Genomic DNA, 121,896 nt, shown 5'->3' on the forward strand with positions numbered 1-121,896 from the left:
GAACAGTCAATAGCAAATACTTAATCTAACAACAAAACATACTTAGTAGCTGATTCAGAAGCGCCGGATTGTGTAGCAAAGTCAGAATTACCTCCTCTCCTAGTTTCATGAAATGGTCGTCCATAAAATGCGTTGCTGTTCTATTGTAATCTTAAAGATTCCTAAATGCATCTACTTTCGGAAGGTCAAATGCTTGTTTTTTTTCTCCTAGATACACACAGCATCTCACTGATATGGCTGCTTCTAACAGTTACTGAAACCACGCCTTCTTTCTTTGTGTGGACAGTTGGTCAGCTTTATGCAAATTTCCACACAGTGACGTAGACATGTGGGGGCGTGTTTGAACGAGGTGTTTTAGGGGGTGGGGCAGAGTCTTAACTTTGATAAAGTTTAAAAACAAAGTTGAATCGTCTTTAGAAATTGAGACTAGTGCTTAAAGATGATCTGTAAATTCCAAAGACCATGAGCTTGTAACACCCCAAAGAGAAAGGGAAATTGAAGTCGCATCACATGACCCCTTTAACTGGAATCCAGTGGAATGACTTGAATGCACATTATTAGCAGCATGTACTTTTTTTTTTTTTTTTTTTTTTTTTATGAAAAATGTGCTATGTCCTTTTATTTTAAAACTTTATTCAAAATGCTTGTTCGGTTCTAAATGTTAAGCAATCCGCTCCAATGCATACTACTTTAAAACAACCTCTTATCTGAGATGTTTGCGTGTGAATGTCTAATTAGAGGTTATTGCAGTAAATGGTTCTCATCTGTTTCCTCAGACTCATGGTGAGGTGGAGAGGCGCATTGTGTCTCAGCTGCTCACTCTGATGGACGGACTGAAACAAAGGGCTCATGTCATTGTCATGGCAGCCACTAACCGACCCAACAGCATTGACCCAGCTCTCAGGCGATTCGGTGAGATCACTTTGCTCATGTGCAGCTCTGTAAAGAATAAAATCTTTTGCCAAGACATTTCCATTTGATGTTCGGGCTTCTTTGTACAGTCAGTGCACCTTAGAAGGGATGATCTAACCCCCTCTTGATTTCAGGGCGTTTTGACCGAGAGGTGGACATCGGCATTCCAGACGCTACTGGAAGACTTGAGATACTTCAGATCCATACCAAGAACATGAAGCTTGCAGATGATGTTGATCTGGAGCAGGTGTGTTTCAGAGGATGTCAGAACATTCAGTGCTCAGTGACGATTTACTTTCATTTAAACTGGGTCTCCTTAATCAGGCACTGGCAGGAGCATCAAGCCCGTTCAATTCTGCCCACTCCGTTTTTGAGCCAAGTGGATTAAAATTTTTAAATGCATCTCCCTGAAATAATGCATTTACATAGGTCTCAATTTAGTCTCTGTGAATAGAGATATTACCGATCAGTAGTGATCAGGTTAATCTGCTGTTTCGGTTTGTTTTAACTTGCTTTTATATAATACTTGTTTTTAACAGGCCAGGTCAGGTTTGAGTCCCATTGCATGCTTAATTATTTAGGGCACCAAATAATTGCCCTGTCAAATTTGGGTGCGTAGGAAGTGTTATATATGCGACTGTCATTTTGAATTGAACCAATTTTGAATTGGTTTTTATTTTTGTTTGTTTTTGTATATGAATTTGCCTTTAGGTTGCAAATGAGACCCATGGCCATGTGGGTGCTGATCTGGCTGCCCTTTGCTCAGAGGCTGCCCTGCAAGCCATTCGAAAGAAAATGGACCTCATTGATCTGGAGGATGAGACCATTGATGCAGAGGTTATGAACTCCCTGGCTGTAACAATGGATGACTTCAGGGTGAGGATCTTCATTACTATTACAACCATCTGACCAATCAAATGTGAGAAAATTGCATTCAGAAACTAAAGAAGTTATTGATTTGCCACCCTCTTCTACCTAACAGTGGGCTCTTAGCCAGAGCAACCCATCTGCCCTGAGAGAGACGGTTGTGGAGGTGCCCAACATCTCCTGGGAGGATATTGGTGGCCTTGATGATGTCAAGAGAGAGCTGCAGGAGCTGGTGCAGGTACTGAGCACACAACGTCTTGTTTGTATATCGGAAAACAAAATGCTCTCACAGCTACACTTGAAAACTTTCATTAACACATCCTTATCAATATATTCTGTCCTTTTTAGTACCCAGTGGAACATCCAGACAAATTCCTTAAGTTTGGCATGACCCCATCCAAGGGTGTGCTGTTCTATGGACCACCAGGTTGTGGTAAGACCCTGCTGGCCAAGGCCATTGCCAATGAGTGCCAGGCCAACTTCATCTCAATCAAGGGACCAGAACTGCTCACCATGTGGTTTGGAGAATCAGAGGCTAACGTCCGTGAGATCTTTGACAAGGTTTGTCTTTTTGTATTTTCTGTCCGGATGTTTCAGACTGATTTTCAATGTGTAGTAAGACCAATTATGCTTAAACGCTATGGGTCTACTGATCTTGTTTGTTCTTGCAGCAGCTAAAATGAAAATGGTCCTGCTGTCTGTCTTTCTCCAGGCTCGTCAAGCTGCTCCTTGTGTGCTCTTCTTTGACGAATTGGACTCCATTGCTAAGGCTCGTGGTGGAAACGCTGGCGACGGTGGCGGCGCTGCTGACAGAGTCATTAACCAGATCCTCACAGAAATGGATGGTATGTCCAGCAAGAAGAACGTCTTCATCATTGGGGCCACCAACAGACCAGACATCATTGACCCTGCCATCCTCAGGCCTGGCCGACTGGACCAGCTCATCTACATCCCACTGCCTGATGAGAAGTCTCGCATGTCCATTCTCAAAGCTAACCTCAGGAAGTCTCCCATCTCAAAGGTGAAAGTGGATGTTTTTTGTCATTTTTAAATGAGGTTTTTATCTTCTTGTTGGGTATTAATGCATTCCTTTTTGTGTAGGACGTGGACCTGGACTACTTGGCCAAGATGACCAATGGCTTTTCCGGAGCTGACTTGACTGAGATCTGTCAGAGAGCCTGTAAACTAGCCATCCGTGAGTCTATTGAGAATGAGATCAGACGGGAACGTGAGAGGCAGACTAACCCTTCAGCAATGGTGAGTTTTCATTTGTTCATTTATCTGACCTTTTAAGCACTTCCTTTTCAAAGTTGAGCAATTTGAAGCATATTTAAGAGGATTCCTAAATACTATGGTTTGATGGATTTAAAACTAGTATGGTAGTTTGGATTTTCTAACGTGTTGGTTTATTGGCTATTCAGGAGGTGGAGGAGGATGACCCTGTGCCTGAGATTAGAAAGGACCATTTCGAGGAAGCCATGCGCTTTGCCCGCCGCTCCGTCAGCGATAATGACATCCGCAAATATGAGATGTTCGCACAGACCCTGCAACAAAGCAGAGGCTTTGGCAGTTTCAGGTGAGATCTTAAGTTATGTTTAGTGGCAGGTTTTGTTACGAAGGAAGGAATGATGGCATTTTTCTCTTAATGACAAAATGAGCTCTGGGGATTAATTACATAAATGGGATAAGATTGTCAATGTCATTTTGGTTTCCGTGCATTCACAATTCCCCTTTTTTTTTAATAATAAGATTCCCATCCAGTAACCAAGGAGGAAGTGGACCAAGTCAGGGCTCTTCTGGTGGCAGTGGAGGCAACATCTTCAATGAGGACAACGATGATGATCTTTATGGATAAATGTGACCACGTGGCTGACCCTCACAGGCCACTCTTCATACATGTACAAAAGACAAAAAATAAAAAATTCCACATTTTTAGGATTGTGTTTTTTGGTTATTTTCTGCTTCTCCTCTCATGTCCATTGCCCCTGTTTTTTATTCGCTTCGTTCTCCTTCTGTCCACCTCCCTCTATTGATAGAGAAGCATGTAGCTGCTTGTGTTTTGCTCTGGTTTGTGAAAGGATGATTTCTGACAACTTTAATCTTAACATTCTGTGGGTGGGGGTACATTTCAGTGAAAACCATACACGGTAGTGATTTCATTTAACTTTTCACAAGCTATATGAGCAGCTTTAGTGTCGGGGTTTAATGCTAGGCTGTTGGAAGGATTAAAAAATAAAAAAAGGAATTGCTAATGACTTCATTTTTTTTATGAATGTAGCATATAATGTATTACAAGTTTGAAAAATGTTAAATAAAATTCACGAAATGGATCTGATATTGTGGTGTTTAATTTGTAGAGGTTTGGGATTTGTGAACCTGTACAGATAATAATTGCATAATCTGATTGTCTCCTAAAAATATAAAAATTATCTTCATGTCTTCATCAGATATTTTTAAATCAAACACCTCTATGCAGTGAGCAGTGATTATATTTACATTATCACTGTAACTCTTAAATCACTTTCAGCTGATATGTAAAAAAAAAAAAAAAAAAGCCACACCAGGGTTGATGTCAAATGTCATTGGTTCATTCACTAAATATTGACCTAAATTTATTTGCAAAAACATTTCATTTCTGGGTGAACTATCCCAAGAACTTGCCCACCTCTCTCCTCATTACAGCTCTTGTCCTCCAGGTGTCTCTGTATGTCCTCTCTTCTGTTGAAATACTGAATAAGCACTGATGATGACTGACTCTGCCAGATATATTTAAATCATGATTTGGTTACATTGAGGCTCATTGGTTGACTAACCTGCCAGGGCATTGAAGTTAAGATGCAAGAGCTCAGGTGCATGTGCTGAAATGCGGAGTCATGGAGGATGAATAATGTTTTAAATCTTAAGTGTGGAATGTCTTGTCACAAGCATGTCCAAATGGATTTAGAAAAATGAATGTTTTTAAGTTAGGTTTTCTAGACAAACATTTAGTGTCGCCCCACAATCACGTCATCGGTTGAGTCAGTGTTGAGGCACAGGCTGTGATTGGGCATGATCTGCTGATTTTTTATAAGTGTTTGAGCACTGGCACGATTCCCAACTGCCTCCCCTTCCTCAAATCTTACCCTGGAGGTCCAATGCACTGCAGAATTTAGCTCCAACCCTGATTAAAGTCACCTGTCTGCCATTTTCGAATGATCCCAAAGACATTGATTGACACTGATTAGCATGCTGCTCAGGTGTGTTTGATTAGGGTTAGCACTAAACTCTGCAGGAAAGTGGATCTCGAGGTCCAGATTTGAGGATCCCTGGCCTAGAACATGCCTCCATTACTCCTCTCTTGAAGAAACCAAATATTGATGTGTCTGGTTTAGGTAACTTTAGGCCAATTTCTAATCTCCGTTTTATCTCAGATATCTTTAAAAAGGCTGTATTCACTCAACTACACTCTTTTCTGGATTCTAATTCCTTATACAATACTTTTAAATTAGGATTTAGAAAACTACACAGTACTGAATCTGCTTTACTGAAAGTTACTAAAGACATGCTGGCTACAGATAAAGGGAATGCTGTTGCTATGGTCCTTTCAGATCTTAGCTCAGCATTTGACATGGTCGATCACACTATTCTTATTTCCCGACTGGAAAATCTTTTAGGCATTCAGGGTACTGTTTTGAATTGGTTACAGTCTTTTTTGTAACTAATAGGATGTTCTCTGTCTGTATTGGAAAACACACTTCCTCAACCACACATCTCTCTTGTGGTGTTCTGCAGGGATCTATTCTGGCACCAACACTGTTCTCTCTATACCTGCTGCCACTGGGTTCCATCTTTTCCAATTATGGAGTATCATTCCACCTATATTCTAATGACACCTAATTATATATTCCTTTTAAATATAATGATACAGGTTCCATAAAGGTTTTGCTAGCATGAAGTGAAAAATTTTGCTTACACATAACTTTTTAGCCTTAAATGAGAATAAAACCAAAGTTATGCTGTTTGGTCTAAGTGATTCCTATGATTTTGGTGATCTGAACCTTGGCGACTTAAGCTATCATGTTACTCCATGTGTGAAAGATCTAGGTGTGCTGTCTGATTCAGATCTCAAGTTTGATAAACAAATTAATTCTGTTGTCAAGTCCTGCTTTTATAATTTACGATGTCTGGCACAATCAAACCTTGTACCCTATAAATAAATAATTAAATTAAATAATAGAAAATGTATAATATCAGGAAATGTTTCTCGTACAGCAAATCAGCATGATACAATGATTTATAAATGACTGCGTGACATTAAAGATTGGGATAATGACTGCTGAAATTTCAGCCTTGCCATCACAAAAAAAAAAAAAAAATATATATATATATATATATAAGATAATCAAATAAATGCAGCCTTGATTAGCATAGAGACTTCTTAAAAAAAAAAAAAAAAACCTTGAACACATAACCAGTGGTGTATGTTGAAGAAAGTCAAATAAATTGCTCCACTATCCAAGAGCTATAGATATGGACACATAAAGACTCACATCTTCTGACACATGGAGAAAGTGATTGCTGCTGTCATGGTTTAATTTGAGCACTTTTTCTTATCAATAATTAAATAAACACACAAATTACAGACCCGAATAAGTGTGTATTATTTATTTATTTATTATTATCCATGATAAAATCTAAGTAGCACAGGTATATTTGTAGCAATGGCAAACAATGGGTCAAAATTTATTTTTCTTTTATGCCTAAAATCAGCATATAAAGTAAAGATCATGGTCCATTAAGATATTTTGTACATTTCCTACCATAAACATATCAAAAAATTATTTTTGATAAGTATAATGCATTGCTAAGAACTTCGTTTAGACAACTTTATAGGTTATTTTCTTAACATTTAGATGCTTTTTTTTTTTTTTTTTTGCACACTCAGATTACAGATTTTCAAATAGTTGTATCTTGGCCAAATATTGACCTGTCCTAACAAACATCAACGGAAAACGTATTTATTCATATGTATAAATCTTAATAATAATAAAAAAAATAACCCTTATGACTGGTTTTGTGGTCCAGAGTCACATTTAGTCTTCCTGCTCCATTGGAGAGGTTTCCTAACACTGGAGATATTTCACTCTGTTTGCCTTGAATCTGAGTGAGTATTTCAGGTTTAACTGGTTTAAAATACAACCACGGTATATTAAACTTAGTAAGATAAAAAAATAGTTTTTTTGGAACTTTGCAAATCCACAGAATGAACGATTTCGTTCATATCTTACCTCTGATATTCTTCCAGTATATGTGCATTCATACTGACAGTTACTGAGCTTTTATACACTAAGGTCAAAGTCTTTGTCGACCCATTTCCTAAAAGACTGAACAATAACCAAAAGCCATCCACACAGCTACAGCTATGAAACATCTGACATCTGACATTCAGATATATTTTGACACTTTTTTTATTTAATCATACAAAACAGTACTGATGTCATCACTTGTCAGTGTGGCTTTGGCAGGAATGAAGTTAATGAAATGGCTCGGCTCAGGAAATGGCATCTGTTTATTCTGGGTATGTTCACAATGGAGCCGTATATAAAAACAGTTTAGAGTCAGTCACATTCTTACATGCTCAGGTTTAGCGCTCTCAGCTGTTAAGGCCCTCCTGCTGGACAAATATAGAGCCTGCGAATTATTATTGTCCATCTCACGACTGCTCCAAGTGTTGTGACTTGGCAGCGGGCTTGACTCAAGGTCCACTCCACTTCCCTTATGTGGTCAGACTAAATGACTTAGTCATCTCAGTGCAGGGGGAAAAACCTGCAACCCCCTGAATAACATTCTTGATTGTGGAGTCACTGGCAGTGTATTAGCACCAATGGCTCATTTTAAAGTAAGAGTACTCTTAGAACGCTTGTAATAAATAGCATGAGAGTAAATTTGTTTATTGTTGAACTCTGTGTGTTTGGTGATAGGAAGTACATTTTAATTAGAGAGAAAAAAATTCAAACTACTATCGTTTCTAATATTTTTGTAATTGATATGCAAATCTGCAGTAGTTTGGCATGGAATAGATGTATATTTAAATGATCTGATTTCTGCCAGTGTTGTAGTGGATTCAAACTTGAATCTACTTACTCTGCATGTTGTGTTTATAATTATAAGATGTCCTAGTTTTAGACCCACTGACAAAATACCAGCAGAATGCCTCAGCACTCAGTTTTTGGTTAATTTACTTTTTTTTTGTCTTCATGAATATGTATTCTGGTATTAAACAGCAAGGGCCATTAATCTCTTGGGTGACATCAGGCTAGAGTATTAGTGAGGCGGCAACACTTCTGAAAGCACAAACAAAAATAAATGCATTATTTAGTTAAGGAAATGCCTGATGGGTGTTTCAGAAAGTTGAAAAGAGGAAAATGTTTCTTTTTTTTTTTTTCAAGAGGCATCAACAGACCCAGATTTTCTAACCGTTAGTGACACTAATCTGAATATTGAAGGCAATGTTTCCTCCTGAATGTCTATGGGGGTTAGACACGCTCTCCTTCTCAACTCTGAAAACTGAGTATTTTCAACAACGGCAAACAATTCAGATTAAACTTGTAAAGATAAAAATAGGGGACTCATACTTTCATATGCTCAGGTGCCAGAGGAAGACTTTGCCAGTCAGACTTTAAAGGGGGTTGTCAACTAAGAAATTAAAATTCCCTTGATATTTTAATAGATAGGAGGTCAATGTGCTGTAAAAAACATTCTTTATAAAATATAGCTTATCTTGAAACCAATCAGTCAAAAGGACAGATGAGGAATGTGATACTTTATGATGTAATAGTGTGGCTAAATACCGCCTCTGCAGAATAATATCAAAACTGCTTCTACAGCGCCGCCTGTTAAGCCCCGCCCACTGATTTGCACGTGTAGTATAAATAATGATAGAGGCAAACACCGGTCTATGAAAACTGTATTTTTAATAAAGTCAGTATGTACTCGTTCCTTACACTTTATTTTTTCTGTAGATTAAATTATAAACAAGGCACAATTAGATGCGGGATTTTCCGAAAGGTGAAAATAAAATATGATGGTGTGCGGGCTATACTGGATCCAATGTCACACCACACAAGTGTGAGTAACTGTTTTTATTACGTGATCACTATTGCTTTGTCTGCTATTGCAGACTGTCTAATATGTACAGAGTATTTATGGGTTTTTAATCTAAAACACAGCAGTGTCCATCATCGTAGGACATGGCTGCCAAACACACACAACTGTTAGCCATACATAGCAGTGGGCGTTTACTTCTGAGTCTACAATCTGCTGCGGCTATTCAAACAAAGCGTATTGATGAGGGGGGTCAAAACAGGACAGAAAATAGCTACAATTATTGCTTTTTGATGTAGTAATCTTGATAACATTAAAAGTGGACCTTGGAGATTAGTACAAACTAAAAAAAAGGCAGTTCATGATACTTTTTATTATTTCAGTTTATTTAAATATTTAAAGCTGCGGTAGGTAATTTGTGATGCTCTAGCGGTTAATAAACAGAACTGCTTGCGTCTTGCGGAAAAACATCGTAGCCGGAACTACTTCTCTCTGTTTATGTCTATGAAGAATCACAAAGGTACTGGCTTAGTCCGCTGCGGGACCCCCGAAGCAATCTAAAATAGTCCGAATATAAACACTTATTATAGGTGTACCCTAGTGATTCAGGACAAGCTAAAAACACGGTTTGGAAAATGGATTCATGGTGTACTCGCTTATTATATAAATTTTTCTACATTTTGAACATAAACAAAGTTACGGACCGCAGCTCTGATTGGTTGTTTTCTTACCGGGAGTGGATGACTTTCTGCAAATGGCAATAGGACACTGGGAGGAGCCAGAGGAGCTTGATTTTTTCACAGATTATCTGTCTCATATTCTACTGTCAGGACATAATGACAGGTTTAACAAATATGTAAAAAATATATTTTTACAAAAGTTACCTACTGCAGCTTTAAGATATTTACAGTGGTTTTTAAGATTGTAGTCACTACCCTTATTTAAGCTGTTGAGTACACAGTCTTATAACTTTTCTTTTTGTCTGATTTAAAAATGCTTCTAGTGTGTGAGGTTGATGTATCTTATACAAGCCTATATGCTCCAGAATGTCCTAGGGACAGTCAGTCCCTGGTCAGCTCATTTATGTGCACAGTATAAACTCCACAGAGAACCGAGTGGAACGTCAGTGCTAATTTCCTAAATCATAGTCAGCGGCAGATCCATTAGAGGAATGCAGTGCAGTTAATGGAGCTGCCATGCTGTGACACACATAATCAGACCCATCAAGACATGCAGTGAGCCATGAATGTTTTTATAATCTCTAAGAGATTTTATACGTCGTCAGAACATCCATCAGTGGGCCATTGTACTTCATAAAGAAATAACTGAATTAACACCTTTAGTTAATTTAACTTGTGAAATAATGCTTTTTGTATGGCTTTAAAGCAAGCTGACTGAGTCAAAAGCTCCTGGTTACTGAGAATGGTCTGACTCACCAGTTAATTTCAGAGGAGGGATGAAGATAATTTCTGAGTCAAGTGATGTAGCATGAGCCATTTGTCAGACCTATCTGCATAATGGAAGCATTATCCATTCATGTCACGTAGACTTTACGTAATGTACTTTAAATAGATAAAAGCAATGTTTCGCCACAAAAAACGCTCACGTGGAGCCAATATTCTGATTTAAATTTTAGTTACCTTGGTTAACCTGAGTTTTGGTTATCTCGTGTACCCAGTGTTGTCATCTCATTTGGACAACTGCCAGTCTGCCGTCTACTGTACATTCCATTCAGTCTGAAACAAAGGGATCCATATGATTTTCTTTTCAGTCAAGACTTTTGGTTTATTTCATGTTCTCATTAATTATTCATAAAGCACCAAAAATGTGTACTGTAAGTGTACTGAAAATGACAGAGTTCAATAGTACTTCACACACACACACACACTCTCTTCAAGGCCTGAATCTTTCTGAATCACAGGAAACGAACACAGCACCTGCATTCTGCATTGATTTATCCTCCCATTGGGTGCAGGGAGCCGCATTTAATACTCTCATACATGAGGACAGAAATAATAAACATGAGACATTTCCAATTTGACATTCAAATTCAAAACAGAAGTGGCTGGATGTCCAAAAATCTGTTGAGCACAATGGTACAATGTTCCAAACATACACCAACACATAGTAAACCAACATGATAGTCAATAAATGGTTATGTTTCTTCTTACTTTAATTTTATCACCAAATACAGCAATTATTAAATGACATAGTTACGACTGTGTAAGAGATATCCTGGAAGGATCGTTGGAAATATGAAAATTGTTGTTTATATAGAAAATACAGTTTCTCAAAGGCTGCGGTTACATCACAAATCGTTTGAAAGGTAGGCTTTGCACTTTATATAAATCTAAACTAAAACACAGAGAACTATTGCAAATTATTTCACATTGACACATTTAAAAGTGTGAAATACAGTATACTGAAACTGTTGTAGTAAAAAGCTGTTCAAAAAACAATTCCCTCATAACTTCATAAAAAAGCTATAGCTGTGCTTACTGAACAATGAAGACCTGCATTCAAAAAAAAGAACAACTTTTACCATCACAGTTCTCACTTTCATCTTTCTATTGAGTTTGGGTTTGTTCAACTTACTGAAATGAAGACTGTCATTCAGCATTTTGAAGGATGTTTGTTTTTTTGTTTTTAATGTGTGGCGGTGTGTATAGTGAAGTAAATGAATAATAATTTTCCAATAGCTATCCCTCTTCGATCTTTTTAGTTTTTTGCCCAGATGTTGCTCAAATTATATTTTTGCACATAACACAAAATTTCTTATTTAGGCTGTTCATTTTCATACAATGAAAGTGATTTTTGAATACAGCTGACAAACTTTGACAGAACATCAAATTTGTTATTCACTGAAAATTTCCGTCTCTCAGTTAATAAAATCATGAAGAACTGTCAGCAAGGACGATTTGCCAGACCAAGTCATAAAATACCATACAGCATTTACCATATAGTCTAGGTCAAAGATTTTTGTTTTCTATGATCCATGTGATGTGTCAAATATTTAACCTACAATATAACTCGGCTACAAAAGATATTGTCAACGGTGAGCTATCTAGCTCCTCATGTGTACCACATAAACAATATTACATTATATGTTAAGAGCACCATGAAGATGACTACCAATTTCTCCTTTTTTGGGTAAACTATCCCTGTAATGATGGTCACTGCCATACATCGTTTTTTGGGTACAGAAATGACAAATGAATCTGATTAGAGTATTTTTTCAACAATAGCCTAAGGTCTTTGCTAATGAAACTAAAATAGCTGGTTTGAGCCACATTAAGGCACTCAAATATTCTGTGACCTCAAAAATCCTGTAATCATACCACCACAAATGCCAGTACATGAAACTTCAAGAACTACCAGAGAGCACCTGTAGACTGTGGAGATGTGTGAGGGAGGGGAAATATATCAAATAGTTACCAAATGACTCTGCTGGTGCTCAAAATCCTTAAAATCCAAAAGTCTCCAACACTGCAGTTGTCTTACATAGATCACTTCATTTAAAATTAGATTATCAGTTATAACAAGGGATGGGAATTTAATCTGCTACACAATAACAGATTCAAATCCAGAATCAATGGCCAACTGTTGTTGGATTATCCTCATATCCATCATTAAGCCAAAAATATTAACCTTTCATCCAAAAAAATCCATCATTCTGTCTTTCTTGAAAGTGTTTGCCTTCAACATGTTGACAAAGAGAATAAAAAATGTTAAGGGGAAATAATAAATAAAATAAAATAAAAATTAAATCCTTGTTGAAAAGTCATGAGCCTCGGTATAAACACAAACTGCTTAAAAATCCCCCAAATCAACATTCCACATGTTCAGAGAAAGTGATAATAAATTAGGTAAAACTGTAACCAAATATCAAATGAGCCTCTGGTCCTTACGACATATTTGTCCCTCTTCGAATTCAGCATCTGTTTGTTTGGGGGGGAAACGGTGTGTTTGAAAAATGTAACCATACAGTGAATCCACTGAACTTCCTCTAAGATTGTGGCAGGTGCTGCTTGATGATCTCTCGGGACTGGGGTGGTATTCTGTCTGGGAAGCGCACCTGGAACTCCACTATCAAATCCCCGCGTTGAGACGGATTTTTTGGGAAAGGTAGGCCTTCTCCACGCAGTCTCTTGACTGTGCCTGGTTTGATGATATCGTTGCAGGGCAATGTGATCGCTCGGTTGTCAATGGTGGGAATGTTCACTGTACAGCCACACAATGCCTGTCAAAAAAGCAAAGTGAAGTCAGTGCAAGAGCCGTTGATGGTATTTCAACACATAAGCACAAACTCTACATGGCCACATAGAGACCTAGTGTAAGATGCCTCTATGATGTTACAGGAACAGGGAGCACATGTACAGTATATATTCATATAAAACAGTAAGTATATATTTGTTATTATAGTACACTGTCAAAACAAAATTGTAATATTATTTATGGTAAAAACTGTCAGTTGTGGTTGCCAGAACTTTACTGTAGAAAAACATTAACTGAAATTTTTTTTTTTTTACTTTATAACATACCAGGTTTAAAACACTGATGGTAAAGAGAAAACCACATGATACATCAAAATGCATCATAAGTAGGTTTTCCACAAGCTGAGGTAAATACTAAATACTACTATATAGAAGGTGCACAGTATCATACACATGAATACAAAACACCATCATGGTAACAAACGTGACATTAAAGTAATGCAATAAACATCAACATAGTCCAATAGGGTAAATCTCCAATGTTCATAACTGATGAGAAAAACTAACATTGTATAAGGAATATGATTTGATTATATGATGTAAAATACAGTATATAAAAACTGCTTTTACTTGCTTTTAAACTACATTATATTTCGATTTAGTCATTTAGCAGATGCTTTTATCAAAACCGACTTAAAAATGAGAACAATGGAAGTCTCAATTAGCTTAATGCAGTACACGTAGCAAGGTATTTATTTATATTTTTCCACAAAAAAATATTAAAGCAGGACTGTTTCAACTGTATTTTTGATTATAATACAGAATAGTGAGAATAAGAAACTTTCTTCAAAAACATTAAAACGTATGATTAAAAACTTCTAGCAAGGGCTTTGAAGTTTGGACTTGAATTGTCTAAATGTGGGCAACCATGCGGGGATGTCCAAGTGTGTGTGTGTGTGTGTGTGTGTGTGTGTGTGTGTTATGCTACAGTAGGGGTAGTTGAGTGCACAGAAAGCTAATTTTGGCCACTGCTCTCATTTCACATGGCTAATGAAGCAACTGAAAAATCAGCTGAGCTAATAAATTGAAAAAAAACTCAAATCAGAAGTTGCCATGGAACTAAAATGATATTACTTGTACAGATAGAACACTTTCAGAATTGTCAAAATAAGCAAACCATAATAACACCATAGTAATGTCCTCATTTGTAAGTCGTTTCGGATAAAACCATTTGCTTAATGAATAAACATAGATCACAAGGAAGCTGAAGCAACTGTTGATAAAGAAATTGTGATAATAGTTTTAGACACTGGTGGCATCCTCTGAGTTTCTGAAATTTAATGCCAAAAAATATAATATATGACTTCACTGGTTCATATGACCCCACAGTATGATACGGTTAACAGATTTGTCACACTTTTCATTATAGAAGGGCTCAAGCTCAAAGATTCCCGTGGACCATCTGATAACTAAATAAAAATATTGCTGCAAGCAGCGATTACCGGGGCTCAAGCGCTTAAGGAATTTAAGCATATAAGGAAAGATACATTACATATTATTTAGGAAAGGCTGTACCAACGCAAATCAGTAATTTAAAAAAAGCATTTTTGGCAAATCCAAGTAATTAACCATAGAAAAATTATGTTTTTTAATGTTTATGACTGTTACAGCGCCAGCTGTAATTCAATAGCCTTAAAATTTCACAAGCTTTTTTAGAATCACTTCTTGCTCAACAGGTTTTGTAAAGTTTTGAGTTTTCCTTTAGGCAAATTTATTTTGGGTAAATTTGGACAGGATTTTTTTTTTTGAAAATTATTGGCCTAGAGAGTCCAGAGAATTGTACTCCAGTGTTTTTTTCGATATTGAGCAAAAAACCTAGGACTACTGTGCAAAAGCAGGTTCACTCTGGTTTACATCGTCTTTTCTGAATCCAAAATACTTCCAAATTATGGAAGATGATTTATGTTTTGGCACCAAGTCAGATTCTGCACTGCCACCAGCTGCATTATCTCCCGCACTCATTTTCTTTCTTTCTAATTTATCCGCTGTCTCTGTACAGTGTGTGTGTGCGCTGGCTTTAGCGGTGCATTCAAGGGCAATCGTAAAACTGATGTTTGTTGTGACTGCCAGAGTTGTATGCAGGGCGAGCACGGAGAGGGGAAATCTATATCGTCTATATCGTTGCTTTTTTCGATAGTAATATCTTGAAAGTTTATATATAGATATAGATACGATAATGATATATTGTACAGCCCTATCCGGAATGAGGACTTATATTGTATGATATGAATATTGTGGGTAAGTGTGGAAAAACCACACAATGTGCAATCGTTTACACCCTTGAAAAATGTGATATTGCCCCCCACGCCCCCAGTGGCTGGTTTCTTTAAAATTTCTCTCCGTGAGTCAAACAGGCCCACTGAGTTTCATACTGATCAGCCTTCATTGACTTTGTCAAACAGGTGCTCAAACTTTGTTGGCCAATGGCGGCAATGATTTTTGATATGCTCTGTTGACACTTGTGGCACTTTGGACCAAGACTGATTTTCATGTTAATAGGACAAATGGTTTCACAGTTATAGCCATTTTTATGGCACCACCAAGTGGCCAAGCTCCACATTTAATTTCCTGTGATCTCAGATTGAGCTCTTAGGTACCTTCAGGAGTTATAGGCATTTTACTAAAAGTGGCCCTGCCCCTTTTAAACGTTTTGGTGTCCCTTTGTGATGGTGAGTGAGATTTTTGATAATCATTGGTATTCACTCCCTAGAGAATCTTTCTGTGCAACTTATGTGTGGTTCCGATCGGGCGCAAAGATCTAGGACTAGTTTGCAAGCTCACAAGCAAATCTGAGGCATGCGTTTTGTCTGGTTTGAGCAAAGGATTCCAACCACATAAGACACTTGAGACTGTGACTAACAGTTTAAGAGTTATGAGTGATTTCATACTTTTGTTTGCTGTAGCGCCCCCATCAGGCTGCCTGGGGCGAGCCTTGGTCACGCTGTAGGCGGCTTGAGTACTACCATGCCTCCAAGTTTTAAGTCTCTACGACTTACAGTTTGGTCTGCAAAACCAGTTTTATGTGGAGATCACTGATCGGATACGCGCTTGAACCCCATAAAAATAAAAATAAATTCCTGAAATGTAACTGACAGGATTAGATAAGCAAGATCCTCCTATATTCACTTCTGGAACATCATATAACTTTTGTTACTTTTTATCTTCCAACAGAGCTTCATTTATTCCCCCTTCGGTTGTTCCAAACTAGTACAAATTTCAATTTTTCTGCTGAACCTAATAGAAGATATTTTGGACAATGTGGGTAACCAAACAGGTTCTGGTCTCTATTGACTACCATAGTATTTATTTACTTCTATGGAAGTCAGTGAGTGGATATCTGAACATGCGGACCAGTTTGGTACCTTACATTCTTTAAATATCTTCATTCATGTTCAACAGACAAAAGATAATACTACAGGTTTGTAACAACTTCAGGGGGAGTGAATGACGAAAATTTTTATTTTGGGGTAAACTAGCCTATTCCTTTAAGTATCAGGATAAGAAGCATGAAATGGCTAAATTCAAAACTTAAAGATTAAAACTTAGCTGTGTGAAGCTAATGAAGTGAAGAGACTGCTGTTATTGCATGTGAGCTTATGCTGGAAAAGCTTTTCATGAACTTTCTGTGAATACCAAGCACAAATATTGCCAGACAGCTATGCTTAGCAGCTGCCTCAAGGGATGAGAAAATGTGTTCGCAATGACATCAACTCCTTCCTACAGACAGCAGCAGTGTGGGCTGGGGGGATGGAAGCCGTGGGATTCATGGAAAGAAGGGAGTAGCTGATACTCTCACAAAACAGTTGACCATGACAAGTTGCCAGACATTTCCTCAACTCTGGCTAATGATGATGTTTCCCAAACAGCAACTAGAATTAAACCAAACTTCATGTCAGAACTGCAGCAGAATTAAACTAAGGTGCCATTTTCACAATGTTTTCAGCCAAAAACGGAAAACTTTTTATTGGTTTTGCCTGCTCGTTTACATGACAACTACCGTACCTTTTGGGGACTGAAAACACATATTTTTTGAAAATGAGTATCAATGTGCACGTTTTTGAAAACACATTTATTGTTTCAGTGTAAAACACCCGAAACTGGAATCTTTGAAAACGGCGACATAATGGGCATGCGTAGTACATGTAAGGTATGTAGACATGCGCAGTACGTGTCGATTTTAAAGGCGAACACGAACAAAAACACACAACAATGGTGGAGTATATGGTACTGTTGTTGCTGCTCAAGAGTTTGCTAACGCTTCTTCAGACGCAGCATATACAACATATAACCGTCACTTCCCTCAAGTACGGTTTACTAACAAGTGCCCAGTGCCAACTACTGGCCTGGAATACATAATACAGTGTTTTTGGTCGTTTTCGCAGATATGTGTAATTGCGAATTGTTTTGAATATGTTGTGTATGGGTGAAATTAAAAAAAAAATTCTGTTTTTGACTACATCGTTGTGTCAACTGCTAAACATAGTCTTGTTAAAGGAGATTCAAAATAAAATGAATTCTGGTCCACAGCTAGGTCAAAGCTGGTCCATATACTGGTGTCATTAATCTGGACACCAGTATGAAGTTTGCAGACCATTTCCATTAGAGAGATATATAGGCTACAACTAAATTTACAAACCCATTAAGCAAGCAGATAATGAAATAAGTGTGTCAATGGCGACACAGACAAGCAGATAGTGGATGGACTGCAACTATGCTCATAAATTGTTGCAATTTTTTTGTCACTCTTTCATGATCAAAATATGAAGAGTTTGGTTCCAAATATTGATTCATTTTATATTGATTCAATGGATTTATTCCATAATAATTTGTTTTTGTCATGGATTTATCTAATTTTGGGGAAAAATAAAATTTCATAATAAATCTTTGAAAATCGAAATCTGGATTTGAATGTTTATTGTTACTATAACCTGAAGATGCTATGTGAAAATTTGAAACAGAAAATGGTGGTTTTAATCTTGCCACAATTTAGTCAAAATGGATTTGTAGCATTTTGGAACCAAACTCTTCTATGTAAGGACAGGATGTATTTAGGATTCCATAGGACTGACAACTGTATTTTGACATATTCTGCTCAGCACAGTGTATGTCACGTGTTCACACATATTAAAGCTGCATTCAGTTGTTTGATGCTAAAAATGTGCTTAAAATGCTGTATACTGCATTGGCATATGGCATTTCTATAAAACTTTTTAAATAAGTCAACATAAAGAAGTCACCACAATGTATTTCACCATGTTGAAATGCCATGACCTGCTGTACATTCGCTTTACTTTTTAAATCTGAGCAGGGCTTGATTGTTTTTAAGAAGTTCTATTTATAGCAAATGTAAAAGCCCTTTCACAACAAAAAGTGTAATGAATAAACCTCAGGCTGAAGAAAAAGTAAATTCACGTCTGTACTGTAGAACACAGAAGGTTTAACACTCTTCAGGAATAAAAAAAAGAAAGAAAAAAAAATATGAAGCACAATTGTTAGTTTATCTGAAGTCATTTTTGCTTATTAGTATGGTTGAACTGGATCATCAAAAGTCTACAGCAAAGACATAAAATGGGATTAGATATGTTTTTTTAAATAATTTAATTATTGCAGGCTTGTGTCATATTCTGAGTTTGCATTTCACCATTTTAATTCATTTTGATGAATACTAAATCAGTTTTTTTGCAACTGGGATGAATTAATGCACATTAACATTTAGTCTAGAAATACATCATGTTCACACAACGCCTCTGTACTTCTGATTTCTCCCAATATGGGGACAGGAGACTTGTCAGGCAATAAATGGAAAAACCAAGTAATTTTTTTGTAAATTAAAAAGTATGTGTTACTTTACTAGGTGCTTGAAAAGGTATTCTACTAGGTACTCTGATTACATAACTTAAGTTACTTGTAATGCGTTACTCCCAACACTGATGCAGTGTCTATCACCATTGTGCTATTAGAACTTATGAGGAACAGCGACGCTAATGTTAACTGAAGAACTACTGAATGCACCTTTAAGACACTGTGCTCAAATTAACAAATTAACTTTACTGATCTAAGATCACATTCAGAGCTGACTTGAATAATCTAGCATTATCGTACAGATAGCATAATGTGGGCCCGTGTTTCCTCAGCACCACTGCTAGGGCTCTTTAGTAGTGCTGATGAGTAATTACTAGGCGAATGTGTATGGAAATTACCAGCAGACAAGGACCTTATAGCTGTCTCGCTCTTGTACAAACCCATGGTCATTATAAACAGGCAATTAAAGAAACTCTGAGCTCTAATTAAAGCAATGCCTTGGGGTTCCACTAAGAGCATCTCTAAATGAAAAGTGATATTGAAATGAAGACAATGTTCCCCTGAGAACAGTCTAGATCCATGCTAAATCTGTCCTCTGAATGTGTTTACAATAAACAAGCAGATGAAAATTTGTGGGGCAAGTTGCCATCAGTATGCATGAGATGGTACCAGATGGCAAAACAGTTTGTGATGTTCACTGCTACTTATCAGGTTTCATTCTGGGCATCTAATGAGCGAGACCTTTAAAAGTAAATCACTGACCTGAAAACATCTCCAAAATGATTAGCAGACAGTTAAAATAGGCTCTGAACATGTTTTTAGATATTATTTAAATCCATGTTTGACATTAAAAAGTCAAAAGTGCTGTAGAGCTGAAAATCTTATTGTTTAAAACAGCTGATAGCTGCCTTCCTACCCTGGCTGAGCTGCCGAAGTAAAAGTTATCAAAAGTAAAGTTAACAGAAAGACAAGAATATGTTTTCACTGTTAATTACACTGGTGCTCCGAAACACATCATGGTCACTCAAGACTGACATTAAGGCTATTTCTGCTGACGTCTGTCACTATAAAGTATTAACTGACTACTGACAGTGGTTTTCTAGGTCACTAGACAAACAGAAATATATGCAGTTACTGTAGACCGTAGTTATTATCCTCAGTAGGTCAGCCCATGAAAATCCCATTACATCTAGGCGACATCAATTATATATTGAAATTATTGGTTTGATTTAAAAATGCATCATGTTTCAGAGTTTGATGACTTCATGCAGAATTCTCTGTGCTTTACTGAATCCCCTCAGGCCAGCACTGCAGCAGTGACACTAGGAGCTGTCATAAACACCTAAACTTTTATAATAATAAAAAAAAAAACTATGCCATGAAAGACACAAAAGAAAAATAAAATTCACAATTGTTCTGAAATCTAACATTTCTATTACAGTTATGAGTTTCAGCTGCTTGCTTATTATGTACAAACAAGCAAATTATATTATCAGTAAAAAAAATATTTTAGGCAAATTAACATTCCATGTGCAACCTGAAAAAACACACTCGGCTCGGGTCACATGACAATTGTATCTGCTTAGTTCAAATCTACCAGGCGAGTTCAACTCGCTTTTTCAAAGCGAGGACTCTGCTTTGGCGTATGACACCGCACCATGACATTCCTGTGCTCTCACACTGAAGTGGGACAGAGAGTAAATCAGCAATGACGTTGAGCCATGGAGGGACTCTACACTCTACACAGGCATGTGTCTTATCAAGTCCTATAGCTATGTCAGATTAACACTGGGCATGCTCAGGTATATTTACCTATATATACACATTATAATGTTATGCAAAAATATGTTTCATAATGTAGATAGATAATGCAGGACAATAAAACCAACCATGGTTTGCATGTTGGGAATAATGCAGCCAAATTTAGCAGCTGTGCAGGTTAACAAGGTCAGCACTTATTTTGGACTCGACGGGGTTGATTCCAAATGAAGCCCATTAATTTACTCTGTAAGTCCATGTAAATGAGGGCACAAAGGCCAAAGGGTGGTCTGGTGTTGAGATTGCAGTAAACCTGTCTATTCTAAGTCTAGGTCTGTCTATTCTTGGGTTACAGAAGCCAACTGATAAAACAACCCAGTTTGCTTTGATGGCCAGACAGGAAATGTTAAAAACCACAAAGGTGCAAAAACCTGACCAGTAGCCCATTTCAGGCCAATAACCAATTGAGGGTAAAAATAAATGGTGGAAACCTAAAACACTGAACAATGAAATACACATACCTCCTTAAGACCAATCTTGGCTGTGTAAATAATGTTGGATCCATCTCTTTTGAAGAGTGGGTGCCCTTTGTCCTTGAGCACAAATGCAATATCAGCTGGAATGTTCTCAGGTGTCTCATCACCCTCTTTGGGGAAGGTGATCTTGGTCCCTTCCTTCCAGCCTCTCTTGATGACAATGTTAAGGATCTTGTCCTCTGTCCTCATTGTCTTTCTATCTGGGTTCAGTCTTCGGTGAGTGATACGCATCCGCTTGGTACATCCATGGAAGATCTCCTCTAGTGACACCTTAAGCTCATGTACTACTGGAGGGTCCTGTACTTTCCTACGGCCACCATGAAGAGGCTCGTTACGATGTCTTCGACCTCCACCATGATGAAAACCATTGATACCATTGAAACCAAAGTGGCTAAAAGAACTGAAAGGATCATCATCTCCATCCATGTCAATGTCCATGTCATGATCGCCACCATGGACATTAGTGCCATTGGTGGTTCCCCGTTGGCGTCCAGAGCCAAAGAATATATCAAAGGGGTTGGAGCCTCCAAAGAAAGAAGCAAAGGTGGCATGTGGATCCCCATGGAAGGTGTAGTGATAAGTAGTCCCTTGTCCACTAGATGAGCCTGTGCCACCTGTTTTCAAACCTAGATGGAAATACACAGAAGGAACAATGCATCAGGTTTTTCTGTATTTACAAAGTAATTTTAAGTTCTGCTTAATTCCACAGGTGAGCATCTTCTGTGACAGTTTCAGGTTAGCAAACACTCTAGCTTCCATTAATATTCAAGGCTTTTAAAAAGTATAACTTTATGTCATCTCATAAGTACACTAAGGATTGACGGAGCCATATTAAGGGCATCACCGACTTAGTGAGTCTGCCACTGCTGTGTGAGAAAAGTGGATTTAGGACTACAGTTGCCTTGAAAAGTCAGTTCTGCTTGCCACTGATAAAACCTAAGCCACTTTCTATTAAAATGTTAACTAAAATAGGATGACTTCAACTAGAATGGCCTACTGCATACAATATTTTAAGAATTCAAGACTGTGTAAGTGTAGATATTTTCAAAAGAAGCAAGTACATTGACACAGTCTAGTTGAAACTGTTAACCTATACCAATGGATGCCAACTCCAAGATAATTCTTTGACTTGTATCCTCTACACTACTAAGAGGGCAGTCTACTTTATTGTATTACAACTACTTGAAACAGACACAAAGTTGTACACCTCTATGACAAGCTATTTCTATTTGTTTAGTGAAAACAAAACAACACTGAGAATGGTCTGACTTCAACTTCTGAAAAATTGTTACAACCCAACAAATTGGCAACTGAGATGTTAATTCTAAACTCCTGCTGGATAATTATCAAGTGCTAACCTACAGCATGACGTAGCATGGAATAGCATTTGATTTAGTCTGCAACTGCTCACACATCACCATTTTGAGGTGTAAAGCTCAACAGAAGACCTGCCAAGTCTTTCTCGGTTTCTTTTCTCCACCCCCGCTCAGTTTGGTTACAAATTCAGATTGCTGGACAAAGAACAGAAATCCGATATTAAACAAGCAGGCTACTTAATTTCTATTATTGTCCCTTAGCTGGCTTGTCTTGGTGGCCTGGTTCTGAAAAAAATATTTTGGCAAGAACATGCAGTACAAATCCTGGACAAGTGATGAAACTGAGTGGAAGACCACAACATGGTGTGTAAGTGCTCTTTAAGCTCTAGTGTCTGAAGTTTCACTGCAAAACTATCTTGTTCACAAAAATAGAAGTACAGAAAGGTCAATTAGGATCAAACAATCATTTATTTTGTGCTTTTCAGTTCTGTTAAAAAACCATTAACACCCATGCGTTATGGTGGGTGATTGATGGCTTGTAACAAATGCACTCCTTCTAATGATCAGGACACAAGCTGACTCATCTTAAAGCTTCACATCTTCAACTCTTCAGTCTGCCTACTTAATGCGGACACCTTATAAAACATGTTTCAACCTCATTCTTTGCAACTTCAATGAACTCCTCAGGCCAAAACAACTAATGAGTGGATGGTTATCAAAGTGGGTCATAACAGATTCATAGGACTATACCTTAATACAAAATTAAAAACACAATACATCAGTGTGAATCTGTTAATAAAGCCATTAGCTTGTTGCTGCCAAAGCCTTTTGACTGTACCCAATGGCTCTTATTTCATGCAAAATGGAACAACAGTGCACAGAAAGAACGGTTGCAAAGACTCTAAAAACATAAATGGGTTCCTTGCGAAATTCATGAGCAACATTAGTAAAGGCGTTATTGGCAGGTGTACTCAGTGTAAAGATGCTTAGTTTGGCATCTAGCCTGGAGTTGGCATAAGTGGGAACATTTGAAATCCTTCTTTGTTTCAACCGACTTTTTTCTTATTTTGGAAAAGTGCCGTGTTTATAGTCCTTGCATTTGTCAGAGAACTTTTCTGCATCATCCTGTAGTGTGAGGGAGTTATTTTGATTGTCAGGAAAAAGCAGAGGAGGTAAAGCTGCTTTGACAGTGTATGAAGAACAGTGATCTAGCCACGTGAGCAGAATAACGATCCTTTTAAGGGTTGGTATAAACAGAACTGTACTTGGGTTCATTAAGTCTTATTGTTATTAGCATGTATTGTTTTCTTAGAAAATATATATTGGCGTATTGTGCACTATTTTAGACTGTAAATATGAATACAACATTTTAAACCTAGGGGAAAACTGACTCCCAGGTTATTGTGTTTCATATTCCACACTACTCACACTTAACCTGGGGTTGAAAATTAATCCTGGGTATTCATAATCTGACATTTCACACTATATATTCCTAAAATCCGGGCTACTATATATTGCTAAACCACTTCAAATTACATGTGTGAAATGTTAATCTACCAAGGTTTATAATCAGAGTTTACAACAAAAATAATCCAGGATTGAGCACAGTGTGAAAAACTTTAAAGTTTAGTTTGTCCAAATCCATAAATGAACAGAGAACTTGCTACATACTGATTATCAAATTATTTTTTCCTAGAAAAGTAATTATGGCCCAAGGCAGTGAGATGTTTGGCAGTGTTTCTTCTCTACATGGACCCAACCATACTTACCATCCTCGCCGTATTGGTCATAGATGACTCTCTTCTTTGGGTCACTCAGAACCTCATAAGCTTCTGCGATCTCTTTAAACTTCTCTTCAGCATTGGGATCCTTGTTTTTGTCTGGATGGAACTTCAGGGCCATCCTTCTGTAGGCCTTTTTGATTTCATCCTCATTAGAGCCTGAAGTTATGCCAAGGATCTTATAGTAGTCCTTCCCCATGGCTTTTTGTTTACAGATAGAGTCCTTCCAGAACGACCAAACTTTTCTACAAAACAATGATGAAAACAAGCAAAGTAAATAATAAAGTAATAAAAATGCATTCAGAATGTATTCTTACAAGAGAGGCAGTAGACACAAATAAAACACCGCAGTATTCTACGGTTATCTCGTAGTGGCCAAGAAAGAATTCTGTAACACAACATCGATAACAACATGTATTTGAAATGAAATTGTATGGATAAGAACAGATCCTGATCATCTGAGCCTGAGCCTACCGTTTGGGCGGCACTGCAGACCGCTCGAGAAACACTAACAAAGACTTGATGTTCAGCATATTATAGAGCACTTTCCATTCACACACAAACAAACATGAATGTAAAACAATGTCATTTTGCATCCAGACTCATTTTATCTCTTTTCCGTTTAACTAAAAACGGCTCTGTTTAAAATACACCCAACACCCAACACTGTATCCGTCAAGAACACGACGAGGTTGATAAAAGCTCACCAGTTACGATATTGTCTGCAGAACAATGATGTCGGTTTGCCGCATCCGACAGGAAATCCTCATCGCTAAAACAAAACCTCTGAGGTCTCCCGGTGTTCCTCTCCGGTATTTAATGATGTCATGGTGACCACCAATGAAAAAATAACGGACGACTGGTGACTGAGTGATATCTGACTGACGTCAGTTAGACAAGCCTGACCTCTTTATGTATTCCTCCCATAAAAACAGATTTTTGGATTATCCGCGTCTGCACCAGCATGCAGCTGTAAAGGTATAGGATCTCTGCAGGATGTGCACACCAGGCGATTAAACATCGTCCTTAAATTAGACGCAACCAGAGACGAAATCAATACCGGCTGTGTCTCAAAATCTTCTGAGCTGTCTAAGCAGCAGGCAGAGAGGTTTTATGACACACGCACTTTCTTAAAAGTAAAGATTACCATACACATCCAAAAGCCTGATGCTGACTACAGTCCATGATCTGCTATTAGGATATAGAAGTTATCGTATCAATATCAGTCATTACCATTCATTGTGAATCGGCATAATTGTAAATGTTTTATAATAATTCTCGGTGAGCTAAGTTACTCAAGTTGTCAAATTCCGGCGAGACTAACGCTTTTAAAAACAGACTATAGCCTTTAAAATCTCACAGTGAAATATTGCTGGAAAGGATAAAGACGCTCAATCAGACGCACATGTGTGTTCCAGTTGTATTTTTGAAAGAATACAAAATTAAAAACAGAGCTTACCGTATCAAAGTATCCTTTAGCTCTCTGCCGGTCAGAGCTGCATGACATTCAACTCCATCCCGTTAACCACGCCTCTAATTTAAATATGTCCCGCCCCGTACACGCCACAAATAAATCACTCCAGTCCGAAACACTGGTGCACTTCCAAAATCACAACTGGCTTGGGGGTGCATTTTAGGTATCTGACAAAATGCATGTGCTTACAAAAAAAAAAACACGTATTTAAATATATTTTATATTACTGTGTGTGTTTGTGAGTGTGGTTTTAACCTGGAGAAAAAATCTGTGTGTGATAAACTTTGATTTTGAGAAAGATAGATAGTGTATAAAGACATAAAGACTAATGCAGCATCAGTGATTTTTATTGCTTATGCCTCTCTTCATTTTCCCAGAATGTGCTCTTCACTCATACAGAGCCCAGGCAGACCAAGTGATCGATACAGCTGTCTGGCCCTGGATCAGGCTTTTATTACCCAGAGGTCAATCCACAGTCTGAGAGTTTATATTATTTAGTTATAAAAAATAAATAAAAAAATGGCAGGAGGGTAGGCTTAAATGATGCCAGAATTTTCAAATTTTTTGGATTAACTATTATTTGAATATTTTATTATTAGACGTATTTCTAGGAGGGAGCTTTGAATCATGATTTGTGTTTTTTGGGTGGTTGTCTTTATCTATAAAAATAATAAAAGTTAAATATAACAATAAGTCTGTCTTTTTTCATATTTGAACAGCAAAAACAATATATATATATATATATATATATATATATATATATATATATATATATATATATATATATATATATATATATATATATATAAATCTTAATCTATTATGTAAACAGATATATCAAAGGACATATGGTCATATTTACTAATAACTATATAACAGTATAGGCTACTTTTCCTTTTAACATTTTTATTTTATATTATTATTTTTTATTTTTTTTTGGATGACAAACCTGGTCTATTAACATGCAGATGAGTCATACTAAATCCAGCGTCATGCTGTATCCCATTTATTAGTTTAGTCGGGACAAATGTCCTTACAAAATCCTCATGTCTTTCTTGTTTGTATAAAGTTAGCTCACATCTTTAAATAGACAGAAATGAAGAGCAGGCAGAAAGAGGTGGACTGATGGGAATAAGAGCACCTGAATCATCACAGCACTTGAGTGTGGAGGAGAAATGTAAATGATTGAGTGACTCAGAACCTCCTACAGGTGACAACTTAAGTGCAGTGACTTAACAGTCATTTAACCCCTTATGTGCAGTATGAGAAGATGGGTCTGAGTTAAATACTTGTTTTTATTATTATTGTTATTATTTGTATGTTATAATGTAAGTTAAGAATATAACACAGTTGAAGTTTGCTGGTCACAAGAAAATAGAAGACCCCCTAAAGGTGCCACATCATCCAGAAAAACCCCCAAACCACAGCTAGATAAGCATCTTCGTGTTAACCGGCCCTACAGACTGTACCTCCACTGTCCATCCACCTCTTCAGCTCTCCACATGACTAAACAACTAAATGACCCAATAAACAAATAAATAAATAAAATCCCACACACGTCTAACTGAATGAGTTCTTGCGCTGCAGGGGTGGCATATACAAGTGGAGGCTTTCTTTTGCAAAAACTATTTCTCTCTAGATTCAATAGTATCTGTAGGAGACAATGTACGTCATTCTGTGGTCACGCATAGTGGGAACACCGTCTGAACAAATGGGGAGCAGAGCGAGAGCGCGAGCGAGACAGCACACTGCGTTTGAACACCGGGTAACAGAACAAATTTCACACACAAAATGTACTTCAACACCAGACAGCATAATGGTAGCCATGACAACTGGACCCAGAGCTAGACAGTGCGTCTATATCTCTACGCCTCTGTCAGTGTCTTCTGATACCACTGACATCTGTCAGTACAGAACAATACGAAACAAAAGTCTGTTTCATTAGGGAGACTAGAGATGACAGTTTAGTGTAACTGATGAGGTTCTCTGCTGTAGGTTAACTATATTTCATCAACTCTTAAAGGGACAGTCCAGCCAAAAGTGAAACATCTGTCAGCTTTTCTGATCCTCATGTTGTTCCAAATCCATATGGCTTTCTTTCTACTGTAAATCACAAAAGGAGTTATTTAGCAGAATGTCCAAGCTGCTTTTTTCCATAAAGTAAAGGTGAATAGTGTCTACTAGGGGTAGCGGTTCAGTTTATGTCAGAGTTTCAACACCTTCTTTCAGCATCATGGCATAAGGCACTCACACTCATTGTTGTAATTTACTGGGAAGCCAGAATACGACAGAAACATACATTAGCTCAACTCAGTCTGTTTGACCTGTTGTTATATTTAATGCATTTAAGTTTAACTACGGTAAGTGCTCGCTGAACTGTGGGTGGAGAACGGTATGGTTTGATTTTTTCCACAGAACTATTACACCCCTAAAGTCCACAGCTGTCCTTGGTCCAAAAAGAATTCCAAAAATAATTCTGAGGACAGAATTATCATTTGTGTGTGTGTGTCATTTTATTCTCATAGTCTAAACTATCCTTATATCAGTCAATCAATAACCTTAATGTCATTCTGAATAACAATCTTAAAAACATTTCAAATAAACAAATTCTTATGTAAATATTATTACACTTCATTTAAATTAACCAATCAATATACTATTAAAACAAATCCAATTTAATTAACGTTAATATCCAATATTTCCTGAGATGTAAAACTTGCACAAAGAAATTACTTTATGACATTTGTGAAGTATAGCTAGTCATCTCTCAAACAGTTCTGTGGGCTGCAGACCTAAAGGTTAGCATGACATCTACTAGCATGATTCAGCTGAAAATGTGGTGCCACAGGGACTTGGAGACTCTTGTGTCTGTTATTATCCAGCCAATGAGAAATAAACACACAAATACAAAATCCTGCTAGTTTTCTAGCCAGAAGACAGATGTGACTCAAATCTGTTCACCTCAGAAGTTCAGAAACGAGCCGATGACACAACTGCTGCTATCTTTGATGCTGGTATTTTCCAGCTGTAAATATGAACGGGCAACAGAATATCTGTTTCAAAATACATTTATAGTAGAACATTCTGTTTCTATGAGGTAAGTGTCTGCTCATATAACAAACTGTGATGGAGACCCCCTTATTTGTTGTCTCAATGGGATTTATGAAATGGAATGATATATATATATATATATATATATATATAAACTCATAAAAAAAAGAATATCGTGAAAAGGTTCTTTTTTTGTAACTTTTCAAAAAGTAAAACTTTCATATATTATAGATTTGTAACGTGTAAAGTAATACATTTAAAGCAGTATTCCCCATTATTATGGTTTCAAAAAACAAGAGATACCTGAAATGTATACTGTAGGGATGGTCATTAAATGAAACTCAAGGTACTGGATTTTTGACTCATGAGCTGTAAGTTCTAATCATCAAAATTTAAACAATTTTTTAAAAAATGTTTTGCTTTATATATATATATATGAAAGTTTCACTTTTTGAAATAAGTTACCAAAAATTATCAAATATCTTTTTCAAGATATGCAAATATTTTGAGATGCACCTGTGTGTGTGTGTGTGTGTGTGTGTGTGTGTGTGTGTGTGTGTGTGTGTGTGTGTGTGTATATATATATATATATATATATATATATATATATATATATATAGTGTCATGGTAGAGTGGACGTCCCATAATTGCTAATAGAAATTCTAAGCCATGTTCTCGCTCTCATGGCGTTTTCCCTCTGGTATAACAGCACGATGACTCAAACTCTCTGCTCCTGTTCAGGCTTACTGGACTACACTGCTTTTCCAACACTAAAACTTTCATTTAATACACTCATAAGATAGTCAGCGAGAAACATGTCTACAGGGTTTGATACCCATAGAAGGAACGTTTTTATAAACAAAGCTTCTCAGAAATAGTAATGGAAATATGGTAACTAATGTTGGCTGATATATTAAAAGAGATCCATCACTAACAACTGGCAGTAAATCCTCATAAATCATGTGTTTCATTAGTGCTGTATTGCAGATAGGATCTCCCGTGTAAGTGCAATGCACCGCCAGCACTCGACCAGTTTTCAGCACAGGATTTATTGTTTTTATAATATACTGGGCTATTTAGCAGTCAAATGTATATATATATGTCTCTACAACATATGATTCTGTGCATGTGTCAGAAAAACCCCAATAATGGCCTTTACAAGTGTTTAAACATAATAGCAAGTTATCACAAATTTCACCCTAAGCCAAAAAAAGGCCCGAATTCAGTTGTTAGAGGCTTATGAATGTTTATACAAAGGACGAACTCTGTATCCGTTGTGTCAGACATCTTTCAATGCCACAGGCTTGGTCTAAAATGGGACAGAATCAGGGAGAAATAAGGTTACTGTGATAGCGCTGTTCAAACTACAGCACAGAGTATCTTTGGGTTAGGACGAGGTCAGCTGTTTCAAGTCTCAGCCGCTTGTACCTCTGACAGCCCTTGCCTTCACCACGAACACACTCTAGACTGGAGAGAAGGGAAAAGGAGCAGTGAGCCTCTTATACAGTAGCCCCGGTGTGTCACACACACTGAAGAGTAGCCAGAAGCCAGGAGGAGGAAGAAAACTAACTGTATAATATGATCAAATTTGAGCTCTTTGCTATTTGAATATTTTGAGGAAACTTTGAATATAGACAGACACCTTCTAAGAAGTTTAAGCTTTTAGAATTATCTTAGATCATCATCTTAGAGTTTTAATGCTTATTATTATTAAGTTTAATGATTTACATCATGATCATGCAGAATATCTGTTTATACAGTATTGTTCAAAATAATAGCAGTACAATGTGACTAACCAGAATAATCAAGGTTTTTCGTATATTTTTTTATTGCTACGTGGCAAACAAGTTACCAGTAGGTTCAGTAGATTCTCAGAAAACAAATGAGACCCAGCATTCATGATATGCACGCTCTTTAGGCTGTGCAATTGGGCAATTAGTTGAATTAGTTGAAAGGGGTGTGTTCAAAAAAATAGCAGTGTGGCATTCAATCACTGAGGTCATCAATTTTGTGAAGAAACAGGTGTGAATCAGGTGGCCCCTATTTAAGGATGAAGCCAACACTTGTTGAACATGCATTTGAAAGCTGAGGAAAATGGGTCGTTCAAGACATTGTTCAGAAGAACAGCGTACTTTGATTAAAAAGTTGATTAGAGAGGGGAAAACCTATAAAGAGATGCAAAAAATGATAGGCTGTTCAGCTAAAATGATCTCCAATGCCTTAAAATGGAGAGCAAAACCAGAGAGACGTGGAAGAAAACGGAAGACAACCATCAAAATGGATAGAAGAATAACCAGAATGGCAAAGGCTCAGCCAATGATCACCTCCAGGATGATCAAAGACAGTCTGGAGTTACCTGTAAGTACTGTGACAGTTAGAAGACGTCTATGTGAAGCTAATCTATTTTCAAGAATCCCCCGCAAAGTCCCTCTGTTAAAAAAAAGGCATGTGCAGAAGAGGTTACAATTTGCCAAAGAACACATCAACTGGCCTAAAGAGAAATGGAGGAACATTTTGTGGACTGATGAGAGTAAAATTGTTCTTTTTGGGTCCAAGGGCCACAGGCAGTTTGTGAGACGACCCCCAAACTCTGAATTCAAGCCACAGTACACAGTGAAGACAGTGAAGCATGGAGGTGCAAGCATCATGATATGGGCATGTTTCTCCTACTATGGTGTTGGGCCTATTTATCGCATACCAGGGATCATGGATCAGTTTGCATATGTTAAAATACTTGAAGAGGTCATGTTGCCCTATGCTGAAGAGGACATGCACTTGAAATGGTTGTTTCAACAAGACAATGACCCAAAACACACTAGTAAACGGGCAAAGTCTTGGTTCCAAACCAACAAAATTAATGTTATGGAGTGGCCAGCCCAATCTCCAGACCTTAATCCAATTGAGAACTTGTGGGGTGATATCAAAAATGCTGTTTCTGAAGCAAAACCAAGAAATGTGAATGAATTGTGGAATGTTGTTAAAGAATCATGGAGTGGAATAACAGCTGAGAGGTGCCACAAGTTGGTTGACTCCATGCCACACAGATGTCAAGCAGTTTTAAAAAACTGTGGTCATACAAATAAATATTAGTTTAGTGATTCACAGGATTGCTAAATCCCAGAAAAAAAAAATGTTTGTACAAAATAGTTTTGAGTTTGTACAGTCAAAGGTAGACACTGCTATTTTTTTGAACACACCCCTTTCAACTAATTGCCCAATTGCACAGCCTTAAGAGCGTGCATATCATGAATGCTGGGTCTTGTTTGTTTTCTGCCAATCTACTGAACCTACTGGTAACTTGTTTGCCACGTAGCAATAAAAAATATACTAAAAACCTTGATTATTCTGGTTAGTCACATTGTACTGCTATTATTTTGAACAATACTGTATGTACTAATAAACAGCCAAATATAGGCATGCTAATAAGCAACTTGTTAATAGCAAGAACTGGTCCCTCAAGGTTATAGGGTTAGTTAAGTGTTACCAGTACATTTTACAGTTTAATTAAATAAATGCAGCCTTGGTTATGAAAAACTAACTAAATTTTACTCAACCCAAACATTTGAATGGTTGTTTAAAATGTACAGATTTATTAATTCAGTTTAAAAAAATAAGTTTTTGTGTGGTGCTGCCCTTCCTAAACCTAGAATAATTCGTCATTTACCATTCATAAAAAATGGTTTCGATATAAGGCTGCAGAGCACAGCTAATAGATTATAAATAAATAAAGTAAGATATGCAATTAAATGTGGTAGACTGTGGGAGAAGCGTCAGAATTCCAGCTGGCACTGCATTAGATAGAAGCTTCACATGGTCAGATCACCATAAGCTGCTATTCATTTGTATCAACATGCTTTTGAGGATGAAAACATCTTTGGTTTACAGCAAACTTCAAATCTTACATGTTAACACTAGTGCCAAGCCATAGGGAGTTGATGCAGAACTCACAGCATATGCATTTTTTTATTCTCTTCTGTTTACTTCTTTAATAGGTGCATGCCTGCTGCTGCAAAGCTACTATTCACAGATACTCCAGCGTGTCGTTCTGGCTCAGATGTGACAGAATGTATGAACGGCTGAAAACATAGGAAAAGACACTGGCATGCCACATATCAGTCTCCCATCTGCTGTCTGGGTACCCTGATAACACTCCCTCTGTACCAAAGTGGACGAGATCACCATGGCAACTGCCATATCCTGGGATGTGAATTCTGTCTTACACTTGTCACAGCCCAAGTAGGGTAAGACTGACCCATGCCATTTTGTCAAATTAACATGGCCTTCTAAGAGTTTTGGGGGGTAACACTGTGCAGAAAAATGTTTTTTGGGCAATACTATGATACTTCTCAAAAAAAAAATCAAAAGCAATAAACTTTTCACATGAGGAAACCAAATACACATTTTTCCTTTGAATTCAGGTATTATTGACTTTGATTATCATTTACATTTTCATGTACACAACTACATATCATTTGACACTGTATTTTGCAACTGATGACAGGAGATCGATTATGGCACAAGAGGAAACAAATATTACATTGAAAACAACTTAAGGCAAGTCCTGTTTTAGACACTTTCCACTGTTCATTAATATAAATGTCCAGGTTATTTCATTGGTTCAGTGTTTTTTCAACAGCATGACAAAATGCACATAATTTTATTTTGGGATTTGATTATTACTGCTTGGGGAGGATCTTAACAGTTTTAAATATCATTAAAATTCAATGCACAACATGTTTATGCTGCAGTATTCTGGAAACCAGTTTATGCTGCAGTATTCTGGAAACCAGTGAATGCTGTGGTATGAGGAAGTATAGAAAATGACTGTATTATAAAAGCATGCAGTGAATCCCCAGAAGGGCTGACCTATAATCTCAAGTCAATAAAACTACAACCAAATATAGACATACCATGCTGGCAATAGTGCAGCACAAAAATAGATTTTCTCTCATTCAAAATAATATTAGTTCTGAAATTAGCTCTAAGCATCTAAGTAAATACAGCAGCAAGCACATTCATTCAATTTCATATGCCTATATAATATAATACCATCCATCTTGCTGTGGAGCAACAGAAAGATTTAAAAAGAGGAAAGGGATGTGTGATGTCAACTGTGAACATTACTTAAGGGAGCATTTCTGTGAATAAGAAAAAAAGAAGAAAATAAAAGAAATAAACTAAGTGCACTTGTCAGGCAGATCACATGCTGGAGCCATTCATCTTGTTTTGTCATTGCTGTCCTCAATACAAATAATAAACGTAGTGAGAAAAATATTAGTCTCTAAAAAATCCACTTCTTCACATTGAAATGTAGATGTCCAGCCATTGTCGGTTTAAGTGCATGAGCTCCTAAAGAATGTACTTTGTAAAAAGCACATTACAAAAACATCTATTGTTGGGAAAATGAAACTGAAATCTAAAAGATTTTTGTAAATTCACCAGAATATTTGTTGTGCAAATCAATCAAAACCATGCTTTGAGGTATATTTACACTGCGACTGAATTATCATCAGGTATCACCCAAACTCCCCGCAACATGGGAGGTCTAAAACATCCTCATACATATATCATAAAATCCTCACCACTCTAAAATAAATTATGTACCGGTAAATGAATATAATATTGTAAAGAGACAGTGAACTGTGTGGAATTGTTTGTCTGAAACGCAGAAGAATTGGGATAATTTAAAGGATACATTTTAAGACAAAAGAGGGGAAACTGTGATATTATTGTGAGAAAAAAGAAATTGAGTGTAACCGGGCGTGCTTTATAACCTTGTGCAGAGTTTAAAACATGACCACTGCTTCAGTGTCTAAACCCATGATTGAATGCATGTCCTTTCCCAGAAAACACCTTCATCTCACCTGGAGTTAGGTCTGTTCTCCAGGAGGTTTTGAGTGGAATCTTGTTTTGAGGTTATAGCTAACGGATGATGTCTAGGTAATTAAGGTCAGTGTAGAGTGCATTGACTAGCAGGGTCAGAAGACTGTTGCTGTCACGCAGGACATGACCTGGGTACTTGATGAACTGAATGGCCTGGTTCACAGACACATCCAGCTCTGAATACTGCTTATTACTCGCCATTTGCTCCAGTACCAATAAGGCCTGAAAAAAGAGAGCAGTCATTCAAGATTTACTAGAAATTTGTTTGTACTATAGCAAATTGTCATCAAATATCTAAAACATATCCAGATCTAACCATCTATTTGATCAAAATTTCAATATATATTTTTTAAATTCAACATGGAAAAATTCCTAAATTCACCTAAAAACCATGAAAACTGTACCTGTTGGGCTTTAGCAGAGAGCTGCAGCTCTGTGTCTGGATGAAGACGAAGCTGATTCTCTGAGGGCGCCTGGACCAGCAAAAATGTAGACATGCTGCGCGCCACAACCCGAAACCTGAAACACAGGAAGAACAGAAATTGTGAGGCGTGCAATTCACACAATTTATCTTTCATGTCCCTTTCACTTCTGATCTGGGCAGCAAAACATCTTCTCTCACCTGTTGGAAAGTGGGGATTTCCTCCCAAGGCCTATGGCTCCCAAGATGCCTGAGTTCAGTCTTTCCTCACTGAGCTGGGCTAGATGGTTCTGGAAGGCCATTAAGGTGAGAATCAGGGAATCAAGTGCGCAGGTGTCCTCTTGATCCACCTGGATCTGCAGAAGCTCCAAGAATTTATGCCACCACAAAAACAACTTTGCCTCATCAGCTGGACCACTGCAGGAAGAGAGGCCACAAATACTCAGACAATGAGCTCTAAAAATAAAAGCAATGTTATTTACTAACTCTGCAATCCTACACTACTTCCAGTCTGGGTTTCTTTGTGCGTCCTCCAGCATTTACACTATCTTTCAAAAGTTTGGGATCCATAAGAATTTTATTTTATTTTTTACCAAAGTTTTTGTACTCATCAAGGCTGTATTTATTTGATCAAAAATACAGAAAAAAAACCCCGTTATTTCGTGAAATATATTTACAATTGCAATTTAAAACAACAGTTTCTATTTTTATATACTTAATTTATAATTTATTCCTGTGATGCAAAGCTGAATTTTCAGCATCAGTACTCCAAGTCTTCAGTGTCACATGATCCTTCAGAAATCATTCAGATATGCTGATTTATTATCAGTGCTGGAAACAGTTGTGCTGCTTCATGTTTTTTGGAACCTGTGATACTTTTTTCAGGATACGTTTATGAATATAAAATAAATAAATACTCAGCATTTATTCAAAATGGAAATCTTACATACACACTACTGTTCAAGAGTTGAGTCAGTAAATATTTTTCTTAATTAAAAAAAAAAATAATAGATACTTTTAGTCAGCAAGGATGTGTTAAATGAATGAGGGTAAAGACTTTTAATTTGAAATAAATGTTGCTCTTTTTAACTTTTTATTGATAAAAGAATCAAGACAAAAAGTATCACAGTTTCCAAAAAAAATAAAAAAATAAATATGAAGCAGCACAACTGTTTCCAGCACTGATAATAAATCAGCATAATGATTTCTGAAAGATCACATGACACTGAAGATTGGAATAATGACGCTGAAAATTCAGAAATTAATTATATTTTAAAGTATTACAAATTTACATAATATCTCACAATATTCAATTTTTTTCTGTATTTTTGATCAAATAAGCATAAGAAACTCCATTAAAAATCAAACTGATCCCAAACTTTTGAATGGCAGAGTATATGTGTGATAAAGTGTATGTTACCTAGGGAAGACCTGGCTGATCCATGTGCTGAGCAGCATTAAGGTCTTCTTCTCATTCAGGAGGGTTTGCTCCAGGTTCAGCCTCTGGAGGATGTAGACGTACAGGGTGAGATAACTGCCCAGGTTCAGGCTTTCCTGAATGAAGTCCTCAACAGTCAGTTCAGGAACCTGAAGAGAGACAAGGATGGGCCCCCAACCAGAGTATTGATCAGCACATCCACCTGAAAGAAGCACACATCATATTACTAGAAGTTGTGGACAGATTTATAAGATACTAAAACTCACTGTACTCTATAATGGCTCCATGCAAATGTTTGGATTGAGCCCAGATGTATGCTTTTATGGTCCTTACAATGTGATTAGGGAGAGGAATAATTCCTAAAGGCTTACGCAGACACACCGTTTAAAATCTGTGACTAAGCCCAGAACAAGTATGAGCTATTATTACCATCAGTGAAGTAAGAGAGAATACAGGCTTCAGTGGTTCGTGTCATATGACGCACTGAGGCCAGGCATCTGCACGCAGCGGTTAGCAGGGGGAGAACCAAAGGACCCCGAGCTCGCTTCTCCACCCAGGAGTGGAGTTTAGTCCCGAGTCCCTCCGCTGTAGACATGCCAGCTTCATTCAGCAGAGTCAGCATCTCTGCAAACAGACTGCAGGTGGCCATGTGCCGCTGCTGGGGGTCTGTCTCTGAACGGGAGAATGAGGTGCATTAAAGGTGCTGTAGGGAACTTTTGTAAAAAAAATATTTTTTACATATTTATTAAACCTGTCATTATGTCCTGACAGTAGAATATGAGACAGATAATCTGTGAAAAAAATCAAGCTCCTCTGGCTCCTCCCAGTGGTCCTATTGCCATTTGCAGAAACTCCATCGCTCCCGGTAAAAAATAACCAATCAGAGCTGCGGTCCGTAACTTTGTTTGTGTTCAAAACTTAGAAAAATGTATATAATAAGCGAGTACACCACGAATCCATTTTCCAAACCGTGTTTTTAGCCTGTCCTGAATCACTAGGGTACACTTATAATAAGTGTTTATATTCGGACTATTTTAGATTGCTTCGGGGGTACTGCGGCGGAGTAACCCAGTACCTTTGTGATTCTTCATAGACATAAACAGAGAGAAGTAGTTCCGGCTACGATGTTCTTCCGCAAGACGCAAGCAGTTCTGTTTATTAACCGCTAGAGTGTCAAAAGTTCCCGACTGCAGCTTTAAGATCATCCAAACATAAAGAGAGATACTGTTACTGCCAGTTTTGTGTTAAAGAGATTGGTCACACAAAAATGTCATTAATTACTCACCCTCTTGACATTTCAAACCAGTCGTTCCGAACACAAATTTACATATTTGATGAAATCTGAGAGCTTTATGACCTTGCATAGACAGCAACACAAGTGATATGTTGAAGGCCCAGAAACTTAGTAAGGACATCATTAAAATAGTCCATGTGACATCTGTGGGTCTACCTTTAGTGGTACTCTTGTGAAAGCATGTCGTGGAAGACTGACACAGAAGAGAAGAAATTGTTGAATAAAGCTGATATTCACTGATGACACATGGAATATATCTTTCTGGGCATTGAATGTAGTAGTTGTGTTGCTATCTATGCAGGGTCAGAAACCTCTTGGATTACATCAAAAATATCTTAATTTTTGGACTGAAGATGAACAAAGATCTCGCAGGTTTGGAACGTCATGAAGGTAAGTCATTAATTACAGAATTTTCATTTTTGTGTGAACTAATCCTTTAAGATGTTCCTACTGAAAACCAATTAAAATCAGATTCAGGTGGAGAATGAATAGTAAATACACAGGTTACTTCTCCTGCATTCAATTCAGAAATGACTGCACAAGCTGCTCTATGAAAGAATCCACCAAAGAGCAAACAACTCAATTCTTGAAATTTGTTTGCCGTGTATCCAAATAAAAAGATTACATGCTGAAATACCAGCAATCTTCTTTATTCTTATAAAGTCAAAAAAAGTGCTGAGTGTATTATAAAATCATTGATGGATTCTTTTAATCTGAAAGATTGAATCTAAAAAACAAATCGGAATTGTGTGCAGTGTGAACATAGCCTACTGAAGTGCTACTGAAACATAACACTTTTTTTGTTCTAATAAAATCAAGTGGTAAACAGAACTAAAAATTAATGTTATGCAATAATCTTGAAGGGCCTACTGAGAGACATGACAAGAAAATGAATATGAAAGAGAAATGAAACGTTCTCCTCACCAGGAGGGTTGAAAATGACAATGAACTCCAGTAATTTCTCCATTTCTGTCTCCAGAGATGCCAGACTGATGTTCCCATTTTGATCCAGAGAAGCCAGGAACTGCACCATTAAGTGAAGGAAGGCTTGACACTTTAAAGTCATGTCCTAACAGTCCCAAATCACACAACAGATACAAATCACAATGCTGTAAAAATGTAGTTTACAGTAATTTACAGTATTTGACGACAGTGTGTCATCAAACCTTGTGATGTAACATTTGTGTGGTCGTCCCAAATCCAGCAGCCATTCGAAGCAATTTGATGACGTGTTGTGAAGAAGTATCATGACTGACAACAAGGGATGCTGGGTAATGTGTGCTGACATAGCGTGTAACATTTTGATAAGAAGGAGAATCGACTAGGTGCCAAGGCAGAGAAGCTGATTGATCCAGGAGACTGAGAACAGAAGACTCCTGTAGAATTAAATCAGAGTTAATTCACTTCTAACAAGCCCTTGAAGATGGTTAGGGGAAATAGGGGAACACTCACAGGTTTGCTGAGATCCTCTTTGGCCAGAAATACCATCAGATAGAGGACAGAGACCACCATCGTCTGAGCTGAGGGGCTCAGCTGGGGGCTGAGAGAGTCGCTCAGTACACTGACCCAGTTCACCTCACACAGCAGCTCTCCAATAAACAGGAAACAACTCTTTGGGCTTCCCCGCTCCACCTGAACAATACAAAATTCAATCAATTTACTGACAACCATTTATTAAAGTCTCAGTATTTTCTTATAGAAAGTACAAGTAAAACAGAAGGATTCAAACCCACCACCTTCACCAGATTATCTGTCAGACTACCTTGGAAGTGATTAAATATATGTATGCATTGCAACCGTTCAAGTTTGGTGTCGGTAAGAAAAAAAAAAAAAAACCTTTACTGAAGGTTGCATTACATTAATCAAAAGTGACAGTAAGACTTATGTTACAAAATGTCTATTTCAAATAAATGCTATTCTTCTGAGCTTTCTTTTCATCAAAGAATCCTGAAAATATATCTCAACTGTTTCCACAAAAATATTAAGCAGTACAGATGTTTAAAATGAATGATAATAATGTATGCATGTATGTGTTTTTTAGCACCAAATCAGCATATTGGAATGATTTCTAAAAGATCATGTGACACTGAAGACTGGAGTAATGGCTGCAGAATATTCAGTTTTGTCAACACAGGAATAAATTACATTTTACAGTTATTTTACTGTCCCCAAATGTCTGGATGGTGGGGTATATAGGTCTGAAAAATGTGAAACATTCTAGAGATCCTCAACCAGACACAGGTAATATATGTGATTTAGGAGTTCTGTCAATCTCTCACATTGAAAAACTGGTTCATTAGTGTCTGATCTGGATACAGGTCCTTCCATGGCAAACGGCTGTACTCGGTGTGGTAGGTGTAAAGCAGGTACTCTGGCATCTTGGGAGAGGTGCAGGTCTCACAGTAATGCAAGAGATGAAACCACAGAGCTCCTCTTTGTCCTGGCAACAAGCGATCTGCGCCAAAAAACATTATGGATTCAAAATTACATACTGATCAAAATGGACTTTGAACTGAATATGAATTTAAACAACTGAAACATGAATCATGACATTCGTGTGTTGTCCTGTTCTCCAAGGATGTTTACCTTTGAATTTCTCATGCATAGTCTCCGTTAAGCGTGCATATAAGCTCACTAAACTCGCTGCAGCTGCGGCATCTGATTCAAGCCATGGAGAACAGCGAGGATGACTGTGTCATACACAAGAGATTCATTACTCATCTCTGTCATCAGTGTTGAAACAACCAAACTGCTGAGCCACATCAAAGCATACCTAGTGTTGTCAGTGTCAAGGACCAGAATCCACGGTTCAAACAGTTTGGCCATCTTTGCATGCAGGCTCCCAAGAGCTATATCAAGGAGAATTTCACATTAATTCATTTAATTATACAAATAGTCACTATGCAGTTATATACACTCTACTGTTCAAAAGTTTGGAGTTTATGTTTAATAAAGTAAAACAGTAATATTGTTTTAAAATAATTTATATCTGAATACAATTGTAATTTATTGCAGTTATAGTAAAGCAATTGTGGAAACTGGTAAATTTTTACTGAACATCTTACTGACCCCAAACTTTTGTCTGGACTACAAGTATTTGGTTGCTTCACATAACAGAGAAATAAAATTTTGTACCTTTGACCAGTCTTGGACTTCCTACTGGTTCTTTGCTGCAGTTGTTTAGTTCCAGATCAATGGAGTAGGTAATCAAATCTTCCCAAAACTTCTTGACTTCCTCAATGTAGGGCCCCCATTTTGAGAGGAGACCAAAGCTCCTGAAGTCCCCGTTAGACAGACGGAGCTTCAGGAAGTACTTTGAGAGCCATTCAATAGTTTCATCCACCTAGTAAAAACAAAGTGCAGTTTTAATTATCTGGTTTGAAGTATTTAAAACTAATTAGAGCATGTCAAATAAATAAGTGTTTTGCATTGCCTGTTGAGGGGAGAGCAGGATGGAGTGGGTCTTGTTTGTCTTCATCATGGGATGAAGAGAACAGCCCAGCACTCTTAGTGATGTTCTCCAACAGTCTGGACTGAGAAGCTGCTCAGAAGAGCCTGCAGGAAAGTGAACAGAATACATTTTTCTAAGCACAAATAGCTTTTTGACAATAATTCCCAAGTCCATTTGAACTTATGGCAAACCATTCATATGTAGTTTTTGGAATTTACATTTAACATTAAACAATGATTAAAAAACGTCATGCTAAACTACCACAACAGGGCAAAAGAAGGATGCATAAAAGCATTAAAAATTACTATATCAAATCCACATATAGTCAAATCTACAAAAGTTTTAGACACTATACTTTTATAAAGGCAGACATCGGACAAAGTATCTAATATTAATACCTAGATATGTCTTTTTAAAAACAAAGATTGTGACCAAAATCTTAGGTTTGTTAGTTAATGAAAATAAATGAACAATTATTCTGAGGTGATTACATGAGGTTTTCATTATGACAATTTGACATGGAACCAATCAAATCTGAAAACAAAACCTCACAATAGATGAGTTTAGGTCAGAGAGAAGAAAAGACATACTCTGCATGAGCAGACGAAGGAAGTCACTGTAGTGGTCTGGAAACTGATAAAGCAGCAGTTCTGTCCAATGCTTGGAGAAGATGTTGAAGGCCATGAGGACTTCTGGCTCAGGTTCCAGCCCACAGGTGCACAGAGCCTGATGGATTATTTCCATCAATCGGCTACGCTCAGAGAACTGAGGCTGCGTCACCGACAGCCACTGAGTCAAGTCAAACTAGAAATAGAGCAGATTATTTATTAAAAAAGTGGCAAACATGAGCTACACATTCAAAAGCAAAAAGTAGAGCAATAAGAGTCTCAGAGGGCCATGTGAAGGATCCAGTGTGAGGTGGTTGGAGAGTGCAGATTGTTTTTGTTCCCGCTATTCTGCACATTTTTTTTATTTTTTATAAAACTTCTCTGAGGATTTTGATATGGCAATATGCTAATAAGATATGACAGCACTGCTTCACATGATTATGAACAAAACAGTTCATCCTTTTCCTCAAGGAAAAAGCTAATTCTTTTTAACACATAATGCTTTCAATATCAGCCTGTATGAAAAACATTTATAGCATTATTCAATGAAGGCGAATTACTTTTGTGAGGAGCATGAATATGACATCACCACTGTCTATGTGGAGGGTGTTGACCACTTCCTGGTACAGAGAGACCAGCTCCTCAGGAGAGGCGTTTGGGGTGAAGTAGGGGGAGAGAAGGTTACACAGGTGTCTGTTGAGCAGGATGGTCTTCAGCATTTGTTTACATTCTGATCGGACATCCCGGATGAAGACCTACAGTCAAAGATACACTTTATATCATTTTAACAATTAACAATTGAGAGATGTGAATATAAAACCACAGACATAAAAAAAGTCAATTTAAATGCAAATAAATTCTGAGAAAACATCATTGCATTTTGAAATTAGTGGGTTGAGTTCACTGGGTTGAAAACCATACCTGACCGAGGATCTCTATACAGGATGTGAAAAATTGCCGGGTTGGTGGATGTCTCTGCGTATCCTCACACACAAATGCCACAATCTGATAGAAAGCAGTGATGCCCACCTTCAGTATGCCAGGGGAACTATTTAGTTTGTAAGCATTAACCAAGGCCCTAAACAAGAAAACATGATGCTCACATTTAGCGACACAAATATAGACCGTTTAGAAATTGATTTGAGCTGGGTACTGACGTAATGAAGTTCTCTGTGTGCACGGCCGCCTCTGCCAGACTTTGAGGAGGAGCTTTGATTCCATCAGCCTGTAGCTGTTTAATATCACTCTTCAGGCATTGGATCTGATTCTGCACTGGATCCAGTTTGTGCAGTCTTGAGTACTGCAGCACACAATGAGGGAGAAAGAGAGAGAACTCATAAAAATGAAGGATTTTCTAAAGGGGTTGCCAAAGTTTTTTATATTATTAAAGGGGTCATGAACTGAGAAATCTAAATTCCCTCTATCTTTTTATGTATAAGAGGACATTGTGCCATAAAAACATTCTGTAAGTTTCAAAACTCAAAACTTTCTCGTTAGGTTAAACGCAGCTTATATTGAAGCAAGTCTGCCAAAATGACAGCTTGTGGGATGTGACACTTTATGATGTAATAGTGTGGCTAAACACCACCTCCGCAGAAAAAGCTCAATGGCTGCGCCTGTTTAGCACCACCCACCGATTCATGCACGTATTGGACAAATAACAAGAGCAGCAATCATAGGTTTGCGCAGAGACCAAACAATAAACCTTATTAGATTAACTTAATTTTTAATGAAGCGCCAGGCAGATATTCACCTTTACAGTGACATGTGCGGGACCCTGGCAGGGCTGTCCACCTTTGCCACGGCACTCTAACTGCATTGAGAGTTGGTCTTCTCGGTTAATGTAGAGCTGCGGCAACACCTCCAGCAGTTCATTGTCTAGAGCGACCTGCTGTGTTTCCCGGACCGTTGCCAATCTGAGAAGAGGACACAGTTGTGATTTACAACATCATTTAGCACATACGGAGATGCCAATACAGCACTACAGCTCATCACAGAGTTTTTTTTTTTTAGAGGCATCAGTTATTTATTGCCACAGAAAACTTACTTAAAGGGGGGGTGAAATGCTATTTCATGCATACGGAGTCTTTTACACTGTTAAAGAGTTGGATTCCCATGCTAAACATGGACAACGTTTCAAAAATTAAGTTGTACGTTTGAAGGAGTATTTCTGTTCCAAAAATACCTCTTCCGGTTTGTCACAAGTTTCGGAAAGTTTTTTTCTAGTACGGCTCTGTGTGGCGTTAGATGCAGCGGAATTTCCTTATATGGGTCCTGAGGGCACGTCTGCCGGAAGAGCGCGCGCTCCCGTATAGCAGGGCACTGAGAGCACAACAGACATTCACTGATCAGAGCGAGAGCGTCGCGAAATGTCACAAAAGAAGTGTATTTTTAGTTGCCAGGGCAAGACAACCCTGCACAGATTACCAAAAACAACAGCATTAAGGGACCAGTGGATGGAGTTTATTTTTACAGAGCATCAACGGAGTTGTGCAAGTGTTTTTGTTTGTTCCCTGCATTTCGAAGATGCTTGTTTTACAAACAAGGCCCAGTTTGACGACGGATTTGCGTATCGTTTATTTCTTAAGGATGATGCAATCCCAACGAAAAAGGGCCACGATCGTGTGTTGGAACCGCAGGCCGTGAGTAAAACTGCTTCAAATATCTCTGCCTTCTTGTTAGTGCGTCCCCTCCCATGCCGAGACCCGGGTTCGAGCTCGGAGCGAGTTGTTGCTGCTGCTGCTCTCATTCAGTTTCAGCCTCTGGATCTGATTCTGGATCATAAATATACGCTGAATCTGACTGTTAGCCATGGTTTGTTTTGTCCTCACGGTGTCACAGCTTCCAAATGCTCTCAACAAAAGCCTACTGGCACTCGTGATTCTTTAGCTCCGCCCACACGTCCACACCTCCAGCCACTCGTGTTTTTCCGGGAAAAATCGGTACAGACTATCTTTCTCTTATGAATATAATAAAACTAAAGACTTTTTGGAGTTATGAAGGATGCAGTACTACTCTATAGGTACTCAAGATTAACAGGATATTGAGTGAAAACAAGCATTTCACCCTCCCTTTAACATGCACTTATGGGCTGTAAGTGAGTTCTGACATCAGTTTAACAATCAATACATGCTTACTACAAGACATACTTGGCTTGATGCTGGAGCTTAGCAAGGTCTTCCTGAATTAAGGCCGTGGAGATTTTCTCATCAGACAGACTCTCAGTGGGAATATCAGGCACTGGAGCCTTCATAGGCACAAGTATAAGCGCCCCCTGCGGGGCATCATGCTTTCTCAGATGAGTGAGAATACGCTCCCTTGCTGTAAATAAATAGATTAGGAATATTATTTAGAGTAAAAAGTAAAGTCTTTTTTTAATATATAAAACTATAATTTGAACATGCTCAAAAGGGTTTAATTTTTTACATAAATGCTATGATTTAGAAAGTCAAGCGAGCTTTTAAAAAATGTGCCTTTTAATAAAAAAAGAGCAATCCTGTTTTTATATTCTAACTGTTATAAATGTAGAGAATCCCAACATCAGGGTATGATTATCAGTGGACCGTGGGCTCAGTACCAGCCAGAGGATTGATGAAGTCAGTGAAGATGGAAGAGCTGGTGTTCTGGGAGAGTGCAGGTTCACTCTTGACCTTTGACCACAGACTGAGCACTTCCTGCAGCTCATGCTGGACTCTCTCTATGTCCACATGCTCCATCCACACCTCCTAAAGATGAAGCGACACACAGACATGGCATCAGTTCATATCTGATAAAGTTTTGTGTCAAAGATGTCATCAGTATCATCTGAAAATATGCATCTGATCAAAAAATAAAATAATGACCATCATTTTAAACAAAGGCTTATCCATATACATGACTTTTGTCAGAAAATATTTTGATGCATTTTTCCATACATTGCTAAGGGTTTAAATGACAAATGTAACCCTTCTAGCTCTTATATCTGATTAAATACCATCTCTTACATTTTAACAAGTTTCTCCACCATATCTGTTGTGGCAGAATATTTTCCAAATGTAAAAGGGAAGAGTGTGTAAAATATATATTTAAACAATAATACTACTGTTTAAAAGTACAAATGTTTGAAGTCAGTATTATTATTTTTTTTTTTTTTTTTAAATTTATACTTGTATTTAATATGAAAATAAAGACATCTTCATTGTTGCAAAATATTGATATTTCAAAATTCTTTTGAACTTTCGATTCTGGAAAATTGTATCACATTTCCACAAAAACATTAAGCAACTGTTTGACACACTGATAATAATAAGAAATGTTTGTTGAGCTCCAAATCAGCAGATTCAAATTATACTATAGGTTTATATTTACATGAAGCATATTTATATTTGAATGAAGAATCATGTGACACTGAAAACTGAAGTAGTGGTTGTAAAACATTCAACTCTGCCTTTACTGGAATTAAAGGGTTACAGTTATTAAACTATAATAATATTTTACAATAGTATGATATTTTTGATCAAACGCAGCATTGGTGAGAATATGAAATTACTTTCAAAAACATTTTAAAAAATCTTACCAACCCCAAACTTTTTAACATATAGATCTGTTAAATAGACAGCTGGACATTTTATTTTAAAATTGTAAGGGATTGTTTTAAATCACATTTCATTCAAAACAATCTACTAAATCCTTTGATGTCGACTTTTTAAAGATAAAAAGATGAGAAGAATGCACTCTGCTGGACTTACCTGCTGGCGCTGCATTATTTTGGCTAGGCGGTGGGTGTCATACTGCTTTGGCAAGGAAGGCAAGTAAATTTCTTGCTTCTGAAGGTTTTCATCATCCAACCACAAAGCAAACACAGTGAAGAGCCTGGACAACAAGAGTTAGTGTTTTCGGTTACAAATTAACCAAAAATGATCACATTGTATTTTGTGTTGAACGTGAGCATAATGCAAATTAAGAACGCAAGTACACACATCTTGAAAACAATAACAATAAAAGTTCTTTCAGATGCTTAATTCTCAATTGTATGCAATAGTCAACAGAATAATAGACGTTAGGAGAACAAAACTCTGAACGTTACCGCACGAGCTCAGTGTGCAGCTCAGGAGAGGTCATGTACTGGGTGATGTGCGTCCCTGGGGTGAGCAGACCTTCACTAGATTCACCGCTTGAGCAGGGCACTTTCAAAGCCTTGCTTGCAGCATGATGGAAGTCAGACACTTCAACAAGCCGCTGTCTCAGGATCTTTAACAAGGATACATGGGCCGCACTATGGAAGTAACGCCTTCCAATACAACCTTTCACCTCCAGCCTGATGGTGCGAAATAAAAATACGAATAAATAAATCAGACACAAAGGTTTAGAAATACACATGATCAAACTAACTGCGGTCCCGCTCATACAGTTCACAAATATTATACTGTACGCAATATACAGGGCAAAATAAACATTAATGTAGTCATTACTGCAAAATAAACCTTGAGTGGGTCATCAGGACCCTGAAACACAGCATTATCCCCAAAATTAAGTATTTCAGAGTAATGTAATAAAAACTGATATTGTGCGGATACAAAAATAATAATATACTGACAAACACAGGACATGAAATGCATCTGACATAATGTTGAACACATCAGAGAACAGAACATAGAAGTTGTGTAAGTCAAAGAGCTGGAACATCTTGTGAGTCATCAGCACTGCTACATAAAGCTTAGAGTAAATCTGGTGAAACATGATATGAGTGAAAGCATCAATAAGAAAGGAGTACAAAAAGGGAAATGAGGGGGCGAGAGAAAAAAAGAGGAACAGGGTGAACATTTTCACTGGAATATAGCATGTACAAAATGTACTTTGAATACAGAAAGCATTATGTAACAACTGCATTTTAGTGAATTGAAATAGCATGATAATATATCTAAAAGGTTTAGTGAATTGAAATAGCATGATAATATATCTAAAAGGTTTAGTGAATTGAAATAGCATGATAATATATCTAAAAGGTTTAGTGAATTGAAATAGCATGATAATATATCTAAAAGGTTTAGTGAATTGAAATAGCATGATAATATATCTAAAAGGTTTTTAAATCTTTTTTTTTTAAGAAGCCAGATAAAACCACAATAACAAGCCAAATAACACTGAATGCTTTTGTTTAACGCACCCAAACTCTGGTCCAGGTTGACGGAGGTAAAGTTGGAAAAATTTCTGCCACACCAAAGGCAGGAGTGGATGATCTGCAGGGGTAGCTAAAGCTTGTTGAGCCCAGCGATATATCATCAGTCTCTGTAGGGACGGGACGACCTCAAGCTTAAGACGCACCTGGGCTTTCTGACAAACCCAAGAAAAAAAAAAAGAAAAAATCAGGTACATTTATTGTACTAGAAATGTATGAAAACATGTACAGGTACCCAAACCTTTGAACCAATTATTTTCTATTATCTTTTCATGATTAATGGATACATTAATATTTTTTGTAATCTTTAAAATTACTTAATTCAAAATATCACCAATAAGACAAAATAAATAGCCTCTAATCTCCTTTAATTCAGGAGCTACTTTTTGAGAGCTACCAAAGTTATACAGTACTTAAATCTCTTAAATATGTATCAGTCCAAACTGTTATACACAGCGTTGTTAAAATGTGCAGGAAATATTAACAAAGTACTGATACACACTCTGAAATAATTATATCAAGTTTTGTGACAAAAGCCAAGAAATAAATTTAGCATCACTATGCACGTCTTGTTTGCATAAACAGTGAAACATGAAAAAATCTAAAATATTCATAACATGTTATCTAGTGACATGAACTACATAATCAAATAAAGTTTTGACCATTTTTAAAAATAAAATTATAACATATCAGCCTTTAAATCTTATATATAAATCTTTATATATATTTTACATTCCCTGATAATTTCAGGTGTGTTCAAAATGTTCTCTTTGATGTGACGGCACATGATAATTGTACTGAGTACATTCAGAATGAAGTGTACCTTCAGAGCCTGATCCGGTGTGTGCGCAGGGTTGGAGAGGAGCTCATGCTCCACACAGCGTCGCAACTGAGAGTCTTCCTCGAACATTGTCTCCATGTTGAGGACCAACCAAGCAAACCACACCTTGAGACAAAATAAGACACAGAGAGGGAAATTATGACTGAAAGTAATCAGATCTAGATGAGCTGTTTAAACAATAACTATCACATACCTCTCCTGTGAGAGAACTGCCCTCAATGAAGGATGGAGTGATATTTCCTGCCACTATCCATCCCATAAGAGATGACAGCAAACCTTTGTCTCCATGGAAACCTAAAGCACTCTAAAAGGCAAATCCAAAAACACATAAAAACATTTCTAAGTAGTTCACTTTAAGCCATTGGTTAAAAGAAGTAACAAATCCAAGAGTAGAAAACCTTATGTTGTTGGTAGAGAATTTTCTGGAGACATTCCTCTTGTTGGTGAAGAAATGCAGCGCGGCACAGGTGGTCCAGAAGGAAGAGAACAGCTTTGTCTCGATACCAGAGGTTCTGTTCGGTCAAAACCTGCAGCCAGAACTCAAGGACAGCCACTGCACCAACACGCCCGGGCCTGGAGCTCTCCAGAATATGAGCCTGAAGGACAGGAAGATCGTTCCATCATCTTAAAAACCTTACCATTTTTCTTCAGTTCAGGTTTTAGTTTAAAGGTTTTGTATTTAAATGTATTTATTATTATTTTATGTATACACGTATGAAGAAAGATTTATTTTTTACATTTAACCTTTTAAATGTCACCCCGTCCCGTATACGGGACGCCTACGTTGACTATACTATATTACAATCAAATCTAATCTAATCTTGACAAACTATATATCGTTGGAAAGGTCTAAGACTCCCAAATATATATTGTACCAATATTTTTTGTTAAAAATTATGTAGGAAAAGTAATAGATGAATTTATGAAAAGAGTGCACCCTCAGAAATCTACATTACAAAAGGAGCTTTGACCTTTGTTTAAAAAAAAAGACTTCCTCGTTGTCTTTTTCTCTATCACATTTTAGAAATCATCAGAAGTTATATATCACTTGAAAACATAAAATCTCAAAATTCATCCTTCAAAACCCATTTTAAAATCAGACATTGCATTACCATGTAAATGGTACATCAAAATCATGTTACAAAATATTTTCAGTCATGAATTACAAAAATTTATGTTTGTATCATGCACATTTCCATGCACATGTCTATCTTCAAAAATGTGAGTGACAGTTAACAGGTTAAAAAATGTTCAGCAAGGATAAATTGATCAAAAGTGACCATTTATGATGTTAAAAAACACTTTTTTTTTTTTTTTTTTTAACAAATGCTGTTCTTTGGAATTTTCTGTAAAAAATTGTAAAATGCATATTAGCATATTCTGTATCAAATGCCCAGTATATATATGTGACCCTGGAGCAAAAACCAATCCTACCTAACACAGGTATATTTCTAGCAATAGCCAAAAATACATTGTTTGGGTCAAAATTACAGATTTTCATTTTTTTCCAAAAATCATTAGGATATTAACTAAAGATCATGTTCCATGAAGATATTTTGTAAATTTCCTACCATAAATATATAAAAACTAAAATTTTTGATTAGTAATATGCATTGCTAAGAACTTAATTTGTAACTTTAAATGCGATTTTCTAAATATTTTAAAATTCAGATTTTTTTACACCCTCAGATTCCAGATTTTCAAATAGCTGTAACTCGGTCATACTGTCCTAGCCTAACAAACCATGCATCAATGGAAAGCTTGTTTATTCGGCTTTAAATCTCAATTTAACACATTTAACACATTTTAAAATCCCACCTGGATCACACTGTTGAGGAGTTTGATGTTCTCACATGTAGAGGTGCCAATCAGATGCTGGGTCACCTTCTGTGTGACCTGCTGCGCCACACCTTGTGTCCCACTATCCTGCTGCAAGAAGAGCTGGACACAGCTCAGAAACCTGATTAACATTGGGAGAGGAGCATTAGTATTGCTTACATACCTACAACAACATAGTTAATCATTATTTATTCTGTTAATAAATAAAGAAAGAAAACATTTCAAGGATGGTGTAATATCTAACAAAAAGTGATAAATATATGACAATATAAAAATAAATGTTCTTAACTGTTCATTTTTGAGCAGGTAGAACTGGCAGTGGTAGACCAGAGGAAGAATGTTTTCCAGTATGTGCACTACAGCTTTGAGATGACGGGACTGAACCAGAGTCTTCAGAAGAGATATTCCATCACTGCAGAACTTCTCCAAACTGTCAAATGCAAAACATTGAAAATGAATTCATGTCACTAAATTTGGATTTTCATCCAGTTTGGAGCATCACTGCTGATGAATCAGTCAGTCTGTGGTCAGTGTGCTTCATCTATTAGAATCAAAAGAGTGTATTGATTCCAAACCTGTGCCCGATGCTGGTTATGTCAATAGCCAGAAAACAGCCGATGGGGATATCTGCTTTGACTGCTTTAAACACTGGGTGCATGGTGGGAGAGTCTGTGATCTCAGGCACACTGGGAGCGCTGGAGGAAGGAAGAGGGCACCAGGCATCCTGAGGACTTATTTCATTGACATGGAGCTTTAACCTAAGAACCAGATCCCAGGCCCACTGGTTAAAAGAGGACTCTGGAGTCTGGGCGAGCCGCACCACATTAGCCAGGTAAGACACCTGCAGAGAGTTATCACGCAGAAAATGTCAGCTGATAACTTTACAAATGGCACTAAGCAGAAAATGTTCTTTCTTTGAGGAAACTTGTTGAATAGTAAGGGGCTGATCAAACTTTTGGCAATTATTTCTGCTGATGAATGGGGGTGAAACTAGGCCTTTTACATAGATTAATATAGTCTGTATTAGCGTCATTCTGCATTAACCCCAATATCAACACACACACACACACACACACATAAAAACAAAGCCTTCTCAATGCTGATGACAATCAATGTCACTATGTGAATTATACCTGCTTGATGCCTTCTGAGAGGATTCCACCATATGGTTTGTCTGTGAGAAATTTTTGATATGCCTCAATCACCAAAAGTGCGACTTCACTGTGCAAAGATGATGGTAAAATGAGGCAACCATTCTGTTCGTGAGAGAAAAAAGTTGTACGTCTTATATACACAACACTTAAAAAAAAAAGCTAATTTAATAGTCAGATTAACCACACAAAGAATACGTTTGTATCAGGCCTATCAATGACTCGACAGAGAATATCACGATTTAGCACAAAAGTACACTATCCATGGACACATCTATTAGATAATAAACCAGCGCTTATCTTTTCATATTGATTACTGAGACTCACAGGCTGAAATCCCCAGTTGAGACCCTCTAGTATGATGCAGGCTAATCTGTTCTCCACAGCAGTGAGGCTGAAGTTTAACAGCCAATCTCGGATCAACCCCACCTCAGCTCGAGCTGGCATCCACAAGTGCAGGGGCAACTCCTTGAAAAGGTACAGTGATACCTGGAGAGAGAATTATAATTAGGGTAAATAACAGAAGGTAACAGTATTTGTCTGGAAAACCCCCCCATCATTCAAAGACATTTTTGTGGCAGATGAGTTAAACAGACAATACAAAAAAAGCGGCTTTAGAAGTCAATATATTAATTATTTTATGATTGAAAATAATAGTTCGCTCACCATGCCCACTTTCTCTATGGTCTTTCTCAGTCTCTCCAACAGCACAGAGATGATGTGAGGGTGGGCAGTCGCTATAGCAGCAAGCAACTCACGCCCAACTTTAGAAAAGATTTCACGGGTGGTGATACTAACATAGGACACCTTTAAGGAAAGAGTAATCAAACATTTACTGCACTTAAAATGCCTGGATTATGTTATGATTAGATTCATCATAAAGGTCAAGTCACCTCGTAAATCTCAAGCACTATGTTCTTGACAAATTCAGGGTCTACGTCGGTACGTCTGGGCTGGGCCATATGTGCAAATGCTGTCAACAGGCAGATTCCATCGGAGCTGTTGATCTCTGAGAGCCAGCACTGAAACTTCTCCTGATGACTCGGTTCTGGGCATACATAAAGTCAGCAAGGTTGAGAACCAGCGCTCTAAACTATTCTTTTTGTGTTAACCTGCATTAGATGTGCTTGGTGTCTCACCTCGGAGCCCCTGGATACAGTCCTCATCACTCAGGCTACAGCTTAGCTTCTCCAGACCGTCCATCTCTGCACACTGCATAATGTAGAAGATCTTCCACAGCATGGAGCTGGATAATGTGCCATACGGCATCTCAGACATGAACAGCCATATGCCCAGTCTGTGAATCAATAAAGAGTTAGTTAAACAGACACAGCTTCAGAAAGAGAGGTGTATAGTAAGGTCAATCTTTTATTGACAGCAAACAAATTAATATGGCGAGAGATGAAGTAATGGAATCAAGGCACAATTTAGGCCAGATGTGAACCTACTTCTCCTTTGTAGGCACCAAAGCTTAAAGGGATACTCCACCCCAAAATGAAAATGTAGTCATTGATCACTAACTCTCATGTCATTCCAAACCCATAAAAGCTTTTGGACTATTCTGATGATGTCTTTCGTACTTTACTAAACCTTGACAGTGTATTTTACTTGGCAGTCAATGGGACAGTCACAAGCCTCCCGGTTTTCATCCAAAATATCTTAAATTGTGTTCCAAAGACGAAGAAAGCTTTTATGGGTTTTGAGCGACATGGAGGCAAGTCATTAATGAAAAAATTGTAATTTTGGGGTGGAGTATCCCTTTAATGTCTGGAGCAAGTTCACTTATAGTTAGGGCCCAGCTTTGGAATGGCTCTATACCTCTTGGCCTTGAGCACATGAAGCACCGCTCTCAGGAAGAGATGGTCAAACTCCACCTGCAGCTTCTCCATTGAAAAAGACTGTTCCTGCATTGTGGTTCTGCTCACACCTGTCAGGCTGATGTACTGCGCCCAGTGGTCACTCACATAACAGAGCGTCATCCTAGAACAAGGAGAGAAAACACATTCAAGGTCTAAATTATTGGTCGGTTTAAATATGGCTTAAAACCTACCGAAATGCTTCTAATGATGTAAGAAAAAAAATACATCTGTAGTTTGTCAGGATTTCTTATAGTATGACAAATTCTTAAATGAAAAAGCTTAATAAGCTCACAAACCTGATCATGTGACCAATTCTTTTCACAAATTGGCGATAACGTGCTCTGTTGTAAGTCTGCAAACCGACAGCGAGCAGTTCGACCAGTGAAGAAGCAAATGCAAATATCTTCATCATCTTTTGACTGGTGGTGGCTTGAGGCTGATAGTCACCTATTAGTAAGAGTGACATTTAACAAGTCAACTCATTAGAAACAGTATAAAATGTCAACTTTAATATACCTGTACAAATAACTGTTCTAAAGGTTTAGGGAATATGCCTTTTTAAGCTTTTTTTCCATTTAGGATGCCTATTCACTTTCTTTTACAGACAGAAATGGCCAGTACATTTTTCAGCATTTCATCATTTGCATTCTACTGAAAATGTCACACAAGGGTGAGTAATTGATGACAGAACTTGCCTTTCTGGGGGAACTAACCCTTTAATAACAGGTGAATACTATACAATCTACTGAACAGTAAATAAGGAGAACCAGATGTACAGTAAACATTGCATGGCTGTCTCAGCTCATTTAGCAGCCATAATGACAGTCTCACCTTTAGAGCAGATTCCCAGTAAGTGTTTGAACAGCTCATCGAAGGGAAACTGAGAGAACAGAGAAACCAGATCATCTTCAGACAGCAGCATCCAGCTTGTTTCTGGGTCTTCATCCTGAGAAAGTTCACAAGAGTGTTACAGTATGCATTCACATGGGACTATGGTGTACAATCATAACAACCACAACAAAGGTTTTGTTGGTGGTTACATAAGACACAAAATACTGACACTTTTGGTCTGCTGAAGTCACAAGTCAAACCTAAAAGATAACAATGCCTCAAAACAGCAGGCTGGGAAGTTTAATCAGAAGTTTACACAATAATATAACTGATTCGTGCATTGAGGTCTGAGGCCATTAGAATTAGTTTTTTTTTTAAAAGCTTCTGTTTTTCCATTTTCATTATTTCATCTGAATACCCCTCACCTCCTCTCCCCCCTCATCCACTAGAGTCCAGTTACCAGATGCAGGCCCTGTAAGACTGTTGTTGCCCTTTGCTTCACTGGGCTTCATGTGTCCCAGGAAGTCTGCACGATGCCTGCATGTCACACACACAACTCCATATGGAATGAAAGCCAAAATGCCATTGTCTCCAGTTCATGCTTTTAGTTATAACCGGTTTAAATCAAGTTAGAGTCAATTCTGATAATATAAACAACTATACAGAAAATAATCAATCAATCATGAGCTCAGTTTCCAGTAAAGCTAATCTTTACCTCGCCGGAGACATGAGGATAGCCAGGGCCTGCATGAAATGATACACTCCAGACGGGTTATCCAATACTTTGATCTATGGAAGGAAAGCTGATTCAGTGACTATTATAAGACAAGCAGATATCTGAGATTTTTTTAAACATACATTTTTAAATTTCCCTGTTAACATTTACTATTGTTTCAGCTCATGAGAGACACATTTTCAGGCACTGCTTCAGTACCTGTAGGAATGGCACAGCCCATTTCCCCACACCTGCCGGGCAGCAGAGCAGGTGATTCAGGACGAACAGATGATCTCCTGTAGAACCGACCTGATGCAGCACAGACACCTGGATGGAGGAAAGCAGATCTTTTAAACTAGATCCTTTTTTCTCTATAATAATGTATTAATATTGCAAACTTAGCTTGCATTAAATAAATTAACATCAGAATAGAATATTTACAATATCTAAAGCATAAAAATACAAGAATGTGTTTGCAGATATTTAAGAAACATGCAAAGTTAATATATTTGTTTATCTGAAAAACAATGCTTTATTAGATTATTATCCTTTGAAAATGTGCGTTCTGGGCCGGAATGTCCCTCTCTGTTTTGGTTTGTGAAATCCAGCCACTCTCAGTTTACCCAATTGTATTACGCCACCCCGGTTTGCGAGTTGGCTGGAAAACACAGCGCATTTCATTCATTCATGGAAGCTGGCAAGCAAAAGGAGTAAGAGGGGAAAATCGGGCAAACTGTGTGTGTGTGTCAAGTCTGAGGAGGAAGGACTGGATGAAAAAAAACCCTCTCCAATAGTCTGACTTTGGACTGCAATACCTAGTTCAACCACTGGGAACCACTGTCAATCCTACATAAAGCACCTTTAACTAAGGCGGTGTTTATTCATTTGATCGAAAATACAGTAAAAAACTTCTACTATTGGGAAAATATTAATACATTTTAAAATAGCGGTTTTCTATTTTTATATATAAAATAATTAGTTCATATTTTCTTATATATTTTGATCTCACGTTATCTTTAAAATTGCAATTTCTCTATCCATTAGCTGGTTATTGGGGGTCTTTACCAGCCTCTGAAGCCAGAGATGTATGTCAGCCTGAAACTGAGAATCATCAAGGATCCGTCGGGTGAAGATGAACAGCACACTGATGCTCTCCTTTAGCGGTTGCAAAGAAGAGGGCTGAGACTTTGGACTCACTGAGAAATTCAATACAAAAACCACACCAAAATCAATAGACAGCATGACATTCAAAATTACACAACAGAATTACCTTTAGCGGTAATCCTATCCAGTTTTAACTATCAGTGTGACCAGAATAAATAACACAAATGTAATACAGTTGTCAGTTTTGGTCCAGTCTTTGGTTAAAAGTGGCTTCTGTATACACAAACACAGAACAATCTAAATCCAGTGAGTACTGAATTTTATTTGTTTCATTATTTAAATTAATTTTTTTTACATTTGACAGAGTTTAGTGTTTTGTCAGACCAAACAACCAGTGTAATATATGAAAGTATTTCTGACAGTCATTGTACTCATTAGCAACAGTGTAAACTAGACTGGATGCAAAACATAAATAATTGGGATAGACTCGTCAGTTTGAACTTGCCTGTGCTTGTATCTTGCACAGCCACACTCTTGGTGGTGGGGTTACTGCTGAGCAAGCGGTAGAGATAAGACTCCACTTGTAGTCGGGACAAGATGGAGGTGTATGAGTGCAGGGCCACTGTCTGATGGAGAATTTCTGCTTTTGCAGAAAACAGATGCTTCAGCTCAGTTAATGCTGCCTCGTTCATTGTCACCTGCTGGTAGCAGTGGTAGCCAGACACCTTGGCCTGGTCCGCACATACACCCTGTAAAACAAAAAGGTGTATTTGTGATGAATAAAATAGACCAATGCAATGCATTTTTATGGTAAAGACATGGTGTAACAGCTGGGTTTACAGTTTTGACAAGGACATACTATAAAACTTTAATAGACTAGAGATCACGCTACTAAATGTCAGCACACACAAACAAACAAAACAAAACAGCTGATCCGGGTTATGCATTATTCACCAGTTTCTAATCAATTTCAAAGAAATTAATATTGTTTCAACTACTGAAGAAGCAATGTTTAAAAAAATACATTTTTTTAAAATACTGTCTAGACACTTCTACAGTTCACAGGTTTTATTAGAACTACAGCGGTAGTCAAAAGTTTACATCCCCCTTTCAAAATCTGCACAATATTAATTCTTTTAACAAAATAAGAGGGATCAATACAAAACACATGTTATTGTTTATTTAATACTGTCCTGAATAAGATATGTAAAACAAAAGATGTATATATAGTCCATAGATAGATAGATAGATAGATAGATAGATAGATAGATAGATAGATAGATAGATAGATAGATAGATAGATAGAAATAAAATAGATATTATGATACGAAGACAGAAGCAAGGGAAAAGACAGATAAAAGCCCACATAAAAAGGCATAGGAGACAAAGCCCAACAGATAAAAAAGAACAGAAAGACAGATAGACAGATACACACAGGAATGACAAACCTGCAATGAAATCCTTTCATCCTTGAAGCTCCACAGGCGATTCTGCACATTTTTGCAGTCTGAATTAGCAGCCTGCAGTTCGGTCTGGGCCTGCGTCAGCTGCTTGCGGCACCTCCAGTAGCTCAGCAGCAGCTCATACAGCTCATGTCCTTCTTGGTGGGCCAGACTCTGGAACTCCACTTCATGAATCTCCACGTTTTCCAACCAGGACCCGGGCTCCCATGTACGTAGCTGCTCGCTAGTGAAGGGCTTCACAGACTGGCAGGTCCTGGGCAGCTCTGGGTAAAGCCTCTCCCTGGGTGTCTCCACGTCAGCGACCTCCACAGGGACCAAGCTGGGCGGGGAGGACACCTGGGAAGCCAGAGACAGAACAGCTGGAGCTACTTGTCCCTCAGAAGCCACTGTCATACATGATGCATCTAACAGTCCATAGGTGATAGAGTACGAGTCCTCTGAAAGCTGAGGCTCAGAGCAGGAAGCTGGGATGGATGGATATATAGAAGGGACACAAATTGGCTCAATTTTAGCACTAAGAGTTTTGGGATCACTTTGAAAGGACTGAACTGGTGCCAAAGCTTGGTCCACCAGAGGTGCCGTGTCTTGTGATGACATTTTATGCTCTTCATTGCAATATGGTTCCTTCACTATTTCAGTTGTATCTGACAAGAGGACTTGGTCTTGATCCTTTTCAGCTTTGTCATTATGCTCTAGTGAAGTTTGAGTGGTGTGTGTTTTCGGATCAGGAGCTTGAGGCACATGAGAAAGGCTAAGGGGGACATCAGTGAACTCAGAAGCAGGCACAGGCTCATTAACTGCTGTTGAAGGTGCTGAAGGCTGTCTAACACTCTCTGCCTGACTCTCCTTTTCGACCTGTTAATGAAGCACAACTTTATTCAGGATTATGAGAAATTTGCATCTTTAATGAAGATTTACAGTACATTGGTGAGTTTTACCTGTGGCTTCCTACTGGTTTTGGACTTTGACTTTTTGGGTCTCACAGCCTCCATCTCTAAAGAAGTATCCACATTATAAGTTATAAAATTACTCCACTTCTCTAGATCCACATGGAACCCTGGAACACACACACGTCTTGAAGCTTTAAAGGATAGATGCTAAAACAAAAGAACACAAAATGAGGTGCTTTGCAGAATAATAGTCTTAGGTATTTTTCACTTTCATATGGAAAAAGGATGCAATGAAAGTGAAAGGTAACGAAGACTATCATTGCTCAACATTCAGCAGCATCATTTTTGTATTTTACTTAAGAAAGAATGTCATATGGGTTTGTAACAACATTCTATTGGCACTACAATCACCTACGACAGACAAGACAGACAGACAGACAGACAGAGAGAGAGACAGACAGATAGATGTCTCACTTAAGAAAGTCACATGGGTTTGTAACAACATATAGATGAGTAAATTATCACATAAAACAATAACATTCATATGGCAACAGAAAACAAACCAAAAAGGTAAACACACAGCTGAAATTCTTCCGGTAAGCATAGATATGTATACATATAGAGATATCCATATACATATTTATGGAGGTAAGATCTTCCAGCTTGTAAACAACTGAAGTCTACTGACAGCAACAAAACATTTAAGAGCAGTTCATATCCAGCAGTTTTAACTCTCGTTCTGCTCTTAACAGTGAATAAACGAGTTGTTATTTCCACAAAAGAAACTACTATTTCAAGCAAAAAGTAAACCGATATAGCTAAGGTTACATCATAAGATTGTAGGGAGGAGCGGATCAACCCACATAACCCCTGCTAACAACGGTGATTCGCTCTCCAAAACACAACAAAATCATCTCAGAATCTCCCCGGTGTGAAAAGAGGATAAGTATAACTCACCTAAATTATATTACGTGATATTAGTCTTTTAAACAGCAGCTGGCAGTCAGTCATAAAGCTTTAGCGGAGCTGTCAGTGCTTGATGGTTTGTTTTGTTCCTGGACGTTATCGCAATTCAGGTCACGTGTCCCTCCACCCTTCAATGGCTTGCAGGAAGGGACAAAACGCGAAGTTTTTATGTGGTACTGTGTAAAACTCTATGGTAAAACTAGATATAACATTTTACAGTGCTACTCGTAGACTTGTGAAACGGCAGATTCTGAAAACGTCTTCAACATTTTGGAGGAAACATTTTTTGAAGTTTAATAAGGTTTCATAAAATGTTGCATTAATAATACAATGCTAATTTTCAAGGGTCAAATAAATGGTTTATATATTTGATTTTATTTATTCTTCCAGATTAAGCAAATTTAACACCAAAAGTTTATATGATTTAGTTAATAGAAGTTAATTGATAAATAATCTATTACATTAGTTTTGACAGCATCCTCATTTTACAGCATTTCTACACAAGTGCCCAAAACATAACAGTACTGGAGCTTTGCAGGTCTCTCGAAGCATCTTGGTAGATGTTGCCACAGTTCTTCTGGATTGAGTCCGTCTCAGTTTGTTCTGTTTCTTCATGAAGTCTCAGACAGACTGATGATGATCAGATCAGATCTTTGTGTGGAGAACGGAGTCCTTGTGCAAACAAAAATCTCACTGGATTATTATGATTAATGGCAAAATGAATGTCTGGAAATCTAAAATATTTCCTTCTGACACACTACTATTAAAGATTGAAATGACCGACTTGAAACCATTTTTTAGCCATTAAAAATACTAGTGTTCTTATAATTTTAGCCACCACTGTATATTTGCATACTATATTCACATACAGTATTGTTCAAAATAATAGCAGTACAATGTGACTAACCAGAATAATCAAGGTTTTTCGTATATTTTTTTATTGCTACGTGGCAAACAAGTTACCAGTAGGTTCAGTAGATTCTCAGAAAACAAATGAGACCCAGCATTCATGATATGCACGCTCTTAAGGCTGTGCAATTGGGCAATTAGTTGAATTAGTTGAAAGGGGTGTGTTCAAAAAAATAGCAGTGTGGCATTCAATCACTGAGGTCATCAATTTTGTGAAGAAACAGGTGTGAATCAGGTGGCCCCTATTTAAGGATGAAGCCAACACTTGTTGAACATGCATTTGAAAGCTGAGGAAAATGGGTCGTTCAAGACATTGTTCAGAAGAACAGCGTACTTTGATTAAAAAGTTGATTAGAGAGGGGAAAACCTATAAAGAGGTGCAAAAAATGATAGGCTGTTCAGCTAAAATGATCTCCAATGCCTTAAAATGGAGAGCAAAACCAGAGAGACGTGGAAGAAAACGGAAGACAACCATCAAAATGGATAGAAGAATAACCAGAATGGCAAAGGCTCAGCCAATGATCACCTCCAGGATGATCAAAGACAGTCTGGAGTTACCTGTAAGTACTGTGACAGTTAGAAGACGTCTGTGTGAAGCTAATCTATTTTCAAGAATCCCCCGCAAAGTCCCTCTGTTAAAAAAAAGGCATGTGCAGAAGAGGTTACAATTTGCCAAAGAACACATCAACTGGCCTAAAGAGAAATGGAGGAACATTTTGTGGACTGATGAGAGTAAAATTGTTCTTTTTGGGTCCAAGGGCCACAGGCAGTTTGTGAGACGACCCCCAAACTCTGAATTCAAGCCACAGTACACAGTGAAGCATGGAGGTGCAAGCATCATGATATGGGCATGTTTCTCCTACTATGGTGTTGGGCCTATTAATCGCATACCAGGGATCATGGATCAGTTTGCATATGTTAAAATACTTGAAGAGGTCATGTTGCCCTATGCTGAAGAGGACATGCCCTTGAAATGGTTGTTTCAACAAGACAATGACCCAAAACACACTAGTAAACGGGCAAAGTCTTGGTTCCAAACCAACAAAATTAATGTTATGGAGTGGCCAGCCCAATCTCCAGACCTTAATCCAATTGAGAACTTGTGGGGTGATATCAAAAATGCTGTTTCTGAAGCAAAACCAAGAAATGTGTATGAATTGTGGAATGTTGTTAAAGAATCGTGGAGTGGAATAACAGCTGAGAGGTGCCACAAGTTGGTTGACTCCATGCCACACAGATGTAAAGCAGTTTTAAAAAACTGTGGTCATACAACTAAATATTAGTTTAGTGATTCACAGGATTGCTAAATCCCAGAAAAAAAAAATGTTTGTACAAAATAGTTTTGAGTTTGTACAGTCAAAGGTAGACACTGCTATTTTTTTGAACACACCCCTTTCAACTAATTGCCCAATTGCAAAGCCTTAAGAGCGTGCATATCATGAATGCTGGGTCTTGTTTGTTTTCTGACAATCTACTGAACCTACTGGTAACTTGTTTGCCACGTAGCAATAAAAAATATACTAAAAACCTTGATTATTCTGGTTAGTCACATTGTACTGCTATTATTTTGAACAATACTGTATATGTGTATCTTATCTTTATGATGTCTAAAGATAAGAAATCTATACCGGCTTCAAGTCATTTTGTTTTTGGTGAAAATACTAATTGCTTAAGACTTTTTGCAGAGTAGTGTACATGCAATGCATAACATGTAATTTGCTACAACTTCTATTATTTGAAATAAACCAGGTCAAACCATAAATAAAGCTAAAGACAACTCATGTCGCAGGATTAAGGATTTTTTATTATTAATTTCATGGATACAGAAGCAACTCTGAAAAATGTTAGAAGTCCTAAAGTCACATCATCAAAAGATTTCAGGGCCATCCTCAGCCCCAGAAGGAAGCTCCCTCCAAACTGCTCTTGATGTTGTTCTGATTTTCTCTCCTCTCCTTGGTCACCAGGTTGGCTTCACCTTTCTGTAGACGTCTTCTCTGAGCAGCCTTCTGCTGTTTTGTGAGCTGTCTCTTCACTTTCTGCCTGATGGCATCCTGCATTGGGGGACAACCAACACTTCATTTTAATGCAACAACAAATCTCAAAATTTGCATCAGGAAAGCAAAATTATGTTTACTTTTTCCTGTTTATATATGCAAACCATTGTGACAGCAGGGTTAATTTCTTTGATAGTTTTGCCATTTTAAAGTGGCATATTATATTCATATAATTTATATATTATGTAAATATATTTAAAATATAAACATTCACTTATTCTTCTTAAATGTATACATGCATTTGTGTGCATTTATATATACCAAAACACATAGTAGACATTATGTAAACAAAAACATTTTTAATGTGATTAAATTGCAATTAATCGTTTGACAGCACTAATTATAATGAATTGCAGTCAAACTGTTATACAGTTAAATTTATTTTTAACTGTCTCATAACTGAAGTGTAAATTCTTACATTATTGTCCAATATTGTACTGTCGACAATTTATAAAAAATATTTTCATAACTGTAACATACATATTTACATAATTATTCAAGTGCATTTGATTAAAACTTGATACAGCAGCACTTTCGTCATCTTGTCTGATGCACTTAACCAAACATAAACACGACCTCCCCACCCACAAAACACATTTTCCACATGCCTCAAGCATATGATGGAAATGTTAAGCTCATTAGCATTTTGTGATTACACGTGTGATGGCGTGATGAGACAAAGTCAATAAAACCCATTACAAAGAGACATTTGTTGCATCCAGTGGGGCCATAATTACTGATTATAATGACTTATACTGTCTTTGCGTTGCATATCGCACTGAGTAAACAAAACCATGTCTGCATCTGTGATCAGAGAAACAACAAACAACAAGCTCAGATGGCAAATCCTTTACATATTTAAACCTAATTTACATACTGCGAGTCAGAGAGGCTACTCTCACAGGAAACAGTCCTTTTCCTCCATAAAATGTGCTTCACATATCTGAATATTTGGGTTATGCTTTTCTGTAACAGTATTGTAAATACAACTTATCGACTGATTTCTAGTCGTGTTCTCTTTTGGAAGGCCAAACAAAGTAGCTTCGGTTTCACAACGAAACCCACAGCATTTCCACGACATGGCAGCGTTGTGGCAACAGAGAGAATAAAGGTGACGCCCTCTTTCTTTGCATGAACATTTGGGCGGAGTTATGCAAATCATCCCACATCATGACGTAGACGTGGGGACATGTTAGAACGAGACGTTTAGGAGGGCATGGCTGAACTTTTATAAAGACTATTTCTTTGGATTTCAGATTTTAGTCTTTGCAACATTAGAGATCTTCTTTATGCACCAAGAGCTTGTAACACTCCAAAGAGAAAGAAAAATTTTAAATCGCATTATATGACCCCACAAAAGCCGGAAAACACCGCTGTAGTCCAAACGAGCTGTTCGTTGTACTTCTTAAGAAGCGATCTCCCTTTGGAGTGGACTTTGCAGATCTTTTTAATGCCCAAACATACAGACTTAACACTCACTAAAATTGAAAAAGTCAAAAAGCATAGTAGGACTCCTTTTAATTTGATAGGACAGTGTAGAGGGGACAGGAAACCAAGTGGGAGAGAGAGAGAGGGGACAGGATCGCTGCCCATGAGATTATCGGCACAGACACATGGGGTGTAAACTTTTAATTATATAATTCATATATTGAAGGGTTGTACTCACTGGTGGTATAGTAGAACAACTGCCAACACTTCCAATGCTCATCTCGCTGGTTGTTCTCCTTCTGTGCTCATTCTCAAGGCTCACTTGGTCTCTGTGGGATCACATGCATCACATCATTAAATATAAGCAAAAAGGTTTATGACAATTGACATTCCTCATTAAATCTAATCATAATTCCTGAACAATCTTTGTTTCCAGTGCAGCTCTCAAACCAAATATGCCATAGAATAACTGGTTGTGTTAAGAAGAATACTTAAATTAGGCTTTTCTGTTTATTCTGTCATCATTTACTCACCATCATATCGTTCATCATCAGAACATATTAAAACATTTTTACACTAAATATTCTCTCGTGCTTTTTGTCCATCCACTGTAAGTCCACACAATTTACATTTTCAAGCTTCAAAAAGTGCATAAAGACAATGGAAATATAATACACAAATGAAGCAATTGAATCTTTCGAAGAATATGTAGTCATTTTAAATGATGAACAGCTTTACTTTAGCTATTTATTCACATTTAAACATTGATAAACATACAGTGATCATAAAAGTACAGTTCACCTAAAAATGATAAATTGATGTTTATCTGCTTACCCCCAAGGCATAAAAGATGTAGGTGACTTTGTTTCTTAAGCAGAACCTCCACCTACCTCTCAAGTGGTCCACTGACACTATCTACAATCTCAATTAAGAGTGTCAACGGTCCATTTGAGAGATAGGTGGCGGTTCTAGATACTATAGTTATAAGTCATTGATCTGCCATAAAGCAAGAAGATGATACCTCAGGCGCCTGCACAAGAGTTCTAACAGACATTGCGTGAATCAGAGAAGAAAAACTGTTCAGTTTCTTGCACAGACCGATAATTTTGTGTCTTTACACATCAATGTATGGTCAAGAGCCACAGGGTTTAATTTGGATTTGTCTGTGCATGTTTTTTTTTACTCTCATATATTCTGTTACCATTGTCATCCATTGTACGACTGAGAGACTGCACCGGCTGAAATTAAAAATCATAAATTGTGTTCTACTGAAGAAACAAAGTCACATCAAATAAACATCAAATTTTCATTTTTGGGTGAACTATCCCTTTAACTGTATTTGCTTGATGTGCAAGAACAAATAGGCCTGCTGCAATAATTAATGTACTGACTTATCGCACAATTACCTCAATCGTACATTACCTCAATTTTTTGTGACGCAATATATATTGCCCATTATATTTACATAAATCTTAAGGTCACCATGTTTTTTTTGCATTTCACTTGCACCTGTGTCTTTTGCAGGAAAATGAATCTATTTGAATCGATTATTAATGAAATAATTTTCATTTTTGGGTGAACTATCCCTTTGCTTGATGTGCAAGAACAAATAGGCCTGCTGGAATAATTAATGTACTGACTTATCGCACAATTACCTCAATCGTACATTACCTCAATTTTTTGTGACGCAATATATATTGCCCATTATATTTACATAAATCTTCAGGTCACCATGTTTTTTTTGCATTTCACTTGCACCTGTGTCTTTTGCAGGAAAATGAATCTATTTGAATCGATTATTAATGACATAATTTTCATTTTTGGGTGAACTATCCCTTTAATAACGCACAAGAACAAACCTCTTCTCAATCATCTGGATTAGTTTCCCGATCTCTTTATGAAGTTTTTGAAGCGTCAAAGTGGCAGTTATAAAAGGCAGTGCATGGAAGGAAATCTGACAGCATTCTGTCATATAAAATATCTTAAAAGTTATCGTTAAAGCCTAAGAAGGAACCTCATTGGACTGAGCAAATGAGAAAATTTTTCATTTTTGGGTGGACTATTCCTTATAGGTTTTATGAACAGTAGCTTTATAGCATTATGAAAAGGTTGGGTATGTGCAAGCAAGTTACGATTATAGACATGAGTCACATTACACCAAACGACATAAAAAGGATTCCTTACCTGAAAGGCCTAAACTCTTTGTTGGATGCAGACAGGTCAACCAAATCAGGGCACTCATCCTCTACCTCATTCTCCTCTTCCCCCTCCAAGTCTTTGGAAATATCAGAAACAGTTTCTTTCTGAATATCCTCTGAGGGGATCTGCTCTTCACATTGAGCTCCCTCGAGTTCCTCTGTGGCGTTCTCTTCTGTTGGAGTATCCTTACTAATATTTAGCCCTTCCAGCTCAAGCATGGCTTTTTTATACTCCTCTATGCTAATAACGTCCTCTGAGGCGGCTTGTTGTGTTTCGTCAGCAGACTCTGAGATGTTATCATCATCATCATCATCATCATCATCATCTTCACTGAGTCCTTCACCCTCTGGACCTTCAGGGTGGAGCAAATCATCATCCTGCTGTAGCTCCTTGGTGTATCCACTAGCTGAGATCTCCACATCGAGCGAGCAGGCTCTTCTGCAAAGAGGAATGTGTCACTTAGTTAAGTCTCTAAAGTCTAGACTGTCTAAAGTCTGACTATAACAAAGAAAGCCATTAGAAAAATTACCTGATATCTTTGAATGTTGGATAGAGTTCACTTTCATAGTTGTATCTTTTTAAGAAGAAATCTCGAATACACTTGACATCTCGATCAAAGTACCTTTTGCAGAACAGTTAAAAACTTAATTTTAGTGCCAAGGCTTGTTATTGAATAATTACCGCTATCAGTTTTACATGAGATAGTCACCATTCTCCATTTGCATGTGAGGTGGAGACCATCTGAGGGAAGTCAATCATTGTGACGTTGTCGTTGTCATCAAGCATGAGGTTAAATTCGTTGAAGTCACCATGGATCAGCCCATGATTGGCAAGTTTAACTATTAGCTCCATGATTTCACTGTACAGTGCAGCAGGGTCTTGAATTTCTCGAACCTGACACCTACATGAAAATTACAGCAATGTAACTACTCGCCATGTGTAAAAAAAAAAAAAAAAAAAACAACAACTAAAAACTTAAGTGGTATATCCTTTCTATTAAAGAGTTGTACAAGACAGATTAATCCAACACATCACTTCACAGTTTGTCAGCTGTCAATGAACTTTCTATACAAGTAAATATTTAATGCAAGAAAATAAAGCAGTGTGTTAAAGTCTGTTCATCTTAAGCAAAGTGCAGGTAAACTCACAGTGGGTAACCATTAATGAACTCCATAACCACTGCATGTCTGTTGTAGTCTACTGGCTTTGGAACAGGAAACCCTCGATCATATAATGCCTGTAGAAAAACAAGGACTCTTACAATAAATCCATATAAACATTAACCAAGAACTAGCGGTTTCTCAGATAGAATTTTACTTTATAATATATCATCAATATACAATAATTTATGTTCAAAATTATTTCAGAGAAGATTTGTATCTAGCATAATGTATGTCTAGTATATCTGTTGCAAGGGTCAACAGGGAATGATATAGTTGTTGGGCATGGCACACAAATAGACTCCATACCTCAGAATACTTAGAATCAGGACTTTGTGGTTATTAGTTATGGGTCAATTATACAATAGCAGTAGTTATTATTATTTCTGTCAAACGATTAAATCGCATAAGTTACAAAAATAAGTTTTTGTTTACACAATATATGCATGCGTGTTGTGGATATGTATTATGTTTATATAAATGCATGCATGTAATATGTTATGTTTATATTAAATATATTTATTTATAATATAAATTATATGAATATAAATACATGTCAATATTTTCAAAATATTACTGTGTATTTATATATACATAAATATACACAGAAAACATATTACGCAAACAAATATATAAAATTAAATTATATTTATGAGTTTATCTATTTGTATTACAGGAGATGTACGAGATGGACATAGAAAGGGGGCAAAGGGAGGCCTCAGAGTCCAAAAGATTAAAATCCACTGTGCTATACGAATAAATCTAATGCATTGTAACAAAAAATTTTTTTTTCCATTTTTAAACGCATGTATTTAACAATAAATGTAATAATTTGAATACTTGAAAATCTGCACTTTGACACTGGCTTGTCCCAAAAAAAAAAAAAATGCAAATGTGTGTCTGTTCACAGAGTACAGAAAAAAAATCCTCTTGGAATATTTGGCTATCACCTTCATGTAAGCAAACTCTTTCATAGCAGAGAGCCGGGACAGGTACAGCCATGAAATCTTGTTTCTGTGCTTGTGGTAATCCCTCTTGTTCTTCAAGTTCCTGAAGGATGTCCGTCCCAGTCTGTGAAGTTTCATAGCAAACTGCTCCCCCTCAGCATTTGCAACAATGTAAATATCTGAAATATCAAAAAGGGTTTATATTTCTTGAAAAATGAATAATATGTGACAAACATTTGAGAGGTTGGGGGGGGGGGGGGGGGTATTCAACATGTGTCAGACTTCTTAATGGGAACAAATAAATTCCAATGAAGAATGACCCAGACCTGACTCTTTGCCGACTCCCATCTGGTTTCCAACTGACACGATAACATCCCTGGATGAAAGTGTCTTCAGTACCAGGTAATCATAGCCACCGTAATTCAGCCGATACCCCTGCACAGCTACAGAAAGAAAAAGCGGTCAAAGGCTGCACTCATTCACAAAAAAAAACATTAGAGAATGAAAATGAAGACAGACGCCTTTACCTTTACTGCGTTCATAGGCCAGTAGCTTGTGTTTGACCAGCTCCCGCAAAACCTTGTTACATCCTCCATGCTTGAGACTGGCAATAGACGCAATCAGACTTACTGGGACGATCTCGTGGTTCTTCATGCCCATTTCCACCTATAAAAACAAACCACGACTACTGAATCATAACTGGAACTTATAAATTGGACTGACATCTAATGGATCAAGATTCATAAACAGAACGTGAACTAACGTTACATTTAAATGCCATGATACAATGATACACACTCAAAAGACAGCTCAATATGAATTAGCTAACGATAAAGGTTGAATCTTTATTTTGATTCAGACACATACGCTTGTAGCTCCCCATATAACGTTAGTTGTAAAAAAAAAAAAAACGATATGACCTCTTTAAACTGATACATACCGCTGTCAGGACTCGAAAATCTTCCCTGGAAAGATACCTCAAGATAACGACATTTAATTTTCCCATGGTGGCAAACACGTTGTTTCCTAATTTTCTAAATATTCCTATTTTGTTTTTGTAATGCGTGATTTGTTCAACCAGCTATTCCACATGTTCAGACCGGAAGAGAACAGTATTCTGACGTGACATCCGTGATTCTGACGGGGCAGTGCTTCTCCTAGCGGCCTGGAGTGGAAGTGTCTTCTGATATTCTTTCATCATAACCACACAAACGAGCAAATCAACATTTAAAACTGAAGTAGTGTCGTCTTTGTTGTCAAGTGAATAAACAAAATGACTGAAAAAAAAAACACATTCAAGACCATTTAAGTTTTTACAACTTTTTTTTTATGTTTTTCATTTTTTTAAAGTCATTTATATTATCTACAAAGTAAAAGTTATTTTAACTTAACAGTTTTATAACGGTGAAGTCTAATGGGGTTTTGCCATCAGATTAAATTAATAAATAATTTATCTGCTTTTTTTTGCCGAACATCTTCATTAATGGAAGTGTCTTGTGTTTAGTTTAGTTAGAACCATTTCACTTTGTGGGTGTTGATTTACCCCAAGGTCTTGAGCACAGCTATAGCAGCAGCATTTAACAGTAATGTTAATACTGTCAATGTACGGAAGAATTATCTTTAACTTAGAAGGTGCAGACGAAATGTTCCCATTATTTATGCACAGTTTTCTCATTCATCTGGGCTGTTCTGTTATTGTTAGGACCCACTGTAAGAGTTCTAGTGTCACTGAAACATGAAAAATGATTCCTCGTTAAAACTCTCGTCTTTCTTTTGTTCTTTTTAAAAAGCCAGAGTTCACCACATCTTTGCCTGTAGCTTTTCTTAATCACTGGTGGTGGGTAGCAGTAGAGCAGCATGATCGAGGTTCTCGTCGTGGCCATTAAGGGGAGTTTAGAGACAGGTAAAGTTTCGTTGGCCAGTAAGTGGTACGTGGGGCCAGATGGCTCTGTGAAGATCAGGAGCCACTCAAATCGACTGCTGTTCTCTGATCTTCATCCTCTACAGCTGCTGCGGATGGTGACCTTGCACTGAACAAAAACACAAAGATTTAGATTATAACCTCCTTATAAGTTGGTATGGAACAAACATTACAGGCAAAACAGAACTGGCCAATAACTATTTTCATACAAAAGAAGACAGTAAAAAGTTTTGAGATTACATGGAAGTAATCTCAAGTCTCTAAGAATCACTTGTTAAAATGCATTAAACTCAAGTGGGAGGATTCACCTTATTCCCAAACAGAGGAATATGTGAGATACAGGGAACAACTACCAATTCAAACCCAAAGGAACTGTGGCAACGTCTCCAAGATGCTTCAAGAAACCTACCTAAAAAGCTTTGCACAAGTGCACCGAGGGCAAAAGCTGCTTTAAACGCAAAGGATGGTCACACCAAATGTTGATTTAATTTAGTTAATGGAATCTAATTAATAAAGGAAATCTATTTATGACATTATTTTTTGACAGGATCCTCATTTTACAGCATTTCTACACACAAGTGCCTAAAACAGTAACAGTACTGGAGCTTTGCAGGTCTCTTGAAGCATCTTTGAGACGTTGCCACAGTTCTTCTGGATTGAGTCCATCTCAGTTTGTTCTGTTTCTTCATGTTATTCAGACGGACTGATGATGATCAGATCAGATCTCTGTGTGGAGCACTGTCTGCTGTTAGACAAAAATCTCAAATCTCACTGGATTATTTTGATTAATGGCAAAATGAATGTTTGGAAATGTAAACAGATATTTACTACTCACACACTACAGCAAAAGATAGAAATAACTGACTTAAAACCATTTTTAGCTGGTGAAAATATTAGTGTTCTAATAATTTTGGCCACTCTGTATATTTGCATACTATATTCACAGATATATGCATCTTATCTGTATTTTTATTTTACTATCTGTGCGTTGCTGTTGTCTCCGTTCATCGGAAGCTCCTCAGTCACAGAAATTCACACAAATTCCTTGTGTGTGTAAGCATACTTGGTAATAAATCTCTTTCTGATTCTGATTTGTGTTGAGTGGATCTGAGGCAGGCCCTTACCAGGGGTGAGAGTGTAGGAGTAGTGTGTGGCGGAGGACACAGGGATGGGGTTGAGAGCACCAGGCTGGGGGCCAGCAGGAGCCTGTGTGGCCATCAACATCATCGTGGGGGGGTGGGAAGGAGTGCCATGATGGGGAGGCACCATCCCTGACTGCATGTGGGCCTTTAGAGACAAAGTGATTGAATATTTGTAAGTATTTCTTAGCATTTCTATAATCCTGGTGTCTAACTCGTTAACACTAACCTGCTGCACATGAGCCATATGGTTAGGGTTATACCCATGCTGCATCTGTTGGGGGTGGATGTAGACAGCCTGCTGAGCGGAGGGGTAACTGCCTTGAGGAGACTGAGGGTTGGGGCCGGGGGTCATGGAGGGTGGGGTGGGTGCCAGGGCTGAGTACATCTGCTGCTGTGGTGGGTTTCCCAGATGGATGGCTTGGGCTGCCGCTTGGTGCTGAGAATGCTGAACGGGGCTGGGGGCCGGGTGGCTGCCTCCATGCTGAGTACCCTGCTGCGGTTGTCCTGTCGGGGTGGCAGAGGGCTGAGGGTGCTGCGGATGAGGGTGAAAAGTAGAGCCTGGGTGGGGAAACTGCTGAGGAATGGGGGTAGGTGACACTGAAACACAGAAACAGGCAAACACTCAAGATAAATCCAATGAATATGAGTTACCAAATAAAAATAAATATGACATACTCTGCTCTATTTTTTTTTAGAATGAGTTTTGTAACTGAAATTTAAATGTATAGATATTAAATTATATATATATATATATATATATATATATATATATATATATATATATATATATATATATATATATATATATATATAACACTACAATTAAAATGTAATAAGAAAATGCAACAGAAGAATCAACTGAAAATTAGGTGCCATTTCACATTAATGTGTGAATCATTACAAAGACCATCATTAACTGCTGAAGCATTGAGCTACTCAGAAGCTGAAAAAAGTAATTGTAATATTAGCACAGATGCACTGTATGATGGTAAAGAGGTTAAATGGGCTGCCAAAGTATAGGAGTTCTTACCATACATAGTGTGCGTCTGCTCACCATACTGAGTGGTGGAGGAGGAAACCAGGCTGGGCTGAGCATGGCCAGGAGGGGTGATCATCCTCGCACCGCTCTGGATCATTGGACTGAACACATGCTGGGCCTGAAACACAGGAACCCAAGAGTATATTAATGACTTAACCAGAGGAGTGAAATACTTCATTTATAAATAATATCTGTCCAAAACACTTTTTCTTTGAAGACAGGTTGTTTTGTTGTTGTTGTTGCAGAATGAACTAAATACATTAAACCCACATGATCAATTTTTTTATGAATGGCTTATGGTGAAAAAAAGCCACAACAACGTTATTTGCAAAAGAATCAAAGATTCCCAAATGGATCTTATAAAAAGTTCCAGCTGTCATTTGTTGATATTGGTATCTTTTCAGCATTTCAACACTGTTCTAAGAATAAAATTATCATGTTCACAAACAGAAGATTGTCAGGCAACACATTTATAAATGCTCAGGTTTTGTCCAAAACTATTTACTGTCTGAGTAGGTACTGCTTGACTACAAACTTCATGACTGTGGGAAAAAATTACAATGTACTTTTTTTTTTTTTTATCCAGGCATACTTCATCTATCATGTTGGCTTTGTCATGTGATCTATAGACCCTTTTACAGTTGGTAAACAAGGTGACGTATTTGTGTGGGCGGGGCTTAGCTGGAGGCAGAAAGATTCCCCTCAACACTTGAACAAACGGTAGCTAGCGAGTTTTCTTAGCTTGTTTTTTTTAACAATGGCTGGAGAAAATCTGAATATATCTGCTTTATCTGAATATTTAAGGTCACTCACTGTCCGGGACCGCGATAATTATTTGAAAAAGTTAACTTTAACGGACGGAACCAGATTGGTCGACCCGTACACAATAACTCATTGGATGGACGATCTGACAGGATTACCTCCGATTGAGTGGCCTGACATCTACACTTACCTGATAGAGAAACCGAGCGTGTATAGTAAAGAGAAACTGAGGGTGTATAAATCCTTAGATTTAATAAAGAGTGACATTACAGTAAATTATTATTAAGATGTAAATATTTTCTAGAAATAAAAATTCTGAAGACTGCAAATTAATTATAAACTTTCTGTATTTATTCTTTCTTACCATGTTCTTAAATTCCGGTCACAATTAATCACAACAATGTATATAAAATGTTCTCCGTCGATTCTGGCAACCAACAACACAACAAGACGACATTTTAAGTGCTCCTTGAGTAGCCGACCCTGTGTTGGTTTGTATTAGCCGCCTCCAGTTTTCCGTTTGTTTTGCCTCCAGCTAGCGCCGTGACGTACCTGTGACGTCAGCGCAAAAGGGGTCTATTGGCGTCAGCTATGTCGCATCACTGCCATTCACAATTCCTCTCCTGTGGACTCATGGTCCACTCTTTTCCTCATGGTACAGTAAAAAATGTCCACTGAATGTGCTCTTCAGATTTTTAACAGAAGTATTAAGTCATTCGCGAAGTACTTGCCTACTGTTTTATACTATGAATTAAGACATGTCTTACTGATTCTGTCCACTTTAAAGTAGGGAGTAAAGTGCATTTGGACATCTGGAATTTTTTATTTAGTAATTTTTCATTAGAAATGAGACCTCTAAAGTCACTGTACCTGTGACTGGTAGTGGGGCATCTGTTGTACCAGAGGTTGGCTAGCAAACTGCTGGGGGCTACAAGTGAAGTATTGGGTGGAGTAGGCTGGGCTCGGTGCCACGATGGGCGGCCCAGCAGCTGTAGCTGGATGCATCATTGTAGACGTGCCAGGTGGGTGATGCTGGTCCGGTCTCTGCTGTGGCATGTTTGGTACTGCAGTCAGATCCAGCAAAAGAAGAGAGAATGAAATGGGCATGGTGTTGTTTGAGAGAACAAGCACAGATCTTATTTCTTAACTGCACAGCCCTGCAAATATTATACAAAATTAATACACAAAAACAAATAGCCTAACTCCCTCACAGTGAAAAAGCTCATGACAAGAGAGAGAGAAAAAAAAGCCTTAAGCAGCTCTATTAAAAAAATTATAATAATTACATCAAAAAACATGCACTCCGAGAGCGAAGCATTCTCACCTTTACCTGGTCTGTAGGGCTTGGTCTGGCTCATGGTCATGTGAGGAACCTGAACATGGTACATGGCTGGAGGCTAAAGGATGAGGAGCAGAACTTGAGATGCAGAACTACATCTATATTCAGAGTTTTTCACAGACTTGAAGAACATTTTCTGGATGCATCTTAAAACTACTGTTTATTCTGTTGATTACCACTGTACTGGACTTGTAGCACTTTCTCTTTTAGCCCACAGTGCTAATGGAAAAAAGATATGTTTGTGGATTAACATGTTCAACCCCATGTTCTGTTTCTTAAAAGACATTAATTTTAAGATGTGCCAACAAACTTCTGTCCTCTGCTTCTGAACACACACATTTAATGCTTCTGACTGAAACAAAGCCACAGAATTTTTTTTTTTCCTTTTCTGGTCAAGTGTTCATGCAAACAAAGCTTCAATATTTGTAACAACATAAAAACTACAAATATTAAAACAAATATTGATGACTAATAAAAAAAAAGTACTGACAAATTTTAGTTGACAAGGAAACCATATAAAAACTAGTTTACTGACAACAGTATTAAAATATAATCATAATAAAACTGATCAGCTGCAGTAAGAAATGGATAAACCAACAACTGCTGGTCAGTAATGCAGATAAAAAAAACTCATACATGTTTTCAGTAGAAAAAAAGAAGCTTAGAATTGCACAAACCTTCCAGATAATGCTTTTCTAATGGAGAGACAGGAAAGAGAAAAAAGAAACAAAAAGAACGAGTCTTTAGTGTAATAATTATTTGCTTTTTTTAAGTATAAGATGCATTTTCTAGAAAATGTGCGAGTGATTAAAGATGAAACAAAAGCTTTTTAAATGATGCTGTAGAAGAGAAAAAAAAAGACTAATTGTCGCTCTTGAGTTTAGCAATTGCTGAAATGCATCTTTCCACTCTTCACCACAATACTTAACAGTAAAGCTTATTTTGGTCAGTACAACGTAAATGATCAAATACAATATCAAACATCAGTGAGGTGTAACTTCTCAGGCTGATGACAAACCATGAATTCCTTCCAAAGTTCAGTAGCATGCTACCAGTCAAATTATTTGTATTTTTTCAAGGTATTCACACTAAGTCCACATTTTTGCACAACAAGCTAGTGCTCACCTATGAGTTGTTGTTTTTTTGTTTTTGTTTTTTTACACTATTCAGAATTTGTGCCATTTTGTTTAAACCAGACTAAGCATGAACAGGCCTCTACTGGCCCTTCTCACTGAATGAAAGCAATCATGTGTCGGATATACATGCCGATAAAACGCAGCTGACAAATGAAAATGGAGGAGGGATGGCTGAAGTATGAGTGCAATCAGGACATCAAGCATCTTGGCACATGAATGAAAATAAGAAGAAATGTTTTGGGTAGATGTGGGCTTCCATGCACAGAACGAATGAGATTACACGAACAGAAAGTTTCATTTAATGGAGCTCACCTGAACGCCAGGACTGACAGGCGTCAGAGGGTACATCTGGAACATGGTCTGACCATAGACGGCAGGGGGCTGCTGCACTACTATGGAAGGGCTCGGCTGACCCTGGGGCCGGGTTTGAGTGGGGGTTGTTGCTGGTTTAGGCTGAGGAAAGAGTTCAAATAAAATAAAAGGAAGATAAATACATAAACACATACATTTCTATCCTATACTTGTTTGCCCTCTTCCAGAAAACCCAATGTAAAAACAAAACAACTGTACCTTAAAGGGATAGTTCCCCCAAAAGTGAAAACTGTATTTTTCTCAACCTCAAGTTATTCTAAACCTGTGTGAAATTCTTTCTTCTGTTGAACATGATATTCTGAAAAAGTTTACCAAATACTGGCTGGTCTCCATTGACTTCAATAGTATGGAAATAAAAATACTACCAGTGGGGGACCAGCAACAGTTTTGTTGCCCACATTATTCAAAATATCTTCTATGTTCAACAGAAGAAAGAAATTCACACAGGTTTGGATTAACTTGAGGGTGAGAAAATGACAATTTGTACTTTTGGGTGAACTATCCCTTCAAGATACAACATATTTGGTCTCAGGAAAAAAAAAAAAACATTTTAATTTTTGGGAAGAATTTTGATTTCAGTTTAAAAATTGTCTCAAAATGAACCACCAATTTACTTACAGGGGAACAAAATATCCTTGGGTTGAACTCCTTGGCATTGGGATTGAGAGTAGATTTTCGAACACTCCTAAAATGTGCATAAACAATAAATCAATGTTGTTTTATTCACAATGTGACAAGAATATTCCTGAACATTCCTGACAATACAATATGGTTATTTCATTTTACTGAGAAAGACTCTTTTAAGCAACTTTATTAATTTATCGTACTTATTAATTTAAATACTAGAGCTTTTCCATTTTCTTCATCTGACTCACTCTGCTACAGGGTCATTCTTCTCCTCCTTCTCCTCCTGGTCTTTTGCAGCAGCATTGGCCAGAGACGAGGAGGTTTGAAAGCCCTGAGACATCACATCAGGCCCTCGTTTCTGCTCAGGTACAGCAGAGGAAGGAGAAAGAGAAGGGGTACCAGATTTATTTCCTGTTGGGCCGCCGCTCACAGAAGTGGAGGTTTCTTCACTAATGGAGGACTCCATGGGGACTTTAGGTCCTGTTGAATCTACTGTGCTCTTCTCAGCTGCTTGATCCTTTGGCTTTTCTACGAGGTCCCGTGGAGTCTTGGCCATCATAGGCTCAAAAACTGCATCTGGATTTGAGCAAGACTGCAACTACAAATAATGAAGGGCTTCAATAAATGGAATAACAGTTACGAAACAGACATAATGGGAGAAAAATAAAACTTACCCTAAACTCTACACTGAATTTCTTTAAATTATCTATTTGTTTCCTCTGGTCCAGAGCCATGCTTGGAGGTCCTAGGAAGATAAAAAAAAAAAAAGCACATTTATTAAAAACATATTTTCATTTGATTTTTCAGTTTTGATGCAGTGGTTACGAAATATCATATCATAGAGCTGATAAACGTGATATTAAAAAAAATAATAATAATAATCTGATATTATGCTTAAACTAATCCAGCACACATTAGCTACACTGCTACTGTCACACAAAATAATGTTGGAGAAATGACACAAGCAAGACACTCCAGAGTTAGACAAGCAAATTACTATCAACAATCAGTTCTTTTCTGTATGATTTTGTTTAGTCTCTTCCCTCCCTAAACTTTTACTTTGAGTGTAATAATTGGAAAAAAAAAGAGACAACAAGTTTATTTCAAACTTCTATAGCTACAGGAAAAATGATTGGGAATTCAAAGAATAAAAATCAGATATTGTATCAGCCCTACTTTTATGCATATGCTGTATATGTACGGCAGTTTGTGTATGCTGAACTGAAAAAGTCATTTCCTGCTCTATTTATATTTACAGTGTCAGCAATTCTGCAAATGAATTCTTAGAACTGACAATTTCTTATTTCTTGCTTTTTTTTATTTTTATCAACAGCAAAATCGCACGGGGCAAAAAACAGCTTTAGCAAAAGCTCCAAAATTCAGATAAAAAACGGCTGGTTATACATCACATCTCCACAGGTACACACCCTTTCCGACGGATCGGGCGATGCTTGCAGAAGCTTCGATAGGTTTCACATTCTCCTTGTTGGCATTGGGAGAATTCTGTCTCATCTCTAGTACTCTTGATTCTTTGGCTATTAAATGAAAAAATAATTGACAAAAAAACAGGTCTGTTGTGAGATCTGGTACAGGGAAATTAATAACACACTATCAAACAGGCCTTAAAATGGCACATATTGTGTAAGGGACGTCCTTACCCTCTTCAATTGTAGATGCTTCCAGGTTGGTAGCCGGATTGGCTGCTGTGGGTGACGTCGCTGCTGTGGAAGCTGTCACAGAGTCTACTGGCACTGTACCAGCCTGAGGGGAAGACAAGCAGGAGGGGCTTGGAGCACCTCCACCAATGCTATTTTGTCGAGGTGATCGAGGTCTGTGTGCTAAAGAGGAAGTGGAAAAAATTTGTCAGCAAGTCAATCCGAATGAAAGAGAAATCTGGGTACAGTTTTATAATCTAGACATACCACCGCTGACAACAGATGACCAGGTTCCCCCAGAAGGACTGTTGCGAGTAGGAGGGGGAGCGGAAACATCCACCGATGCACCCTGGGACATATAATCACCGCCCCGACAAGAGGCCACTCTATGAGGTCTAGGAGTGCGCTGTGACTTCGGAGACATTCTTGGAGGACCTGCATTCACAAACCCAGGGATGAGTGAGCTTTAAAGGAAGAAACACAACCCCTTTAGGGCATCTCTCACCAATGTGTAGTGTGTAGCCACAGTTGCTGTGTATGTGACATTCAAAATACCAAATATGAAGCAAAAACTGGGGGAGGGGCAGACTAGAAAAAACAAACACACTCATAACTATGTATAACAGCAGTTTGTGGTTTAAATACATCTTGGACTCACTATGACACATACAAAGTGTCAATGTTTTAACTGAATTTAAACAAGTCATTCACTTCAGTAACTGTGATGTACGGAGCACCAAACATCACATGCAGAAGAAAAATGATGCGACCATAAGACTTTCTTCTCACATTTTATTAATTGTGGCTTTTCTACTAATTAATTCCTTTGTTTAAGTTAAATTGTGGTCATGGTTGTGTATTGCCTTGTTTTAAGGCAGGGGGAAAACATTGTAAATTGGTGCCTTGATTGAACTAAAACAAGGGAACAAATTAATACAGCTTGGTCACAATTTAACTAAAACAATGAAACTAATTAATACTAAGTGGCCATGATTTAACCAAATTAAAACTAGGAAACTAATTAGCAAAATGCGGCCATGCTTTAACTAAATTAACATGAGAGAATTAATTAGTACAACACGGCCACATTTAGAACAATGAAGCAAAAAATAGTACACTTTAGCCACAAATTAATAAAAAAAAATTGTTGGCACACTTTTTCCTCAGCATGTCATGTGCCTTTCTCTGTATTCATGAAATGTTAATGGATAAGAATGTTAATTCTAATCAGTCTACCTGAAATACATTTGAACTAAAGAAGCTGTGACAGTTTCTCATTTGATGTATGTGAACATAATGTCAAGACAATGTCAGACATGGAAAGAAACACTTGTGTATTGCAAGTGGTGTCCCCTTGGCCAACACACAATGCTTACACACACACACACCGCAGAAAATGAGTGAGTGAAGCGTGCCTCAAATTCACTTCAATCATGCATAAAAACGGGGATAGCAATAGAAAATGGAACGAGAAGAGGAGTGAGTCATTTTATTAAACACCAGTAAAGTCCCACAGCAGTTAGTGGCAGCCTTAATTCAGGCATTTGGATTGCAAAACCTGAACCTGAGCAGTGGTGCCAAAACAAAATGGCTGCTCGGTCTGGAATTTCTGATACCTTCTGAGGACAGGCGTTTGGGCATGATGGACAGGGGCCCTGTAGAGCCATGAGCAGAGGGGTGAGACAGGGGCCGAGAGGGCCTGGATGGGGGTCTGGAAGGAGGCCGGGTGGGCGTGGCCACCCGGGGCGGGAGAGAGTTGGTGGGGCCTGACTGGTAACGGGATGGAGGGCGAGAGGAGGGAGATGGGCAGCGTGAGGGCCAAGGGTGTGCACCTGATAGAGATGAAATGAGTCGAAATGAGAGAAAAGAAAAACTACATTTGAGCAAGAGAGTGAAACAGGGGAAACAAATGAGTATGTAAATTGAATAGGAAAACAGAAAAGTTTAAAGGCATTATAGAATGAGCAGTTTAGATAAGAACACTGACACTAGTAAGGAGAAAAGGTCCAGAGAGAGGTAATGGAAGAGTATTTGGAAGAAATTAGTTTAAGGAATGAGAAGACTCCAAAGAACAGGACGAAATGCAACAAATCACATGATGAGATTTCTTTGGTTAATTCTAAGGCAGTGAAACATAAGACACAGGGAAACAGGATTTCAAAGAGAGAACATTTGGAAAGATCAATCAGATTCTCTTGGAACAGCAGCAGTGTTGGCCTGCAGTACTCCCTTGCCCAAATCCTTTTATCATGAAAGGACTGAAAGCCAGAGAGATGACTTGGTAGATCGATTGTTAGTGAAGGAGAGAACAATAGATGAATAGATGAATAGATAACATGAGCCAAGAGAATAGATTCTCTATTCTTTTTCTCTCTCTAGTATTTTAAGTGGAAATTTTGAGGTCTGTTTCATGGACTGATAAGAAGTGATTCAAATAAAGTGACACCAGGGAAAACTTTCAGACATCTACCAAAAACTTTCTTTACATTGCTTGTCTAGCTGTTCTGGTAACCACCGCAGATAATATTTCAAGGCCTTAAAACTGCATACCCAAACATAATGTTTGTACATCATTAAACTTGATGGTGTAATAAAAGGTACCACAACACTAGTCACTAGTTGTTTTGGATACCCAACATGACCCAAAATAAGTTAAGGTACAAAGAAAGAGTTCATCTTATACCTCCATTGACCACGCGTTGATCCATTGCGTTGTAGTCATGAGGTCCAGATCTGGGTGGGGGTGGCCCAGGGCTGCACTGCACCATTCTGGGTGAGTTCTGACGACCAGCTCCCCATGACATCCCTGGTTCTCTGTTCCTCTGACTAGGGGGAATGTATTTGTTCTCCCTGTTGAAGTAAACAGAAGTAAGAGGAAAACTCAGCATAGAAATTAAACTGATTGCGCAATACTCTTCAAACTGAAAAATGTTGTGAAGGCACAATCACATTAGCAAAGGTCATTTTTCTATTGTCAATAGTGAATGAAGCACAGCTCACACAGAAGTCACTTTCAAACTAAGCAGCCTTCTGTTGATCAACATGGGGGAACATTTTTACCTTTTGCGTGTGTGTTTGTGTGGTTTCCTATTGAAATGACTCAATTTTGTCTGCAAAACATTGCAGAACAAAAATTTGCAGACATTTGTTGCTATTGACTGCGTGGATCCAGACCAAGGAAGGAAATATAACTGTTGCGCAAAATTTGGGCAGATGAAATAACATGCAACAAGCTGCCATTTAAAACCAGCACGTTTTTTTATTCTTAAGGGATATGTAAATATATTTTAATCCAAGTATAGCCTGTGAAGTTAATTAAAGTGATTAAATGAATCAAAGTATACATGCCTCCAAGCAGCTATTTTAGGCATGCAGGCCGACTCCTATCTACTTGAGCGAGGAAATACAGACAACTCAGAAACCGCTTACCAAACTCACATTTAAGTAACATTTTAAATCAGCAATAAAATCACCTTTACCTGTTGAGGCTGTGAAGCTCCCTCTCTCCACGAACCACAGCAGTGTATTTCTCTTCTTCAGAGCGGTCGTCGTTTTCCAGAGCCACGCGGGCCTTATAGGTGGCACTGGCTTCGATCTCCTCCGCCAGCTGGGATGCACGAGCCTCCCGCTTGAGGAACTCCTCAGAATTGTCTCGCTCCAAAGGAACCCTAGAAACAAAAAGAAAAAAAGACAACTTTAGAGACAACACATAGGATTTAGGATTTATACAATTGGACATACTCAGCAAATGTGATTTAGAGCACAAATTTGAGGACTTACGTGTACGAGGACAAGCTGCTGTCATAGGTGGACTTCACACCGTATGTCTCCTCATTGTATTTAAACATCTCATCAGGATCCCAGCCATTTGACTGAGGGATAGACGGTTTCAAAAATGTGATGACTGTTTTACCTCATACCTCTTGTAGGAGCTTTAATCATCTTAACACTGTTACTGCTTATGATACTTCTAAAATAATCCAACATTATAAGTCAAGCATGATTTGTGGACTGTTGTCTCACCAGATCAGTGTCAAGAGATTCCATGCTGCCCAAGATGTGCTGCTCCCCTCCATCCCAGGGTTCCAGATCCTTCTCTTTGTGCTCTCCATTCAGACGGGCACTTACTGCACTGTCTGTGAAGTTGTCTTCACCGCACACCAACACACAAGACAAACAACAGGATTCATATCACTTGTATCACGGTGATGCAAAAGCATACAGATATGCTTATGGAAGGAACATAAAACGGAAATGAAAACAAATTTATGATATGGGAAACAATGAAATGGAAAATGGGTGATGATTTCTAAATGGACACAAATGGTGGTGCAGGGGCAAGGATCTCACATTTAGTCATAAGACAGCAATCTCCATTCTGAGCTCACTGCATTACAAACACATTTTAAAGGCCATGTTTTCAGAAAAAAAGTTGGAGCTGTATTTTGTGTTTCTGACATCCTGTTTGTTTTTTCATCAAAGAATTAAGCTCTTGTACAATGACCAAAAAACTAAAACAAATGAGTGATTCCTCTCTCAAAGCAGATAGAACACACTGTTCCCTTTAAAGCCATTTTGAACTGTTTTTTAAATCCTGAAGCTTAAACCAAAGGTGCAGTCACATTTTCTGAATTTTCATAGGCAAAACACATTCATTTTAATAGGAATCCACACAATTCAGAATTACGCATGAGGGCAAAAGACTTTCCTATGGCTTCCCCATGCTTGGTTTGCAAGTAACATCTGTGATCGCTGTGCTTCAAACATTACTTAGTACTAACAATTGACAATAGACCTTTTTGCCTGCAAAATTTCACTGAATCTTACTAATGCTACTGCACCTTAACACTACAAAATAAAATTTATTATCGAACAAAAACACTAATTGGAAAGTGAGATTACTGAGAACATGACCTTCTACAGAGTATATCAGAGGTTAAGGGTCACATAGAACTCAAGAGGAAACACAGTATTAAAAAGAATTAGGAAAGAATCAATACATGTGGGCTTGTTAAACTGGCATACCGCCATGCATTTTTCAATCATTAGTTTTGAAGAATTGATAAATGAAAAGAACTCAATTCATTTGACTGATTTTTCAAATGCTGTATGAAAAACAACGGCAAGTAGATAAGAGTAGTGCTGTCAAATGATTCATCACATCCAAAATATTTTTGTTTGCATGCGTGTACAGAGTATATTTATTATGCATACATAAATACATGTGTATATGTTATACATGCATCGTATTTTTTCAAGAAATTTCAAGAAAAATATTATATTTGAGAATATTTATATATAATATAAAATATGTTAATATAAATATATGGAAATATTTTACAAATATAAACTGTACGTGTATGTATTTCTATATAAACAGTATACACAGTATGAAAGCAAAAACTTATTTTGGATTGTGATTGATCGTTCGAGAGCACTAGACAAGAGTTTATGGCAGCATGATTTGCATTATTGATATTAAACTGTTATTTAACAGTTCATGTTGTTTTCATTAAATCAGATTTATAAAGAAAAGGAGAAAAACATGCAAACAAATCCAAATTAAATCACAACCTGCAGAATTATGATCTCCCACCAGTATTTATTTCAGATTAAGCTATATATGAAACTGAGTCTAATATAACATTATCAGGATAATTATGTAATGACAATCAAAATGTTACAGCAGCTACTTGCAGCCAGCTTTGAGTGGGTTTGACACTTGTGTGTTGCTTGTTCGGCTTTTGGTATGATTATGGCAAATGCCATTTCATCTTTATAGGAACTAGCTGATCATTCTTGTATCTGTGCAATTTCTGTAAACACCCTGTATTCCCAGGTGCAAAAAAATGAAAATCTTAACATTGCACAATTCCTGAGGTGAAGTACTGTACAACACAAACCTTCTATAAAAGCTGCCTCTAATTGAAATCTGAAATGTTTTTTTTTTTTTGTAGGTACAAAAAGGGGCGATTATGAGACTCCTTAAAAAGATCTTTCTTAGAGAAATAGCATTAATGTAGTCATATCAAACATTCATATAGCTGGCTAATCTATGGAGAACACAAAGAGCACTTAAGAAGCTCATACCATGTGCTGCTTTTGTGAGGATAATGAAAAAACAACATCCTCTGACTTAAAGTCTGCATCAGTGTTACAATAACAAAAGCATCTCTGTGTCAAAAGGCCTGCAAGTCATGCACTATTCACCTACTCAAAGAATGCCGCAAGCAACTGAAAAGATTTTGCATAAAAAAAAACACGCTGGTAAAAGAAGAGGAGTTGCATTACCTGCATCTGATGAAACTACACCCATTTAAGAGGAAAGAGACAGAATAAAAAAAAGGGTCATTTTGATAAATCATATCACTTTTGATAAAGTCATTTACCAGGTTCAACTAATGCATTTTTTGCACCTACAGTGATAGAGACAGGCTGACACGGTTGGATTGTATGGAAGGGGCAGTGGATATAACATTATATATATATATATATATATATCAATATTTCACATTTAATGCAAGTTGCAAATGTCATTTATAAAAAAGCCACTTTTAACAAATGCATTTTTCAACAAAATGATAAAAAGCTATAACACAGGAGTATGTCTGGAATGTTCATTTCCTAAGTGTCTTTTGCAGTCCTTACATAGTAGCATTCTAAACATTTCATAATGAGTGGTTTGAAATGGCTTTGATCCATCAAAATGTCATCCCCTCTCCTAACACCACACTTCAAACTTTTATCAAATAACATCTTATTAAAGAGTAATGAAAACAATTGCAGGACTACAGCAGACACTGTCCATAATGATGTTTTTCATGGTCTGCACTGACACTGAAAAGCTCACAGTCTGATTGCATAACAATGACCACATTTAGATGCACATCACAGATTATGTTTATGGTTTTGGTTAAGCTGTTATTCTATGTATCAAAAAACTTTCACAGGGCTCCTACACATTTTTAAGTCAAATGTAGGGCTTTTTTAAAGATCTAAATAAATAAAAAGAAACACCATACACCAAGGGTGAACTAAAGGGAAAATAAATACAAGTATTTTCAGAAATAATAATTAGACGATATTTTGCTGAGTGTTATTTGCAAGCATTCACACTGAATGCATTTTTAATCATAGAAATGTAGGTAGATGTAGGTGGCGGCAAGTTACTGTCTTAATGAGTGGGTTGAGTGAGTCATTCACTCACTCAGCATTTGTTTGGCCAATTTATTCAACATGAAGCAAGTGATTGTTTTTATGAATGGGTAATCAAATTAAACTGATTCAATTAAAATGCAGATTATTACAATAACAAATATTTTTTAAAGGGTTAGTTCATCCTAAAATGAACATTTTGTCATTAATTACTCACCTTCATGTCATTCCAAACCCGTTAGACCTCAATTCTATTTCAGAACACAAATGCATTTCTGATGCATCCCATGAGCTCTCTGACCCTCCCATAGACAGCAAGTGTCCTTACACAATCAAGATCCAGAACTTTAGCAAAGACATCTGTAAAATAACCCATGTGACATCAGAGGTTCAACCGTAATTTTATACTTTTTGTGCTCAAAATAAAAAATAAAAAAATTGCCACGTGGATGGAGGGTCAGAGAGCTCTCAGATTCCATCAAAAATATCTTAATTTGTGTTCCGAAGATGAACCTGTCTTACAGGTTTGGAACAACATGAGGGTGAGTAATTAATGACAGGATTTTCTTTTTTTGGTGAACTATCCCTTTAACTTAGTGTTTATTGTTATATAAAATCAGTAATACATTTGCAATCCTGCTGATATTTGGAAAAGCACTCTTGCTTGTGTAATATTAGACACACATCATATGATAAAAATATAACAAAAACTTATGGGGATAAAAATGGCTATGTATAAATTGAATTTTGGGGCATATAGTATTGCTCATTTTGGGCTTAGTATTGCTTACATCACACAGTAAAACTATATACTCTCAAGCCATGTTCTTGTTTTTTTTTTTGGCAGAGTGACATACTACATAATTGAACACCCCTACACACATACAGATCAACTTCACACAATTTCAACATATCGTATTTCACAGAAAATGTTAATCAAACACACCATACTGCTCACTCACGTCTGGTCAAGCATGCAAAATGTCACATGAACAAAAGTAACAACTGTACGCTGAACAGTCTTTTTTTTTTTTTTTACATTTAAGAATTCTTCTCAAAATGTAATGCTTAACAGAAAAACACATTTAAGACATTTTAATGGCACTAAAATCAGAAGAATTTAGGGACATGGGGAAACCCTGTATGAGGCAGCAAGATGTTATGATGAATTCAGCGGTGTACTGACTTGTGTACGTATTCATTTAAAGCAGTGATCCTCAAATCTGGCTCGCGAGATCCACTTTCCTGCGAAGTTTAGCTCTAACCCTAATCAAACACACGTGAGTTTGCTAATCATTGTCTTCAGGATCATTAGAAAATCACAGGCAGGTGTGTTTAATTGGAGTCAGAACTAAACTGGAATCTCGAAACTGGATCTCGCGAGCCAGATTTGAGGATCACTGATTTAAAGGTTTAAATTAAAAAAGGGAGAGAAAACATCTCCTTGCTGTAATAATATGGGTTTGGCAGACAGACATTTACAAATATAACAGAATATTCAATTTCTGTAAACACTAATAACATGAAATTGAGAAATAAGGAGAATTGGATACAATGACCAGATATTGAATATGTATCAGATTAAGAACCAAAAACTCCCAAAGTCGTTAAAAAAATATCTGATGTTTATACACATTTAACAAAATCTGATCTGCAACTTACACCACAGAAAAATAAAATCTGAGATTGGTTGTTTCACAGTGTAACTTAATATAGACATATGGTTGCTTCCTATTTACTGTAAATGTTTCCATTGAATATAATACCCATCTGGCTCATGCATACAAACAAACAAACAGCAAAACACCACACCCTCTCATTAGTGACAGTCTTTAACTTGACTCTAACAACTAACTTAAAGAAAATAATAGGCGTTAAACTAAAACAAATAAGTACAATGCCACTGAACTGGTACTGAACTGTTGTCAACCATGAGAAACAGGTACATTACAGGATCATTTCATCCAAATGACTGTATAATAGTCAGGAGCTCATAGAAGAAGAATTGCACAAGCACATTTGTTCTAACTGGCTAATACAATACACAGTGCAATAAAATGTTTGCTTTTTAATTGCTGACCGCAATCTAATCATATTGGTCTTCTACATACACATACACTGCAGTCCTCTAAATACACATCACCCCATCTGCAGTAAAATATAACCTATGGCTCTAGTTTCAGAAATAAAAAACATCTTGACTTTGCATCTTGAAAAATCTGTTCTGATGGTTGATGCCAACTCAAAGCATCATTACTTTGAAATGTGTAGAATTATGTACACAGCATCTATACTACATCTTATCAGAGCCTATACTGGACCTGTGAAGGAATCACTAAAGAAGCAAGAACAAACATGTCTTTAACAAAGGTCTCACCTTTCTTGGCATAGTTGAGGTCCACATCTTTGAAATGAACTACCACAACATCTGAGGACTTGAAGATGATGCTCTCCACAATATCCTCACGGCGAGGGCTCACATTAGGTTCTACACTCTTCCTGTGTGCAGCATCCAGGACAATGTCACACTGCAGATGCACAGAACAAAACCATATAGGGAAGAATGTCATATTTGCATAGATGTAGAATAAAAGTGAATTTGTATTTTTTTTTTTTTGCTGCCCAGTGATTTAAATGTTTGAGATTAGAGTTATAGAAATTCCTCTCCTCACCTCTGGGCCATAGGTCTTAAAAACTCCTTCATAGATCAGACCATTTTTAACTTTAAGTTCACATTTGGTACCCTGTTGAGTGGACAAGCACAAAAACAAATCGTATTGGTTTTATTTTGGTAAAGAGAATGATAACATAAAAAGAAAAAAATATAATAGCTGTAATATTTACAAACAAACTTTTTTTTTCAGTCTTGTGCATTTTGACTCACCACAACTGAGGTTAAAACATGAACCATCCTCATGTTTGCATAAACTCCACTGAGGGCCACCTTAAAAAATAATTGAAAAAAAGAAAGAACATTATTTTGGTCTGTGGTAAAGCATTATATGAAAATATTTATGTTTATACTGTATTCAGTTTAATTGGTTGAGCAGTGTTCAATGTGCTGATATTCAGTACAACAATGGACTTTTTTGTGTTTCCTCAGTCGGCTTGAAATGGAGACATTTTAAAAGCGAGTCAATTTATAATTGAAATTATGAACGAATAAGAGAAACTGAAAGAAAGGATACTCACTGCAGTGGAGGGTCCTTTGGCATTGTTGCGTCCTCTGGGAAGAGAGGAAACAGAACGACCGATAAGCTTGATAAGAGATCACTTATAATCAAATTGATACATGGAAATGTTTGATAAGATGTATACATAGTTGGCAGAGCTAAAAAAAAAAAAAAAAAAAACATTTTAAAAGGAACAATAATTCATGTGCTACCGATGGAACTGTCAATTGCACATGCACTGGCATACACCAAGAGCTTCAATGACAAGGGAGTGACAGAAAATCATATGCTTCATGCATTTCATTGTGCAAAGGATCGCTTGTGAAGTTCTCAAACAACAGGAAAGAAAAATCTGCATTTCGCTGAAAGGATGCGATTCATAGCCAATGGCGACATTATACCTAAAACATACGAGAATGAGAGCTCCTAAATTACAAAGTGTTCATCCACACATGTTGGATGAAATACCAATTAGGTCTCTAATGTGTAACAAGAATGAGTTCAGTGCACATGATCTGGGTACAAACTATCATGTGCTTCAAGTCCATTAAGATAAATTAGAGAATAAAAGCTGTGAATGACAGACCCTTTTCAGCAGCCAAAGTACAAATCAAATGCTGCATTACAGGCGGTGTAATGCTTCACTGCACACTAGTGATTCCCACAGTTTCTACAAGTCATAATACTCTTGTTGTTCCGTGTAAACAATGATATTGAATGACATTTTTCACCATGCAGGCCAATAAAGGCCTCTGCTTCTCAAGCTGCGTGTAGCAATATACATTTACATGTACGTTTAAAGCACATAAAGAATTCGATCAATATTATTAGTGCATCACAACATGCTCTAAAGGAACACACTTACACGAATGTCATCTAGCAAGGACGGACTAAAAACACGCAACCTCTCGGAAACGTCAAGGTTGATACAGTGGTCTGACTTTCCCACGTGAGCGCGCACCGCCTCTCATCGGAAACGCACGCGACTGACAAATAGTTCCAGCCGTGAAACGTTTCCCAAATGAACGGAAAAGACGCAATTCTGAGTTAACCAAAGAAAACCAAAAACGGAAGCTGGGTTAATACCATTTCAAGTGACACGGAGAACTACTTCTCATATGGCATGACGAATTCCCATAATGCCGATTCACAGGCCCTCAGAACGGTTTAAAATCAGCTGACAGTTCTTAAACGTTAGACTGATTAAAAATAAATAAATAAATAAATATCTTTGCATTTTGTTAGGACTGACACAAGTCAAAGGCAAACGATGAAACGATGCAGAAATCATGTGATTATCCTCTCAGGAGCTCCCGACTGTATTTTCAGCCATTCTAAATTGCATTTATCAACGAACTAGACAGTCATGCGGATAAGAGCGACAGATAGTAACGGTGTAAGCAAATAAACGTTGGCTAGTAAGCTAGCTAACAACACTACGACGAATTGTATCACTGCTGATACTCTCATTTTATGTCTCTCAAATCATTTATTTTGAAGTTGCTCAAATATGAAACCTGATCAATCCCATTATACAGTCGGAAACGATAAAAATGCATCTGTCTTCTGGGGCATCAGTCATATTTCACCGGCAAAAAGACACAAACAAGTAATTCATCCTTAACGTGTTCATCACAGCAGACAACCCGCCCCTCTTAAATAGCCATGAACATATTGTCCGCTATCAGCTGTTATTTTATAATCGCGATGGCTTTGTGCCCATTAACGTGTGAATCTCTGTTCTGTGAACTTGGCCTATATCGGCCTACTTGCGCTCAATCCAGACCACTGCAACTTCACAACCTGCGTTTTTAAACTACGACACAAGTGCAGGCATGTCGCATCCCCCGGCAGATTCACGCTCGCCCGTCCTCCAAATTAAACCCCCGTCGTGTTGCAGATTTGGCTCTCACCTTCCGACGTTCTGGCGTCCGACGCCTCCTCCTGCTCCCCCGGTACCGGAGGCCGCGGCGGCTCCGCTGTTGCTTCCGCCGGGTTTGCGATTACCACCGGCCTGCGGCTTCATGGACATGGTGATCCCATAAACGACAGCTTGAGCAGAGTTTTCTGGCTGTTTGAGAAAACGTTTTACACCGCGGGCGAGAGCAGAATATGCTGTTTGACGCGTTAGCTGACAGTTGATCTAGTGACAGCCAACGTGTAAAGATACTCCTCCAGTTATTCAAGTCTCCACTAACGCTGCCCGCTAACGTTACTTCAGCTAGCTCTGCTGATTTAATTTATGCTAAATAGAGACAATTTAGCACGTTTTAAAACCAGAGCGCAGACTATCCATATGTTTTAGATGTCAACAAAAAATCCAAACCGGTAATTTCTCTTTTTTTATTATATTAAGTGCAATATCTTCAGTGATACACACAGTTCACGCGGGGCTTCAGCACTGACCGATAGACCTAAACGGTCTGAAAAGCCACAAAAAGTGGCGGAAGGATACATACACATCCCAGGAATGTGTGTACTCCTTTTGACGGTTTTATTTGTTCTACAGAGAAATTATCATCAGCACTATCTGTAAATATGCCTCGATCGTGATACGTTATTTAGTTGATAACGGAAATTAACAAATGTCGGTTATTGGTGAACGGTACTCTTATGGGGAGGGCACTATTTTCAGCAAATGCACAGGGTCACCTAGAACGTTTGTGCTTTTTGACACTAGTAGCCAAGTGACTGGTGTAATGTATATGTTTAATTCCCCAAGCACTATGGCGCAGTTATTCTGATTATTTTATTTGTTTGAATCTGCATTTTGTTTGTCTTTAGAGGTCTAAACAGTGGTTAAAATAACCTGTTATCCTTATGGAACCCAGTCCGTATGGTTCTACAGATAAAGTTTTTCATTGTAACTGTTTCTTTTCTCTAAGCTTGCAGTAAAACAAAGTCTCTTGAGAAATATATTTATTTACTAATTTTAAAGAAGTGGTTATGCATTCCTCACTGGTTGGCAGCAGCTGAATAAACTGAGTTGAGTTCACTTTTGAACGTTTTGTAAGGAACCACAAAAATAAAAAAAATAAAAAAATGATACATTTGACAGGGAAGAAGCACACTCATAATAAATAAACTGGATACTACAATGTTTATGGAAACCAGGGCTACTTTATCAACTTTTTAAAAGTTCAATAAAGGTTTAAAATGAAAAAAGTGCAATTATACAAGTACTTGTTTATTAGCAGTGAAACTCCAGAAATGTTGTTGTTGTTTTTTGTATGTGGCTCAAACTGCCATACACTGTAATCATTTGAATACCTGTTTGGTAACCATGAAAATGAAATAAAACAACATTGGCATTCACACTGGCGAATTTCAGTTAGTGTTCAGATGAGCTGGGCTGTTAGCATTTATTTATTTATGTTTTAAGTTAAGTAAATTTTAAGTATTAAGTTACTCACAATTTTTTTCCCGTCTAAAGATTTAAGTCTAAAGATTAAACAAATAATAATAATTTCGGATACTGGAGAACTACTTTATTCAGAAAGGATGTAAAAAATTGTTTTTGAACTTTTAATAAAAAAAAAAAAAATCCCGTATTTTCATAAAAAATATTACATTTTTGTACTTCACTCCTTTTAATGAAGGATTTTCCTGAGCAAAGCTGTACGTTGCCCTCCCACGTGACCGTATCTTAGCAACGGTAAGCGTGGGTAAGTAGAGTGAATAGGTAAAGAAAAACTAGACGTTCGCATTGGTAACAAGCAGTATTGCGTTCGTGTTCGTGTATTATTCAACTCAAAGTTTTTTTTTAAACAAACCTTTGGCATAGATACTGTTTTCGACTGCACACAGACTAAATTAGCCTGGCTAACCACCACGCGGAGAAGTTCTGTTCTGGTGTTTGCATCTGTAATATCGTGAATCTGGTTGTGGCCCGGACAAATTCTCCAGCTTTTCCTCTCGCAAGTCACACAGAACAATGTCAACGACAAACGGGACATCTACTGCATCTGACAGGGCAGATGCGGAAACTGAAGACGCAGGTGAGCAGATAAACACAGAAAATAATCAGATAGAGAAAGAAGTACACGACGAAGATGAAGATGGAAGAAATGAACTAACGTTATACAGTCTGCAAGAGGATGCTGCAGGTTCCCAAGTTTACACAGCCACATCACTGTCTGTCATTCCCAAGGAGTCCAGAACCAAAACTCACCCACTGGTAATGATTCGATCAAATCCATTTTAATATTTTTTTAAACAAAATATTTATTATCTTAAATAGTTCGTCCAAATAACTACAATGCAACTACAATGTTAAGTCACAGTATCTTCTAAAACTAAAAATATTTTATTTCACAGTGACAACATGTCATAAATTATGCATGGCTATTTTATGTAATGACAAGTGGTTTTAAGAGCTAACAATATTGAACAAGAAACAATAATGATCTTGTAAATGTAAAATTATTGTATTGTCAAAAAGGAAAAATGTGTTAATGCTGTACCTACTATACCTCAGTTTTTTCACACGTGTATCTAAATCTTTGTATTTTGTACTTGCAGGTCCTTGATTGGGCTTACGGGATGAATCAAACTCTACCTGTTCTCAGTCTGCAGGATGAAGACAGACTTGTCATCTTGTACATTTGTGCCCATGTTGCTGTTATGTATGATCACACATCCAATGCTCAGCATCTTTTACAAGTAAGGGGCTCATACTGCTACAAACTAAGAAAGTTAATTATGATGAAGTTAAATATGATCTAAAGTGTAAAATCCTATTGTAAAAATGTTGCTCATGTGTTGTTTGGTGTCTACAGGGCCACTGCAGTCCAATCACATGTTTGTGTGCTAGTGAAGACAGACGCTGGCTTGTGACAGCAGACATGGGCCAGGAGAGTCTGGTTATCATATGGGATGCTTATACAGGGTACATTCCATTTATACCGTACCGTTTGTATAAATCTGCTTGATGGTTCTGTTAAAGTCATTGTTTTGTGGCGTACATCCAAGTTAAATGGAAATAAATAAATGTTGGGCTGGATTTGGTTCAATTTATTGATTGTTGATTGGATGGAGGCAAATCAGCTGAATGTGAGCTTGCAGTCGATTGTAAGAAAGGGGATTTGTAAGAGAGAGAAATCTGTTGTTTCAATGTAAAATCAAGTTATGACATTTTGATTAAGAATTATGAAGTCATTCACAGTAAGATCTATAACATGAATTTACTAAACAGACAGGCTGAATTTCTTTTCTTTCCAATCCATAAAATGTTGCAGGATTCCTGTGCGGACATTGTTTGACTGTCATCCAGAGGGTGGAGTTTGTGCCATGGCCCTATCAAAGGATTCAAAATACCTGGTGACTGTTGGAGCTGGAGCAGTACAGGTCTGAAACCTCACGCTTTATGCTGTCTAATATAATATTTTTTACAATAGACTCACTGTAGATATCTTATGTTGTCTTAGATGCACCGATGAGGAGCGATGTATTCCCAGCATCTATTATGTGTTTAATAAAGATGATTGGAGTAAAAATATCAAAAGAAACCACAGAATATTATCACTGGCTACAAATACACTGATCAATGTACTTTTTTTCTGTGCATCAGCGAGTGTGTATTTGGAACTGGACAGATGAAAGTGAAAGCCCAGAATGTCAAGTCGACCTCAGCCCAAAATATGGTTTCCAGGTATGTTGCAGAACTGTGCACTGATGTGGTTTTTACACAGAGGTGACACATAGAGGGTTGAAAAGCAACAATGTCTTAATTACACTTTGATTGTTTCTTTATGAATACTGGTTGTCACATCAAATATCAAATACATTTTTTTCCATGTTTTCCCAGAATCAACTACTTTTTAATCCCTTTGACAACACACAGTTGGTCAGCAACAGCAGCACTCAAATTCTCTTCTACAACTGGGTAGGAATTAATTCATTATTTAAATTTCTGATTTACTGTTTTAGTGTTCTTTGTATATAATAATACTTTCTGCTGCTCAGGAAAGGGGACATCTGGAATACTCAGCTCCCGAAATTACCGACAAGGTTGGCAGAATCATTTTTTGTGCTGTTTTGATGTTTTTCTTCTCTGTCACTGGCATTGACCTCTTGCAAATCTGTCACCATTCAGACCTTCAATATGGTGCTAGGTTCCCTGAGCCAGTCCATCTTCTACTATGATGCTGTTGCTTTTACAGCCACCTCAGCTGGGAATATAGTTCTCTGGAACAAGCAAACTCAATCTCATCAACCAGTAGTGAGGAAAGCCGTAAAACTTGTGCCTCTCCAGAAGGAAGCAATCACTGTACTGACTTTGATTGACAGGTATATATGACACATAGATACAGAATATGGCAAATGAGTGCATTAGTATTTTTTTCTTCCAATAAATTCCAGTAATCCTAAAGCCTATTACATTTTCACTTGCTGTATGTAACACCTTGCTATGCATTTAATGGTTTTTGTTTTTGTCTATCTGACATTATTTTATAAAAAATATGTGTATACTGTCAAGTTTTATAGTAACAGGTGATGTGAATGGCCACATCAAATTCTATGATGGAAATCTCAAGCTCATCAATGTGTACAATGAGTTTAGTTTGGATCCTATCAGCTCCATCTCCTTTTCCAAAGAAAAGCCGTCCATTAGCGACCCGGGATATTCAAAAGACTGCACACTGGATGCCAAGCCATTTGTCATAAGGTGGGGGACACATGCATGTCAGCATTATATATAAGAATTATTTTATATATTTTCTTTATTTTTTAGAAAGAAACTTTCCTTCACTGAATTAGCATTTCAAGTCCTCAGTTAGAAGCAAAAACTGCTAACAACAGTGTTAACTGTACTGAATGCACCAATCCATGTAACAAAGTACATTTAGATCTTAAATTTATGTTTAAAGAGGGAAACTTTATCATTTATTCCCCCTAGTGTAATTCCAAACCTTTATGACTTTTTTTTCTCTGCTGAACATAAAAAAAGATATTTTGAAAAATGTTGGTAACTATTGACTTCCATTTATATGGACAACATATTGAAGCATTCTCAATATATTGTCTTTTGTGTTCCACAGACAAAGTTAATTTGTAAAGATTTGGAACAACTTGAGGATCAGTACATGATGTCAGGATTGTTTTTTTTTGGGGGGGGGGGGTGAACTGTCTCTTTAAAGTATGGTCAGTTGTAAACTCTGTAAAGCAATAAAATGTTTCTCTCCCTCCATTTACAGAAATTTAGTTGTCTCCACAACTCATGCAACTGCAGTACATGTAAATGCACAGAGAAATGTTTCACAGACCCTTCTAAAGGAACATGCAGAACCTCTAGAAGCAGTTGCCTGCCATCCTAAACAGTCACTAGTAGCTATGGGCAGCCACAGTGGCACCATTAAGGTTTGGGATTATGAGCATAAAGAAGCAGTCTGCAGCAGGGTTTTCCAGCCCCACAAACAGATCCAGTGTATTACCTATGATCCACAAGGTGAACTAGAAAACAAGACCTCATTCATATTATAATACAGTTAATATATGTAAAAAACATTTTACATTTCTTGTTGTATAATGGCACATTGTCTGATTTAAGAGTTTAAGACTGCTTGCATTCGATTTATACCACATATTAAAAACATTTTTTACAATAGCAAATGTTTGTATGGATGATGTGATTATATACTCTACATATACTATCCAAGTATGCATGTCTATGAATTTGTCATGTTCTAGGTTTTTATCTAGCAGTGGGCTTTGCCAGTGGGGCTCTGCAGATTGTTGATGCCTGTACACTTCAGAGTGATGGTAAAGAGTGTTTCCACTACAGTCAGGACAGCATTACCCATCTAACTTTTTCTCAGGACTCCCGCTACCTGGCTGCCGCAGTTAGTAGGAGTTGGATTTTTCTTTTAGTTCAGTTTGTACTGCCCATTTCAGCACAGACTGTTTTGTGAACCTGTCACATTGAGAAATAATGTGAAAATAATATTTTAAATATGACTGTTTTTGGCACAGAAACATTGCTAAGATTTTAAGTGGACCTCAAGGATAAAAAATAATTTATGTTCCAGATTTAATGAGGGCATTTTTGTTATGTAGATCTATATTTTCTTTTTGTATTTTTCTTATTTCAGGACACTGGAAAAGCTGTGACGTTGCTCCTTCGATGTAAAGAGGGGACCCAGGAGGTTTGGAAATACCAGGGCAGACACCACTCGCATTATAAACCCATTCAGGACCTGCTGTTTGGAGTGGATTTAGACAGCAGTCAGCCTCGCCTCCTCTCTCTTGGCATGGATCGCTGGCTGGTGAGTCCCTGTGTTCCTGTATGATCTTGCACCCTTGGTATGCGTTTAACTTGTTGAACTGTGCTAAACGTATCATCTATCCTGTCTGTTCTGAACAGGTGGAGTATGATCTCCAGAATAGTGGTGAAGATGGGTTGTTGATTTTGAGTTCTGAACGTATCGAGCAGAGTGCTGTGCCCACCTGCATGGTGTGGTATCCTCCTTTGACACCTGAACACTTCCTCCTTACAGCTTCCAACCTGTATAAGATGAAGCTCTTCAATGCTACCTCCAAAATGTGCAGGTTTGCAGTCTTCCTATAGGCAGAACAAATAGAAATATCACTGAAATAACAAACAGCAATCTGGTTGATATGTTTGCTGAATTTCAAATGAACCAAAAGTCAAACAATTCTGTCACAATATGATTTGTAGATAAATTAAAATGGAATTTTAAATTAAAATGGAAACCCAAATTGGATAATATAATGGAGTTTCGAGGATATTTTTTTATATGGAATTTTAAAGGGAAATAAGTTAAGTTATTCTGTTATGGCTATGGACAAAGGAACGGAAGACAAATCCTAAGTACATTTTTCATCATAAGTGAAGGGAAATGACTTCATGTTAAGTGAGGTAATACTAATGTGAAGGTCAGTGGACTTACAGGTTTCCTGAAGCCCAAAATAATGAATGAGGACCCAACGGGGAAATAATAATAGTCTGGTTTTATCGCTTGGATGTTTGAAGTAAAACACACTGAATAATATTTATCACAATTTTATGCATAGCTAGTGTAAACACAATGTAAACAAGGTAATAAGAAATAGAATGGCCCTCTTTAACATTCTAAAACTTAAATAACACAGTATTATTTATTGAATTGGGTTAGGATAACATATCTGTAAATTATTTTATGCTCAAATTGGGATTATAAAAACTGAAGCAGGAATGCTATATATGTGATGCTCTAATGCTATATTTCCAAATATATCAGCAAAGCCACAGACCGAGTGGCAAAAATAATTACAGCACTAAAAGTAGCATGATTATTCATTCATACAACATTTCAATAAACAAAAAGTTAACACTGAGGAAATAAAATTTTAGACATATATTGTTAGTCACTCCCTTATTTTGCTGTTTCTATGCAAATATATTACAATAAAGCCACAGCAATGTTTTGTTATTAAATGAATGCAAGTTTTCAATAAATGTTTCAGTCAGTGAGATTTGATTTATTTTCTGAATAAACAGTATGTTTTTGAAAAAAAAGAAAAACACTGACTCAAATTGAATTAACTCATAAAAAAAAAAAAATTCTTTCTCTGATTTTGCATATCTGTTTTTGATATTGTGCTTTATACAGAAAAACAGTCTTCGGGCCATCTTATGGTTCTCCAGTGAAAAAGATGGCCATCCTACCTCCATCTAAGGATGGTGACCCTAATTCTCGTTACATGGCATATATAACACAAGATAAGGTATAAAGTGTTTTTAAGGCCCTATAAAATAAACCAAAATTTCATTAATTACTCTTCTGTAACTGAATCATTCCAGTTTTATTGCCTTTACTATTTAGATTTAAAGTTTTAAATCTCCTTTTCATTCCTGTTTTTTTTTCCCCTTTTGATGTAGGTTGGCATTCAGATTTTGCCTCTGGATGGAAACCCTCACAAGTCCTTTGCAATGATCTGTCACTCAACAGGCGTGTCAACTCTGGCTTGCTCGTATGATGGTAGATATGCTTTTACTGCTGGAGGACAAGACTGCACCGTCTTCTCATGGGAGCTCAATTTGTCGTGAGTTTTGAGAACATGTGTCCAATGCAGAAATCCATTTTTTTGCAGCTGACTACTCAACTAATTCATAATATATAATGCAGTTGTTGCTTAACGAATATGAGGTCATGAAATATATGTATATAATAATAGTATAGTTTAAAAGTAGTATAATGAATTTTAGGATTGTAACTGTGTTTGCAACCTCACAATTCTGTTGTACATTTGCATATATGCAGATCATTGGAGGCATCAGCAGCTCTAGGAGGGAAAGACATGGTGCCCTTCTACAATCTTCTGGAAGGAGGGAGAGATGGACAACTCTTCAGGGTTTGAGATCTCTCTTCTAATCCTTTGTTTTTTTTCTCGTTGTCCTTAATGTATTTTTTAGCAGTTTTTCAGGATTTACCTAATTTTATCTTAATAATCAGCTTAATATTGCTCTCTTAACATTTACAAGGCCTACCAATAGACAGCAAATCTTATGATTTGTCCTTTAGGAGATGGAGGAATATTTTTACTACTGTCAACTACAAAATCAGGACCTTGACACCATGGAAACACGGCTTGTGTCCACACGCATACCTCTAGCTGATGTGCCCTTCTTAATGAGAGCACTTGGCTTCTATCCAACAGAGCAAGAGGTACAAGTGTTGTTGCAATCACAGTTGATTCTACCATACAGGACTGTCATCGATGGGTCAGCTACCACTCAATCTTTTGTCAACATATTTTTGTTTTGTTGAAGCTGGAAGACATGCAAAATGAGGTGAAGTTCAGCCGCTATGCTGAGACCAGAAATTACGTGACGGACATTGATTTGGAGGAGTTCATTAAGCTGTATGTCAACCACAGACTTGCCTCTGGCATTGCCAGACAGGAGCTGTGCAATGCCTTCCAGGTGCTTGGAAAGCCAGACGAAAGGGGCAGATATACAATTGACAGAGACGAACTGCTGGAGTTACTACAGGCTAGAGGTAATGCATTTTTATGAGCTTTACCAATACTTTACATTTGGTATCTTGCAATATGAGATACCAGATACATTATAATTAACAGAAAAAGACTAGAATAGTAAATAATTGTAATTCATTTCAGGTGAACATATGACTGAGGATGACTTGGCTGAATGCTTTACAACGCTTGTAGGTATTAGTGGAGAGGGAGCCAGTTGCACAGGTAGGCAAAACTCCTGTGAACCACCATACTGATGGACAAATGTGACCTTGGACCACAAAACCAATCATAAGGGTCCATTTTTACGTTTCACATGGATGTATGTTTTGTTAGGATAGGACAATTTTTGTCTGAGATACAACTATTTGAAAATCTGTAACATGATGGTGCAAAAAAAAAATCTAAATATTGAGAAAATCGATCAAATTAAGTTCTTAGAAATCCATATTACGTTTTGATATATTTACGGTAGGTATGATAAAAAATCTTCATGCAACATGATCTTTACTTAATAACCTAACAATTTTTGGCATAAAAGAAAAATCGATAATTTTGACCCAACGTATTGTTGTCTATCGCTACAAATATACCTGTGCAACTTAAACTAAATTTAATGGCTTTCTTCCTGAATGTTAAGTCTGACATCACACGTCAGCGTTTCAAGGTCCCAAAAGCAAACAGTGCTAACATACAGTACATAACACAGTGGACTGTAGAATAACTGACAATCATGATCCTAACGTTTATCTCCATTCTAAAATCTCAGGTGGCCAGTGATTTGTTTTGAATATTGGTGTGCAGGATGCCATTAGACATGACCATTTTTAAATCTTAGATTAAAGATGTACCATAAACAAACAGTGCTCTGTGTTCAAAGCACTGTGTTCAAAAGTGTGAATAATACTGTAGCTTGTCATTGTAGATGTCATACTGTCATCTGAACTGTATTAACATCACTTTCTTGAGGTCAAGGAATGTTTTGCCAAAAAGGTTGAAAGTTAATTTCAAAATGTACCAATTTTGACTACTGTCTGTCCCGTACAGAATCTCTACTTGAGAGCGTGCTGCCTCCTGAAATCAGCATGGACACATTTGCCACAGATATCTTGGGGTTTTCTGAAGCCACCCAGGAACTTCCTCAAGAACATGGGCACGATGACGATCTGTAGCATCTGAAGCTTTCTGAAACAAATCATTTGAAACAAACATTTCTTTGATCGCATTACATTATTCTTGTGGTTACTAGACTGTTGCTTCGGTGTATTTTCACATTTGCTTGTTTTTACTTTTCTGGAACGCAGATGGAGATAAAATCATACGGAAATAAACGTTGTTGTTGGACGACATACTGTCGATTGTCGGTCTCCATTTTTTCCAGATACGCGTGTAAAACATGTGTGGATGTCGTAGTCATCGTTTCGATTTGATCGTCTCACTCCACAAACTGTTAAATATCGTTTTCTGTGCTCTTTTCGCTAGACAAAGGAGCGAAAGGCGAAGCCGCATTGACCGTGTCTCTCATGCTTTCAGGGCATTTGGCGTCAGCGCAGGCGCACAAACCCCGCCTCTCTCTTGTGCTGTGTGCATTCGCATTGTGTCTAAACAGGCAGCGAGCAAAAAGATATTTTACCAACAGCAGTAATGTCGGGCAGGTCGGTTCGAGCGGAGACGCGGAGCAGGGCGAAAGATGACATCAAGCGGGTTATGGCTGCAATTGAAAAAGTGCGGAGATGGTAAGAGAGAGCGTCTAGCCGTTAACGAACAGCACAGACAGCTTGTGGGGGAGGAGAGACAACGAGAAACAATGAAATGAAAGGAAAGAGACCGTTTTTTCCACTCCAATTTCATTCAGATGTACTGTTTCTGCGTTTCTTCGCGCGGCTGCTCTTTTTGTCGGCTTTTAAAGATTTAGTTTGGAAAAATTTAGATCGCATTTTTTCTTCCATTAAATTTTTATGTGGGTTGAACCTAGAAGCCATTTCGTTGCAGTCACATGAAGGCTTTGCTGTTTGAGCCTGTAATGCCGGCTGAATAGTAACCGAACGGGGTGACTTGAGGAACTCGAGACATGCATCCGTGCCGAACAAAAAAGTGCCGCTGAACGGATGTTTGACTCTTTCATCTCATCTGAGAGCAAGTGACTCGCGCTCCTGAGCGACGGCGCGCGCGTGAGAGGAGTTTAATCCACGCGCGGAGCTTTAAACTCAGGCTTCGCCTCCACTTTCACACACACCTAAACATTTAGCTTAAACTGCTCAACTTAAATCACAATACATTTTACAAGAAAGGTCATTAGATTAACTTTAACCCCAACAATAGTATCTTTCCAAACTTTAAAATACTAAAATGATTTTAACATGGTATCAGTTTAAATGTAATTATGGTAACTAGTATTGTTCTGCACAACCATTCAGTCTCCACTAAAGACTTGACCTCGCTTTATAATCTGTATATTTATAGAGTATAGATGCATTGTTGATATCCGCGACAGTGTATATTCTTTAAATATATATTCTCTCTCTATATGTATTACACAATGAATATAGATGCCTATAAATGTAAATGTTTAAATAATTAATCCTCTGTTAAACTCATTTGTTTTCGGTCTCCTTTGACTTTGATATCTAACAATGTCATGCATCTCCAGGGAGAAGAAATGGGTGACTGTTGGAGACACGTCACTGCGAATCTACAAGTGGGTACCAGTGACAGAGCCCAAGTCAGATGATGTAAGTCATCTTTAATCACCATGATAAACTTATTGCGATTCTTTTTGATACTAGTTACCCAAAAAAATTTAAATAAAAATTATGTTATGGCCAATATAACAGATCAATCTTTTTCAATCTCTTGTTCCCAAAAATGAATACAATAATACTAAAACGGGGATTATTGGCATTAACATACTGATATAATATTGTGATGTTAAATATCTTGATGTATTTTTTTTTCAATTAGTAAAGGTACATTCATACTGTCATTGAGGTTACTAGTGCCATTTATTTATTTATTTGCTGGTGGCCCAGATAATCAAATGTTTTAGTTGTAGCGTTACAAATACAAGGCAATATTTTCTACACTGTATCTTTTAAATTTTAATTGGTTCATTTGAAAATGGCCTTTTGTCACACAGAAGAGCAAGAAAAAGAAGAAAGGAAAAGATGACAAATATGGTTCTGAGGTCACGACCCCTGAGAACAGCTCTTCTCCTGGAATGATGGATATGCATGGTAATGCTGTAGACCTGACAGTTATCAGGCGCCAATCACACAATAATTCTCAGTCCATGTGACTTGACAATTATTGTAAATTAAAGTGATTTTTAAACCAAATTGTGATCTTTGGTATTCCCAAACAGTTGATCTATTATGGATTCCTGAAATATTTAAGTATGCCAGAAAGTACCTGTAAATTCATATCAATTATGCATTTTGAAATATTATTATTATTATTAGTGCTGTCAAACGATTAATCGCATCCAAAATAAAAGTTTTGCTTTACAAAATGTGTATACATAAATACACATGCATTTATATATTTAAGAAAAATATAATGTTTCTATATTAAATACAATTATATATGATATAATTTATATTGATATAAATATATACATGCAAATACATTTAAAAGTTTTCAAAATATATGCTGTGTGTGTCTTTATCTGTAAATAAATATACACCGTACACATGCATATATTGTGTAAACAAAAACTTTTATTCTGGATGCGATTAATCATTTGACAGCACTAATATTATTATTATTAATAGCTTTCAATGGGCCATTATCCTTCTTAACCAACAGAGCGGGGTTGTTGAAACAGTTTTACTACACATTAATTGATGTTGATTGTTGTTCTATCTTGTAACTATCTATTAACAATTATATGCTGCATGAAAGTTTTTCAGGCATCTCTCAAATCATTTGTAACACCCTGTTAATCATGTTTCTCTTTTCTACATACAGATGATAACAGTAACCAGAGCTCCATTGCAGACTCCTCTCCACTGAAGCAAGAGACCAGCAACAACACTAGTCCTGTACCTGAACCCATGGCAGCTTCTCAGAATGACAGCAATGACTTGAAAAGTGACCAATATCCTTCCAAACAGCCTTCATCTGTTCAAGATCATAAAAGTGGTTAGTGACCCATTATCCGCTTTCATCTATCTGTGCTGTTGGATTTTAGGGGATCTCTAATAGCACTTCTTTACTTTCAGAACAAAACCACTGCTCATCAGAATCTATAACAGCCAAAAGGGACAGCAAGTCACAGGGGGATTCCGAACACTTTTTAGACTCTTCCAAATCAGCCCAGGTACATGTGCATCACTTGCATCAAAGTAAAACATTTATATCTCAGTGGTATTTTCTGCTTTATAACTAATTCAGTGGTTTCTTTTGAAGGATTTGGAAGATGGTGCTCCTCCAAGCAAAAAAGGGAAAATCGATTCTTCCTCTGAAGAAAGTTAACTATCTTCTGCCAGCTGTCAGACATCACAACATAGGAGGTTTTCTTCAGTTCTACACTCTTCCCTACTACCATCTATTCACTTTAATCCAGAAAACCCGTCTCTTGCGGTCATTTTTAGTGTGGAAAGCAGGTCGGGATCATCATTGTCTGAGTAATGAATCAAGCTGTGAGATATTGTACTGATTCTAAAACAGATCTTGCTGTCCTACAATCACTACATGCTATTTCTTTTGCTAAGATCAGTATTGTCAATTGAAACGGCACTGGAACCGCCATAGTTTTTCCAAATTGGCATTGATATCAACTGCCATTTGCAATTAAAAAAAATTAGTATCACTCACCTTTTCTTGTTCACTCAGGAAGGTCAACACACTGTTTTATAAATCACGCTGAAAGTAACTGATTTCTGCTGCTGTAGTTTAGTGAGATTTCACCATAAGTAGCTAAATATAAAGAAAGGCAAATGGTACTAGTCACAAGTTATCCAACTTCTCCTGTGAAGACCATAGCTTGTAGCATAGGACCTGCTTGTTTGAGCACATTTGTGTTACTTCGAAAATGAATTTTTCATTCCTTTTGTCTCATCTGTCTACATAATTCTCCAAGTGCCCACATTTTGGTTTTTTTTTTTCCTTTGCATTAATGTACAACTTAAACTGTGGCTGGCATTCAAAGCAAGCTTTGAAATGCTGGTTGCCATTTCAACAGCACTACAACCTTCCGGCGTCCACAAGGGATACAATAATAGCACCACATTGATACATGAAATTCACAAATTACCGTTTCTTTCAGCAGCAACTGTACTGACCGCATGCGTCGTCGTCCAAGGAAAAACCTGACATTGATTAGATTGTAACACAGGCAGGTAATGGGTAGATAGCTGTGCGAATACCTCATACTCAGTCCAGCAGTGCTGGAATGTAAACACTAAGTATGACTTTCTCGAAATGACTCTGTTACTTATGCTTGAAAAATAAAATGTATATATTTATACAAATACGTTTTTGCTACCCTTATGGTTTTGCCACAGTCTTTCGCCAAACTATTGCCTTCTGTAGTTTAATCTTTGAAACCTTAAGCAAAATGTATTCATTGGGAACATATTGTTTTTTTTTTTCTTTCCCAGTCTATAATAGAAATGTCTTGTACAGAAGTATGGTTGTGTCTAACCTATTTATTCCACATGTAGTTTATTGGTTTTCTAAAAAAACAAATAAAATATTTCCTTTGAAAGCTCTTGAAAGTGCATTTTGTTGCCAAATATCAAACCTGAATTTGCTCTGAATAGCAAAGATGAGCTTGAAGCTTGATTTTCTGAGATCACAGTACACATTTTACTGGACAGGAGTTTAATGACAATTTAATCATAAAACATGAAGACTAAATCATAACATGAAGATGTGAAAAGAAAGTGAAACTGATGCTGTAAGTGTGCTAAAACCCAACATGGGTTCAGTGCAGATGTGTAAATGTGAGATATGCTTACTAACTTATTACACAGCTTTCACACACGTTGTGAAAGAAAAACTAACATGACCCACATCGGTACCTGGTAAGATGCTAAAACAACTATCACTCTATTTTAATGCCAGTTTTCTGTCTGTTTTTCACTATGCGTCTGAAAGTGAGGTTGATGCGTGGCATTTTGACCTTTTTCCTGACTGGAAGACTGTGATACCAGTATGTGTTTGTGGGATAGTTCATGAGTAGTAGACTCCCATGAGCCAGCTCCAGCTTCACTGGCTCAATCTGACGCTTGCTAGAACCAGTCCGTGCATCCTTATGACGGAAAATGAAGTCACGGGCAGCCCCTAGAGATACAGAGGCTATAGGACAGGCAGGATCGAGTTCCCGTTCATCATCCCGATGCTCTCCAATGTGATCATGACCATCATTATATCTGATGGTGCAAACACAAACCACACTTTCCTCACTTTGAAAGAACATCATTTCTTTCAAAAGAAACAGGACAGTGATGTCTACATGTCAACAGCAGACAGTTTAATTACCTGTTTATTAAAACAAAGTTGAACGAATGGCCTGTTGCCCTGGTAACAGCATCTCGAATGCGTTCCAAAGTGGGAGTCCATGGTTTAGCCAGGAGATGGACTCCAGAGAAAGAGTACATCAGTCCTTCGTCGCCGTATGTTGCTTGCTTTCTTGGAACACTGTAAGACTTTCCATACACTTGTAGTTTAGCTTGGTCACCTTTGTCACAGAGAAAATGGAATGGAAACAAAAAAACATTTCAATCAACAGGATACAGGGCTATATTAATATGGCTCACAGCATATTATACAAGTATAATAATGAAGTTGGATTGTTTAGCAAGATAATACTTTATGTATGTTTCCTGTACCTGTAAAACAATATACATATTCTAAAGCTTGGTGTCAGGACGTTTATACATTTATATTTTTGCTCAACAAGGACACATTAATTTATTACATGAACACAGACTTATAGTGTTACAAAGTATTTATATTTCAAATAAATGCTTTATCAAAGAATCCAGAAAAAAGTGCATAATTTGTACAAAAATATTAGCAGCACAGCTGTTTTCATCTTTGATAATAATAAATGTTTCTTGATCACCAATGTGACACTGAAGTGTCGTCCTGTCAAAATACAGGAATAAGTAACATTTTAAAATATGTGACCCCGGACCACAAAACCAGTCTTAAGTTGCTTGGGTATATAGTTGTAGCAAATCTCTTTCAGGAACATTAAGAAATCTTACTGATCCCAATCTTCTGAACAGCAGTGTACATGATACAAAGGTGCCTTCAATACCTGTAAAATACTCCACCTCCTCTTCTAACTGGTTAAAAAGCTGATCAGCCTCCTCTTTGTCAAACAGCAAACTGTAGTCACAGTCCAGGCCGTCTGCCTCAATCTTCTGCCAGGGGATGGGATGAGAAAACTCCTCTTCCACCTCACATTCCTCTTTGTATTTCTTGAACGTTTCCTCCGTTTCCCATTCATCTGCCTCAACAGCAGATCTTTTTCTGTGCCGAGTTACAAACTTATCCATCTATTATACACCTGTAAGACAAAACAAAGAACTCACTTTTCAGACTGCCTGGTGCTATTTTCTAAACCACTTTTAAATGTAAACACGTTACGGTGTCCACATCTGCATATATATCATGCACAAATATAAGAGAAATATAGAGGACAGCAAACCATGAAAAGTGCACTATGGTCATCAATGTTTTGGTGGGTGTTAGTACACGTGAAAAGCGGCAGCACAGCCCACAGCCTTATTTACGTACGTGCATTATCTTACCGAAATTTTGGGAAAACATTCAGTATGGTCTCCTACCTCAGTTGCGTTTATATGTGATAAATCGCCCACGTCCACACTACATAGCTTAACGTTCAAATTCTGTCCCAATTTTGTTTTATTTCCAGCTTTCGCACTGGTGGCATACCACCGGAAATGTGCGTCCACGTCACTACCGATGTCATTCACGTGACTTACAGTAGGCTACTTTACTTTTAGATGGTTATATATTGTACAAATGGTCTAACTGTGAAAACCATGTAATCAAACATCATGCTGCCTGCGAGGGTAAATAGTGAGGCCAAATAGCCACGTTTTAAGATTAACCTACAGACGTTTTAAGTTTAAGATTACATTTGAACGTACTGGTGCATCTCAATAAATTAAAATGTCTTGGAAAAATTCATTAATTTCGGTAATTGAACTGAAATTGTTAAACTCGTGTATTAAATACATTCAATGCACAGTGAAGTTTAAGTCTCTGGTTCTTTTAATTGTGATGGGTTTGGCTCACATTTAACAAAAACACACCAATTCAATATCTAAACAAATTAGAATATTTCATAAGACCAATTAAAAAATAAAAAATATTTTTTTTGTGTGAATTGTTGGCCTTCTGGAAAGTATGTTCATTTACTATACATGTACTCAATTGATAGGGCTCCTTTACTCCTTCAATTCGGCGTGGCATGGAGGTTTGTGGCACTGCTGAGGTGGTATAGAAGCCCAGGTTTCTTTGACAGTGGCCTTCAGCTCATCTGCATTTCTCCACCCTTGAATTAATTTTGCTTGAGAATCCTAAAGGCTGCGGTTCTCTCAGTTGGTTGTGCATGATTTTCTTTCACACTTTTTCCTTCAACTTTCTGTTAACATGCTTGGATACATCACTCTGTGACCAGCCAGCTTCTTTGCCAATGAATCCTTGTGAAGGGTGTCAATGATTGTTTTCTGGAAACTGTCAGATCAGCAGTCTTCCCGATGATTGTGTATCAAACTGAGAGACAGTTTTGAAGGCTCAGGAAACCTGGTGTTTTGAGTTGATTAGTTGATTGGCATGACACCATATTCAAATTAGTTGAGATAGTGAATTTTTATTTTGATGATTTTGGCTCACATTTAACAAAAACCCACCATTTTGTTTAATGTGAGCCAAAATCATCAAAATTAAAAGATCCTAAGACTAATTCTACTTCAGTCTGTGTGGATTAAATTTATTTAATACACAAGTTTCACAATTTGAGTTGAATTACTGAAATAAATTAACTTTTCCACGAAATTCAAATTTATTGAGATGCACCTGTATTCATGGTAGAAACAAGAATAGCAACAGTAAATTAACAAGTTAAATTATTCATTAATTATTAAATGTAACAGTTATCAGATTGTGTATCAAACTATTCAGAACTGTGGACAGCCATCATTACTAAACAGAGTTTGCATAGACAACCATTTCAAAAGTGCAAAACTTTATTCACTGTTGTGAAGATAGTCATTTTTGACAAAAATGTTTCCATTATAACAGATTATTTTCAATTCATGTGTGTTACCTGAAAAAGGCTGAAATGGTTACATTTATTTATTTCATTCATCCACTTAGGTTAATACTGTGCAAAAAAATACTATGATTGAAAAACAGAGAATAAGGAATGAAGATCTTCAGTCCTGTCTTCTTAGCAGACTACTCCACATTTTCATAATCATTGTCAGTGCAATTTGCATACGTCTCGTCAGCTTGTGTGGCACTGTTCATATAAATTGCAACCTTATTTTCAGGCCTATTGATGTAAACTGAAGAACACTGTCCTGAAAACAAATAAATAAATAGTGATATGATAATAATAATAATAATAATAATAATAATAAAGTATTACTTATGTATATTTTTTAATTATACACTCACTTTTTCCTTTGGAGACATTTTTTCTGAACTCATGATCATTCTCTGTAGCAGAAAGGGAATAACTACAATGTCTTATGTTTGTCAATGTCTTGCAATGTTTTTTTATACATTAATTTGGTCTGTACATCAAATATTAGTATTATAAGCTGTAAAACAAGAGATAGTAATTCAATCTACCATAGATGGTTTGATCTTTGTTGGCATCTTGAACTGTCATCACAATGAAAGAAAGAAAACGTTTAAAACAGGATCTTTTCAAACTTGAAACAGACGTATTTCTTGAGACCGTGCGTTCTTGAAGATGGTCACATGCACCACAGCTGTGCGACTGCTGTGAATATTAAATAAAGTGCTTACCCTGCTGGCTGTTTGCATAATATGGTTGATCTAATGTTTCTGAAAAAAAAAAAAAACCATAAAAGAGATTAAGTTACTTTATTGAGTATGCAAATCTTGCATATTTATAATTTATTCCTAATTGATTTAATATACTTACTATTTTGTTTATGAACAATACAACACACCGTGAGCACAAGAAGAAAAATGATAATAGTAGCTCCTCCTGCTACGAAGAGCCAGAAATACATCACGGTGTCCTATGAGCTTTCTGATTCACCTTGTACAAATTCTTCTGCCTTTCAGCCAGAACACTTATAACGTGTAAAAGGAAAAACAGACAGTATGTCTAATTTTAATGTAATTTTATAATTATATAGTATTAAAGTGTCAGGACACAATACAATATACAAAACTAGAGTACTCTTTGCAAATGGACATTTAGTTTTTTTGGTTTACTCACGTGTGAATTCGTGTCCTGATGGTTAATGCTGTAGTTAAAGTCTTCAGCAGTTCACAGTGGTACAGGCCAATATGCCATTGCCACACATTATAGAGAAGGATAGAGCTGTTTATAGAAGGTCTTCTTCTCTTATTCTAAACCTTTACTTCACCTTTTAGGTTGTTGTCTAAAATTAGACACAGCTGCGCTGACGTGACATCTCTGCTGTGCCCTCTGGTCTGGAAAGAGCCATTTCAAAGAATCAAGAGAGCATCTCTTTGCTCAGACCTGAGAAACCACAACAGCCGACATATGAAATTCACAAGTTTCCGCCTGCACTCCACAGGTTGATCAAATGTTGCATTGTGGTGATGTTTGCTGAGCTTCCTGCTGTTAGGCAATTTTTATAAGCAAACTTTATATGCTGCTCAGACTTTTAAAATTTTATATTTAATTATTTAATCCTCAAAATGACTGTTAACGGAAACCACAACACACTGTTACATTCTGCTTGCTTGCAACATGAGAGTTAGAATTAACTCAAAATGACTGATTAAAATCATATAAACAACCAAAAATAAACCTTACCATTTAAAGATGAAACACGCGGAGTAAAAACGGCCACAGTTCAACACAGAAAAAAATAATGGATCATTTGTTTTTAGACAAACGTCAGGAACGTATGATGTAAGCCTTGAAATAATTCAATCTGCTTCGTGTAAGTTAAAGAGGCTGTTGAACAAGTGTCTTCTGCCGTCATTTCCTGCTAGCTCTACCTTCTTGGCCAGTGTCCAGAAGACAGTTATTTTGCTCAGGTGTGTTTTTTTATGAACTTTACAATCTAATTTGTATTAAGGTGGCATTTTTTTAATTAAACTTCAAGATTTTCAGATTTTTACTAGACTGAAAGAAATAAGATACTGTTAATATAATTTACTTCTTACCCAGCTATTTCACTTTAACCATTTACTATCTTTAGGGACAAATCTTTTTCAGTCAAGTCAAGTCACCTTTGTTTATATAGCCTTTATACAATACAGATTGTGTCAAAATAACTTCACAGTTTTAAACAGAAAAATAATGTTAATAATGCAAACAAAATAAATCACTACAACTGTAAAGTCGCTCTAAAAAGAAAACAATAGTAAACAATCAATTTTTCAGTTCATTGTTGTTCAGTGATGTCAGCATCAAGCTTGGTTCAGTTCTCGTCCAGTAGTTTCTGTGCCATTAAAACAATTGCTAATAAGAAAAAAATGAGGTGGAATAGACTCAGTAAATCTGCTCTTTGTTAACAATAAATTATTAGATTTTTTTTATATGACAAGTTATTCATGACAATGTTAAATCATGTAAGTAAATAGAAGGTAAAGGACCACAGTTCTGATGGAGATGATTAAAGAGTACTTGAGCAATGGAGGTACGGTATTTGTGTCTGTCTTTGGGATGTGATTGGTGCAATTTCAAAAAAGGTCTCACTGCCCTCTAGTGGCATCACAGATGAAGAAACTAAAGTGATCCCAAATAGAGACATGTCTTATTTCTCCTGGAGCAGTTACATCAACCCCTCATCCAGAAATATTCATCTGAACTGTGTATGTTCCGAATTGGCATTGATTTTTATATTTGATATGTAAAACGCAGACAAAAAGTCTGATCCATCAGAATCATTTTCAGTTCTCTTGATGTAACGTATAATGCATTCCGCATATTTATTGATGTTCCACATTACTGTAGTTGTGAATTTTAACTATAGATTGGATTGCTGATTTTCATTCCTACAGAAAAAAAAATAATTAAAAAGAAAGACAAAGCATTAATAAAACTTCTTTTATCTTCTATTTTAACTCCCACTTCTTCTGACTGTTAAATAAATGGCCTAATAGCCTAAAACAAATCACTAAATAACATATCTGTTTGATAGATTATACAATTTCCCCTTTATATAAGTACAAACTAATATGTTTTCACCAAAGTTAGTTAATCAACAAACATCTTCATATTTTCAAGTTAAATTACACAAGGAGGACATGTGACAATGCACACTGCTGATATGATTTCATCTATAGTCACAAATGTAAGATTTACCGTTTTCATTAGTGAACTTTTCTCTGTTGGTGAACTTTGCTTGCGAGGTGTTCTCTGGAAAAATTTAATAGAAACATATTTGACTACAAAGTTTAGTGTACAAGTAAGTCAAACTGTAGAGCTTTTTTTTAAACAAAAACATTTATAATGAGCTGAAAACCTACCATAGACAGGCTCAATGATGTTATTTTCTTGACCTGTAACTCCATAGTTAAAGGATTCAGAAACAGAACATTTATGTGCTCGTTTGTTGAAAGCAGCATAGAGAGTTAATGATATGTCATGCCATAAATCTTATGTATCTCATGTATCGGTAACATTTATGTGTCAATAATTATGCATTTACAGTCATGGCCAAAAGTTTTGAGAATTACAGAAATATTAGTTTTCAAAAAGTTTGCTGCTAAACTGCTTTTAGATCTTTGTTTCAGTTGTTTCTATGATGTACTGAAATATAATTACAAGCACTTACCTTTCACAGGCTTTTATCGACAATTACATGACATTTATGCAAAGAGTCAGTATTTGCAGTGTTGGCCCTTCTTTTTCAGGACCTCTGCAATTCGACTGGGCATGCTCTCAATCAACTTCTGGCCCAAATCCTGACTGATAGCAACCCATTCTTTCATAATCACTTCTTGAAGTTTGTCAGAATTTAGTGGGTTTTTGTTTGTCCACCTGCATCTTGAGGATTGACCACAAGTTCTCAATGGATTTAAGATCTGGGGAGTTTCCAGGCCATGGACCCAAAATTTCAACATTCTCGTCCCCGAGCCACTTAGTTATCACTTTTGCCTTATGGCAAGGTGCTCCATCGTGCAGGAAAATGCACTGTTCTTCACCAAACTTTTGTTGGAATGTTGGAAGAAGAAGTTGCTGTTGGACGGTGTTTTTTGGGACGATTCTTTATTCATGGCTGTGTTTTTGGGCAGAATTGTGAGTGAGCCCACTCCCTTGGATGAGAAGCAACCCCACACATGAATGGTGTCAGGATGCTTTACTGTTGGCATGACACAGGACTGATGGTAGCGCTCACCTTTTCTTCTCTGGACAAGCCTTTTTCCAGATGCCCCAAACAATCGGAAAGGGGCTTCATCGGAGAATATGACTTTGCCCACGTGTTTCTTGCATGTTACCATGGTCAACAATGAAAGAACAATGATTTCAAGCATCACCCTCCTTTTAACATGTCAAGTCTGCCATTCTAACCCAATCAGCCTGACATAACGAGCTCCAGCCTTGTGCTCGTCAACATTCTCACCTGAGTTAACAAGACGATTACTGAAATGATCTCAGCAGGTCCTTTAATGACAGCAATGAAATGCAGTGGAAAGGTTTTTTTTGGGATTAAGTTGATTTTCATGGCAAAGAAGGACAATGCAATTCATCTGATCACTCTTCATAACATTACGGAGTATATGCAAATTGCTATTATAAAAACTTAAGCAGCAACTTTTCCAATTTCCAATATTTATGTAATTCTCAAAACTTTTGGCCACGACTGTATATATAAAAAAAAAATTATTAACATCACTATAGTGTTAAAGATAATTAAGTTTTAAAGAAGAGCTGACTGCATGAAACATAAACACAATTATAATTCTAAAATGGTACTTACGTTTGAAGAATTTGCATGCAACAACAAGAAGCACAAGTAGCACTACTAGCAGTGCTGCTCCTCCTGCTGCTCCAGTCGGGATCAGCCAAGTCAGAGAATCCACTGGAACAACAGCTGGTTCTGAAGAATGTTCATTCACGTTAGACATAGACTCTTAAGTGATTCTCATGAACATTCCCATTGCATCCAATTATTAAGCAGACACTTATCCAGAGCGACTTGATAAGGAAAATAGAAGCAATGAGACCAACAAAAGAGCAATAATATGTAAGTGCTGTGACAAGTCCTGGATATAATGCAGTACGCAAGGTTTATTTATTTATTTATTATAATAAAGAAAAATAGTAACAGACAGAGGTGGACAGTTATGAAGTACATTTACTTGATTACTTAAGTACACTTTTTGAGTATCTGTACTGAGTATAATTTTTTGGGGGAAACTTATGACTTTAACTTCTTACATTTGAAAGACAAATATTGTACATTTCACTCCACTACATTTCTATCAAAGTCTTTGAGTAATCACTCTTTTAGTGTTACGTGAAGTGATTTCACAGCATTTTTTTTAACACTGACCAGTTGCAAATGTGATATTTATCTACAACAATTCAATAACAAGAAGTTAATGTTGTGATATATATTAGACACCATATTGTCGGATTTTGCAACATTCTGTAAACTAAAATATTACCTAAAGCCACAACTGTGCATCTCCTAACAAAACACAGTAGGTGTTTGACTTGAAACAGCACTGCAAAGACCATTCTGTGTATGACTTCAAAGTGCCATGAGAGCGATGCCTTGCAGTTTTGCTTTTTTGTTAAAGTAGTGTTGCTGTTATAAAATTACACAGCTACAGTTGTATTGCTGGGTTTTAAAGCAGGCTTTTTTCTTTCTTCTATCAGTCTGTATTTACAGCAATTTCACTATCCACTTGGTTTAAATGTGGATGAATGGCTACACATAGATGTGTGCACACTGTCAGAGCTGTGTGAGATCATTACTATGCTGTTTTTGTTGGTGTGTTTAGGGGTGTCAAATAAAAAATAAAAACGCCAACTCACTTGTTTAATTTCTATAGGTTTTTTACATTTTAAAACGGTTTACTCTAAAGATACTACATGCTAGTCAGTGTATTCAGTAGGTGTGATGTATTTCAAAACTCTTTCTGGAGTCATAAGGTATTGCAAGTATTACAGTACATACAACAATAATATAACATTGACATTAAAAAGAAAACTTTACTTTTGGTACATAAGTACCAAAGTAGATAAGAAATAGACCGAAAAATAATAGAAAAAGTATAGAGAAGGTTAGTGTTAGAGTGTAATTTTTTAATAAAAAGAAAATAAGTTGATAGAACAGAAACAGAATAGAGAGTGCAAGTGTTAGAGGGTCAATGTTTTTAATAAATGGAAAAAAATAGAAATAGAATAGAGAATGTGTTAGAGGGTCAATGTTTTTAATAAATTGAAAAAAAAATAGAAATTGAATAGAGAATGTGTTAGAGGGTCACGTTGTTTTCAAATAAATAAAAGAAAACAAGTAGAGAGAATACAAATCAAATAGAGAGTGGAAGTGTCTCTTTGGGTTGGCAAGAATGCAAGCTTAATTTACCGTTGTGTAGTTCGATCCTCTTATAGGCCAGGAAACAGTTCACTCTGAACAGAGAGCACTGGTAGACACCTAAATCAGACTGCTGCACATTACGAATCTGGATGGAGAAGTCCAGCAGTTCAGAATCTTGTAATTTTGGGAATGCCTTAATCCGTCCACGTCGGTTATTCCAGAATTTAGCCTCACCATCCAGACTGATCTCCACAATTCCTCTGTTTGTTGAATTGAGGTGAGTCCACACCACACAAGATTCATTTGTCTGGTTTGAATCCAAAAAGTTTGTTTCAAAGACGCAGGGCAGCAGGACTTCAGACTGAAGCTCAGTAGGTAAACTGACATTGCTGATTTGATCTCCCTGACATACATTCAAACCTGTAAAAACCACAACATCTTATACCACCACCATCTTGTCTTATGTCATTCCTGCTTACTATCTATCTATCTATCTATCTATCTATCTATCTATCTATCTATCTATCTATCTATCTATCTATCTATCTATCTATCTATCTATCTATCTATCTATCTATCTATCTATCTAATGTCACTGAACAATTCAAAGCTTAAGCTGTTGAGTCTTTGCTTAGAATCCAGATCAGATGACCAATTACTAAAGACTTTAACTAACGAACAACAAAACTTATCTTACCATGTTTAAACTGAACATCAAAAATAAGCAGTCCTAAAATCCAGGAGACAAAGTAACTGTTCACACACGACATGTTTCAAAAGAGTAGCTGTAGTTTGTGTTGTCGACTTTGCATGTACCACCACTATGGTCTCCCCACCACCCCCTCTCTTTATCGAAACCATTCTTGTGTTTTTTGCTGCTTACAGGCTGTGAATGGTACTACAGCAAAGTTTATAAACAATTACAAAAGTATATAGTTTTATGGAGACCTACTTCAACTGATGTGAGTTTATTGGTTTATAATATTTTGAAAAAGCACTTGTGTGATCCTCATTCACTTTGTATAAGTATTAAAAACTAGTGACAAGCATGAAATTTATGCTTTTGGGCCGAGTAATGTTAAGACCCACTTCATAGAGCTCCCTGCAGCTCACAACCTCAACAGTAAATGCCTCTATCAGACTATTAAACATTCTATAAAATCAAACAAAACTGCAATTGTATTGAAAGTTTTGTATGTGAGATTATTAATCAGACTGAATGTAGAAGTTATTGTCATAAATTGTGTGAAGTATTTAACCAGTCAGGCACTTACAGGATGTGGTTTTGAGGTAAGATAGAAAAATAAAAAAACAGTCTAAAAGATTGGGGAGGCTCAAATCACAACACTATTATAGTTACTCAAATGTGCTGTTTGAGCATTTACCTCACTATTAAAATAAATTACTCAGTCTCAAATGTGCTGTTTTAATTTTTAGCTGATGAAATGGTTGAAAGTAGCATTGCAGTAAATTAAACTGCAGAACTGAGTGCAGTGTACTGCTGGTTACAGCTCAAGCACTATTAACCCAACATCTTCCTGTAACAGAAAAAAAAAAAACGTTAACATCATTATCCATTATGTTACGTGTTTCTTGGTGACATTTGATTCATCTGTAAAATTCTGTGTGTAAACATTGTGTCAAACTGTTCAAAGAGTCATCGAAAAAAGGATACCCTGAAATTCCTGAAATGGATTTTATTCCACTAATTCAGATTTCATTTTTGGATTAGGTTTTGCAAAGGTGGTTTAGGTGGGTTTTGCAAATGTGTATTTACATGCATGTTTCAGATATCTATAAAGTAATTTTGACTATTAAGAGTGTTCATTTTTAGATTGAAATTCTGCCCAGTCACAACGCTAAATAAAGAAAAATCTTTCTATATATATATATATATATATATATATATATATATATTTACCTCTGATTCACGCAATGTCTGAACTGTTAGAACTCTACTGAGCGTGTCTTGTTGAGTCATATACAGTAAAAGAAATGGACACAGCGACCCCCATTGGAACTCAATTGAGACAAATGAAGCGTATTTTTAGCATTTTTTAGCACTTCCGTTTTTGATGCGCAGACTCAAACTAAGCTTGACAACGTCAGCAACCTGTCTGACAGATGTAAATCTTCTAGTAGCTGTGCGTGCAAACTGCCATCGTTAATCTTGCAGAGACGGCGAGCTTGAGCGGGGAGTTCTTTGTCGTGAGTGAGCAGGAGTAAGTATTCTGATTCATTATTTTGTATAGTATTTTAAAATTTAACGCCAGTACGCCAAGTAAATTGCCTGCGAGCTTCTCCTCCTGTCTCTATGGTAATGCGACAGAGAGTCGCGTGGTTATGACGCAATCATTAGCCTATTTTTTACAAAACCTGTTTCTACGGGGCCATAATGTAACATAGAAGGTAATGGAGTCCTTTATACATTGTTGTGTATCTTTAGAAATAAATAATGGACAAATGGAGTCTTTAAGCGTCTCAGATGTAAAGTGTAACGGAAACGGGTCAATTTAGCTCAAAATGAATCATTTAAGATTTTAAAGGGAATTTGAACAGAATCACTGTTTCACGGCTGGTCACAGAGACGCCCTGCCATTCAGTGAACTAGCCGTTTAACATCAAATCTGCGCTGGATACTAATATCAAAACTATAATGAAACACTATCAATTAGCACAGTAACAAGATCGGCAGTTTAAGACATTAACTTGTAAGCACAAAACACAAGATACTTCTCTTTTCAATATGAATAAGGCTTTATTAGATAAATCTAAGACATAAACTAATCTAACACATAAACGCACGCACTCACACATTCACACGAGTTGCAGGAAGATTGAAAGTTAGGAAAAGATGAGTTTAAGAGAATGGAAATATGGAATCCCAAGTTTACAGCAATACGTTAAATTGCATAGACATGAACAACCATAAATCACGTAATTAGCCCTCGCATTGAGTCCCTCAGTGAGGTTAAAATTATATAAGATACACCAGTAAAGGTCACAGTCTGGAGGTAAAGTTACTTGCTTCTCCTGTGAAGGAGTCCCGGTGAAAGGGCTAGAAGTTCAGTAGTTGCTGAAATGACGTTTTGGGGAGCCCGTGCTTGGGCGTTGGCTGAAGAGGCAGAGTTGTGTGGCTGGTTGAAGTTGAACGGGCACCCGAGGTCAGGCGTCGGAGACTCGACGTTACAAAACTTAACTCAGAACACGAAACTCTCAAACGGAAAAGAAAAGAAATAAAGTTTGACGAGACAAGGTTGTGTTCCTTCTTATCGTGGCTAAGTAGCAGCAGGCTTGCAGGCCGAAGCACGCTGGAAACGCGCTCAAAGAACAGTGATGATTAAACAGCATGGCTAGAAGCTACAAGCTAGCAGAAGCATAGCTAGAGACTAAAAGTTAAAGCTAGGTAGCAAAGCTACAAGCTAAAAGCTAAGAGCAGGCATGACTAATAGCAGAGACTAAAAAGCCAGAGACTAAAAGCAGACTAAAAGCTGGCATGACTGATAGCACAAGCAAGGCTAGAACTAAAAGCAAAGATTTTACGATGTCCTCAGTTTTTAAACTGGCTTGTTGGCCACACCTCAAATGTTGTCTTGACCAATCAGATATTGTCTTGGCTCAGGGGGGTATCATAAATCATATGTTTATCTTACCAAGCATGTGGTCCGAATTTTCCTGCTCTGGCAGGGTCTAATTTGGGACATGATTCCTATAACACGAATACGATACATGGGACAAATAAATTATTGTCTGAACTAATTCAAGCAAGCAGATTGGATCACAGACATACCAAACATAATTACAAATCTTTAAGCTATCCCATAGTTATACAAAAAAAAAACATACACAATAAGTGATTATAACATGATAGTCAAATGTGTGGGTTACACATAAATGAATATGGAGTGAAGCGATGGACTGATTCATTTATAAGTCTTTTTGAGTTCATTCTGGTCCATATATATGTACAAAAGCAGTTTCTTTGCCATTCTCTTGACAAATACTTCTGTGGTGACAAAATCCCTTCCCCCTTAGGAATTTCAGTCTGGTTCTGCTAGGTGAGGGGAAGTCAATGGAAGTGTTTAACTCATAAGTGTCCATGTGATGTCCAGAATTGCATTTCAATTACGAACAACAAATTTGACACCAAATTTCTCTTCTTCGAATTGAAATTGTAAATAATTGTTCTAGTGGTGTTAATGTTGAAAGCTGTTGTGTGAACAAGTTGGTTGGTCATCTTGCTTGGTTCTTGTGGCACTAGAACTGATTTATGACTTCCTGAGGAATTCGGCTCGTGTTTCAACGCACAGCTTTGGTAGACTCTTTAATTTGTCTGGTTCGACTCATTTCTGTTACATAAGTTATTTGCTGTCAAAGTGACGGCAAAATGAATGGGAGTCAATGGGAATGCTAACGCAAGTGAAGTTCTGCTACAAGATGGCGGCACCCGGCCGACTTCAACTTCCGGTCAACTTTCTTGCCGCGTGTGTTGAGTGCGTTCACAGCAGCATATTCTTCTTCTTGCTTTATGGTGGATCATAGACTTATAAGTGTATTACTGCCACCTATCTCTCAAGTGGACCATCAAAACTCCTAATTGAGATTGTAGATAGAGTGATAATGGTTCATTTGAGAGATAGGTGGCAGTAATGCAATTATAAGTCTGCGATCTGCCATAAAGCAAGAAGAAGAAGAAGAAGCCTTGCATGCAGGGGGGCAGGGTTTCATATTTTAATGTTCCTGGGCGCCGCCATTGACTAGCGGACCCCCACCTGCTGTTAGCATTCCATTGAATCCCATTCATTTTGGCGTCACTTTGACAGCGAATTACTTTACATCTGAGGTGTTTAAAGACTTAAAGACATTTGTCCGTTCATTATTTCTAAAGAAACACGAAAATGTATAAAAGGCCCCATTACCTTGTATCTTACATTATGGTCCCGTAGAAGCAGTTTTTGTAAAAATTGGCTAACGATTGTGTCATAACCCGCGACTCTCTGTCACACAGAGAAATTACCACATGGACAGGAGGAGAAGCTCGCAGGCAATCTTTTACTGTCTATGAAGCAATCAGGGGGACGTGGAGGCATGAAGTCAAGGGAGAAGCTCATAGAGAGTGCATAAAAGCAACGGGACAAAATTATTCAAAAACGTCTGTAAGATTCGGTGGGTGATTTAGATTTCTCTTGGCACAGCTATTAGAAGACTTACAATTGTCAGACAGGTTGCTCACATCACAACGTCATCAAGTTCAGTTTGAGTCGCTCGGCCCCCTAGGAAGTGCGTTCTTCTAATTTACTTCACTTGTCTCCGTTGAATCCAGTGGGGTCGCTGTGTCCATTTCTTTTACTGTCTATGCTTGCCTGCTTGAAAGTTTCTTGCACAAACTGATCGTTATGTGTCTTTACCAATGGGGTAGGATTTCATATTTTATTGAAGCATCCCAATAGTCAGAGATATCGGCGTAAGAAGATTTCTCTGTCGATAAGACGATATTTTACATGTTTTACAGGAAAATACTTACACAGGAAGAAAGCGGGAAAAGAGTTCAAATACGTGAGAACCCCGGAAAAAACGGGAGGGTGGACAGTTACTAACTACACTTTTGAAACGCATAGTTAAAAGTACTTCTGAGTGGTTGTTAGCACTAACAGTTTGTTAACTAGCAGCTAGGTGGAGTGCAGCTTACTGTTGTCTGGATTACTGTATACTGTTTGTGGGCTTTATGATCTGCAGCTCCTGAACCCATCCATTTGTGAACTGCACATGAGACTCAATGACTTGTAGCTTTGGAACTGTTCTAAAGTGTAGGCAAAACAAACAAGGTAGCCGAAGATATCTGTAATGCAAAGGTGCGGCAGCAAGTCGTCGTTGGTGCTCCACTCTTTGTTTGGAATTTTTAATATGGATCAAAACCGTTAAAAGTGCCGATTTTGTCCACATACCGGTTCCTGGGATCCCTATTTGGCGTATCCCTGTAAATGCCACCTTTCTTCCTCCCAACTCTGCTTCTTCTCGTTCGACGTGCTGAATGTTTACATTTGTGAGGCCTTCAACATGGCCACCATGTCCCAGAATGCAACGTGGCGCCCAAGCCCTATAACAAGGCGGCAGAGCGAACTTATCATCCATAGTGGTTCTCACATAGTCCTTCTCTTAAGAAACTGATCACTTAACTTATAATGCACACTTTGTGGGGATGACGTGACTACGTGAGAACCACTATGGATGATAAGTTTGTTCTGCCGCCTTGTTATTATTTTCATGCACACCACACTATAATGTGATGTATGTAAAATACAGTGTTTTTGCTGTTAGAAAGTCTCCATCCATAAATAGACATACATCGTCTGCAAATATAAGGTATTTCATTGCACTTTAACAAGAAATCTGAATGGCCTATATATGTGTAATATTTAAAGA

At 37.3% G+C, this 121,896-nt stretch overlaps 8 protein-coding genes and 1 long non-coding RNA gene across 21 annotated transcripts in view; 3 read left to right on the forward strand and 6 right to left on the reverse strand.

Moving 5' to 3' along the window:
- The window catches only part of vcp (valosin containing protein), a 9,336-nt gene extending 5,227 nt beyond the window's left edge, over positions 1–4,109 (forward strand). Inside the window, exons 9-17 of the mRNA XM_026211227.1 lie at positions 777–912; positions 1,047–1,159; positions 1,624–1,788; positions 1,895–2,017; positions 2,128–2,340; positions 2,492–2,800; positions 2,881–3,036; positions 3,201–3,355; positions 3,529–4,109. Coding sequence (XP_026067012.1) covers positions 777–912; positions 1,047–1,159; positions 1,624–1,788; positions 1,895–2,017; positions 2,128–2,340; positions 2,492–2,800; positions 2,881–3,036; positions 3,201–3,355; positions 3,529–3,634 — 1,476 coding nt within the window. The 3' untranslated portion in view covers positions 3,635–4,109. The remainder of the gene's footprint in view (positions 1–776; positions 913–1,046; positions 1,160–1,623; positions 1,789–1,894; positions 2,018–2,127; positions 2,341–2,491; positions 2,801–2,880; positions 3,037–3,200; positions 3,356–3,528) is intronic.
- Positions 4,110–10,802: 6,693 nt separating this feature from the next.
- LOC113049153 (dnaJ homolog subfamily B member 5-like) lies at positions 10,803–25,859 on the reverse strand. Of its 2 annotated transcripts, none has more exons than XM_026211229.1 (4): positions 25,789–25,859; positions 24,318–24,574; positions 21,218–21,858; positions 10,803–13,102 (listed from the first exon to the last, which is right to left on the reverse strand). In XM_026211229.1, the coding sequence occupies exons 2-4, from the start codon at positions 24,526–24,528 to the stop codon at positions 12,869–12,871; spliced, it is 1,086 nt and encodes a 361-aa protein (XP_026067014.1). In that variant the 5' UTR covers positions 24,529–24,574; positions 25,789–25,859; the 3' UTR covers positions 10,803–12,868. The 2 variants fall into 2 exon arrangements, with proteins under 2 accessions (XP_026067014.1, XP_026067013.1); XM_026211228.1 differs by lacking the exon at positions 25,789–25,859 and adding an exon at positions 25,037–25,703.
- An 8,065-nt stretch (positions 25,860–33,924) lies between these two features.
- epg5 (ectopic P-granules autophagy protein 5 homolog (C. elegans)) lies at positions 33,925–59,887 on the reverse strand. Of its 2 annotated transcripts, none has more exons than XM_026211231.1 (45): positions 59,757–59,887; positions 58,848–58,966; positions 57,895–58,764; positions 56,952–57,195; positions 56,408–56,538; positions 55,562–55,669; positions 55,343–55,416; positions 55,053–55,164; positions 54,628–54,742; positions 54,093–54,243; positions 53,756–53,917; positions 53,077–53,234; positions 52,831–52,985; positions 52,604–52,744; positions 52,265–52,426; positions 51,920–52,042; positions 51,362–51,627; positions 51,076–51,216; positions 50,766–50,907; positions 49,346–49,543; positions 49,141–49,251; positions 48,930–49,052; positions 48,095–48,261; positions 47,015–47,245; positions 46,677–46,800; positions 45,527–45,674; positions 45,099–45,270; positions 43,703–43,865; positions 43,107–43,249; positions 42,871–43,027; positions 42,510–42,704; positions 41,932–42,145; positions 41,324–41,445; positions 41,026–41,233; positions 40,664–40,739; positions 40,477–40,580; positions 40,170–40,345; positions 39,343–39,522; positions 39,057–39,263; positions 38,815–38,959; positions 37,026–37,268; positions 36,579–36,798; positions 35,360–35,575; positions 35,142–35,256; positions 33,925–34,959 (listed from the first exon to the last, which is right to left on the reverse strand). In XM_026211231.1, exons 2-45 carry the CDS (start codon positions 58,899–58,901, stop codon positions 34,777–34,779), a joined length of 7,650 nt encoding a protein of 2,549 aa, XP_026067016.1. In that variant the 5' UTR covers positions 58,902–58,966; positions 59,757–59,887; the 3' UTR covers positions 33,925–34,776. The 2 variants fall into 2 exon arrangements, with proteins under 2 accessions (XP_026067016.1, XP_026067015.1); XM_026211230.1 differs by having other exon boundaries at positions 39,057–39,266.
- Positions 59,888–62,457: 2,570 nt separating this feature from the next.
- LOC113049157 (RIO kinase 2 (yeast)) lies at positions 62,458–69,585 on the reverse strand. Its single transcript, XM_026211242.1, has 10 exons — positions 69,403–69,585; positions 68,990–69,128; positions 68,789–68,905; positions 68,466–68,641; positions 67,504–67,592; positions 67,065–67,256; positions 66,885–66,977; positions 66,341–66,793; positions 64,395–64,485; positions 62,458–62,725 (listed from the first exon to the last, which is right to left on the reverse strand). Exons 1-10 carry the CDS (start codon positions 69,466–69,468, stop codon positions 62,564–62,566), a joined length of 1,578 nt encoding a protein of 525 aa, XP_026067027.1. The 5' UTR covers positions 69,469–69,585; the 3' UTR covers positions 62,458–62,563.
- A 205-nt stretch (positions 69,586–69,790) lies between these two features.
- Positions 69,791–91,224, reverse strand: LOC113049156 (ataxin-2-like). Of its 9 annotated transcripts, none has more exons than XM_026211234.1 (25): positions 90,697–91,224; positions 88,803–88,836; positions 88,495–88,554; positions 88,283–88,354; positions 87,988–88,138; positions 84,747–84,761; positions 82,479–82,603; positions 82,236–82,327; positions 81,935–82,123; positions 81,139–81,305; positions 80,072–80,287; positions 78,723–78,890; positions 78,459–78,638; positions 78,228–78,335; positions 77,475–77,545; positions 77,049–77,398; positions 76,792–76,858; positions 76,114–76,254; positions 75,343–75,360; positions 74,657–74,723; positions 74,197–74,390; positions 72,556–72,682; positions 71,752–72,122; positions 71,508–71,670; positions 69,791–70,492 (listed from the first exon to the last, which is right to left on the reverse strand). In XM_026211234.1, exons 1-25 carry the CDS (start codon positions 90,813–90,815, stop codon positions 70,464–70,466), a joined length of 3,294 nt encoding a protein of 1,097 aa, XP_026067019.1. In that variant the 5' UTR covers positions 90,816–91,224; the 3' UTR covers positions 69,791–70,463. The 9 variants fall into 9 exon arrangements, with proteins under 9 accessions (XP_026067019.1, XP_026067017.1, XP_026067024.1 ...); XM_026211232.1 differs by having other exon boundaries at positions 74,651–74,723; XM_026211239.1 differs by lacking the exon at positions 90,697–91,224 and adding an exon at positions 89,649–89,791 and having other exon boundaries at positions 74,651–74,723.
- Positions 91,225–92,371: 1,147 nt separating this feature from the next.
- cfap251 (cilia and flagella associated protein 251) lies at positions 92,372–101,109 on the forward strand. Its single transcript, XM_026211244.1, has 20 exons — positions 92,372–92,960; positions 93,305–93,445; positions 93,562–93,671; positions 94,021–94,129; positions 94,353–94,433; positions 94,590–94,667; positions 94,748–94,792; positions 94,878–95,071; positions 95,262–95,450; positions 95,980–96,230; positions 96,473–96,624; positions 96,874–97,047; positions 97,146–97,330; positions 98,395–98,509; positions 98,664–98,827; positions 99,046–99,136; positions 99,307–99,450; positions 99,555–99,783; positions 99,905–99,985; positions 100,808–101,109. The coding sequence occupies exons 1-20, from the start codon at positions 92,718–92,720 to the stop codon at positions 100,930–100,932; spliced, it is 2,901 nt and encodes a 966-aa protein (XP_026067029.1). The 5' UTR covers positions 92,372–92,717; the 3' UTR covers positions 100,933–101,109.
- A 128-nt stretch (positions 101,110–101,237) lies between these two features.
- Positions 101,238–105,471, forward strand: LOC113049160 (B-cell CLL/lymphoma 7 protein family member A). 2 transcript variants are annotated; one of them, XM_026211247.1, is made up of 6 exons: positions 101,238–101,496; positions 102,411–102,492; positions 102,897–102,993; positions 103,727–103,900; positions 103,981–104,078; positions 104,168–105,471. In XM_026211247.1, exons 1-6 carry the CDS (start codon positions 101,405–101,407, stop codon positions 104,231–104,233), a joined length of 609 nt encoding a protein of 202 aa, XP_026067032.1. In that variant the 5' UTR covers positions 101,238–101,404; the 3' UTR covers positions 104,234–105,471. The 2 variants fall into 2 exon arrangements, with proteins under 2 accessions (XP_026067032.1, XP_026067033.1); XM_026211248.1 differs by having other exon boundaries at positions 102,900–102,993.
- Positions 105,472–105,566: 95 nt separating this feature from the next.
- Positions 105,567–107,885, reverse strand: alkbh2 (alkB homolog 2, alpha-ketoglutarate dependent dioxygenase). 2 transcript variants are annotated; one of them, XM_026211246.1, is made up of 4 exons: positions 107,524–107,885; positions 107,028–107,279; positions 106,244–106,442; positions 105,567–106,134 (listed from the first exon to the last, which is right to left on the reverse strand). In XM_026211246.1, the coding sequence occupies exons 2-4, from the start codon at positions 107,266–107,268 to the stop codon at positions 105,807–105,809; spliced, it is 768 nt and encodes a 255-aa protein (XP_026067031.1). In that variant the 5' UTR covers positions 107,269–107,279; positions 107,524–107,885; the 3' UTR covers positions 105,567–105,806. The 2 variants fall into 2 exon arrangements, with proteins under 2 accessions (XP_026067031.1, XP_026067030.1); XM_026211245.1 differs by having other exon boundaries at positions 107,560–107,876.
- Positions 107,886–108,801: 916 nt separating this feature from the next.
- On the reverse strand, positions 108,802–110,969 carry LOC113050016 (uncharacterized). The gene is made up of 7 exons (XR_003276696.1): positions 110,787–110,969; positions 110,220–110,486; positions 109,917–110,070; positions 109,778–109,816; positions 109,598–109,630; positions 109,421–109,462; positions 108,802–109,323 (listed from the first exon to the last, which is right to left on the reverse strand). It is a non-coding gene; the product is annotated as an uncharacterized LOC113050016 (long non-coding RNA).
- Positions 110,970–121,896: the final 10,927 nt, after the last annotated feature.

This window comes from Carassius auratus, chromosome 30 (genome assembly GCF_003368295.1).
Source record: "Carassius auratus strain Wakin chromosome 30, ASM336829v1, whole genome shotgun sequence".
Taxonomy (NCBI): Eukaryota; Metazoa; Chordata; class Actinopteri; order Cypriniformes; family Cyprinidae; genus Carassius; species Carassius auratus.

What these genes read in the sequence shown, in the direction of transcription:
- epg5 (XM_026211230.1), bottom strand. Translation starts at nt 58,901, where the DNA reads ATGGAGGCTGTGAGACCCAAAAAGTCAAAGTCCAAAACCAGTAGGAAG. An exon ending in AGAATTGGTCACATGATCAG is followed by an intron (nt 53,918 to 54,092) that starts GTTTGTGAGCTT and finishes TCCTTGTTCTAG; the next exon opens with GATGACGCTCTGTTATGTGA. An exon ending in ATAACCAGCATCGGGCACAG is followed by an intron (nt 51,217 to 51,361) that starts GTTTGGAATCAA and finishes TGCATTTGACAG; the next exon opens with TTTGGAGAAGTTCTGCAGTG.
- LOC113049160 (XM_026211247.1), top strand. Translation starts at nt 101,405, where the DNA reads ATGTCGGGCAGGTCGGTTCGAGCGGAGACGCGGAGCAGGGCGAAAGAT. An exon ending in TGGAATGATGGATATGCATG is followed by an intron (nt 102,994 to 103,726) that starts GTAATGCTGTAG and finishes TTCTACATACAG; the next exon opens with ATGATAACAGTAACCAGAGC. An exon ending in ACTCTTCCAAATCAGCCCAG is followed by an intron (nt 104,079 to 104,167) that starts GTACATGTGCAT and finishes TTTCTTTTGAAG; the next exon opens with GATTTGGAAGATGGTGCTCC.
- cfap251 (XM_026211244.1), top strand. Translation starts at nt 92,718, where the DNA reads ATGTCAACGACAAACGGGACATCTACTGCATCTGACAGGGCAGATGCG. An exon ending in GTACTGACTTTGATTGACAG is followed by an intron (nt 95,072 to 95,261) that starts GTATATATGACA and finishes TATACTGTCAAG; the next exon opens with TTTTATAGTAACAGGTGATG. An exon ending in TCATGGGAGCTCAATTTGTC is followed by an intron (nt 98,828 to 99,045) that starts GTGAGTTTTGAG and finishes GCATATATGCAG; the next exon opens with ATCATTGGAGGCATCAGCAG.
- LOC113049156 (XM_026211232.1), bottom strand. Translation starts at nt 90,815, where the DNA reads ATGTCCATGAAGCCGCAGGCCGGTGGTAATCGCAAACCCGGCGGAAGC. An exon ending in AATCTCTTGACACTGATCTG is followed by an intron (nt 82,328 to 82,478) that starts GTGAGACAACAG and finishes TCTATCCCTCAG; the next exon opens with TCAAATGGCTGGGATCCTGA. An exon ending in AGCATCTACAATTGAAGAGG is followed by an intron (nt 78,336 to 78,458) that starts GTAAGGACGTCC and finishes TTCATTTAATAG; the next exon opens with CCAAAGAATCAAGAGTACTA.
- LOC113049157 (XM_026211242.1), bottom strand. Translation starts at nt 69,468, where the DNA reads ATGGGAAAATTAAATGTCGTTATCTTGAGGTATCTTTCCAGGGAAGAT. An exon ending in AAGAGTTTGCTTACATGAAG is followed by an intron (nt 67,593 to 68,465) that starts GTGATAGCCAAA and finishes GTTTTTCTACAG; the next exon opens with GCATTATATGATCGAGGGTT. An exon ending in AAAGAGTTTAGGCCTTTCAG is followed by an intron (nt 64,486 to 66,340) that starts GTAAGGAATCCT and finishes GTGATCCCACAG; the next exon opens with AGACCAAGTGAGCCTTGAGA.
- LOC113049153 (XM_026211229.1), bottom strand. Translation starts at nt 24,528, where the DNA reads ATGGGGAAGGACTACTATAAGATCCTTGGCATAACTTCAGGCTCTAAT. An exon ending in TGACCAATACGGCGAGGATG is followed by an intron (nt 21,859 to 24,317) that starts GTAAGTATGGTT and finishes ATTTCCATCTAG; the next exon opens with GTTTGAAAACAGGTGGCACA. An exon ending in CCAAGATTGGTCTTAAGGAG is followed by an intron (nt 13,103 to 21,217) that starts GTATGTGTATTT and finishes CTTTTTTGACAG; the next exon opens with GCATTGTGTGGCTGTACAGT.
- alkbh2 (XM_026211246.1), bottom strand. Translation starts at nt 107,268, where the DNA reads ATGGATAAGTTTGTAACTCGGCACAGAAAAAGATCTGCTGTTGAGGCA. An exon ending in GGAGGTGGAGTATTTTACAG is followed by an intron (nt 106,443 to 107,027) that starts GTATTGAAGGCA and finishes TCTGTGACAAAG; the next exon opens with GTGACCAAGCTAAACTACAA. An exon ending in AACTTTGTTTTAATAAACAG is followed by an intron (nt 106,135 to 106,243) that starts GTAATTAAACTG and finishes TTGCACCATCAG; the next exon opens with ATATAATGATGGTCATGATC.